The sequence below is a fragment of the Bos taurus genome, chromosome 10 (assembly GCF_002263795.3).
Source record: "Bos taurus isolate L1 Dominette 01449 registration number 42190680 breed Hereford chromosome 10, ARS-UCD2.0, whole genome shotgun sequence".
Classification (NCBI taxonomy): domain Eukaryota; kingdom Metazoa; phylum Chordata; class Mammalia; order Artiodactyla; family Bovidae; genus Bos; species Bos taurus.
In genome coordinates, this window is record NC_037337.1 from 67,424,819 (window position 1) to 67,568,997 (window position 144,179).

The window sequence follows — 144,179 nt, forward strand, 5'->3', positions numbered from 1 at the left end:
TCATGGAAGCCTCCCTGAACTTTTAAGAGGAAAGGATTGTTATTCTCATTTTAGAGAGAAAGAAGCTGGTTTTTGTTCTGACATTTGTCAGGTGAGTACCAGAAGCCCCAACCAGACCAAACCATCATTCTAGCCACCATGAAAAAGTAGAGGATCAAGTTAGCAACTTCTCTTCTCTGACTTCAGTTGTCTCTGTAAGACCGAGGATTGACAACCATGAGTCTAGATGCTCACCTTGACTTTCACACTTTGATTCACACACCATTTGTCTACTACCTGCTGCCTTGCCCCAAGATTTCAGCAAACCAAATTCCAGTGGAAGGCACACTCATTTCCCTATCATCAATGACAGTCAGCACTTGTGTCAATAGTGATCTAATGGCAGGTCTCCTTGCCCACCTCCCCTTCTGCAACTGCCCTGCTCTGATGTGGCCAAAAGAGAGTAAGTTGCATTGGCGTCCCCATACCTGCCCCTGATACATGGACCCAGGTACTCTGTAAAAGGGCAGTTCAGAATGTTGACATCTGTGTGGAGACAATGAATAACTAATAATTTTTGCAAGTAAAGTGCTTTCAATTATTTGTTTTCATCAAAAATGAAAGGAGGGTCAGTTAATATATCACTTAATTTGTGATAGCTCATAATGTGATTTTTCATATATAACTTGGAGGCGAAGTAAGTAATCTAGTGTTCTTAAAACAACTCTTGCTATTCCCCCTCCTCAGTGTTTATATCTATAAAGATAAAAATTGGAATGGAATGGATTCTGAATCTTGTCTCATTTAGCAATAAATAATATTCATTCATGCCTACATGAACTATGAGAAGGTGGGGGACCAATTCTGTTATTAAGAAATAGATTTCCAAAAAATTATACTATTAACACTTAGCACATTTTGTATTTTGTTGTGATACATTACTTCTTGGAGAGATAACTCAATCCAGAATAACTTGAAAAATATTTGGAGGCTTATGGTCATAGGAAATGTTTTGTTAATTTAAATTTATACTCCAATTCTTTCTGTACAGAGGCTTGGCAAGGGCAAACAACAAGAGACTTTCAAATATGAATGCTGAATAAAGTTCAGTAGAGGGAAGAGAAATGGAAATACAAGTTTAAGGAAAAGATGAAGAAAAGGAAGAACTTATTCAATATTTGTATTACTGAATGGTGGTACTTTAGTGTATATACTCCATTAATTACTCTCAGAATGCTGCTGTGGTTCTATTTTAAAGTCCGTGTTTAAAATACACTGCAAATATATCCTTTACAACTATCTATGCTTATAAAACTTTTAGTAATCAATCTAACAATGTGTGTGTGAGGCAGGGAAAACGTGAGTCAGTTCAATCATTCAGTCGTGTCCAACTCTTTGCAACTCCATGGACTGTGGCACACCAGGCTTCCCTGTCCTTCACCATCTCCGGGAGCTTGCTCAAACTCATGTCCATCAAGTTGGTGATGCCATCCAACCATCTCATCCTCTGTCGTCCCCTTCTCCTACTGCCTTCAGTCTTTCCCAGCATCAGGGTCTTTTCCAAGGAGTCAGTTCTTCTCATCAGGTGGCCAAAGTATTGGAGTTTTAGCTTCAGAATCAATCCTTCCAATGAATATTCAGGACTGATTTCCTTTAGGACTGACAGGTTTGATCTCCTTGGAGTCCAAAGGGCTCTCAAGAGTCTTCTCCAACACCACAGTTCAAAAGCATCAATTCTTCGGTGCTCGGCTTTCTTTATAGTTCAACTCTTACATCCTTACATGACTACTGGAAAAACCATAGCTTTGACTTTACAGAGCTTTGTTGGCAATGTCTCTGCTTCTGAATATGCTGTCTAGGTTGGTTGTTTAACTTTTCTTCCAAGGGAGCAAGCGTCTTTTAATTTCATGGCTGCAGTCACCATCTGCAGTGATTTTGGAGTCCAAGAAAATGAAGTCTGTCACAGTTTCCATTGTTTCCCCATCTATTTGCTATGAAGTGATGGGACAGGATGCCATGATCTTCATTTTTTGAATGTTGAGTTTTAAGCGAGCTTTTTCCCGCTCTTCTTTCACTTTCATCAAGAGGCTTTTTAGTTCCTCTTCACTTTTTGCCTTAAGGGTGGTGTCATCTGCATATCTGAGGTTATTGATATTTCTCCCGGCAATCTTGATTCCAGCTTGTGCTTCATCTAGCCCAGCATTTCTCATGATGTACTCTGGATATAAGTTAAATAATCAGGATGACAATACATAGCCTTGACGTACTCCTTTCCCAATTTGGAACCAACCTGTTGTTCCATGTCCGGTTCTAACTGTTGCTTCTTGACCTGCATACAGATTTCTCAAGAGGAAGGTCAGGTGGTCTGGTATTCCCATCTCTTTAAGAATTTGCCACAGTCTGTTGTGATCCACATAGTCAAACTCTTCAGCGTAGACAATAAAGCAGAAGTAGATGTTTTTCTGGAACTCTTGCATTTTTGACGATGCAAAAGAAAAGGTAAAATGGTAGAAGTTTCCAAGGGAAAAGGAAAAACAATGACCCAAGGCAAAAGGCAGAGGGACAGACAGATTTCTAAAATGCTTGTGCAGGTACTGGGGCAAAAATGTTTGGTAATAACCTCTGTAGAATTTGGAAGCTTAAGTGGCAGAATATAACCTCCCCTCCCCTCAACCTGTGCTGGGCAGTAGCCACTAACCAATGTGCTTCTAGAGCACCTGAAATATGGCTAGTCTGAAAAACCATATTTAGAAACAAATGCTATTAAGTACAAAATACACACTGGGTTTCAAATTTTAGTATTAAAAAGGTAAACTATGTCATCAATAATTTATTTTATTTTCTTACTTTCTGGCCAAGCCACATGTGAGATCCTAGTTCCCCAACCAGGGATTGAACCTGTGCCCCCTACGATGGAAGCAAGAATTCTTAACCACTGGACCACAGCAAAGTCCCTCATCAATCATTTTTATATTGATTACATGTTGAAATGATCATATATTGGGTTGAATAAAATATATTATTAAAACTAACGGCACCTGTTTCTTTTTTAATGTGGCTACTAGAAAAATTTAAATTATATAGGGAGCTTGAATCTGTGGCTCATGTGATATTTCTATTGAACAGCTCTGTGCCAAGAAAAATGTTTTCCATGCCTCAGGCATCCCCAGAGCCCTGCAAGATTTTTGCAATATCTGCTCCTTCTGGTGGCATTATTATTATGCACTTAATATTAACTCACATTTTTACTTAAAGTTATGTCTAAAGGAAGATACATATCATGGGGCTAATATAATAGCTCAAATTGTTAATAAACATTAAGTTAAATATATAACCCTTAAATGGAGAAGGCAATGGCACCCCACTCCAGTACTCTTGCCTGGAAAATCCCATGGACGGAGGAGGCTGGTGGGCTGCAGTCCATGGGATCGCTAAGAGTCGGACCCGACTGAGTGACTTCACTTTCACTTTTCACTTTCATGCCTTGGAGAAGGAAGTGACAACCCACTCTGTTGTTCTTGCCTGGAGAATCCCAGGGACCGGGGAGCCTGGTGGGCTGCCGTCTATGGGGTCGCACAGAGTTGGACACGACTAAAGCGACTTAGCAGCAGCAGCAGCATAACCCTTAAAATACAAAATGTCTGTGTCTCAGTGCACCTCTGAAATCAAGTGATGCGGTAGTAACGGACCCAACTGCATTGGAAAACTGTGCTTGGACTGGGTAAGAGGAGTTTGGGGAGGGATTTCTCTGGATGGTAGGCGCATCCTCAACAGTGCTATTTCCAGCCACCTAAAGTCTGGCCACCAAGAGCTGCAGTCCTGGAGGGAGCAGAGTCGGGTTACCATTCCCACAGGTGGAGGAGGCGTGAAGCGGCCTCCCTAAGGGCGATCCAGACAGCTTTGATAACAAGCATCTCAGTGGCAATCAGGTGGCCTGAGTAACAAAGACCTAGTTCTATTTTCCCCATCCCCTCTAACACCAACCCCCAACTCTCTATTCTAGTGGGGTCCTTCAAGAGAAGAGGGCCCACCTTGACAAGTAGGAGTTGAAGTCAGATTAAATTTGATTTAGAAAACAATATGCTTTCTGCCTTCAGTATTGTGAAGGAAAATTCAAATCCCTTACACACTTCTGCAACAGGGGTACTGTTTTCCTTATATGTAGATGAAACTCAGATGGCCTAAGGGACCTCCAAGGTCATACAGCTAGCAAGTGGCACCTAGCTGACTTCAACTTTGGAAGCTGGGCGATTCCCATCTGCTCCCATTTTGCAATGGTCATCAAGGACACAAGAGAGATGTGATCCTACCCTCTACACACATGAATTCTAATTGGGACCCAAAATATTTTCCCTTCATATTATCAGGAAAACATCAGGAAAAAACCTTCACTGGCAAACATACATCCAATTCAATTTCCATAAGCAAAATTTAAAGCTATGTTCAACATTCTTTTGGGTCCACGAAGTAGTTTATTGATGTTTATTTTGATATTTTCCTCTGACCACAAAGAAATAATCATTTGGCAGGTATGGTAAAAATAGTCCAGGATGAAGTCTGACAGACCTGGATTCCAAATCTGAATTCTACCCTTTCCTGTGTGACCTCGGGGACATAATCTTTCTGGGCTGCAATCTCCACATTTGCAAAAAGGGGAAAGTCATTTTGAGAATTAGAAATAATGTATGCAAAGGACCTTGCAAAAGTACCCTAAGTAATCATCACTATTAATATGGTAATTATGGTAAATAATCATTCCTTACTCCTCTTTGTCCTCAAAATCTTCCATCAGCTTTAACACAAGATAAGATCAAACGTTTTATCTTTCTAAGGGAAAAAAAGAGCCTAAATGGTGTTTGTGTGCCTGCACCTGTCTATTAACTCACTTAGTGTCACCATTTCCTGGGAATCAATATGATTATTTGCCCCTGGACATAGTTTCCCAGCAACACATATTTTGAACCAATTCAGGTGAATTTCCTCTGTCATTATGGTCACCTGGCTCTTGCATCAAGTGGCTTCTTGAAACCTTCTATAAATATCAGAATTATGTTGGCTAGAGGGAAATGAGCAAAGGTTATGTTTATACACCATCTTTCTCTTGAGATTTTACACTGAGCAAAGAGCCATCACCTGAGGCCACTACAGTCTTTGAAAGCAGTTGGATGGGTATTTTTGTGCCCAGCAAACAGAGCAGAAGAGATTTATTCCTAGGGTTTTCTGACCAGAAGGAAAGGAGTAATCCTTCAGTGAATCTTCAACAATTATTGTTGAGGATCAGGAGTGACCCCCAAAATAATCTGATTTTCCTGTACAAGGTCTACCCTGACATTTTCTCTCTTTTTCCACTGGGAGCAGACTGGCAAGTACATTTAAAGCAAAACAAAAGTCAAGTTATTGCTAAACCATTTGGCAAACAGTATATGAAGTTTCCATGTTTTAAGTGTAAATATTATTCACTTTAAATTTCCTTTATCTTTCCAAGTCTGATTAAAAAAAAATTATGTTGCTTGAATCTCTCTGCAGGAAAGACATTTACTTTGATATTCACTAAGTATATTTTTGTGATTGCTCAGCAAACATATTTTTAATAATGATGTATAGGTTTTTTATTTGAAAAATAATGACAATTATTTTTGATAGGATTAAAATATTCCCTAATCTCACTACAATGTTATCAATTTGCTATATTTCTTTTTAATAGTTTTCCTTTGTACAAATGGTTGTTTTATTTTACACTGTTATATTCCATTGGCAACCTGCTTTTTTCTTTTGCATGTTACAACATTTTCATAGCTATTTTAAAAAACTGGCTTACTACCCAGTTAATTTGATAAAATCTCCTCTTTCTCCTACTTTGTCACTGACTATCACTCATGGACAATCATTTAAAAATAACCTTTGGAATTTAGAAAGATGGTAATGATAACCCTGTATGTGAGACAGTACAAGAGACACAGATGTAGAACAGTCTTTTGGACTCTGTGGGAGAGGGCGAGGCTGGGATGATTTGGGAGAATGGCATTGAAACATGTATAATATCATATGTGAAAGGAATCGCTAGTCTAGGCTCGATGCATGATCCAGGATGCTTAGGTCTGGTGCACTGGGATGACCCAGAGGGATGGGATGGGGAGGGAGGTGGAAGGGGGGTTCAGGATGGGGAACATGTGTACACCTGTGGCAGATTCATGTTGATGTATGGCAAAACCAATACAATATTGTAAAGTGATTAGCCTCCGATTAAAATAAATTTATATTAAGACAGAAACAAAAACCCAAAAAACAAACAAAAAATAAAAATAACCTTTGCCAGGGTCTTCAATGTGTACCATGTATAGATAAGTAAATTGCTATTTGCTAGTAAAGTAGTTTTTCTTTTTTGTTGTTGTTGTTTTTGTTTGTTTGTTTAATTTTATTTTATTTTTAAACTTTACAATATTGCATTGGTTTTGCCAAACATCGAAATGAATCCGCCACAGGTATACACGTGTTCCCCATCCTGAACTCCCCTCCCTCCTCCCTCCCCATACCATCCCTCTGGGTCGTCCCAGTGCACCAGCCCCAAGCATCCAGCATCGTGCATCGAACCTGGACTGGCGACTTGTTTCATACATGATATTGTACATGTTTCAATGCCATTCTCCCAAATCTTCCCACCCTCTCCCTCTCCCACAGAGTCCATAAGACTTCTATACATCAGTGTCTCTTTTGCTGTCTCATATACAGGGTTATTGTTACCATCTTTCTAAATTCCATATATATGTGTTAGTATACTGTATTGGTGTTTTTCTTTCTGGCTTACTTCACTCTGTATAATAGGCTCCAGTTTCATCCATCTCATTAGAACTGATTCAAATGTATTCTTTTTAATGGCTGAGTAATACTCCGTTGTGTATATGTACCACAGCTTTCTTGTCCATTCATCTGCTGATGGACATCTAGGTTGCTTCCATGTCCTGGCTATTATGAACAGTGCTGTGATGAACACTGGGGTACACGTGTCTCTTTCCCTTCTGGTTTCCTCAGTGTGTATGCCTAGCAGTGGGATTGCTGGATCATAACCAGTTCTATTTCCAGTTTTTTAAGGAATCTCCACACTGTTCTCCATAGTGGCTGTACTAGTTTGCATTCCCACCAACAGTGTAAGAGGGTTCCCTTTTCTCCACACCCTCTCCAGCATTTATTGCTTGTAGACTTTTGGATCGCAGCCATTCTGACTGGCGTGAAATGGTACCTCATAGTGGTTTTGATTTGCATTTCTCTGATAATGGGTGATGTTGAGCATCTTTTCATGTGTTTGTTAGCCATCTGTATGTCTTCTTTGGAGAAATGTCTATTTAGTTCTTTGGCCCATTTTTTGATTGGGTCACTTATTCTTCTGGAATTGAGCTGTAGGAGTTGCTTGTATATTTTTGAGATTAGTTGTTTGTTAGTTGCTTCATTTGCTATTATTTTCTCCCATTCTGAAGGCTGCCTTTTCACCTTGCTAATAGTTTGCTTTGATGTGCAGAAGCTTTTAAGTTTAGTTAGGTCCCATTTGTTAATTTTGCTTTTATTTCCAATATTCTGGGAGGTGGGTCATAGAGGATCTTGCTGTGATGTATGTCGGAGAGTGTTTTGCCTATGTTCTCCTCTAGGAGTTTTATAGTTTCTGGTCTTACGTTTAGATCTTTAGTCCATTTTGAGTTTATTTTTGTGTATGGTGTTAGAAAGTGCTCTAGTTTCATTCTTTTACAAGTGGTTGACCAGTTTTCCCAGCACCACTTGTTAAAGAGATTGTCTTTAATCCATTGTATATTCTTGCCTCCTTTGTCAAATATAAGGTGTCCATATGTGCGTGGATTTATCTCCGGGCTTTCTATTTTCTTATTCTGTACTTATACATAAAAATCTAAAGTATTCCATTAGATGTTATGGAAAAATATGAACGAACTTTTTAGTCAACCCAATACAAGCAATGTGATCTTGTGTAAATTATTTAACTTCTAAACTTAGCCTCTTTGTCCATAAAATGGGGATCATAAGAGGAGCCAGTTCAAGAAGCTATGAGATCAGGGCTCTCATATGCTAAGCAATCAATAAATGCTGTTGATAAAAATATACTTTAAACAAGATTCATTTCCAGTCAAAATAAATGGAAAAGGAGCAGCTGGACTTCTACTAACAGAGGTCAAACTAGGTTATGATCTTGCCCAGTGTGTAGGGGGCAGCTGAAGAAATGTAAGTAGTACAATCAATGGATAATGTTATCTCCTGATCCAGCAGTGTTGAACTGGCAGCTCTGTCTCCAGTAGAGTTACAGACCACAGCGCAGCATCACCGCAGGTCCCTACTTGGTCAGCTGGTGCCTCCAGATAAGCCTACCAGCCCTGCTCCTCTCAGCTGCCAAGCAAATCTTGAAGCTCCACCAGACAACTCAGGATGCTTTCCTGCAAAGTGCGGAACCTGTTGTTTTACTTTAGCCTTCAACTGTCTGGATGTTATTCCAAACACAATTTTGTAATTTGGAACCCACATTTGGAATTTCCTGTAAGCTATTCTTCAAAGATTCTGAAATGCCTTGTACGAGAAAGAGGAAGAAAAACTACCTGATTTTCAGTGTTTCTTAAAACATTTAAATATCATTTTAGATTTAAAGAAAATTCAAAAAATAGCATAAAATTTCCCATGTGCCTTCTGCAAGATCCCCTAATTGCAAACATTTTACCATGCTTGCTCCTTCTTTCTCTCTTAGCTTTGAGTCACTCAATGCTATGTGTGAGTTCAACATGTTGTCTTTACAGCCACTTCTTCATGTGAACTGAGATGTTCTCTGTGATATTTGTCCTATAATTTAATACTCCGTGTATGTTTTCAAAATATCTCTCTATAATAGAGAGAGACATTTATATAATTACTCAAGGTGATACACATGTATAGTTCAAAAACCAAATAGAAAAGATGACCTTATGATGTGGAAAGCCACAGGTCCGCCCTCAGCTCTGCTTGTCAGAGGCAATATTTTTTAAGCAATCCTTTTTGCTTTGGGTTTTTTCCAAACTTACACATCTCAAAACAATATACTTCTACTGCTATTCCTTCTAATCAATTTGGACATTTAGTTTTAACTTTGTACCACAAAAGAAAAGAATTTAACTCATTTACTCCTTCTTTCTCTTAGTAATACTATTCTTAATTCTTATACTAGTCATCTCTGTATCTTCAGTCAACATACTTAAGTCTCAGCTTTGGCTCCAGCCACCAAAGAATGCCAGCTGCCCCCAGCTTGGTAAGCAGAGGATATCAAGCAAACTAATTCCTTACCCTCTTCCTTTCACCTAAAAGCTTTACCTTTACTTTTACATTGCTGATTTCCAACATTTTCATTCTGTTCTAGAAGCATCATTCCAACGTCCGTAATTTGTCTATGAGTTCATCTTACAAGGTGGAAAACTGACAAGAATTTATGTTTCCATGATGAGGTGACCAGGAAGCACGCTCAAGAGTCTTTCTCCACAAGGCCAGACCATGACCACCTGTCTCTCAGTGGAGAAGATTCCCATGTCAAAACAAGGGGGATTCCACCTTTTACCTCCACCAAATCCCTGAATTGTATCTTTGTGATTTCCCAACTCCCGGCTGCTACCTGATCAGTCATTGTCCTGGCATCTGTGTTTCGTCTGTGGCTTACTCTTTCCTTCTCAGTCTCTGAGAACATGTAGGAACACTATCCCCTACCCTCCCACTCCCCTCAACCCATTCACCCCTACCCCCAGTACCAGAACTCACTGCTTTGGTTTGCCCTAGGAAATCTGCTCACTTTCCTTAGAACAACCTTCCAATTTAATTACTTGCCAAGGATGAAACAAATTCAGATTTCGCACAAATTCTAGATTTCTGTCTTCTATTGAAAAGTATAAGATTGGGTAACTCTGGGCTTGAACTCTGCAGCCATGGACTAGGGTGTCACCATACTAGCTTTCTTCCCTTTACCTGTCTGAACCCAGTGGTAATGGCTTTTCAATACATACTTATACTTGGTCTCCTTGGCTCCAGCCCCACATCTCACTCCTGCCCCAATCCAAAATCTCGCTCAGCTTCCCCAGGGCAGACTGTGCCTCTTCTGGGCTATGTAGCCCCTCCTTCTATCTTCTCCCCTGTTATCTACTCAACAGGTGGTCCACAGACCAGAACAGCCTCATTGACATCACCTACGAGTTTTTCAGAGACACAAAATCTCTTACCCCACCCTAGATCTGAGCCCTAATCTGCAGTTGAATGAGAGCTCCTATAGTGTGCCAATGAGGAAAAGAGCAGGCCTGGATTATAGTTTCCCTGCCTTGTTCATTGGGTGGCCTTCTCTTTTTCCTGTCTTCCTAAATGTACTGAATCCTCTCATGCACGGATGTCCCTCATTCCTTTCACTTCATCCTCAATTTTGTGGATCTGTTTATTTTTTATTTTCACTTCTTTTCTATTATTCAATGTGATCTCTAGAGGCAAAGGAAAAAAATTGGGTGGTCAGTAATTCAGCAAGCGATTTGACAGTTTTCAGACACAGGTCTTAAAACACTGGAGTATTAGAAAATGTTGCCATGCCCTCCTTTTGTTTTGTTTGCTTGGTTGTGTTTTACAGCTGTTCTCTCTGTAAGTACACACATGTGAGAGGGGATGATGGATGGTTATGGCCTTGATGGGGCAGCTCCTTACATGGGAGTCTCCTGATGCTCTTTGGTTGCATAACTGAGCAAGGGATTGTTTGCCTGCAGTGCCGAAAACCAAACAGATAGCAGGTGTTTGCAACAGGTAAGGGTTCATTGCAGGGCGCCAAACAAGTGAGTGGAGAGAAGCCTCATATCCACTGTCACTTGGTCTTTGGATTAGGGGGTGGTTTAATGGAAGAACAAAGAAACTGGGGCTAAGTGTCATCTTGTGATATTTCTCTCTTTTCATGTTTTTAAAAAATTGAAGTATAGTGAACTTACAATGTTGTGTCAGTTCAAGTGTACAGCAAAGTGATTCAGTTATACATATATATTATTTTTCAGATTCTTTTCCATTGTCGGTTACTACAAGTTAGTGATTATAGTTTCCTGTGCTATATAGTAGGTCCCGTTGTTTATTCATTTTATATACAGTAATGTGTATATGTTAATCCTAAACTCCCAGTGTATCCATCACCCTTCCATCCCCTTCAGTAACCAAAGGTTATTGTTTTATGTCTGCGAGTCTATATTTGTTTTGTAAATAAGTTCATTTGTATCATTTTTTAGGACTCCACATATAAATGATATCATACAATATTTGTCTTTCTCGTGATATTTCTTAATCATAGTTTTGAGGGTCAGGATGCCTACAGTTTTGAGTCTCCAGTCTGGTGGTCCGTGACTGGGTTGGCGGGGGTGGTTCTGCTAGCTCATCCTGCCCTAGAGAAAATCTGAGTCTGTATGTCAGTGATAAGTTGACAATAGCCATTTTAGCATATTAACAATGTTATCAACAGCAGCAATTTTAGTCCCTTGAATCTGGTTTGACTATAAACTTCAGTCAGCATGGGATTGAGGTCAGAGGGGATAAGACAGGGAATAAAGTTTAGGATAGAGAGGTTAACCATAAACTCCTCAGAGGAATTCGGTTTTAGGGGGACTTGGTTTCAGTTGAGAGGATTTCCCTGGTGGCTCAGATGGTAAAGCATCTGTCTACAATGTGGGAGACCCGGGTTTGATCCCTGGGTCGGGAAGATCCCCTGGAGAAGGAAATGGCAATCCACTCCAGTACTATTGCCTGGAAAATCCCATGGACAGAGGAGCCTGGTAGGCTATAGTCCATGGGGTCGCAAAGAGTTGGACATGTTTCAGTTGATGACTTTACACCTGAGAAACTCAGAGACATTGCTGCCTGTAAGACACACCCATCTTCCAGGCAGACTTACCACCCCATTCTGCCAGAAAATACCAGCATTAAAAAAGCAAATTGAAAATTACAATAAAGACAAAGAGAATGGAACAGCTTAACAGAGTTGTGTAAAGCCATGTTTCTTTGTTGTTCTGAGAGTATTTTTAATTTTAGCATCACGACTGCTACTATACATTTGTCCCAGCCAGTCATCCAAGTACTTGTGGAAATTAACTGCAATGTTATGAATGTTTCACAGATGGATGAACCAAAACTGATGAGAAAACAAACTGGTTCTGATCTTTTCACCATTTGGAGAATCTGAGTTTTATCTGACTGAAATAAATGTTTTCAATGAGAAACTGCATCATGTAGGATTTCTTTTCCTGCCAGAAATGGAATGCCCAACTAAAAGTGGCCTGAACCAGTGGCTCTCAAAATGGCTGCATGTTAGAATCACCTAGGAAAACTGACTCCTACCTGGTGAAATCCAATTTCATTGGTCTGGGGTATGACTTGGGCATTGAGAGGACTCATTCTCAAATGCAGCCAAGGATGAGAGCCACCTGCTTAAACAATGCAGATGCTTACTGTTTCACTTAACCAGAATCCTGGAGATGACATTGTAGGGATGGCTCAGGGACTCTGTAATGTCATCAAGGACTCAGGCTCTTCCTGACTCTCTCGTTAGTCATGCTCAGCATGTTGTTAATGTCTGCCCTCCCAGACACAGATGGCTGCTGTCGCTCTGAGCATAAAGTGTTCAAACACAGCAGGGAAAGTGAAGCTAAAACCAACTCCTCCTCTTTGTCAGTGAGGAAGACTTTCTAAGAAGCTTGCCTACCTCCACCCCAGGAGATTTCTCCTTATTTCATTGGCTAAAACACAGCCACCCAAAGACCAACTGCTGGCAAAAAAGAATGGCTTACATCCATTGTTGCTGTTGCAAAGTGAAATGAGGGTTCCATTAAACTAAGTAAAAAGAGGGGAAGGCTTTTCGGTGGGCAACCAACAGTGTTCTATCCTTGTAACCTCATTATCCAAAGCGAGTTAGCAATAGCTCATCATTAACCCATGGAATAACCTCAGGCTCTGCTGGACCTGAAACTAGTTTTTAAATTGTCTTTTGGGGCAGTTCTAAGTTTCTATATGGAGTACTATTTTATAACTTTTTCCTTCTTAGAGGTCTTCCCCCAAAATGAAGGGAATATAGAATTTTTAAAAATAAAATTTATTACCATATGGGCCACTGACACTTTGATAAATCTAAGACACATTATGGGATTTTACTGATTTTATTTTTCTTACTTCATGTTTTGCCACTTCATCATTTAGGGAACTCTTATCATACACCTTATCCTAGCTATATTTTAAAAAGAATTAAGTTATACAAAAAATGGAAAATGATGAAATCCCCTAAAAGATGATGCACTGTCTTTAAAAAATATATTATCCTGCAGTTTTCCTATCATAGTGCCCAAAGTACTGCTTTCATTTTCAAGAAGGAATAAAATAAGACTTGAAGGGACTATCTTTATGGTTTGCTTCAAGATTTCATACAACAAGTTGAGAATTCAGAATTTTTCATTTTCCATTCATAGTGGCAAATAAAAGGAAATTGATAGAGGAAGATGTTTCCAAGTTACTAGATGAATCAGAAGATAAATGGAAAGAGGCAGGTAGCAGCACTCTTAGACTCTGTTAATGATGGCAAAATTGGTCAGGTTATGAGCTTTCAGAGGAATATATTGTAGATGAATCTTCTCAAAACTCAATAATCGATAAATGACCTACATATTCTTAAGGACACAAAAGAAATGTGGTATTTTCATCCAGTTAGTCATTTGACAGGAAAAATGTCACTATGCAATATTTTGTGACAAGAACTTGGACCATCTTGTTTTGCCAAAATGATGTATGATGATACTCTTTAATATTTTTTATTGTTTGTGTGTCAATGTTTGAGTTGAGGTTTACTATGTTAAAATTCTTGTGAACACTTCAAATAAAGTTTTTTTTCTTATTACCACTTTATTCTGAAAATTAATCATAAAGTGAAAGTGAAGTCGCTCAGTCGTGTCCGACTCTTTGTGACCCAGTGGACTGTAGCCTACCAGGCTCCTCCGTCCATGGGATTCTCCAGGCAAGTATACTGGAATGGGTTGCCATTTCCTTCTCCAAATTAATCATAAAATGACTTCAAAATGCTAATGAGCACTTTTCTTGGTATACTGATAACTATACAAATAAACTAGAGAAGGAAATGGCAACCCACTCCAGTACTCTTGCCTGGAAAATCCCATGGACGGAGGAGCCTGGTAGGCACAGTTCATGGGGTTGCGAAGAGTTGGACATGACTGAGAGACTTCACTTTCACTTTTTACTCTCATGCATTGGAGAAGGAAATGGCAATCCACTTCAGTATTCTTGCCTGGAGAATCCCAGGGATGGGGGAGCCTGGTGGGCTGCTGTCTATGGGGTCGCACAGGGTCGGACACAACTGAAGTGACTTAGCAGCAGCAGCAGCATACAAATAAACATTCAGGTTTCTCAGTTGTGAGCTCAGAATCCTTTATTAGTGTTGACAAGAAAAACATATTGATTATCTTGTTTAGGAGAGACACTGTGCCAGGCTTTGACAATACACAAAACCCATGTCTGCTCTTAAAGAGCTTATATCCCTGTTGGGGGTCAGGGATACGAATTCTCTTCCATTAGGTAGAGATGCCTCATTAAAGTTTTTCATTTCTAGTTGTAGAAATTAAATATTCCCCAGATATCCCCCAGATATTCCTCAGATATCCCCCCTCTCAGTATTACTATCTTACAAAGTGATATTAATAGAATATCAAAACCAAGAAATTGACACTGAAATAATCTATAACACTTATTCAGATTTCACCAGCACAGACTTATTTGTGTGTGTGTGTGTGTGTGTACCTCTATGCAATCTTATCACAAGTAAATCCTGTGAAACCACCACCGTCATCAAGATACTTAATTGTACCATCACCTTAAGACTTGCTCTTGTCACTCCTACATAGCCACATCCCCCTCTCCCCATCTTTAACCCTGGCAACTACTAATACATTTTCTGTCTCTGTATTATTTCATGAATGTTGTATAAATGGAATCATGCAGTGGAATGACATCAAAATATCCTTTTGAGATTGGCTTTCTTTCAGTCAGCTCAAGTTTCTTGAAGTTAATCCTAATTGTTGCTTGTATCAGTAATTTGTTCCTTTTTATTACAGGGTAGTATGCCATGCATGGTATGAAAGTACTAGAGATTATTTAGTCATTGAGGGACATGTGGGTAGTTGCCAGTTTGGTGCTATTTAAAATAAAGCTGCTATGACAGTCATGTACAAGTTATTTCCTATGTGAAAATAAGTCAATTTCTCTGGGATAAGTGCTTAAAAGGGCAATTTGGGTCATGTAGGTAAGTTCTTTTTAGTTTTGAAAGGAACTATCAAACTATTTTCTCAAATGGGTGTGCAATTTTCCATTCCCTCTAGCAATACGAGTGACCCCAGTTTCTCTGCATCCTTACTTGCATTTAGTGTTGTCATTTCACTTTGCTGTTCTGATAGGTCTGCAGTGAAATCTCACTATAGTTTCAATTTGTATTTCTCTAATAGCTAATACTCTTGAACATCCTTTCATGTATTTACCTTCTGTATATCCTCTTAAGAAAAACGTTTCTTAGGAAAATGTATGTTTGTGTCTTCTGTTCATTTCTAATTGGATTACATTTGTCTTTAATGCTGAGTTTGCGAGTTCTTTACATATTCTAGATATGCCAAGCTACTATTTTTAATCAGCTGCTATAACATTTGAGGGTGAAATGATGTCATGAAGAGTCTCTATCTCATTGAACCACATTAATACTCTTCCCTCTTTAGAAAAACCAACTATATCAATTCCAAACCATCTGTCTTCAGAGAGGAACAACACTCTGTGGAAGGCAGGTTCCAACTTTCATTGAATACTTTATTTGCCATTAATCTGCTCTACAGCATTCTTTAAGAATTAGAGCGCTACTCTTCATCCTTCTTTCTCTAGGGTTTCTGTTATCAGGGCCACAAAAGCATCTGAGATAATGATTACCTGAAAACATCTGTTTGTTTTTAATTTTTTTGCCACTTGTCTGTTTTCACTAGAGAAGCAAAAGGGTTTTCCCCTGCTCGTTTGTTTCTCTGCTTCCCCACAACTTTAGCTCTCCCTTGCTATGGCCACAGCACGTGCTTTTACATACCCATGAAGCTTGGTTCCTCAGATTAACTGATTCTGCCTTGGTGTCCACATTCCAAATTTCAGGAAGAGAGATGGGATCACTGAGGTCAGTTGTGCACTTCTGGTGTGGTGTGGCCTGGAGAAGTGATAGCAAGTGATAAGTGGCTATCCTTCTGGCGATGTGGCCAGTGAGGTTCTCTGAGGAGGTCTGAGCAGAAAATCACTGTAATTTCTATTACAAGGACCACAGGGAACAGAATCACAGAGGTTAAATGGTTCCCAGAGTCACATAGCTTCAGTGGTAGAGGCAATATATAAATCCTAAGCCTACCAAGTTCCAAAAATTATACGGTATCGACTATGCCAATCACCCCACCAACATGGTTTCTTCCCTTGAAAACCTGGGTTTCTTGGCGAGATCAACAAGTATCTCTACAATACAATTACAATACATATACAATCTGACAGAAAAATATACCTGGAGAAAACCGAAGAGAGAGTTCTAGTAAATGAAATACAGTTTACAATTAAAAGAATAATAGCATTCTCCTCTTTTTAAAAAGTTTGGCATTAGTTTAAATTTATGCTTATATTATTACCCTCATTATAAGAATACATTAGTAGTGTGTTTACAAGCCCTTGAGTGAAACAGTTCAGTAACATAAAAAGTTAATTCCAGAAAGTGTCAGAAAAAAACCAGAATGGCACAAACACCTTTAAACAAGATACATGATTTTTTTTAATATATATTTTTAATTAATTAATTTATTTATTTATTTTACTTTACAATATTGTATTGGTTTTGCCATACATCAAAATGCATCTGCTACAGGTATACACGTGGTCCCCATCATGAACCCCCCTCCCACTGCTGCTGCTGCTGCTGCTTCTAAGTCGTGTCCGACTCTGTGCGACCCCATAGACAGCAGCCCACCAGGCTCCCCTGTCCCTGGGATTCTCCAGGCAAGAACACTGGAGTGGGTTGCCATTTCCTTCTCCATTGCGTGAAAGTGAAAAGTGAAAGTGAAGTCGCTCAGTCGAGTCAGACTCGTAGTGACCCCATGGACTGCAGCCCACCAGGCTCCTCCGTCCAGGGGATTTTCTAGGCAAGAGTACTGGAGTGGGGTGCCAGTGCCTTCTCCACCCCCTTCCCACCTCCCTCCCCATACCATCCCTCTGGGTCATCCCAGTGCACCAGCCCCAAGCTTCCTGTATCCTGTATCGAACCTGGACTGGCAATTCGTTTCTTATATGATATTATGGAGAAGGCAATGGCACCCCACTCCAGTACTCTTGCTTGGAAAATCCCATGGACGGAGGAGCCTGTTAGGCTGCAGTCCATGGGGTCGATAAGAGTTGGACACGACTGAGCGACTTCATTTTCACTTTTCACTTTCATGCATTGGAGAAGGAAATGGAAGCCCACTCCAGTGTTCTTGCCTGGAGAATCCCAGGGACGGGGGAGCCTGGTGGGCTGCCGTCTATGGGGTCGCACAGAGTCGGACACGACTGAAGTGACTTAGCATAGCATAGCATATGATATTATAGATACATGATTTTATGCAAGACACTTTAATTTTGTCCTTTAATCAACATTAACTGACTTTCTAATGCTAGACCAATGTTATATTCTTGCAATCAAGTCAATGGGATAACTAAATAGTATCTTTATAAACACAAAGTTGGATCTGGCCAACTAAAATTTTTACTTAGAATTTTTCTTCTATGCTCATGAATGAGATTTGTTTACAATTTTCCTTTTTAAAACTAATCTTGTCAGCTTTTGATATCAAGGTTAATGACAGCTGCTGTATCAATAATATATGGTTGTAACTTTTACTTGACTATAATAGTGCTTGACTCTTAACCCAGCTGGGTGCTTTCTTTCAGAGAAGTATTTAAAATATAGACTAACTTTTTAAACTGGCTACAGGCTATTTAGATTTTCTATTTCTTTGAGTCAGTTTTTTTTTTTCTTCCAGTTTTATTGAGATATAACTGATGAACAGTACTGTGTAAATTTAAGGTGTAAAACATAATGATTTGACTCACATACAGCATGGAGTAATTATCACAATAATTTCAGTGAATATCTTATATAGTTCAGTAATCTTATATAAGTTCAGTGATCATCTTATATAGATACAAAATAAAATTAATTAAAAATTTTTCTTGTGAGGAGAACTCAGGATTTACTGTCTTAACTTTCCTACATCACATGCAATAGTGTTAATTATATCATGTTGTGCACTGTTGTTGTTCAGTCACCAAGTCATGTCTGACACTTAGATACATCCCTAGTACTTATCCTAGGGCTGGAAATTTGTATTAATACCTTTTGACTATCTTCATCCAATTCCCCTCCCCTCTACCCCTGCCTCTGGAAACCACAAATCTGATCTCTTTTTCTGTAAGTTTGTTTTGAAGTACAACTGACTTGTAATACTGTTAGCTCCTGTTAACACAATGTACTGATTTGATATTTCTATAAATTTCCAAATGATCACATCTAGTTACAATCTGTCACCAAAGATGTTACATAGTTATTGACTTTATTCACGCTGAACATTTCATACCCATGACTCATTTATTTTGCAATTGAAAGTTTGCAACTTGATTCAATTTTTTAAATAACAACTTTGCAGACATAATTCACATATGTTAAATTTATGCCTAAGTATTTTGGGCAATGGCAACCCGCTCCAGCACTCTTGCCTGGAAAATCCCATGGACGGAGGAGCCTGGTAGGCTGCAGTCCATGGGGTCGCTCAGAGTCGGACACGACTGAGTGACTTCACTTTCACTTTTCACTTTCATGCATTGGAGAAGGAAATGATAACCCACTCCAGTGTTCTTGCCTGGAGAATCCCAGGGACGGGGGAGCCTGGTGGGCTGCAGTCCATGGGGTCACTCAGAGTCGGACATGACTGAGCGACTTCACTTTCACTTTTCACTTTCATGCATTGGAGAAGGAAATGATAACCCACTCCAGTGTTCTTGCCTGGAGAATCCCAGGGATGGGGGAGCCTGGTGGGCTCCATCTATGGGGTCGCACAGAGTCGGACAGGACTGAAGTGACTTAGCACCAGCAGCAGAATTTTGGTCTTTTTTATAGAAACTTGTTCATCAGAATTTTCTACTTTATAGTCATAAAGCTATTTAAAAAGTCTTGAATTAGTATTCAACCAGAGAAACAGAACCAGTAGGAGACATATATTGAAATTTATTGCAAGAATTGATTTAGATGATTGTGAAGGCTGGAAGGCAGGACTAAAACCCTAAACCATAGGGTAGACCTTAAGGAAAAGCAGCCTGAAAAACTCAGGCATGAGCGGAAGCTGCTTTCTACAGGTGTGGTTTCTTCTCCCTCAGGGAAGCCTCAGTTCTGCTCTTACGACCTTTCAACTTATTGAATCAGACCCACACAGACTATCTAGGATAATCTATTAGAGTCAACTGGTCATGAACTTTAAAACACTCTATAAATATAAATACCTTCATAGCAACATATAGGTTAGTATTTGATTAAATAACAATGGTACCCTAGTCAGTTGACACATAAAACGGACCATCTTAAGCCTCTTATTTTTACTTATTTTTGGCTGTGATGGGTCTTCTTTGCCTTGCGTGGGTTTTCTCTAGCTGCGCGAGCAGGGGCTACTTTTCGTTGTGCATGGGCTTTCCATTGCAGTGGCCTCTCATGTGAAGCACAGCCTCTAGGAGCGAGTGCTTCAGTAACTGCAGAATGCAGGCTCAGTAGTTGTGGCTCTCAGGCTCCAGAGCATGGGCTCAGTGGCCTATGGGCTTAGTTGCTCTGCAGCTGGCCTGTGGAATCTTCCCCAGCCCAGGGATTGAACCGGTGTCCCCTGCATTGGCAGGTGGATTCTTTTTTTTTTAATTTTAATTGGAGGCTAATTACTTTACAATATTGTAGTGGTTTCTGCCATACATTGACATGAATCAGCCATGGGTGTACATGTGTTCCCCATCCTAAACCCACTTCCCACCTCCCTCCACATCCCGTCCTTCAGGGTCATCCCAGTGCACCAGCCCTGAGCACCCTGTCTCATGCATTGAACCTAGACTGGCGATCTGTTTCACATATGATAATATACATGTTTCAATGCCATTTTCTCAAATCATCCCCCCTTCGCCTTCTCCCAGAGTCCAAAAGACTGTTCTATACATCTGTGTCTCTTCTGCTGTCTCACATATAGGGTCATCATTACCATCTTTCTAAATTCCATATATATGCGTTAATGTACTGTATTGGTGTTTTTACTTCTGACTTACTTTACTCTGTATAATAGGCTCCAATTTCATCCACCTCATTAGAACTGATTCAAATGCATTCTTTTTAATGGCTGAGTAATATTCCATTGTGTTTATGTAGCACAGCTTTCTTATCCATTCATCTGCCAATGGATATGTAGGTCGCGTCTGTGTCCTGGCTCTTGTAAACAGTGCTGCAATGAACATTAGGGTACATGTGTCTCTTTCAATTCTGGTTTCTGTGTATGCCCAGGAGTGGGATGGCTGGATCATATGGCAGTTCTATTTCCAGTTTTTTAAGGAATCTCCACACTGTTCTCCATAGTGGCTGTACTAGTTTGCATTCCCACCAACAGTGTAGGAGGGCTCCCTTTTCTCCACACCCTCTCCAGCATTTATTGTTTGTAGACTTTTTGATAGCAGCTATTCTGACTGGCGTGAGATGGTACTTCATTGTGGTTTTGATTTGCATTTCTCTGATAACAAGTGATGTTGAGCATCTTTTCATGTGTTTGTTAGCCATCTGTATGTCTTCTTTGGAGAAATGTCTGTTTAGTTCTTTGGCTCATTTTTTCATTGGGTCGTTTATTTTTCTGGAATTGAGCTGCAGGAGCTGCTTGTATATTTTTGAGGTTAATTCTTTGTCAGTTGCTTCGTTTGCTATTATTTTCTCCCATTCTGAAGGCTGTCTTTACACCTTGCTTATAGTTTCCTTCGCTGTGCAAAAGCTTTTCAGTTTAATTAGGTCCCATTTGTTTATTTTTGCTTTTATTTCCATTACTCTAGGAGGTGGGTCATAGAGGATCCTGCTGTGATTTATGTCAGAGTGTTTTGCCAATGTTTTCCTCTAGGAGTTTTATAGTTTCTGGTCTTACGTTTAGATCTTTAATCCATTTTGAGTTTATTTTTGTGTATGGTGTCAGAAAGTGTTTTAGTTTCGTTCTTTTACAAGTGGTTGACTGGTTTTCCCAGCACTACTTGTTAAAAGAGATTGTCTTTTCTCCATTGTGTATTCTTGCCTCCTTTGTCAAAGATAAGGTGTCCATAGGTGTGTGGATTTATCTTTGGGCTTTCTATTTTGTTCCACTGATCTATATTTCTGTCTTTGTGCCAGTCCCATACTGTCTTGATGACTGTAGCTTTGTAGTAGAGTCTGTAGTCAGGCAGGTTGATTCCTCCAGTTCCATTCTTCTTTCTCAAGATTGCTTTGGCTATTCAAGGTTTTTGTATTTCCATACAAATTGTGAAATTATTTGTTCTAGTTCTGTGAAAAATACCGTTAGTAGCTTGATAGGGATTGCATTGAATCTATAGCTTGCTTTGGGTAGTATACTCATTTTCACTATATTGATTCTTCCAATCCATGAACATGGTATATTTCTCCATCTATTTGTGTCACCTTTGATTTCTTTCATCAGTGTTTTATGGTTTTCTATATATAGGTCTTTTGTTTCTTTCGGTAGATTTATTCCTAAGTATTTTATTCTTTTCATTGCAATGGTGAATGGAATTGTTTACTTAATTTCTGTTTTCTCATTGTTAGTGTATAGGAATACAAGGGATTTCTGTGTGTTAATTTTATATCCTGGCAGGTGGATTCTTAATCCACTGCACTACCAGGTAAGTCCCAAAGTCCCTTCTTAATTTAAAAAAAAAATCTGTAGATTTTGTTGTTAATAATTTCCTTTTCACTTCTAATATTACTTATTTATGCTTTTCTCTTTGTATAATGATTTATCTCATCTGATTTTTTTCTAATGTATCAGTCTTTCAAAGAACCAACTTTTGGCTTTTTGACTCCAGTATGTTTACCTTCCACTCCACCAGTTTTTGCTCTTTATGACACAGTTCCTGAGTAGGTAGAAACTGGTTTTAATTACAGGAATACTACCAGCAAAAGGCTGCACTTTAAACTATAGGCTTGGGCTGTTGTATTTTTCCTTTAACCCTCTGTCGAGTGTGAATTTGGACTGCACACCTATGTGAAAACAATAAAAAAAGAATATATATACAGAAAAAAAACCTAATGACATACACATTTACCAGTGGTCACCTGTGGGTATTAGGATTGGGAGTGATGTTCTTCCTCATTCTTTATTAGTATGTAATACTAATAACTAAAGTATGTACTACTAATAACTAAATACAATGCAATACTTTTGACTGATCCTAGATCTGAGGGGGAAAAGCCTAATGGGCACTTTGGGTGAAATTTTAGTATGAAATGCATGTTAGGCAATAATATTCTTCTGTTAAATTTCTGTTATAATAATGATATTGTGGTTATGTAGAAGAATGTCTTTATTGGATATATATTGAAGTACCAAGGGGTGAAGTGTCATGTTGCATATTTCAAATGGTTCAGGAAAACCCTGTTTTACAAAGCGTTTATGGCAAAATGTCAACAATCAGTCAATCTAGATAAAGGGTATATGTATGTTTGCTGTACTCTTTGAAATTTTCTGTAGGTTTAAAAAATTTAAAAATAAACACCTGGGGGAAAATTACATACTTCCATTATAAAATAGCTGGAAAATCAAAAGAGCCCCTAAGACAACCAGTCACTGAATAAGACACTTTCTACATAGATGGGTCTCATCCTTTTGTCTAAAGGGATCTGCTCCATGGTAGGGAGTAGGCAGAGTGGCTTACCTCAGGCTGCTGCATTTAGAGTGGTTGTAGATTACCACTGTCCCCACAGTTGGTAGGCATAACCCAGTACTCACTCACTTGCTCTCTGGGATAATTAGATGACTTTTTGAATATAAAGTTATTAAATAAGCTCTTTGAGAAGCTTTTTCTACTGAAGAATGAAACTGAGCATAAGACCACTTTCTACAGAACATAAGCTCAAAATAGGCAACAGTACTGGTATCATGATGATGGCTAATATATTTATTTCCATTTGTATTTTCTTACCATTAAGTTCCAATTCTCTGAAAAGATTTTTTCCTTTAAAGTTTAATATTATTTAGAAATGAGATAGGGATGATATTTCTTCATTTTTGAGTTCTGATTTTTAAGTTCAGTTCAGTTCAGTCTCTCAGTCATGTCTGACTCTTTGCGACCCCATGGACTGCAGTACTCCAGGCTTCCCTGTCTATTACCAACTCCCGGAGAGTACTCAAACTCATGTCCATGGAGTCAGTGATGCCATCCAGCCATCTCATCCTCTGTCGTCCCCTTCTCCTCCTGCCTTCAATCTTTCCCAACATCAAGGTCTTTTCCAATGAGTCAGTTCTTCACATCAGGTGGCCAAAGTACTGGAGCTTCAGCTTCAGCATCAGTCCTTCCAATGAATATTCAGGATTTTTAAGTTAAACCAGGTCAATACAAAAACTCTCCTTCAACCAAACAAATGTAGACCAACCTTTTACAGGGACTTCCCTGGCTGTCCAGTGGTTAAGTCTCAACACTTTCACTGAAGGGGGCACAGGTTTAAACCCTGGATGGGGAACTAAGATCCTGCATGCCATGAGGCATCACTCAAAAAAACAATGATAAAAGAAAAAAATTTTTTGCAAATTCTTGGTATCATCAGGTTCCTATGGATTTGAAATATAAAACTCAAGGATTTGAAATATAACACTCAAGTGTATAATATCCTTAAGTATTATATATTATACACTGTGATAAAAAGCAAGTTGGAGAAGTAAAAACAAAATACCTATCTATAAGCATGCTTTCCAAAGTAATATAAAAAATTTTTACTTAAGGATCTTGAAACCAACATTAATTCATAATTAATTCAGAATCAAACTTAAAGACAAAGCAAGATTTAACTAGCCAACAACATAGTAACAATAGCTGATAAGTATCTAAAACACTACAATGTGCCAGGTAAGTGCTTTTACCTCATTTAATTCTCTTAACAACCTTTAAATTACATATTATTAATATATCCATTTTACAGGTGAATGGACAAAGGCTATGACTTGCCCAAGGTTTTTTAGCTGGTAGGTATTACAGTGAGCCTTTGAACTCAGGTAGTCTGTATGGCTTTGAAATCTGTGCTCCTAACCTGTGTTACAATGCCTCTCAATACCAGCTCCTACATAAAAAATCAGAAATGCTGTCTTCCAATCTTGAGACAAGAAATATCCTTTGGCCACTACACATCTAAAATTTCAACATATTTTGTCCCTTCCAACCTAAAACTACCCTCAATTTTGAATCACTTGATTTTATTACTATCTTCCTACCCCAGAGTACCCCTGTACTGTCCCTCATAAAGTGGCTCACTTGTATTAAGCTCTGCTTAGAATACTAACCAAAAAAATGTATGAACTACTTAATTAAATCTTGTTTGTTCAAAACAAAAGAGGAGTTAAACACTTTCTCAGTCTTCAATTACTCTCTTATCAAGGCTTCAAAGATTTGCTCAATAAAGTACTGCTGACGCTGATAACCAGAGTAGTTTACCAGGAGCATATGCTGAGCTTCAATATTATCAAAATAGTATCTTCAATACCTTTGTGTGTTTAATGTGTAACAGGATGAGGGTGAAGGGGCTTGTGTAATTCAATGAAGCTATGAGCCACGCTGTACAGGGCTACCCAAGATGGACAGGTCACAGTGAAAAGTTCTGACAAAACATGGTCCACTGGAGGAGGAAATGGCAACCTACTCCAGTATTCTTGCCACAAGAACCTCATGGACAGTATGAAAAGGCAAAAAGATGTGACACCAGAAGATAAGCTCCCCAGGTTAGAAGGTGTCCAAAGAAGCTGAAGTTGACCAGTTGTATGAAAACCTACAAGACCTTCTAGAACTAACACCAAAAATATATGTCCTTTTCATCATAGGGGAGAGGAATGCAGAAGTAGGAAATCAAGAGATACCCGGAGTAACATGCAAGTTTGGCCTTGGAATACAAAATGAAGCACAGCAAAGGCTAACAGAGTTTTGTCAAGAGAACACGCTGGTCATAGTAAACACTCTTTTCCAACAACCCAAGAGACGACTCTACACAGATATCACTAGATGGTCAATACTGAAATTAGGTGGCTCAGATGGTAAAGAATCTGTTTGCAATGTGGGAGACCTGGGCTAATTCCCTGGGTCGGCAAGATCCCCTAGAGAAGGAAATGGCAACTCACTCCGGCCTGGAGAATTCCATGGACAGAGAAGCTTGGTGGGCTATACAGTCCATGGGGTCGCAAAAAGTCAGACATGACTGAGCGACCAACACTTTCACTTTCTTTCATATTCTGTGCAGCCAAAGATGGAGAAGCTCTACACAGTCAGCAACAACAAGACCTGGAGCTGACTATGGCTCAGATCCTGAGTGCCTCACTGCAAAATTCAGGCTCAAATTAAAGAAAATAGGGAAACCCATTAGGCTATTCAGGTATGACCTAAATCAAATCTGTTATGATTTATACAGTGGAGGTGATGAACAGATTCAAGGGATTCGATTTGGTAAACAGAGTGCCTGAAGTACTATGGATGGAGGTTTGTAACACTGTTACAAATGAGCTTCCCTAGTGGCTCAGACAGTAAAGTGTGTGCCTACAATGCGGGAGACCAAGGTTCAACCCTTGGGTGGGGAAGATCTCCTGGAGAAGGAAATGGCAACCCACTCCAATATTCTTGCCTGGAAAATCCCATGGATGGAGGAACCTGGTAGGCTACAGTCCATGGCGTTGCAGAGTCGGACATGACTTAGTGACTGAACAACAACAGAAACAAGATGGGGGTAGTGAAAATTATGGTAATAAACATAAAATATATTTTCTAGAAACACTTCCATTTCATGGAAATACAATGTGAAGACCATATTAAGCTAAACATGAAAATGTAAGTTTTATTAAAAAAAAAAACAAAACAGGCAATACAAACAGATAAAAGTAATATATGAAGAAATTTCCAAAACAAAGGTCTCATCTACAAAATTATTTACATGTTTAGGGCCCATATGAAAAAAAATATGGTCCCCTGGGTCCAGTATAGACATAAGAGCAGTCTATAGTAACACACTTTGGAAGAGGACTTTTGTAGTACTTCCCAATATGTGATATTTACCAAACAAGGAACACTCTAGAAGGGGCTTCAACGCTCAGAGGTTTTAAGACCTTGGCTTTGATGATTTTGAAGGTAAGAAACAAAATCAATCCAGCTTGCAATGGGACATGACAGTGGCCTCCAGTCAGTGGCCATGGTCATGCTTCTGAATGGCCCTCCATTTGGGGGCAGAGCAGTCTGCAGAGACGATAGTTTTTACAGATGCCCCGCTACCTGCACCAACATAATTACTGGATTATCTTATAAAGACAAACAGCAATCTTTAAACTCTTTCAAAAATACTTAAAGAGCTTCCTACAGATTTTTTTAAAGGTCTAGATTCACCAAAGATCCATTACTTTCCTAAGTTCTAAATTTACCTCCTTACTCTATTCCTGCTTAAAAGCAAAAGCTGACAGTTTCTGATTCGTAGAAAGATCTAAAGGTTTTTGCTTTTTAGGTAAATTCAAATTCTTCATTTTTTCTTCCTGGTTTTCAGTTTCCTGACTTTCATCGACCACACGTTTTCGCTTCTTTTCTTCAGCTCCATCACTTGCAGTTCCTCCTTTGGCCCTGGCAGCCCATGCCTTTGTAAAAATATTCGAAGAGAAAAGATTACATTTTACAGGAAACATTATGCAGTAAAGCAGCATAATTAGCACTTGAATTGCGAAGCTAATCATTAAGGGTTCTCATTTTTTTGAAAAATAAATTGCTTATTATTTAATTGCAGGGCACATTAAAAAATTTACATTCTAACTATAGTATTTCAATCTAAACTCTGCTTGTATTTAACCATATTTACCATTAACCATTATAACTACAGGTACTGTTTAAAAAAGAAACCTTTTATTTTGAGATTAGTAGAGATTCAGTTGTATTAGAGATTCCATGCAGTTGTAGGAAATAATACAGAAAGCCCCTGTGTCCCCTTTACTCCCCTGTTTCCCTCGACGGTTGCATCTTGCAAAACTATACCGTACTATTACAGCTAGGATATTGACATCGATAAAACCCTCTTTTTATTCCAACTCATTTGTGTGTGTGTGTGTGTGTGTGTAATTCTACCATAGGCTGTGTATTTACCACCACATTCAGGATATAGAACAGTTCCACAAGCACAAGTATCCCTCATGCTGCCCTGCTCTATTCCTCTCCCAGGCTCCATCCCCTGGCAATCAGTACTCTGATCTTCACCCCCATCACTTTGTCATATCACAAATATTACATATGGTATATGTTCTTTTGGGATTGGTTTCTATTCAGTAAGCGAGAACCTAACAGGGTTCACTCACTCCATTTATTTCTTAAACCTCTTTTAATCTCTAACAGTTCCTCCTCCTCCTACTTTATTTTCCTTCCCAGTCATTATTGTTGAAAAGGGTACATGTGACCTGTAGAATTTTTCACGTTAACAGACTGGATTAAGGTTTACACTAAAAATGATGATTACATTTTAAGTATTCAAAAACATGACCACAAGTTTTGCCATGTCTCTTCCTCTTTTCCTGCATAAGCTGACAGTTTCAGCTTATGGTCTTATTCATTCAGATGCCATTTTATTTAATACTTTAGAATTTTTATCCTTTTATAAATGCTCACAAAAAACGAGACACACAAAGATGCTAATGAGATTCTAAAGAAGGTTAGAGGTGGTTAGACTAGTTTCTAGTTTCCTCATTTTGCAATACCTTTATTTTGTAAAACCAGTTTATCAAGGTAAGTATCTATGTCACAAGGTACCCATTGCTGTACCCTTGTCATCCCTGGGGAAGGTAAGTCTGAGATTTGATACAACATACACATTCCTTCCCCTTGTAAAAGAAAGCTGCTCCTAGCCTTTTTCTACATGGCAGAGAATGACCTAAGAAGCAACAGGTACAAGTCACCTGTCCTAATTTCCACATGAAAGGCTAGAACAGAACACCGATTGTTTCCTCACAAAGCAGACTTCTTATTTAGTATTCAATGTGGAAGTAAATAGTATTTTAAGAAATTCTGCTTACAAGGGCTCTAAAGCAGTTGTCCAAAAATGTGAATTAATTCCAGTTGTACTTACTAATTTTATTTGATTCTGACTTAAAAGCAATGTACTTTTTCTTGGGCTATTCCCCTAACTTACAATATGCAGAAACTTATACAGATGTAGGTAGTATATCTGCCAAAAAATTAACCACCAACACTAAATAATTATTATATAGATCTAGATGTCAAATGGAGAAGGCGATGGCACCCCACTCCAGTACTCTTGCCTGGAAAATCCCATGGATGGAGGAGCCTGGTGGGCTGTAGTCCATGGGGTCGCTAAGAGTCGGACACGACTGAGCGACTTCACTTTGACTTTTCACTTTCATGCATTGGAGAAGGAAATGGCAACCCACTCCAGTGTTCTTGCCTGGACAATCCCAGGGACGGGGGAGCCTGGTGGGCTGCCGTCTATGGGGTCACACAGAGTCGGACACGACTGAAGTGACTTAGCAGCAGCAGCAGATGTCAAAACTGACATTTCGTTTGTTGCATCTCCTCTCCACCAAGAGTTTGAGTGTATTCAGTTTTAAAACACAGAAAAAAAGCATTTTCTATAAGAATTTTTAAAAGCCAGGAATTCACTAAAGTCTCAATCTCAGTACAATTATTCTTACCTTCCTTTCTTCAGATGACAGTACTTTAAATCGAACCATTCCTTCTTTTATTATGTCTGCTTCATCTGAAAAGTCAGGATTGTCAGACAAAATATTACTTCTGTTTTCTTCCAGCCACATCTGGAACCCGGTCTTAGGCCTAAAATAGCAATTATGCAAAAAAAGTTTTATACTTAAGATAGTTCTGGAGTGCTTTATGATTTTTCAGGTTAGTAATTAACCATTAGTCTTTGCATACCTATATATAATGTAAGACAGACACAATTAATTACACTTGTTAATATTCATAATTACATATTACTTAAAACTGCCTAGAGACTGCAGGAATAATGAGTTGAAAGAAATTCTTTGTAAGATCAATTCAAAGGGATTATTCACATTTATATTTTCCAAGCACATTTATATTTTCCAAGCACTCTTTAATGAATATTGACAGGCTCAAGGTCTCCAATCTTCCTTAGCCCCTCTAGTCCAATAAAACCCTTCCATGAATTCTTGGTAGCCTTTCTCCATTCCCTAAACCAGCTATCTGAAATCTTCATGATTTCTCTCAAGCTCCTTTCTCCTGCTAGCACAGCTGACCTGGGAGCCTAGGTCAGTTCTTCTACCATTATGTAAAGCATGGACACAGCATACACGTCAATGTTACTAGATTTCAGTTCTGACACAAACTGTTTTTTAGGTCACACTTGAAGATTTAACACAAATATTTTAACATTTACTGATCACTTTTCTTCTGTATAGGTTGTTGAAAGTATAAAAAATTTAATCTTCTTAAATAAAAATTTCACTGTTTAATAGCTAAATTAAATTCAGGACAAAAAAAAAAAAAACTACAGCTACCCTGTCAAATTAAATTGGTTAACACGAGATGTGAGAGTTGGACTATAAAGAAAGCTGAGCACAGAAGAATTGATGCTTTTGAACTGTGGTGTTGGAGAAGACTCTTGAGAGTCCCTTGGACTGCAAGGAGATCCAACCAGTCAATCTTAAAGGAAATCAGCCCTGAATATTCATTGGAAGGACTGATGCTGAAGCTGAAGCTCCAAGGCTTTGGCCACCTGATGCGAAGAACTGACTCATTTGAAAAGACCCTGATGCTGAGAAAGATTGAAGGCAAGAGAAGGGGACGACAGAGGAGGAGATGGTTGATGGCATCACCGACTCAACGGACATGAGTTTGAGTAAACTCTGGGAGTTGGCGATGGAGAGGGAGGCCTGGCGTGCTGCAGTCCATGGGGTTGCAAAGAGTTGGACATGACTGAGCAATTGAACATGAGATACAGTTACATGAAATTCATAAACTCAGAAATGAAATGGTGAGACTTTTCTGGTGGTCCAGTGGTTAAGAATCCTCCTATCAATACAGGGGATTCAGATTCAGTCCTTGCTCAGGGAAGATTCCACATGCTGCCAGACAACTGCAACTACTGAGCCCACCCACACACTGCAACCGCTAAAGCCCACACGCTCTAGAGCCCACTGCAACAAGAGAAGCCATTGCAATGAGAAGCCTGTGCACCACAACAAAGACCCAATGCAACCAAAAATAAATAAATTTTAAAAACTGAAATAGTGACTTTTTCAGTATAGCTGACGTATTTCAAATAAATCTAGCATACAAGAGATCAATAAATTTGGTAACATAATGAGTTGGTGGACAAACAGGGACTCTCGTATTGCTGGGGGTGTATAAAATGATACAAACATCCATGCAGAGCAATTTTGCACTATCTTTCAAAATTGTAAGTGTACATTAGCTTGAACCATACAGGAATCCACCTTACAGCGGCTGCTGCTGCTGCTGCTAAGTTGCTTCAGTTGTGTCTGACTCTGTGCAACTCCATAGAAGGCAGCCCACCAGGCTCTTCCGTCCCTGGGATTCTCCAGGCAAGAGTACTGGAGTGGGTTACCATTTCCTTCTCCAATGTATGAAAATGAAAAGTGAAAGTGAAGTCGCTCAGTCGTGCCTGACTCTTAGCGACCCCATGGACTGCAGCCTACCAGGCTCCACGTCCATGGGATTTTCCAGGCAAGAGTACTGGAGTGGGGTGCCATTGCCTTCTCCGATCTTACAGCTATATGTATATAATATTCATATAAAGTTATTAATTGTACTACTATTTGTACCAGCAAAAAACCAGCAATGACTTTCTGTCCACTTTCAGAGAACTAAATAAATTATGGTACAGCCATTCAATGAATGTAAAAAGATTAAAGAAACTCTTCATGTAGTAATAAGGAATGATCTGCAAAACCTGCTCTTAAGTGAAAAAAATAAGGCACAGAACAATGTACATACTATCATTTTTGTAAACTAAAAAAAATGCATAGAATAATTCTAGAAGGCTATAGAAGAAATTTGTGCAGTGAGTATTTGTGCACAGGGAACTGAGTGGATAGGAAAAAGATTTACTCTTCACCACACATCTTTTTGTATCTTTTGACTGTGTTTCTCCCATATAACTATATTATTTAAAAACAAAAAATGAACTAATTAAAAAATATAGTATCCCAGTAAAATGTGTCCATTATTTAAAACACAGATAGTTTATCAAAGCATACTTTAATAAGTAATGTAAATAGATACTAATCAATATTTGTGGCTTCCCTAAAATTACATGATTTCAGAATGCCCACTACCTGTGCCAATGTATTATTTATATTAATGAATAACAGGGCCACATAATTTTGTATGGCTACTTCTATGTGCCTTTTATTGGAATATTGCATCTTGAGAATACTAAATTTTTCTATGTACTGACCTTTGGTTTTCAGTGTTTTGAGGACACACAGCTGGGGTTTCAGATGATGAATTTTTAGGATTTTCTTCTTTTACTTCCTCAGTCCTGTCAGCTTGGGAAGTTCTTTTCTGGAAAAAGGATGCTGCAGATGCCTGTGAAAAAAAACATGTGAATACTGCAACAAAATCTAGCATGACTCTGTATGTTACGAGCAAATTTGGAAAAATGTGGAAAAATATCTATTATTATTTAGAATTCTTACACTAACATGTAAGTCCTAAGGTTTTCTGTTGAAAGTAAATATTTATACACATGCATACAAAACTTCCAAAAAACTATACCTCAAATTAGTTTACCTATTTTACTGATGACAAATCTGGGATAAAATTATCAAAACCAGGAGAAAATCTGGGAGGAAAACTCAGAATACAGAACAGGAAAGATTAGGGCCAGCTACTAAGCTAGCTGTCATTAAACAGGGACAGGCATCAGAACTGTCTAGGAAATGAAAAAAATATAGACACATGCCTGAGTCCCTGGCCTGGGTCTATACATTAATAGTAATACAATCATGGAAGGGACATCTCACCACATTGTCACAGTTACTGGGTAATCCCATCACACTTGAGGGGAGGGGCTGCACAAGGTCATGAGGACCAGGAGGCAGGAATGACTGGGGCTCTCTGAGTCTCTTCTAAACAAATGCTAATACATATCTCTTTCAAAAATCACTGGCTTGGTTTAATTGGGAGCATTTTTAATACTTTCTTAAATATCTGGCAGCTGTATAATATGATTTAAAGTATTAATATTTTAAAAAAGTGATTTCAAAGCAAAATTAGAATTGAGAACCACTGATCTCACTACACTATCAGTTATGAACAACCAGAGCCTCCTGTCTCATACCTGAAAAAGTGAACAAAACTAAAGTAAGACAAAGAGACCACGAGCTGTTTACTGTAGATGAAGGCAGCTGAAATCATACCTGCTTAGGTTTTGGCTTTGGAATCAAGGGCTTTATAACTGGAGACTTTTCATTATCTGTAGCTCGATTAAGTGCAGTAGATTTCTTAGATGATTTGTTCATAGTGTCTAAAATATTAGTTGAACGTCCTGAACTCACTGAAATGGCTGGCTCTTTGGAATTGCCCGATACCTAAAGAGCAAACTAGTATTAGCATTTCATAAAGCTTAAAGAAGGAAAAAAACCCAAGAGATTTGTTTTTCCTTTAAATTTCTATTAGGTTTATATTGTAGTCTAACCTTTAGAACTGAATACATTTGGTATAATCCAGACTGATGCACATATTCCCAAATACCACATCCCCAAGAAAAATAGGGAGTACCTTTCAAAACTGTAGGTTCTTAGAAGATAAGTAGAAAATAAAATTCTCGGTCCAAGTATGAACTAGTGCTGCTTTCATTTTTATTTTAAAATATTTACTTACTTAAATATTTTAAAATTTAATCTGCTGCAGTCTTTAATGCCTCTAAGTCTGGGGAGGGTCATCTGGTAGTTTGGAAATCTCTCTCTGTATGGAAATGTATTTAAGTAATAGAAAACATCACTGGAAAGAGTTTACCTTGAAGGGGTTTATTCGTCCTTGGCTGCTAGAGGTAACTGCACCTTTCATAAGAAAGAAACCCTCACTTAATAGTCGTAAAACTGAGAAGACTTTTGACTTCTACAATAATGATGAATATTTTAATCTGTATTATATGAAAATACTGTACTTTGCAACTTTAAAACTATTAATAACTATATGTGACCTCTGTCCTACTGTTAAGACGAAATAAAAGCTATTAGATGATGAGAGCTATTCCAAGTTGCCACTATGCAATATATTTACACAAATACAGTATGTAGAGATCTACTCTTTTCTCACATTACCAAGGAAGAATGGTGCCTTATTTTAGCTAATTGTTAATTCCTCTACAAGTGCTCTAGATTCCACCCCTGCTTTTCAAGAAACTGCTTTTCAAGAAATTCCCATTCCTGCTTTTCAAGAAACTGAATTAATGGCTACATGCATCATCTTTGACTTTTCCTTCTTCATTGGCTTCTTAAGTTTCCTAACTTAAAGAAACAAATAGAAAACACATTCTCTGCCACACACAACCCTCACCCCTCATATAATTCTGTCTCACATCCCCTAAGCAGTCAAATTTCTCAAGAGCTGTCTACACAGCTATTCCCATTCCCTCACTATTCATATGCTCCTCCAACCAAAACATGGCTTCCAGCCCTACCATCCTGCAGGATCTATTCTTTCTAAGAACTCAATAAACTCTATGTAGCCCAAACTGGTGGACCTTTTCCAGCCAACACCTTATTTGACCTCTCAACAACATTCCACACAGCCAAGGGTTCCTTTCTTTTTGAGAGTATCTCCCCACTGACTTCTGAGATAATGCATTCCCTGGCTTACCTCCTTCCTCTCTGTTCTCATTTTCTTTTGATGGTTCCTCCTCCTCTTCCTCTACCTGATGTATAAATGTTGGGGATTCCCTAAGCCTAAGCTCATTTTCTCCTCACTTTGATCCTCCCCAGTGCTCACTTACACATACCTGTGGTTTAAACTGTTATACTCACATCAACAATCTTAACTTCTATATCTGCATCCCAGAGATACTACTTTCCCGAGCTCTTGACCCGAACAGCCCATAGTAATTTCATCATCCTCCTATCTAAAGATACATTTCCCTACTCCTGACTCAGTAAATGGCACCATCACTCACTCAAGTACTCAAGCCAGAAACTGACAGCCATTCTCCACACCCTGAACTTCCATACCCTCTACATTACTTTCAGAAATGTCTCTTCAATTCCTCCCTTTCTTCAACAATTACCACCACCCCAGTCTAGGTCACTATCAATCTCACTTGGGACTACATCAGTAGCCTCCTTATACACAACCCTCCTCTGCACAGTGTGCCATATATGCTCCTGATTAAAACCTGCAACAGCCTCCCGGCAACCCCAAAATAAAGGTCAAAGTCCTTACCATGGCCTACATGGATCTGCATGGTTTGGTTCCTGTTCACCGCTCCAAAACCATCCAGCACCGATTTCTCTTTGCTCTCTGTCCTCTGTGAACCACTCTTCAAAGTTCATACATGCTGTCCCTTAAGCCCACATGATTCTCTTCTGCTCCCATCTACCTTTGCCTGGCTGCCTCATTCCTCCTTGAGATCTCCGCTTTAAACATTCCACGAGGCGCTCCTTGGGGTCCCAACTATTCCCCCCCCCACTGACTAGATTACAGTCATCTGTTATATGCTCTTTTAATAATCTGTACACATGTAGAAGTATATTTTCAAAATCAGAATAATGTATGTATATACTTTTAAAAGCCAACTGGTATAAGGTTTATGCAGGGATCAATTATGCACATCCACTTCACTTCTGTATCTTCCCTCTAGTCAAATACCTGACACACAATAGGCATTTAGTAAGTATCTGTTAAATAAACACAGTTTCACTAACACTTCTGATTGAAAATAACAACTACAACAAAATAGGCCCTGAAGAGTAAGGGGTATTTGAGTAGATGTAGCACTTTAAGGATTACTTCAAAATTTCCTTCATATTTACAAAATCAAAAATGTCTTACCTGACTTAAGAGCTGGCATATCAGAGGAATCTGCACTTTTGAAAAATGGGTTCTGTCCTATAGAATAATTAAAACAATACAGTGTAAATGGGAATATAAAGGAATCTTCTGTAATCAACAGTCAGACAAAAAGACACCTTGAAAATGTATGGGTATTCAATTTCCCTCAGCCAAGTAAAATGAAGGAAGTCACACAAATGACACTTCTCATCTTTAAACTGCCTTTAAAATGTATTTTACCATGTTTGTGTATTTCTGTATTTTCTTCTGTATTATCAGCTTCTCCATTATCCTCCGTATCTTCTTCAACTTGATTTCTGAGCCTTGGCTGACTCCACTCTGTAGAAGTATTACTATAACTAAAAAAGAGTAATATTATTCAATAAAGAGCAATGAAAAGACCAGGTCAATATTGCAGGATAGTAAAACTCAAACAACTTGAGTATTTCTTACCCAACATTCAACTTTTTCCTGAAATCTTCTTCTTCCTCTTCCTCAGCTTGGGTGGCTGCCAATTCTGCTGCCTTCTCTACAGCCAGTTCACCAAGTCTTTGGGCCAGTATTAATCTCCGAGAACGAGAAGCATACTTAATGGCTAAATTCACAGCATTTTGAGTCATTAGACCAGCAAGTTCCACACAACGAAATTCCCGCTCCAGTTTACAGGAAAGCTAAAGGAAAAAAGGATGGGAGGGGATAAATTATGTTATGTAAAACTTTTTGAAAAATAAAAGAAAGATACTCCTGGTAGAACAAACAGTTTTCTTGAGACTGTATCTCTGATTTTAAGATGTACATTTTTACACATTTTAATATCTCTTGAAGTTGAAAGCATCTTACAATTGATGGTGAGTCAGTTTAATTGGCAGCATTTTTTCGTAAGTGACTTTTACACTCAATAATGAAATATGACATAACATTTCAAATTATAAATTGCAAGAAGAGTAAGGGATTTATTTAAAATTAAAAAATGGTTTCCCACCCATTCCACCACCTGCAGTCACCAAACAGGGTAGCAAATTGAAAGAAAGAATAGATTGTAAATGATTTGTTTGTTATTACTTTGTCCAGAAGTGGCACACAAAAGCTACCAAGTGAATTTGGGTGGGCAAGTAGATTTACCCATTAGTTTTCTAAGTATGATTGTCCATGATCTCTAACTACTAGAAACAGTTATACAATTTCTAAATTAGCAAGCAACCTCCTTTTTCTTGCTATATTTTTTATACTTGCAATATAAAATGAAGAATACTCATTTATCATCTCTCACAGAACATGGACTTTCTTCTGGTATGAATTTTAACAACTCAAAGTAAGGCAACTGAAGTATTTACAACATGAGGAAAATGAGTACTTTGAAGACAACTAAAAGTCTCACAACTCATGGAAGTATTATCTTGTTACTTAACATGTCAAATCTGATTCATCAGCAGACTCTTTAGATATTTACTTGCACATCCTTCTCAAGTTTTCCAGAATCACTTATCTATAAATAGTACCTCTCAGTCTGGATGGTACGCTGCCTCAGGAGGCATTTGGAAATGAAAGTAGTATAGTTTCCTAGTAACTAGGTGGAACTATGGGCATTTGCCAGGGGACAGGAATACTAAAGAACTAACAGAGTGCTATGACCACCCTGCTGAGGAACACTGTACTCCAGGGTAAAAGCTCCTCTAGGACTAAAGCATGAATAACTCAAACAGGTTTCCTTACCTGTGTTGTAGGAAATAAAAAGGTTACTAGTTCATGTTGGTATACAAATGGGACTTTGTAAATGGAACAAAACTTTCTCTACAGTAAACTAATTAAATTTCTTTAATACTAAACTCAAGGCAGTGTTACATTGAGGTGACATGGTGAATACCACCACCTTTTGGAGACTGAAGTTACAATCAGTTCTATGGACTTAGATATCACTTTTCCCTCAGAACTCTTTTTCTCAACCTTAAAATGAAACGAAAAGTCTGGGCCATTTACTCTCTGAGGAAATACTGAGGTCTACTGTGTATTAGACACTGTCAGTGCCTGGTAAATGGCAGAGAACGAGACATGGTCATGGCCCTCAAGGGGTTTATAGTCTAGTACAAGAAGAGCAGAGAAAAAATTACATTATATTCCTCCTCATAAACCAACCTACAACGAGAATACAAACTTAAGAACTTTATCTTTCAAAAAGTTCTTTTATCTTTAAAGATAAATGTACTTAAATATCCAGGGTATCAAACCTGGTCACTGGCTACAAACTTTTACTACACACAGCTGCCTAAGAGGATAACAAAAGACAGGCTTTCTAAAAGCCTGATCAAAATTCTTAAGACTGCTCATTCAGCCTTGGAGATCTAAAAGTCTACACTCAAACTTTATCCATTGCATATGATAAGAGCAGGAGCTGGAGCCACTTCTCAAACTTTATGAACAAGCATCCAAATTACCTACAGGGCCTGTTACAGTACAGACCAGTGGGCAAAAATAAAAACGGAGTCAGCACCAAAACAGTTCATTTCTTCCTGTGTTCTGAGGTAGTATCTTTAATATTTTAACTGCAACATCAACTGGGAAACTGGTATTTTTAAGGGAGAAAAATACCAATACCACCAGATACAGCTTAAGAATTGTAGGTTGTGAAAACTGCTAATTCATATACCATTAACATATTCAACCTAGAGAAAACATTTTCCCCACTGTATTTATTTTACTCACCGCAAGCATTTTCAGTAAAAGTTCCTGTTGTTCTTTTGTTGCTTGATTTTTAGTGCTCTCTTCATATTCATAACCATTTTTTGCTAAATAATCAAGGTGGTTGTGAAATATAACTGAACGCCAATACTGTTCCTGCAAAAGTGGAACAACTGCTTAGGGTCAACTATCAGCTGACTATCAGGCAAGAGTTAAATATTTATCATATGACAGCAGTTTCTGAATAAAATATTTTCTGAAACATTCCTTTCTACAGCTTACTTTGCAATTCAAATTGTAATGTAATACTATGGTTTGACTTTATCTTCTGTACTTGAAAACAGGGGATGGAATACAGTGACTCTTGAACAATGTAGCAGGCAGAAGCACCTACCCTCTGTGTAATTGAAAATCTCCAAGTAATTTATAGTCAGCCCTCCTTATATGCTGTTGCTCCATAATCAGAGGTTCAGTATCCTCAGATTCAACCAACCTTGGATCATGTAGTACTGTAGTATTTACTATTGAAAAAACCCATGTACAAATGGACCCCCACAGTTCAAGCCCATGTTCTTCAAGGGTCAACTGCAGAGCATTTTAAAGATTCTTAGTTATCATGGTTAATGCTCAGAGAACTTGTTAAACTAGATTTGTAAAAGCTGATTTGTTTCTTGTTTAGAATTACCAGTTCCAAGATATCAATGACTCAGGGCTAGAACTAAAATTAGGCAAGCCTGGTGCCTAGGGTACAAAATTCAAGGAGGCACATCCTCTTAACAACTTGTCCAAGCCTGACAGTGAGTGCCTTACCTAGTGAGGCCCTAATGGTCATACCCATTTATCTCTTAGACACAGTCCCTGGAAGCAGAGATGGCAACCGGGTACCCTGAGGTTCACAAGACCTCCTCCCTCCCAGCTGCTGCTATTATTTAATTATAAAGTAAGGAATACAGAACAAAAGTCATCAGAATAATTTTAAATGCCTGTATTATAGGCAGGTATCATCAAACTGAGTGTCAAGATAAGATTTGTGCATACCTCCATCTGTCCTTTCTCTGTGGCAGTCTGACAGTAAGGAAGCTTAAAGGACAAAACAGCTACAGCAGGGCGTGGAAGGGTGGGAGGAAATCGAGAACCTTTGCAAGGAATACACCTGTCAGAAAAGAAAGAGTCTCACCATAAAAACTTTTTAAAAATATCATAAAAACTGCTACATTATAAATTTTCCAAAAGTCCGTTAACTTGGAATAACATTATTCCAAATTTCCCTTTTAAAAAAGTACTTTAGGGGACTTCACTGGAAAAGACCCTGATGCTGGTAAAGACTGAAGGGAGAAGGAGAAGGGGACAACAGGATGAAATGGTTGGATGGCATCACTGACTCAATGGATATGAGTTTGAGCAAGCTCCAGAAGATGGTGAAAGACAGGAAAGGCTGACATGCTGCAGTCCATGGGTTGCAAAGAGTTGGACACAACTGAGTGACTGAACAACTGGCGGTCCAGTGGCTAAGACTCTGTGCTCCCAATGCATGGATTCAATCCCTGGTCAGGGAATTAGACCCCACATGCTGCCACTAATCCTGCATAATGCAAAGAAGTCTGAAGATCATATGTGCCACAATTAAGAGCTGACACCACGAAATAAATATATAAATATTATAATAAACAAACAAAAAACTACTTCAGGCCTGATTAACTAAAAAAACTATCCCTCTACATATTTCAATTACTACAAAAATCCCTCCCTACATCAGCTTTACTAAATGAACAATCACTAAGTGAAATCAGCTCCTTTCAGATTTTTCCTTAGCAAAATGTCCACTTTCAAAATATAGAAATTGTGGCATAAATACTTGTCACAGGATCCATATTAGAAAACAGATTACCCTTAAGATAAAAAGGTGATAAAGCATATTCACTTTCATTCCTCAGTTTGGAAATACTTGGTAACTATTGGTAGAAAGTGTCATATAAGAGAAAAAGATGATGAAATGTCCAATACAGGTTAAGTGTTTATTATTAGATATTAGTGACAGTGAAGCAGAAGATGCACTATCATTGTAAAAAGGTTATAATGTATATCTATCTGCTCTGCTATGCCTTGTGTTAATAGTTCAGTTGGCAAGGACTTTTCTGACAAGATATGTAAGGCACTTATACATGCCCATCAGGATGAGTACTTATGTAATTTATAATTAAAAAATATTCATTCATCATAGTGCTTTATATACGTAGAATACTCTTTTAATGTATGTACTCCCAATTCTTAGCTCCCCGACCTAAGGTTGAACCTGTGCTCCCTGCACTGGGAGCTCCGAGTCTTAACCACTGACCACCAGGGAAGTCCCTTAATTTCTATTTTGTTCAATAAGCTCTAAGTCAAGCAATTGGTTGAAAACTTCATAGTGAATATAAAGAAATTCTTAATTTAGTGACTAGGGAAAACAAATAAATTAACTAAGTTGACAGGATAGGCACAATACAAAGAATTTCAAAGTACTTTTAAAAAGAGTCAACTGAGCATTTTCTAATAGCCCACCTCAGCTGCTGGGGATTTTCATGGATACCAACCACCCAGTAGTGATCAGATTTTCCTTTACAGTGTTCTCTTGTGTTACATACAGGAGTCCATGTATGACCAAGTCCTCTGTTAAGCATTCGAACAATGCCTTCTGAATCCACATAACATGGGGTACCTATATACCAACAGAAAAACAAATCACCTGGAATCATAGCTATGTATTTGTTAAATAAATCTTTTTTTCAAAAATACACACCGATCACTTAACCTTCAATTCAAAATGAAAACAAACACCCCCTCCAAAAAAACCAAAAGGGCAAATAATCCAAGATTATTTCCCATAACATTTCATTAACCACAGAGTAAGACTTAACTGAACAAAAAGGAAAAAAAAATCTGCAAGTGATATGACTTAAAGAGGGGGAAAAAAAAAAACCCTGATGAATTCAGTGAAAACTATGCCACCTGCTGGAATACAGCAGTTTTTAAAAAAGCCAATTTCAGGAAAGAAGTTAAAACTTGAATCTGATGATTCCTTAGTCGAGAGAGACTTGGAAATATGAGTAGAACCTGATGCAAGGTGATGATATAGAGAAATGTGTCTTTAGTATTCTTCTTCCCCCTCTCTCCTGGTCTCGTCACTGTTCTATTCCCAACAGTTCCCCACTGCTCTCTTCCTAAACTTACCTAGGGAACAAGTAAGCATCCCTGTTTCCCCACCTACTCTGACCCCATTTCAGGAAATGCACGGTACATTTCCCAATTATCCTTTTTTTTATCTGAGACTTCACATCCCTCTTACTAGCAGTTTCCTCAGGGTCTAGATCTGATAGGTAATTGGAAGAAAAAACCAAACCAATAAAAATGGAAGTTATTAATGGTCACATTACTACAGCATAAGTGACTAATATCTCAATAGAAAACACATTCAGAAATGGTTGGATTTTTAAAAACAAACTGGAGTTTCCAATGATGAATCCCCAAGAATAGAAATATTTAAGCCAGAAGACAGGGTTGACAGGTGCCTTAAAATAAGGCACTCCTTAGTGTCCTTCAAACGTCTGTCATAACCCACTACTGGGTCTGCAACAGGACACTGTTCAGTAGAAATATGTGAGCCACAAATATAATTTGTAATTTCTTAGTGCCACATGAGAAAAGGGGGAAAAATGTGAAGGCAATTTTAATAATATTTTTATTCAATCTAATATCCAATACTATCATTTTATCATGTAATCAACGTAAAAGAATTACTGAAATTTTTTACATCCTTTTTTCCATACTAAGCCTTCCAAATTTGCAAAGTATTTTATAGTTATAGCACACCTCAACTCAGATTAGCCACTTTTCAAGTGCTCAGCAGCCACATTTGGCTGGTGGTTACTGTAGTGAACAATGCAGCAATAGAAAATTCCTGATTTCCACGTAGACTCTGCTAGAAAAGCCAAAATTTGAACAGGTACTTGTATCTCCTCTTTACTAGCTAATAAACTTTCAGAAAAATTTATTTCCCTCTTAGTAAGTTTTCTAATCAGAAGAAGACATCTTGTACATAAAACAGCAGCTACCTTGCCTGGAAACCCTAGTTTTCAGTTCTGTTAACATATTAAAATAAAGTACTTTAAACATAAAATACAGACAAATTATCTTTAAACAAATTAATTAGGAATAAAATAATGAACAACAATTTTCTTCTTGAAAAATATCTTTAATATAAATAAATTTATCTTGCCTTCAGCTGAAAATCCAACCCATACAAGATAGGATTTCCTTGTAAGAGGAAGAGGATCACCATGCAAAATTTGTTTTTTCTTTTTCCCTAGCTCTAGCAGTTGAACTCCAAGGCATTGATCCCCATCAAATCCTGTACCTAGTGAGAAAATGTAAATATAAGTCAGGTATCAATGGTTAATTATAGTTAAAATAATTAATCTATTTTCTGTGAATTTAGTTTATTTTGTGATAAATTCCTAGATTAATTAGCAGTACTTTTTATAGATAATCTTTTTATCTGAGGCAGCAATAAGGCATTAGAACAGTATGTTACATAAATGAGAACTTTACATAAAGTGGTAATGTATGTAGTAATTCTCAAGAATTGAGATTTATAAGTGGTAATTCTCAAGAATATAACTGTAAATACTCAAAAAGTATTTACAGAGAGCTTTCTTTGTACCAAGTACTGAGGCTACAATGTAAATAAGACAAAGTCAGTGTTCTCATGAAATTCATATTCAGGTAGGAGAGGAAAAACCAATTTAAAAAAGAAAGAAAATACTAAGTGTCATCATTGAGGATTAAAATACTAATGTGACACAGAGGGTCAGACTGAGTGGCTACTTTAGACTGGACAAAGGTGGCCCTTGGAAAAAGTGAAATTTAAACTGAGATACGATTTGCAAGTTGGAGCTGGCCATCCAAATGGTAAGAGGAGGAGCACTATAGTAGATAGGGGACAGTTAATGAAAAGGGCCCAATGGAACAAACATGGTGATTTTGAAGAACACAAAGAAGTCAGTAGGGCCAGAATCACTGACAAGAGAAAACATAGTAAGAGATGAGGCTGAAGAGGCAGGCAAAGGTCAGTTCATGTAGGACTTGGCCACCCGTGACAAATTTGAGTTTTATTCTAAAGCAACAGAAAATCATTAGAGGAATCTGTGCAGAAGAGGGAAGTGACTGGATTTATGTTTTTAAAAAATTAACAGTAAGAACTGAAGATGAAAAGCTAGTCAGAGGTTACTGTAACACCTAAGAGACGATGTCTCATTTGGACTGAGGTTTTAGTGGAGGTGTGGAACGTGTTGTGTGTACTGACATGATATGACTTTGCTGACAGAAGTGATGCTAGGGGTGTGAGGGAAGAGACGAATCAAAGATAACTCTTACATTTCTGCCTTGAATACTGGGCAGTACGCCATTTATCAAGATCAAAAAACGAAGGAGCAAGTTCGGAGGGGAAAAAAAGCCCAGAGGCTTTACTGTGACCAAGTTAAGTTTGAGGTGTGTCAAAACTCTACACAGAGATTTCAAGTTGACAACTGGATATGTAAGTCTGCAGATATAAGAAGGGAGTAGGGTTGATGATACTAACTTACGGTCATGAACACAGAGATGTACTAAAGCCATGGGTCTTAATGAAATAACCCAGGGTAGTTTCTCAAACTGTATTTTTTTACTTGTGAGTCATAAAATTAATCCAGATCAGTAACCTATTAAGACCAGTCTTAGCACAATGATGGGTACTAAAGACAGAACATGAAGAATACAAAAGAATATAAAATACTAGAAAAAAATCTACCTCTGTGATAAACAATGACAAGCTGTTCTCCATGTCCAGCCATTGATACAATAGGCCCAGGGAGACTGAAGACCTCTTTTTGAACACCTCCAATGGTAAACAAGCGAAGAAGCAAGGAGCTAGTGGCAGCAGCAGCCCATCCCTGACCAAGACATATGGCTTCAATATCTTCATTCGGAGGCATGTCTACTATCCACTCTTTGCTTGAATCCCAAGAACTAAGGTGCAGGCAGTGAAGCTTGCTAAAAATTAAAACAAGACAAAAACAATCAAACTTTCACATCTGATATTTTTATATATATATATATAAAAAGCATGATACTCAAAATCAAGTAACAAAGTCAAATAGTTTATTTTTCTATTATAACAAATAGAATAAAATCAAACAGTTTATTTTTGATAAACAATAACAAAATCAAAGTTTATTTTTCTATTATACACAAATAACGGCATCTTTATATGCTGTATAATATACACAAAAAACGACCGTTTATAAACAAAACAGCTTTAAGAAAGTAATTATGAAATATCCTTAAAATGTACTATGTTAAAACTATTAACAGTCATGTTATTAAAGAAGATTCAAAGATACAGGAAAATGTTCACAACATGTTAAATGGAAAAAAACCCAGGATAAAATCAGCAGAACATGATCCAAGGTTACACACACATATAAACATCATGACTATATTTTTAAAAAGAAAGGAAGCATCAAAATGATCAGCAAGAGTGCTCTCATTGCTGAGGACCAAAAACAAAACCTTTAATATGGGAGAATAAAGAGAAAAAATATTAAATATTATTGCACCAGGGAGATTACCAACCACTGCTAACAATTTGATTTGTGCTTCCAGTCTTTTTACTTTTACGTCTATATATACATGTAAGTTGTTATGAAACGTAAGCTTCAGAATGTAGATGTCATAGTATTTAGAATCAGAGGCAATACTGATTTCCTGAATAGTAATTTTAAATTCAAATTTAAAATAAAGGGGGATGGGAATTATTCCCTGGCAGTCCAGTGGTTAGGACCCCTTGCTTTCACTGCCAAGGGTGTGGGTTCAATCCCAGATCGAGGAACTAAGATGCCACAAGCCACGTGGGCACAGCCAAAAAAAATTAACCTAAGTAAATAAGGAAAAGACAAAATACCATATGATATCACTTATATGTGGAATCTAAAATATGACAGAAATGAGGTGAGGGGTCAGTCACTCAGTCCTGTCCGACTCTGTGACTCCATGGATTGTAGCCCAACAGGCTCCTCTGCCCATGGAATTCTCCAGAATACTGGAGTGGGAAGCCCCGACAAAAATGAACATATCTACAAAACAGAAACAGACTCACAGACATAGAGAGCAGACTTGTGGTTGCCAAGTGGGGAAGGGGGAAAGGATTGGAAGTTCAGAATTAGCAGATGCAAACTAATGTATATATAGGATGGGTAAACAAGTTCCTAGTGTATAGCAGAGGGAACTATATTCAATATCCAGTGATAAACTATAATGGAAAAGAATATATATATACAACTGAATCACTGCTATACAGCAGAAATTAATGCAGCACTGTAATCAACTATACTTCAATAAAAAATTAAGAACAAAATAAAAGGATAATATTGTCTAAGACTGTGAAATAATGTATCTAGGAAAACAAAAAGAACAATCGTCAATCAGGAAATCGTAACAATCCTAACAATCTGAAATCAAAATTGCACATGGAGCCAAGGGGGAAGGAAGAACTGCAGGGGGAGCAGTGGGGGAGGATTGCGAGTCTAAGGTTAGCAGATGCAAACTAGTACATATATAGGACTGAATGAACAATGAGGCCCAAATGAATAGCATACAGAACTCCATTCAATATTCTATGATAAACCATGATGGGGAAGAACATAAAAAAGAATGCATATATAACTGAATCACTTTGCTATATAGCAGAAACTAACATAATATTGTAAAACAACTGTATTTCAATTAAAAAAACCTGCACATGGAAATAGATGTTCTAATAATGTAAGATATTCTGAGTTAGACACTGAGTCAACAGTGATTTATTTTAGTAAACTGATTTAATTCAAAAATCAAGTACTGAGTTGATTTTACATTGTGTAAATTAGGAAACCAATTAAAATATTAAAATGACCCAATCTGGTATTTCTCAGGCTTTAATGCATACTCTTCCACCTGAGGATCTTGTTAAAATGCAGATTCTGACTCAGAAGGTATGGAGTTGGGTCTGTGATTCTGTGTTTTCAACATGCTCCCAGGTGACCATGCCCGTAGTTTGTGGACCATACATTGAGCAGCAAGGAGCTAAAGTATCAGTCAGAAGGATTTTAATTTCAAATAACCTGGGAGTTAGTAAAATCTAGGATCAAATGTATAATAAGCACCATGATCAGCTGAAAAAATCAACAGGAGAGGGCAAGCTGGCTGAAATAACAAAGCTGAATAAAATGCTTTCTTCTTTTAAAAAAATACAGATTCTGCATCCATCGCTTTTCCATAATTTTCTTGTCTCCATATCTACCTACTTACCCTACCTACCTACTAACATACCTAAGAAGTCTGAAGTATATTAAGTCAAAAAGTCAAAATGACAAATAGTACTTAAAAAATTTTTCAATGTGTTCCCTCCTCCCTTTTTTAAAAGAGAAGTCGCAGATCTAATCTACGGTGACAAAACCCAGATCAGCAGTTGTTCAAGGCTGGAATTAGACTAACTGTTAATTGTTAAGAGTAATTATATTTGAGAGAAGACTTCTTCAGGCAATTTTCATTTTCTAAAAATTCTGTACTACTTAAACTCGCTTGTTTACAATATGTGTATTATTATGAAAGAAGGGGACAATCAGGCAAAATCAGACATACGTTCTGAGGTATTATAGGTGTATTGTATTTGTACTAAACGTTTCTTCCTGAAATTCCATACTACAAAAGATGTATAATTTTGTTTTTTGTCTTACAACTTTATGTACTAAATTTCAAAGTTCAACAGTAATGAAGTTCTCCTAAATATCTTGAATTTACCTTGCTAGTTCATCAGTGCTTTCACATGCCAACAAAACAGCTTCATGGGAAAGATCTGCTACTGTGTAATTAAAAGTGTTTAATAAGTGTGTTGCATGGTGTATAGAAGTATCATGGAATTCCACATCTATGGCATTGTCTTGCTCATCATTATAGCAGCGAATAATTCCAATAGAGTTCCACACCTACAAACATGTTAAGGTTAAATACAAGTGAGAAAGATTAAAGTTCTTAGAATCAGCAGGCTAAAATACTACAAATTAACAAATAATGTAGTCTGTATAAGGGATTAAGTTATGGAAGCAACCACTTTCAGGTAACAGTAGATACTTGAGCATCAGAGCAACAATTACTAATTATTCTTTTCCTCATGAAAAGGTACATACATACTTATTTATTAGCAAATGTGGTATTTTACTTAATATTTTTAAAGTATATTACTTTCATAAAAAATATTTTACAATTGGCCTTTGAACAGTTGAACCATTAAATTCCTCAAAAGAAACGTTTCGAAAGTTTATTTACAAATATGGATATAAATGACTGCATACTTTTTTGGCCCAAGCAACTGGTTTATAGTCATGGCATAAATATATATATTATAAGGCAGCATAAATTGATACCATTTGAAAACCTGTATTCCACTCATGTACACTACTGGCTCCCTCTAAGCCCTAGTGTTTCCTTTATTCTACCACAAATATAACTACTAAATAAAGTACCTGACAATATTAGAAAAATTAAGATCTACCACCTGATGATGACTACTGATGAGACAATAAAAAGTTTTTCTTTTTAAATAAAACATCACCTTTAATATTTATCTATAAATTTATGCCAGGACCATACCATTCAAAAAGGACAACTGTTCAAGTCCTCAGTGGAAAAACTGAAGCAGTCAACAAATAAACACATTAAACTTTTTTAGCTCTTAAAGTTAAGACAAAAAGTTAATGTAGTTGTTTATCTATAAATATATATTAAACGCCTACTGTGCCATACCTTGTTCTAAGTGCTATCAATAAACAGAAAAATCTCTACACTTGTGGAGCAAAAATTCCAGTAGCATGGGTAAAAGGGGCAGACAACTTTTTAATAGTACTTATCACCTTCTGATACTATATTATACTTCCCAAAAAACGCCTTCTAACTAGTCTTTTAGAATCCGTACAATCTTCTATATAAAACTAACATGAGAAAAAAAAGTTGGAAGCATAGTCAAGAGAAACTGCAAGATATACAGTCACATTTACTTATGTTCATTATATGTCATTTTGTGAAGCAGAATTTTATTTAACCCAATTTTCAAAAATTAGGTTGAAATAAGATTAAAACTGTTAGTTAACCATAAAATAAATCAACCACAAAACTATAAGCAACCAAAGTGCTCCAGGTTAATGAAGGTTTTTAAAAAATATTTTTTACCAAACAAAATTAACTATAATAAGATCAAATGTTAAAGTGAGATAAAACTACTTTAAAGTTACATGTAGACCCGTGGCTTACCATGAATCTGTGAGTGAGATGCAAGGGTGTAGAACCTGACTGGAATGGCTTTTGCCGGGGAGTTGGCATAGGACCATCATAAAATGGCCTCTGGGATGTTACAACTGGTAGATTGTGAATGCTGCCTCCCTGATCATCTTCCTCTTCTTTGAAAAGACTAGAACCAATTTTTAGCATTGTAACATCTAGAAAACAAAGAATTATAATTAGAGAATCATAAATACCAGCTATCTTGGAAAAGTATTATGAAACCTACTAACCATGTCCAATCATATTTAATAATACTAACATGCTATTTGCCTCTTTCACTGTGTTAGTGTCTGTGGTAATAGTTCAAACGTCAGAGGGTTAAACTGTTGGTACCTTAGCATGAAGTAAGTCAGTGGCACCAATCTGTATTAGCAGTCAATGTATTGTTAACCAACTGTAGTAAAAATAGTAATTTTATTAAATTTTGAGTTTTGCATAGACTTTTAAAAAATGTTCTCTGTGTTAAAATGGGAAATGTGTATACAGAATTGGGATGACTGTCTCAAAAAAAAAGCATTTGTTGAGCTGTAAGCTGAACTAATTTTTCATGTAACAGCATTTTTACCTAAAAGAATGCCAGATAAACTACAGTTATACAAACTTAGGAATGTGGTAAACGTCTTCTTAAAAATGAAGTGGTCATTTAAGAAAAATAACTGACAGAATTTGTGGTTAATGATAAAATTTGAGCTTTCAAGTGAAAATCAGAATAATGAAAAACCTGTATCTGCCACCATGAACTTGACCGCTCTGTAATATTTAAAAACTTCTGATGAGATTGGTGATGATACTAACAAATATTCTAGATAACGTGCCAGTATCAAGAAGGTCTGCAAAGCTCAATAAACCAGCATTTTCCAAATTACCAATGCATCTGTGACAGAATCAAACACAGTAAAAGATCCATTCAAAGCTCAAGTTAGACCAATGGATTTTAACACAGTAAGAGAGTTGGAAAGTTCACCAGCAAATTTTCAGATTCCGCATTGCAAGAAATCTTTAAGAAACTATCATTTGCTGCGTTTTGGTAAAGCATCAAAGAGGAATATCTGTAGTTATTTCAACAGACTATTAAAAATACTTCTCCCTTTTCAAATAATATATTGTGTGAGGCTAAATTTTCTTCACATACTTCAAACAAAACTAATGTATGGCAGTAGACTGAGTCTTGAGGCATGTGAGGGAATTCAGCTAGCTGTCTTCCACGCTAAGATTTGCAAAAGGGTAAAGTAACACCACTTTTCTAACTATTTTATTTTCATAAAAAGTATTATGTTTACATATAATGAGTTTGTTGTTAAAGTGAATATTTTAAAAATTTCTCAGTAAACAACAATAAACATAACTCGGCAAACAATTTTCTTTGGGATCCTCAAAAAGTTTAAGAATGTAATGAGTTCCTGAGACCAAACATCTGAGGAGTGCTATACTATAAATCCTACATGCTTTAAATGTAGCACAATTTACCATGAACATTGGCATTTTATTTGGTAATGTTCAAATGTGTTAATTTTAGCATGTAAGTTGTAATAATCATTTATTTAAAGGCTCTTAATTATAATCTCAATATCTTAAACAGATACCAAACTATTCAGGTCACCTATTTCTTGAGTTAGCTTGGTAGTTTGTGCCTGTCAAAGAATTTGTCCATTTCCGGCTTCCCTGGTGGCTCAGTGGTAAAGACTTTGCTTGCCGAGGCAGGAGAAACAGGTTCAATCCCTGATCTGGCAAGATCCCATATGCTGCCGGGCAACTAAGCCTATGCACCACAACCATTGAGCCTGAGCTCTAGAGCCCAGGAACTGCAGCTACTGAGCCCACATGCCTCAACTACTGAAACCTGCATGCCCTAGAGCCCATGCTCCACAACAAGAGAAGCCACTACGAGGAGAAGCCCCACCACAACTAAAGAAAAGCCCTCTCAGCAACAAAGACTCAGCATACACAAAAACAGGCAAATAATAAAAAAAGAACCTGTCCATTTCATCTAAGATGTTGAATTTATAAGCACAAAGTTGTTCATAATGTTCAGTTATTAAACATTTGTTAATAGCAGTGCTATCTTAGAGAAATATAATGTGAGTTATAAATGTAATTTAAGATTTTCTAACAGCCATATTTTAAATAGTAAAAGACACAGGTGTAATTAATTTTAATAACATACTGTATTTAAAATATAATTTCAACAGGTACTCAATGTAAAAAATGGCCAGATATTTTACATTCTCTTTTTTGTACTGTCTTCAAAATCTTGTCACATTTAATAATCACAACACATCTCAATATGAACTAGCCACATTTTCAGTGCTCAGTAGCCACAAGGGGCTAGTGGCCATCATATTGGATAGTGAAGGTCTATGGGATACACAATGATGATACACCTTCACTACTTACATCAATCATTTGCGTCTTTATTTCTTGATCACTCAGGATAGAGATGTATCAGTTTTATTGACCTTTTCAAAGAATTAGCTTTTGGTTTAATGCTAGCACAGTAATGCCCAAAATCCTTCAAGCTAGGCTTGAATAGTACATGAACTGAGAACTTGCAGATGTACAAACTGGATTTGGAAAAGTCAGAGGAACCAGAGATCAAATTGCCAACATCTGCTGGATCATACAAAAAGCAAGAGAATTCCAAAAAATCTACTTCTGCTTCATTGAGTATGCTAAACCCTTTGACTCTGCGGATCACAACTAACTACGGAAAATTCTTAAGAGATGGGAGTACCAGACCACCTTAACTCTCTCCTGAGAAACCTATATGTGGGTCAAGAAGCAACAGTTAGAACCAGACACGAACAATGGACTGGTTCCAAATTGGGAAAGGAGTATGTCGAGGCTGTATTTTGTTACTCTGCTTATTTATGTACATCATGCAAAACGCTGGACTGGAAGAAGCACAAGCTGGAATCAAGATGGCTGGGAGAAATAGCAGTAACATCAGATATACAGATGATACCACCCTTAAGGCAGCAAGTGAAGTGGAACTAAAGAGCCTCCTGAGGAGAATGAAAAAACTGGCTTAAATCTCAACATTCAAAAAACTTAGATCATGGCATCTGGTTCCATCACTTCATGGCTACTAGAAGGGCAAAAAGTGGAGTAACAGTGATAGATTTTATTTTCTTGGGCCCCAAAATCACCATGGACAGTGACTACAGCCACAAAATGAAAAGAGGCTCGCTTCTTGGAAGAAAAGCTATGACCAACCTAGACAGCATATTAAAAAGCAGAGACATTACTTTGCTGACAAAGGTGTGTATAGTCAAAGCTATGGTTTTTCCAGTAGTCACATACAGATGTGTGAGTTGGACCATAAAGAAAGCTGAGTGTCGAAGAATTGATGCTTTCAAATTTTTGGTGCTGGAGAAGACTCATGACAGTCCCTTGGATAGCAAGGAAATCAAACCAGATAATCCTAAAGGAAGTCAACACTGAATATTTATTGGAAGGACTATTGCTGAAGCTGAAGCTCTAAATACCTTGACCACCTGATGTGAACAGCCAACTCACTGGAAAAGATGATGATGCTGGGAAAGATGGAGGGCAGGAGGAGAAGAGGGCGACAGAGGATGAGATGGTTGGATGGCATCATCGACTCAATGGACATGAATTTGAGCAAACTCCAGGAGATAGTGAAGGACAAGGAAGCCTGGCATGCTGCAGTCCATGAGGTCACAAAGAGTTGGGCACAACATAGTGGTTGAACAACAACAAATACCTTTTGGTCATCAATTTCATTGATTTCTACTCTTCAAAAAAAAATTTAACAGCTTTATTGAGATATAACTGACATGCCATATAATTGACCCATTTAAAGTGTACAATTTCATGGTTTTTGGTATATTCATAGAAATGTGCAACCACCAGCACAATTTTAAAGCATTTTCCTCACCTCAAAATGAAACCCTGTACCTCTTAGCTATGACTCTACTTTTCTATTCATCCTTATGCAACCACTAATTTACTTTGTCTCCACAGATTTCTCTGTTCTGAACATTGTACATGAATGGAATGATGTAATTTATAGCTTTGTGACTGGCTTCTTTCACTTAGTATAATGTTTTCAAGGTTTATCTATGTTGTAGCCTGTTCTTTATTATTTCCTTCCTTCTGCCTGCTTGGGATTTAATTTCCTCTTTTTCTAGATTGCTAAAGCAGAAGCTTTAGATCATTGTTTTTTTTAGGATGAAATGTTTTTCAACATATGTATTTAATAGCATGGCAACACTTTACCAACTCAATCATCAGTTCAGTTCAGTTGCTCAGTCATATCCAACTCTTTGTGACCCCATGTACTGCAGCACACCAGGCCCCCTCCCTGTCCATCACCAACTCCTGCAATTTATTCAAATTCATGTCCATTGAGTCGGCGATGCCATCCAACCATCTCATCCTCTGTCGTCCCCTTCTCCTGCCTTCAATCTTTTCCAGCATCAGGGTCTTTTCAAATGAGTCAGTTCTTCGCATCAGGTGGCTGAAGTATTGGAGCTTCAGCTTCAGCATCAGTCCTTCCAATGAATATTCAGGACTAATTTCCTTTAGGATGGACTGGTTGGATCTCCCTCCAGTCTAAGGGACTCTCAAGAGTCTTCTTGAACACCACAGTTCAAAAGCATCAATTCTTCGGCACTCAGCTTTCTTTATAGTCCAACTCTCACATCCATACATGACCACTGGAAAAACCACAGCTTTGACTAGACAGACCTTTGTCAGCAAAGTAATGTCTCTGCTTTTTAATATGCTGTGTAGGTTGGTCACAGCTTTTCTTCCAAGGAGCAAGCGTCTTTTAATTTCATGGCTGCAGTCACCATCTGCAGTGATTTTGGAACCCCCCGAAAAAAAGTCTCTCATTGTTTCCATTGTTTCCCCATCTATTTGCCATGAAGTGATGGGACTAGATGCCATGATCTTAGTTTTCTGAATGTTGAGTTTTAAGCAAGCTTTTTCCCTCTCCTCTTTCACTTTCATCAAGAGGCTCTTTAGTTCTTCTTTGCTTTCTGCCATAAGAGTGGTGTCATCTGCATATCTGAGGTTATTGGTATTTCTCATGGCAATCTTGATTCGTTTGTGCTTCATCCAGTCCAGCATTTCTCATGATGCACTCTGCATATAAATTAAATAAACAGGGTGACAATATACAGCCTTTGATGTACTCCTTACTTACCAGCTCAATACTGACTATGAATAATAGTTTTAATAAAAAATGGAAAATATTGATCAACAGGATGGATTATCACATTCACAAAGTCAACTCATACCAACTGAGTTTTCATCATCTTCGAGGATGTGACTTCGCTGTCTAGGACGACCTGAAGCCAGCATAAGGTCATCATCATCTTCCTCATCATTTACAATCCCCTTTGAAAAAGAGTGAGTTTTGACTGCACTGTCATTTAGACAGTCACCGACATTACTTGTATCATCTCCATCAAAAAGATCATTATAATCCTTTTCTACTCTGCTAGACACCTTGAACAAATTAATACAAATAAGAAAGTATTAGTGAACTATTTAGATAAACACAATTACTCAAAAGGCAACCTTTTAACATATACCTATAAACTCTGAGTAAGCAAATGCCGTGGTAAAAATAATTGACAAATATATTTATTAGGACTGCTATTTACATTATGAAAGACCTAGTCCTTACTTTAAATGCCTTATAGTCTATAGATAAGGTGGCAGTATAAGACAGACACATAAAGAATACATGTGTATATCCAAATATAAAGCAAGATTTTATTCCTCACAATCATTATCCAGAAAAGAAGTCACCTATGAGTCCTTGCAAAGTCTGTCACTATAAGATATTCTCTCTTTATTTTCTTTTTGAACAAGATACTGCCTAGGTAAGATGTTTAAATGATCTCAGTTAAAGCTTGTTCTAGGGATATTTTTGGAAATTTTTTGATGCTTACAGAAGTAAGAACCAACAGAAAAACAAAAGTGGCAATTAAATTCAACATTAATCATTGATTCCTAGGAATATGAATATATTGCAAGTACTGAATGTCACTGTAAAAAATTTTTGAAATCACTTTAAAAAGTGAGCAGTAAGCAGTTATGCTGTAAAGATCACAGTTATTAATACAGAATGAATAAAAACCATACAATGTTAAGTCAAAGGAAAAACTTATAGTTTGGAATAAAAGTCTAGTAAGAACACCATTAATGGATTTAAAAGGGACTGTATCACAAATCTGTTAGGTGGAAATGCATATAAATGTGTTCTAGAAAGTTGATGTTTAAAAAATGAGAGAACAGGAAAAATATTTCTGAGTTCATATGACTGAATAATTAAATAACTAAATGCTAAAAGAAGATATTTAACTATTTTATCCATAGTCCTAAATGTTTACATACTCAAGTTGGTAATAAATTTGCTTTTAGCTTTGTTATCAAAAATGAGGATTTTAATCTTTTCCTTGTGGAGAGGGCCACTCAGTGCTAGAGGTGTTGTAACAGAAATATGTGCTGTGAGGAACAAAAGCAAAAAGGAGAGAGAAGGCAAGTCTAAATAGAAGAGCTAAGGTTTTATAAGAGGTGACAAACTAAATTTTTTTTTAATTCTTTAAAATTTTATTGAAGAACAGTTGATTTACAGTGTTAATTTCAGCTGATTCAGTTATACATATGTGTATTCTTTTTCATATTCTTTTCCATTATGGTTTATCATAGGTTGCCTGTGCTACACAATAGGACCTTGTTGAACTAAAAATTATTTCTCAATTTACTTTTTGCTTTTATCAATGTTATACATACATATAGTCAGTGTTACAGGTTTAATATAAAAAAGATGATGAGTTTGTTCACTATCTTGATTATAGTTATGGTTTCAAAATTTACCTAATTATACATTTCAAGTATGTGCAGTTTACTTTGTATCAACTGTACTTCAATAAAGCTATTCAGGAAAAAATAAGCTACAAGGATATGCTGTACAGCACGAAACATAGCCAGTATTTTATAATAACTATAAATGGAGTACATCATTTAAAAATTGGGAATCATTATGTTATATACCTGTAACTTACATAATACTGTATGTGAACCATACATCAGAAAATAAAATTCTTCTCTCTGTTTCGGTCTTTTTCCCTACAGAGATTCCCCCAAAGATCTTCCAATCTCCTGCTTGAAAAGTGTAAGACTGGCTGACAATGCTCTGGGAGCCAAGTATGAAAAGTGAGCTGGAAATTTGAATGTTCAAGTATATACACTTTCATGTATTCTTTTTCAGAACAGTTTTTCCCCTTCACCCAACACCACTCAGTGGTACCCAGTGTAACCTTACTTGGAGAACGAGTCTCCAGCTTTTTGCCAGAATGTACACTGGTTGAAGGAAGACAATTACCCAGCTGTGCTCACTGCTGCTGAGACTGGAGGGATCTATTTGCTTACTAAATGAACCCTCCTGTTTTCAGCTCCACTTTTACGTACCTCAGTTCAGTCGCTCAGTCGTGTCCGACTCTTTGCGACCCCATGAATCGCAGCACGCCAGGCCTCCCTGTCCATCACCAACTCCCGGAGTTCACTGAGACTCACGTCCATTGAGTCAGTGATGCCATCCAGCCATCTCATCCTCTGTCGTCCCCTTCTCCTCCTGCCCCCAATCCCTCCCAGCATCAGAGTCTTTTCCAATGAGTCAACTCTTTGCATGAGGTGGCCAAAGTACTGGAGTTTCAGCTTTAGCATCATTCCTTCTAAAGAAATCCCAGGGCTGATCTCCTTCAGAATGGACTGGATGGATCTCCTTGCAGTCCAAGGGACTCTCAAGAGTCTTCTCCAACACCACAGTTCAAAAGCATCAATTCTTTGGCGCTCAGCCTTCTTCACAGTCCAACTCTCACATCCATATATGACCATAGGGAAAACCATAGCCTTGACTAGACGGACCTTTCTTGGCAAAGTAATGTCTCTGCTTTTCAATATGCTATCTAGTTTGGTCATAACTTTCCTTCCAAGGAGTAAGCGTCCTTTAATTTCATGGCTGCAGTCACCATCTGCAGTGATTTTGGAGCCCAGAATAATAAAGTCTGACACTGTTTCCACTGTTTCCCCATCTATTTCCCATGAAGTGATGGGACTGGATGCCATGATCTTCGTTTTCTGAATGTTGAGCTTTAAGCCAACTTTTTCATTCTCCACTTTCACTTTCATCAAGAGGCTTTTTAGTTCCTCTTCACTTTCTGCCATAAGGGTGGTGTCATCTGCATATCTAAGGTTATTGATATTTCTCCCGGCAATCTTGATTCCAGCTTGTGTTTCTTCCAGTCCAGCGTTTCTCATGATGTATTCTGCATCGAAGTTAAATAAGCAGGGTGACAATATACAGCCTTGACGTACTTCTTTTCCTATTTGGAACCAGTCTGTTGTTCCATGTCCAGTTCTAACTGTTGCTTCCTGACCTGCATACAGATTTCTCAAGAGGCAGATCTGGTGGTCTGGTATTCCCATCTCTTTCAGAATTTTCCACAGTTTATTGTGATCCACACAGTCAAAGGCTTTGGTATCAATAAAGCAGCAATAGGTGCTTTTCTGGAACTCTCTTGCTTTTTCCATGATCCAGCAGATGTTAGCAATTTGATCTCTGGTTCCTCTGCCTTTTCTAAAACCAGCTTGAACATCAGAAGTTCACGGTTCACATAATGCATAAGCCTGGCTTGGAGAATTTTGAGTATTACTTTACTAGCATGTGAGATGAGTGCAATGAGTGTGGTAGTTTGAGCATTCTTTGGCATTGCCTTTCTTTGGGATTGGAATGAAAACTAACCTTTTCCAGTCCTGTGACCACTGCTGAGTTTTCCAAATGTGCTGGCATATTGAGCGCAGCACTTTCACAGCATCATCTTTCAGGATTTGAAAGAGCTCCACTGGAATTCCATCACCTCCACTAGCTTTGTTCGTAGTGATGCTTTGTAAGGTCCACTTGACTTCACATTCCAGGATGTCTGGCTCTAGGTCAGTGATCACACCATAGTGATTATCTGGGTCATGAAGATCTTTTTTGTACAGTTCTTCTGTGTATTCTTGCCACCTCTTCTTAATATCTTCTGCTTCTGTTAGGTCCATACCATTTCTGTCCTTAATCGAGCCCATCTTTGCATGAAATGTTCCCTTGGTATCTCTAATTGTCTTGAGGAGGTCTCTCGTCTTTCCCATTCTGTTGTTTTCCTCTATTTCTTTGCATTGATCGCTGAGGAAGGCTTTCTTATCTCTTCTTGTTATTCTTTGGAACTCTGCATTCAAATGCTTATATCTTTCCTTTGCTCCTTTGCTTTTCGCTTCTCTTCTTTTCACAGCTCTTTGTAAGGCCTCCCCAGACAGCCATTTTGCTTTTTTGCATTTCTTTCCCACGGGGATGGTCTTGATCCCTGTCTCCTGTACAATGTCAGGAACCTCATTCCATAGTTCATCAGGTACTCTATCTATCAGATCTAGGCCCTTAAATCTATTTCTCACTTCCACTGTATAATCATAAGGGATTTGATTTAGGTCATACCTGTATGGTCTAGTGGTTTTCCCTACTTTCTTCAATTTTAGTCTGAATTTGGCAATAAGGAGTTCATGATTTGAGCCACAGTCAGCTCCTGGTCTTATTTTTGCTGACTGTACCTAGGGCTACCAAATTCTGAATTTTGGGGACTAAGCCAAGCAAACTAAATGGCACCTCAGCTGACCCCCATTGCAGCAGTCTTAGGACTCAGCTTTTTGAGAAGTTCAATCTAGTTTCTAATTGTCCTATTTTTCAACTTCCAGATTTTTTACTTTTTAACTATCATCATTTCAACTATCTTCTTTATGAGATCATGCACTTAAAAAAATTGTTGGGATTTCCCTGGTGGTCCATCGGTTAAGAATTGGACTGGGTTTGATTGGGTTCAATTGGGTTAGGTTGGGTTTCACTGCGGATTGGGTTCAATTCCTGTTCTGGGAAAATCCCACATGCCATGGGGCAACTAGGCCAGAAATCCGTAACTACTGAGCCTGTGCATCTAGAGCCTGTGCTCCGCAGCAGAAGCCACCACAACGAGAAGTCTATGTACCACAGCTGGAGAGTAGCCCCCACTCGCTGCAACTAGAGAAAGCACAAATGACCCAGCATAGCCCAAAATAAATAAATAAACATAAAAAAATAAAATTCAGTAGTTTTAGTGGGGCTTTCAGGTATCAGGTATTTGAGCATACATAAAACAAGCTCTGAGATAACTCTAATTCAGGACAGAAAAACTTTAGGTTAAACTAAATTACAGCTATTAACTCTAATTTTCATCTATAAAACATTTAACTAAAAATTCCTAGAACACAAGAATACTAAAGCAGTATTTCACAAAGGCATTTCTTGGAGAGCCATGGAATATTAATGGACATTATATGGAGGGGAAAAAAGTTCCTTAGGAAAATGTGTTTGTGAAACATGAGGATAAAACAAGTTTAAACAGTTCTGTGATAGAGCATTACTGAACATCTAAAAACATAAATTATAATTTTCAAAGAAAGTAACCTGGTTTGCAGTGTTTCCCAAACTCATACGACCACAGAAAGACTGAAGAAACTGTTCGACCCTATTACTTATTACCTTACGGTTTGACATCTTCCCACTGGGGTCACAAACATTCTCCAGGAGTCCCAGATTTCCTTCTGCATCAGTATAAGCTATTTGACCACAAGTAGGATGCCATGACAGGCCACAAATTGCATAACCTTTCTCATGTTTCACCCTAAAAATTAAAATGTAAGCTCTTAAAACCTTGTCAAGAAAATTATAAGCTATCAAAAAATAAAAAATAAAAAAAATAAAATAAAATTATAAGCTATCCATTTCTGTAGATAAATTTTATTTAGCAAAGTTTTGATAAACGTATCTATTAGTGTGCATTTTAACAATCTAATAAACACAAATTTGAAATGTTTAATAATAAAACAAAAATCTAATAGAAATAAGCAAAAAAGAGACAAAAGATTTACTGAATCATACCTTTCAATGCAATTTTTGGTTTCCACATTCCAAATTATAATTAAACCATTAATACTCCCTGCAGCTAAATACTGTCCACAAGGAGACCAGGTTACTATATTCAGTGTCTAGTAAAGAAAAACAATAATAAATAACTATTTTATATAATTTGAAACAAAAAAACTCATTTTATTACCATATTCAAAATTTTATAATCCTTATTATATCCAATTTTTATTTAAATCTGATACACAAATGGCAAGACAAAGTTTACTTATTTTTTAATGTTCTTTTCCAGTAATATTTAACAAAGGAATAGCGGCTACTAGTTTGTTTATCATCAGAAAATTACACTAGCACACTTTTAAAAATAGAGTCTAAGAAATGCTTTTATCCTGGAAAGAGAACACAAGTTATCCTCTTAGCAGTCATCAAGATGAAGAACTAGGAAGTGAAGTGAGTCACAGAAGCATAATTGCTGACCTACTGGGCCTCTGTTTCCTAAATGCAAAATGGGTAGAATGAGAGAAAAGGGGGTGAGAGAGAGACACACACACAGACCAACAACCTTTCCTGTTCTAAAATTCCAGGGTCTAATAAACAAGTCTCAGTGAAGTTCACTTAACAATAAATGCTTACTACTAATAATGTGAGAGTTACCTATTCTAATACTATGCTAGGCATTTGACTTCTTACAAATTAAAAGATTTTCTTATCAAGTTTCACAAAGGAGAATGGTCAAATAGGACCTAACAAAGACTTATCTACTGTCCAATTATTGGCTAAATGTAGAAAGGCTGAGGGGCGGAAGATGGAGTTCTTCTCCATGTCCAACAATATTTAACTGTAATTGTATTAAAGCAAAGTATGCAGTAAATATTCCCGTTAGCCTCTTGAAAGTTATCACTTACAAAACCTACCTGAGAGATGACATCATCTGAAAGATCAAACTGGTTACTCCAAGTTTCTCTTTTATATAGCTTAACAGATTTTTCCACAGGAACTGCCAGTAACTATTAGGAAAGATAAATGATTTAAATAAAAGTTAGGTTTAAAGAGGAAAAAAAGCAGAAAATTCATCCAAATAAGAGCAAAGCTATATTTTAATTGGCAAATAACCAAACTCAGAAGGTTACTTAAAATCCTAATGAGCAAAGAATGGGTGATGATCACTCAACTGCTGGTACTGAAACACAAAGCACTTACAATACTCGTATTTTTAATACCATTTCTTAAGGTATATAAGCACTTTGGATCTAGAACTTCATCCTGGACTTTCCTGGTGGTCCAGTGGTTGAGACGCTGTGCTCCCACCGCAGGGGCTCAAGTTTAACCCTTGGTCCTAGTTTCACAGGCCACAATGTGTGGCCAAACAAACAAAAAAATTTTTTTTAATTCATCTCATTTGCTGGAAGGAAAGAAAAGAGCCACAATACTTTGTGTATCTTAGAAAAAGGAAACTTATCTTCCTACGTATTCTTCCAAAGAAATAGATTAGTAGAAAATGACATATTCTTTTCACACTTACCAAAAAAAGTATTGTTTTTAAAATTTTGTTGTTTCATAAGCAAAGAAAAATACATACCAGATTTTTCAACTATCACTTTAATGCTGAATGTACTCATCAAAGTTTACATGACACTAAAGGGTATACATTGAAAAGTAAGTCTCTCTAATCCCTAAATCCTATTTCTACTTCCCAAAAGCAAAGAACTTAAGCACAGTCTATACAAGAATGCACTATGTACATATATGCAAATAGAAACAATAAACAGCATTCTATCTACTATCTGTATCTACAGCTCTATAGCCTGATGTTTTTAGTATTTCTAAAGATTGATTATTCCCTGTGAAGACACAGATATACCTCATTCTAACAGTTGCAGCGTATCCCACTCCCAGGAATAAACACCACAATTTGACTAGTTCTCTATTAAAGAACATTTAGGATGTTTACAATCTTTTGCTACTACAAATAATGATAAGACATTTTTGCCGTACATGATACATAGTGCATATGTGCAAATGTATCTATAGAATATATCCTAGAACTAGTTCTATTGGTCATGCATTCCAATAAAAACTGCCATATACTCTTCCACACAGTTTATATCAACCTTTTGAAGTTTGAGAATCAGACAAATGAAAAACAGATGATCAATTTGTATTTCTTTCAGTATGAAAGCAAGTGTTAGTTGCTCAATCCTGTCCAAGTCTTTGCAACCCCATGGACTGTAGCCCACCAGGCTCCTCTGTCTTGAGAATTTTCTAGGCAAGAATTGGAGTGGGTCGCCATTCCCTTCTCCAGGAGACCTTCTAACCCAGGGATCAAACCTAGGTCTCCTGCGTTGCAGACACATTCTTTACCATCTGACCTACTAGGGAAGTCCTTAGTATGAAAGGCTGCATGTGTATTTTCATATGTAAAAGCCATTTGTGTATCTTTTTCTATACACTGTCTGCTAATGTCCTTGTTCATCTTTTTATTGGGATCTTACTGATTTATAAGAACTCTTTGACTATCAAAGAAATGAATTCTATCATATTATTTCAAGCTCTCAGTTTACATTTGTCCTTTGCCACTGAAATATTTTTTTTTATATTACCAAACTTATAAATTTTTTCTCAAAATTTTCACATACACAGATAATTTGAAAAATACAGCAAATATTTATATAATGAGATTCACCATGTGATAGGAAGGCCTCAAGATGGTTCTCAGTAATTCTCACCTCCTGATATTTATGCCTTTTGCCAGTACCTTTATTAAATCTCCTTTTCTTCACCTTTACAATATACTAACTTCCCACATATGCTTGATCTACCTCTCTGTTTAATAGATATCTACTCATAAGTAAGCAGCAAACTTTTGATTTCCATAGCACATTATATATTTGATTTAACTAGATTTCACCACTTTTCTTTTTCAAAACTTTTAGTTTTCCATATGGCTTTAGAATAAGTTCTTTGGTCCCCCTAAACATCTTACTGATATTTTATATTGAATGTTTTCAAGACTATAAATAACTTAAGTAATAACTGATATGCTGCTGCTGCTAAGTCACTTCAGTCGTGTCCGACTCTGTGCGACTCCATAGACGGCAGCCCACCAGGCTCCCCTGTCCCTGGGATTCTCCAGGCAAGAACACTGGAGTGGGTTGCCATTCCCTTCTCCAATGCATGAAAGTGAAAAGTGAAAGTGAAGTCACTCAGTCGTGTCCAACTCTTAGCGACCCCATGGACTGCAGTCTACCAGGCTCCTCCGTCCATGGGATTTTCCAGGCAAGAGTACTGGAGTGGGGTGCCATTGCCTTCTCCGAATAACTGATATAATAATATCAAAAATTCATTTCAAATAATGGGATATATTTTTTAATGTACTTTTCTAAATATTTTCATTTGCAACAACATGGATAAACCTGGAGGTATTATGCTTAGTGAAATAAGTCAGAGAAAGGCAAATACTGTATGTTATTACTTACATCTGGAATTTAAAAAATAAAATAAGTAAATAAAATGAATAAATAAAACAGAAACAGACTCACAGATAAATAGAACAAATTAGTGGTTACCACTGAGAAGAGAGGCGAAGTGCAAAAGAGGGGCTAGAGATTGAGAAGTACAAACTATATTGTATAAAATAAATAAGCTAAAAGGATATATTGCACAGGGGATGCGGCCAATATTTTATGTAACTTTAAATGGAATACAATCTACAAAAATTCTGAATCACTATTGTACATCTGATACTAACATAACATTGTAAATCACCTATTCCTCAATAAATAAGTAACTTAGAAAAAACAATGGGATAAATTTTTTTCTAAAGTTTTCTTTTACTCTTCTGGGTAGCATGTTTCTCTTTATTTGGCTTTTACACATTTTTTGGAGTTTACTCCAAGTTATTTTATCTTTTCCCACCATATTTTCTAAATGGCTGCTGTTTGTATACAGGACTGTTACTGGTTTCATAATTTTGCTTCCAACTACCTGACTGAATTTTCATATCTGTAATATTTTTCCCTCAGTTGATTTTCTTGAGATACAAGCATTTTCTTGTATACATTCTCCTTCTCTTCTTTCAAATGTCTCATATCCTTCCATTGTCTAACTGTATCAGCAAGTATCCCCAAAATGTTAAACACTAGTAGTAAAAGTTGACATAACAAGACTGTTTACATAGTTTCATTTAGAAAAATAAAGGGAAAAAAAATAGAAAAAAAGACAAAAGTTGAAATGTTTCTTAAAACTTTTTAATAATGATTAATTGGCTTTTAGCTCTAAAATTTATAGAATAAATGAAATAGTTACAATTAAAAAAACTATTCTTACACTCAAAGACAACAAGGACCAAAACATATAAATAAAACAAAGGTTGAAAAATAAGAGTCACTCACCTTCCCACTTTTTGGCTGCCAAGCAAGTCTGCAGATTGATTTTGCATTTACCACATCATTGCATTTTTGTAGCAATGGCCAACTAATAGGACATGTCTGATTAAAAAAAAAAAAACAGGAAAATCTAAGTCTTCTGACTGAAAAATAATCATTTTAAATAAATAAAAATGCAAAATAAAATGCAAAATAAAAATTTGTTTCCCTTTATGAAAACTCTCCCCAAAAGATAAGCAGCACCAAATACATTTAATAAGTGGTTTCTTCAAACTGATATATCACTCAGAAAAAAGCAACTTAATTCACTTTAACCTAATTATAATACAGTATTCGATTTACCTAAGTTCCTTTAAGTTTTTCAGAATTACAAAGTGCACGAGTCTTAAATAATTAACTCAATAAGAGTATTTCCTATGTAGAAGAAGCAAACAATATACTCACTGAATAAACACAAACAAAAACCCCCAGTACATTAAAATCTTAAAGTAATTATGAAAAGAAACTTGAGAGATCTACTGTAAAATGTCAAGCTGTCAAAATCAATTCTTTTAAATAGTTCAAACATGAGGGAAGGGACTGTGGCTATGAGCTGAAATGTATCTGTAGGGGATGTTTTTCTCATCAGCCACATCATCCCCACAAATGCCAAGCCTCCTCTGATTGCCTCAGGAAGAATTAATTGTTCCTTCTGCCGATCCAGAAAGCACTTTCTTCATACCTCTTTTAAAACTACTATCAGGCTGGGTTAGAATAAATTGTGTGATTCTCCAAATCAAGTGTGGCCCATGTCTTATTTTTGAATCCCCAACATCTAGGGACCAAAATATGGTAATTAGTTTGTAAATATATAATGATCAAATTTCCCTTACTGACTTACCAAACCTAAAAATGAAATATAAATCTATAATTTCCTTTGTGATTGGGTACAAAATCAATTAGTCTTCAACATATTTATTTTTGAATAGATTACTGTGGAATTCAATCACAAAACCAGTATTTTATGCTACTGAAGAGAAATGAACTATGAAGGAAAAGAATTACTAATTTGGCCCAATAATACATTATGTAACACCCAATATATGAACAAATAGGCAAACAGTTTTAAATTCAAATTGATGAGTTTACCTGATCTGAAATTTGCCACACTTTGACAGATCCATCACAACTAGATGATGCCTGCAGGAATAAAACAATAGATTTCTCTATAGTTAGAGCCATAATACTATATGGAAACTGGTTCAAACAGGCTTATATCAATTGCATGAAATTTTATGCTAATTTTCTTACAGCTTTAAACATATTCACCAAAAAATGCAAAAAGAGGAGAAAAAATGATTACCAGAAAGATGTCCTTAGGGTCAAAGGAAAGACTTAAAACAGGGGCATCATGTCCTCGAAATGTTTTCTGTTGGCTGCAATCCATCACATCCACAATTTTGACTAGAAAGTCACTAAGAACAAAAAGAGTAATGTATATCAATAAATATCAATGCAAAAGGCTCTCAAAAGCTATGACCCAAATATTTCAAAAAACACAAGAGTAAATGCCATCATTTCTTTGTAGCAACATGTGAAATCTGGCATGCATATCTAATAACTTATCTTTTAGTTTTGCTCTATGCTGCTGCTGCTGCTAAGTTGCTTCAGTCGTGTCCGACTCTGTGCGACCCCATAGACGGCAGCCCACCAGGCTCTCCCGTCCCTGGAATTCTCCAGGCAAGAACACTGGAGTGGGTTGCCATTTCCTTCTCCAGTGCATGAAAGTGAAGTCGCTCAGTCGTGTCCGACTCTTCGAGACCCCATGGACTGCAGCCTATCAGGCTCCTCCGTCCACGGGATTTTCCAGGCAAGAGTACTGGAGTGGGTTGCCACTGCCTTCTCCTTCTGCTCTATAAAGATGCTATAAAACATAACTCAAGGTTTCCTATATGTTAAATACAAATACTTTTAGGAAGTGGCTTCCTTAGTTAAATCTTAAGCTTCTATTATTTGCTAATCTAATTACGGTAATAATCACTTTTAAAGGCACTATGCCAGCACTGCTCTCCTGGTCCAGTGGTTAAGAATCTGCCTTGCAATGCAAAGGACACTGGTCTGACCCCTGGTCTGGAAAGATCTCAAATGCTGTGCAGCAATTAAGCCCTCGAGCCACAACTACCCACACCGAACTACTAAAGCCCACTCGCCCTAGAGCCCACGCTCTGCAACAAAAGAAGCCGCCACGATGAGAAGTACACACATCCCAACAAACAGCCGCCCCTGCTTGCCACAACCAGAGAAAGCCGATGTTCTGCCACAAAGACCCATGATAGCCAAAAAATTAAGTAAATCTTTAAAAAAAAAAAAAAAGGCACTAGGCCTTTTACTCCAACTCAGCAATTCACCAATTACACTTTCTTCCTATGACAAATAAGCATCAAGAGAAACAAAAATCCTAACTGTACAGTGTAGGTTCTACCTAAAATAATTTTTTAAATTTTGTATCAAACTATCATCTTTCCTCAGTCTTTTCCAATATTTACTTAGTAGGCTGTCAACAAAGCAATATACCTCAATTCACAAAGAAGCACAAGTTTATCAAAAACCTTTACCAGAAAAAAAGACTAAAATATAATAATTAAGTAACAACAACAAAGAAGGACCAGAGTCCTGAAAATGTTACCCTGAGTCCAATGAATGAGGCCATTTTGTTCTAGTATTATTTCATTTTCTGATACCAAAGAGCCTTACCTAGATCCAGCAGCAATTTTTGTACCATCCCCATTAAAGACCACATGGTTTGCATTTGTGGTGAAGCGAGTCAATATTCCATCCGGAACTCCTTCAGGAAATGTGTGCACTTGAATAGTATTGTTAGATACTGCAGTGACCAATTTTCCATTCTAAAAGAAAAATAAAAGAAACACTGGTAAAAATGAATTAATTGGGAGTCCCTCGGTAGTTAAATATCCTGTAAAAAACAACAACAACAACAAAAAATTTACAAATGTAATCCATGTTAAGAGAAAAATAGTCACTCAATGTACAACTTTTCTGAAATAGCTATTGGCGAGAAAAACTTATTTGCTGTCTTTAGAAAATTTAATTCCCCCATCATCAGCCCAACTTTTAGCCTCCGATTTTTCTTGTACTTCTGCCAAGAAAAATAAATAGTGTTTCATGGATTCCCAAATGTCACAAAAAAAGAGACTCTGAAAGAAAACATAGCCAGTCTCAATGAGGGAACAGCACAATGGACACACTATCAGTGCTGCCCTGCTTCCGGAAAACAAACATCAGATGTCTTTTTGGAATAGGGTGAAGTCTAAATGCAGAATTCACTGCTCCCTTTTTTTTAAGCACGCCACGTAGCAGGCAGGATCTTAGTTCCCTAACCAGGCATTGAACCCAGATCCCCTGTAATGGAAGTGTAGTGTTTATTTAGTATTATAAAAACACCTGTATACATAGAAAATTTTAGGATCTGAATATGATCAGCTGACACTGTTGTTCTGCAGAGCTTTTAGCTAAGAATCATAAAAGGTTAAGGATCTGCCCTACCACCTTAATTTTTATTACTTATCCAGGAAGAATTAAGTCCTGATGGGCGACACATAGTCTACCAACCCCACACACAATTTAAAATATCATATGGTCAATTTTTTAATTTATATTAAATAATAACTGCCAAAAGACTCAAGTTTGTTAATGAACTTACTTTATCCTACAGCAATAGGTCTTAGCCATATTTGCATACTTAGGACCTCTCAGCTTATCTGCAGCCTCTGCTCCCATTCTAATGGGAAAAGAACCTGGTAATACAATGGCAAGTTACCATACAGCAGTATTTGGGGAGATGTATCCCTCTGTTCAAACAACAGTACAGCCAATTCAAATTTGAACTGTGATAAACACCTCTGAGTTCGATTACTGGAACACTGGTGAAAAATACTGTTTATGCCTGTTTGCAACTACTGTATATAATTAAAAACCCACAATAAACTAAACTGATAATGTTGAAGATAAGCTAACAATAATTTAAATGGGAAAACAAGAGAATTAACAAAAAACTATAACCAACTCAACACAACACTGATGGTGCAAAGTGTTCTTTGGCCAAACTGTTAAAACACCAACTATTTATTTATGTGCATGGGCAGGAATTCTGCAACCTGGCTATTCTTTACTTTGCAGACAGATTTCTTTGTAGAATACTAAGCATCCTCAGTTATCTCCAGTAAAGAATCTTGGTAGTTCTTTAACACAACTTTAACTAGCCCTCTATTCATGTGAAAATGTTAAAATACATAACTACACTAACTCCCTTGCAAGGCCGGAATAAAGGCCTTGCTTTGAAGTCATTTTCAAACAAATCTATTAGGAAATCAACTCACTACCAGTATATAATGTCAACTAGTAAAAATGAAAGAAAAAAAAGAAACCATTCAAAGGATCAGAGCTGTGTTCTGGATCAGGTCAAGACTATTCTTTTTCTTGGTACACAGGGAGGAAGGAACCCCAGTAAAGGATGACTTGGGCCCATTGTGTTCCTTACTAGCCATCTGACCTTCCTCTGAGCTTTGATTTTCCCAGAGAAAAAAAGGACACTGTAAAATGTAAAAAAGACACTGTAAAAAAAAAAAATACTAAGCAATTACTAACAATAGTTAACTACTCACAGATACATTGATATATCCCACTTTTACTATTTTGAGGGTGGTACTCTTTTTCTGCTTTGTTCTCAATTAAAGCACCTAATTATATTTTCCTTATAACCAATTATGCTTTAAATGAAATACATTGCAAAACTGTCAACTTTGCATGGCTATTTGGAAACATCTTTTCATTGAAGTATTGGGTTACCAAAAAGTTCATTCAGGCTTTTATTTACGTTATTGAGACAGCTAAAGCTTAGGCGGGTTTATAGGGAGTCCAAGGACCCTCAAGGAGGAGGAGAAGACCAACATTCTATACATTCTTTTGCCTTAAAGCATCTAGTCACATAGACTCCACAAACAATACATCTTGCTCATGTGTATGTTTTTTTCTTCTTTTTTTAACTCCATGTTAATGATTATAATGGTAACCACATATCTTGTCTGAGAACCTGTTTTTCCCTCAAGACTTACACAGTGAAAATATATCTAGCCCAAGGACATGTTGTAGGAATACATCCCCCCTAGCTAATCCTGTGCTGGTGTTATCTCAAGAGTATGTTATGGGGGGAAAAAGGTCCAATAGAGCTTTTACAACCTTGAAAAAGTTTTTTGATTTATTCTTGGTGACTAATTAAAAGTATGTAACGCTCTGCTCAAACTGATGACAAGGGTATTTTCTCTACCTCCTTCTGATGTCTACGTCAGAAACTCTCTCTGCTCCTTTTCAATAAACTCTCTTTGCCACAAGCCTTGAGTGATTTCTGTTATTTCCATGAGGAATTCCTCTCCCCACAAGAGCCATGAGCTAGGTAGAACATGGCCTGCACTCTGTGGCTTCACCACATCAGGACTGATTTTGTCTCATTATGGAAAACCAGAATGAACTCTGAGGCCAACCCTACACGGCCAACCCTATACTATAAATTCCATTCCTAAAGCCAAACATTTTAGCACTTAACATGGGACGTCTAGTGGGCCGAATGATGTTGATGCTCAGTCCCTAAGCTCTGTCTGACTCTTTGCGACCCCATGGATTGCAGCACACCAGGCTTCTCTGTCCTCCACTATCTCCCAGAGTTTGCACTGCTCAAATTCATGTCCACCAACTTCGTGAGGCTATCTAACCATCTCATCCTCTGCCATCCCCCTCTCCTTTTGCTGTCAATCTTGCCCAGCATCAGGGTCTTTTCCAATGAGTCCACTCTTTGCATCAGGTGGCCAAAGTATAGGAGTTTTAGCTTCAGCATCGGTTCTTCCATTCACTATTCAGGATTGATTTCCTTTAGGATTGACTGATTTGATCTCTTTATAGTCCAAGGGACCCTCAAGTCTTCTGCAGATCATAATTTTAAAGCATCAGTTCTTCAGTGTTCAGTCTTCTTTATGGTCCAACTCTCACATTAGTACATGGCTATTGGAAAAATCATAGCTTTGACTCTATGGACCTTTGATTATATGCCTGTTTTTGAATATGCTCTTTAGGTTTATCATAGTTTTCCTTCCACAAGCAAAAGCATCTTTTAATTTCATGGCTGCAGTCACCATTGCAGTGATTTTGGAGCCCAAGAAAAGAAAATTTGTCACTGCTTCCACTTTTTCCACTTCCATTTGTCATGAAGTGATGGGACCAGATGCCACGATCTTAAGTTTCTTTAGTGTTGAGTTTGAAGCCCGTTTTTTCAATCTCCTCTATCACACTCATCAAGAGCTCTTTAGTTTCTTTTCACTTTCTGCCATTAAAGTTGTATGATCTGCATCCTGCTTATCTGAGGCTGTTGATATTTCTTCCGGCAATCTTGATTCCAGCTTGGGATTCATCCAACCCAGCATTTCGCATGATATACTCTTCATGGAAGTTTAAGCAGGGTGACGATATATAGCCTTGTACTCCTTTCCTAATTTCGAACCAGTTGTTCCATGTCTGGCTCTAACTGTTGCTTCTTGACTTGCATACAAGTTTCTGAGTAGACAGGTAAGGTGGTCTGGTATTCCCAACTCTTTAGGAATTTTCCAGATTGCTGTTATCCACACAGTCAAAGTCATTAGTGTAGTCAATGAAGCAGAAGTAGATGCCTTTCTGAACTCCCTTGTTTTCTCCATGATCCAACAAGTGTTGGCAATTTGATCTCTGGCTCCTCTGCCTCTTCAAAACCCAGTTTATACACATCTGGAAGTTCTCGGTTCATATACTGTCAAAGCCTAGCTTGAAGGATTTTGGGCATAACCTTGCTATGATTTAGCTCATATTTAATGTACAACAGTCATTTATATTTTTCTCCTGGGAAGATATTTTCTATCCTATATGACTACTTAAAAAAGAATATGTAAATAAGACCATCTCATCTACCTTAATGAGTCTAGGTTTGAAAAATATATGAATTCTATAGAAAGATTCTTTTTTCTATCCAAATACAATACACTTAACTCAAAATTCATTAAAAATAAAAACTCAGATACTTAGTTTGCAAAGTCCTTCTGAAAACATAGCTCCATTCTCCAAGGAACCTATATCTCATTCCCATATTTACTTTAAATAAAACATTAGAAATACGAAATAAGTCTGTATCTTGAAGTTAATGAAACAGTCCTTTTTTCCAGTACAATTTCTCAAGTTAGTGAGCTAAAATTTTGAAAATATATTGTTAATTTTCAAAGGAAAACAGGAACATTTAAAACTCTAAAGATAAGGTATAATTTCTTGCTTATATTTTAACTGGCTCACTGTCACTATCCATTAATCACCTTTTATAAACCACTCAGATTTTACCTGTAAAAATGTTAGGCAAATTATGGCATTATTACACATTTTAAAATATTATTTCATAAGAGAAATAAAAAATGTATCTGCATTCAGAACTTCTATAAAAATATTTTTCATCCAAACATCACATGGCAGTGTCATTTCATATCAATTGCTGTAATTGTTTTTAATACCTTTAAAGCACATGAATATGCTTTTTCTCCAACATTAATGGACTTAGGGTCATCATCATCCAAATCTTCCCAAATCCTCACATCACCATCACTTCCACAAGTTACAATACAGCTGTGAAGGAAACACACTCATTAAAAAGTCACCCAGTTTTAGGTTTATTAATTTTTTTGGAATGTTACTTTATCTCTTTTTTAATTAAATCAAAGTAACAGCCAATGTTTCCTTATTTTATATACATTAACCTCGATAACAAGGACGGTTAACTTCTCATTCTATAAAATAAATGTAAGTTTATGTTCTCTACAGTTTATCCTTGGCATAAAATTATTTAGATATCTGCAATAATGTAAGAAAAGTGAAACATGTAATCTCTGTAACAACAGGGACAGGGACCAGGTCTACTTTGCTTACCATTGTGCCTACAGCACAAAGCAGTCTATGACAGAAGCTTTGATAAATGTTGAATGAATAAATGGATGAATGCAAAAGCTCAATTATCCAAAGCTGATTATTCAAGTGGCTATCTGTCATCTCTCAAATCTTATTTTCTGAGTGCTGTTATTCATTTGTTATGTCCTCTCTAGACACAACAGTAAATAAAATACAAAAATAAAATGGTAAATGGCAAAGAGTAGTCATATAAAAAACTATGGATGGAGGCTTCCCTGGTGGCTCAGTGGTAAAGAAGCCACCTACCAATGCAGGAGACACAGGTTTGATCCCTGATCTAGGAGGAACCCACATGCAGCAGAGCAACTAAGCCCATGCACTACAACTACTGAGCCTGTGCTCCAGAGCCCAGGAGTGCCACTCTACTGAGTTCATACTGAGCATACTGAAGCCCATGCTCCTCAACAAGAGGGCTCCACAATGAGAAGCCTGTGCACCACAACTAGAGTAGCTCCTACTTGTAACAACCGGAGAAAAGCCCACACAGCAATGAAGACCCAGCACAGCCAAAAATAAAAACAAAACTATGGATGTTCAGAAGAAAAAAATTAATTTCCACTTGGAAAGTCAGAAGGGTTCATAAGAAAAGGACAGGTAGGACTGGATATGCTGAGATTGGTAAAAAGGACAGTTTCAAACAGACAATACTACATTAATCAAAATAAGAAATTAGTAAAGCACAGGGGAGTTTACATGGAGCAGGCATGCCAGGAAACTGAGGGGGAAAAAAGCAGATTGACTTTAACACCAGAGTAAGGAGTCTGGATTTGGTTCTATAAGAAATAAATAAGAGGACTATAAGTCCCAGTTTGCCCTGGACATTCTTGATTTATGCACCCAGCTGATTTGGCGTTTATCCTATTTTTTTGCTTTAAAATATATTAGTATTAGTTGCATTAAAATATGTCCTAATTTTTCACTTTAAAACACATTAGTACTAGTTGTATCAAAATTGGTGAATTTGACAGACTTCTTTTCCCTTTCAGTTTCTGCCATGATCTTGTTTGTGGTGTAACAAGTGCCGTGAACAGAGTTCTCACCTCAACATTTAGGTAAATCTGCAAGACAACCACTGATAATCCATCTCTCCCTCTCCAACCCTTTCTTGATATAACATAACACCTCTTTTCAAAGACAACAGGTGTTAACTGATAAAAAAATTTTTAATGTTTTGTCACCAACTTTTTTACAAAAAAATTGTCTTGAAAGTTTTTGAATAGTAGTATGTTACAGATCTATTAAAAAGAACAATTTGCCAATCACTAATTAATTAAAAAAAACTGTACTTTATTTTGAAACCCTTCTTCCCATTCTCAAAGGTGTCCTAGGTTAGATGATAAATGAAGAAATCCACAATAAGTTTTTAAGCAAAGGACTAATTCTATCACACCTTTATCCTCTCTCCCACAGCAATGCTCTTTCCCTAATCTAACCACCCCTTCCTAACCCTTCCAGTGGGCCTCATGAGAGTCATGGTCAGGCACCAGCAAAATCAGCTTTTTTCTGAACATTCCTCTGAGAACACTGCTTCCTCTTCAGCCCTCTTAAGTGGTGGCTGACTTCTTTTCTATATCCATCCCTCTGGGACCCCACGTTATTACCCCGTCCATTCTATCGCCACACCCTACTCTTAGGGAAAAAAAAAAGCCTGAAACTGTCATCAGACCAGCTACAAATTCTTCAAGAGAAATCCCTTGTTCCCTAACGATTTTTAGCAGAAGGCTCCTTATTATTCTCTAACACTATTCCTACTGCAATTCTGTATTTTCAATATCCATGTAGATGAAACCTCCTGATACTTGATCTTGTCCTCTATCCCATGTCAGACTCAAATTTTGTCTTTATCAACACTGCAATTGGTTCATAATCTGTTTCAAGCATCTTAATCACTTATTGTTTCACCTTATACCCTTAATATCCTAACTCCAACAATTTTTAAATTCTATCACAAGTCTATCTACAACCTAATGAAAGTACCTTTCCACTGTTTCTCATTCCTTCAAATTCTCACATACCTCCTAATCTAGTTCAGATTCACATTGTCACTAAAATGAATTCTTTGTGTTACACTCAAATAAATCCTTTGGCTTTCACTTTGTCTACCCAAAAAAAACCCCAACCCTGGTTAAACATCCAACTCACTGCCTATTAATAAATTTGCACTTACAGAACTAAATAGAACTGAAGGAAACACAGAACTAGATTATTTCATCCCAATCTAAATTCGTAACTATTAATTTGAATTAGGCCTTTAGTGCTGCCCTGTAATCCAATTACATTTCCCTAGTTCATTCAACTTACCTTCTCTACTAACCATCTATCTCATATCTACTCCTCTTTCTTCAAACCTCTACCTCCTATCCATTCTCAACTAATGACTTTCCTATTTCACTCAGAAAACAGAAACAGTCTACAGAAATTATCCACATGTTCTCCACATTCATTCTAGGTGCTCCTTTCCTCTATTTATAAAACTGACCGTGCTCCTATCTCTGGCCAATCCCTACTGCTTTTTACTCTACCATAGTGCCTCTCTTCCACTCAAAGACCATAGCCAGTCTCCTTCTTTTTATTCTAATATTGGCTTAACCCTCTTTTGGGTCCTCTCCACTGAAACATATGCTGTAATCTTTCTCACCTTAAAAGATCACCTTTCCTGACTTCACATTCCTATTCCACTACTCTTATTCTTTAAGTATCATCCTCATAAACTCCAATCCTTTTCTATTCTCCTAAATCATTGTAACAAAGCTTTTATTCTTACCACTCCATTAAAAAACAAAACAAATGAAAATACTCTCAAATTGACCCACCAGCAGAATTTGCCATAGTGTATTTCCTCCTCCTTAAAATATTTATTTGGCTTACTGATACCATTCTTGTCTCTTGATTTTCTACTTTTCTTGCAATCCCTTCTTATCTCTTTGGCTACACCTCCTTCTCCTTCTTCCTATCCTAATATTCTGGAGTGCCCAGGGCTTAGACCTACAATCTCTTAAAAAAAAATACATTCACTCCCTCCCTAGATGATTCCATCCAAGTTCACAGCATTAAATATCATTTACATATTGTCAACTCCCACATTGAGATTTCCAGCCGGGACCTCCATCCTTTACTTTTTCTAATTCATATTCAGTACTCCCATTTCATTTATGATTTCTAATTTCTCTTTTTTTGGTTGTTGTTCTTTCTCAAACCTTTATCAAATGTAGTATTTGTATACCTATATATATATGTAGTATGTATAATATATATATTAGAAAACTTATGAATTTTTGTCTAAAAATTTATGACATTTTGATTCCACTTGTTTGACTAAGTATGTATAGAATGCTAGATTTCTAATTTATATTCACTCAAAACTTTGATATAGTTCCATTTACTCTAGCATCTAGTATTAGTGGAAAAAGTCTATAAAGCTTATTATCTCAGTGATTTAAAAAAAAATTCTGAATGAGGCTTGAAACTTCTAATCCAATTCTGAGAATATAAAGACATACTATGTTGTAAAAAAAATAAATAAATAACATGTGACATAGTATTATAAAGCACAAATTTTGTTCAAATTTCACAAAATTTTATGCTAGTGTCCATTATTTGTTTTCATGCCTTATTCAAGATTCTACATTGTATTTAGTTGCGTTGAACAGCTTCAGCTACGTGCAACAAATTCTGATAAATTCTCTTTTCATTTGTACTATTATAAATATTTTCTAATTTTCCTTATTATGGCCTCTTAGATACACCCATCATTTAAAAGTGGACAATTTCCAAATACACGGGGTTTTTTAAGTATTTTTGATATTAACTTCTCATTTAAATGCTTTCTTCTCTGTAATCACCCTCTTGTGTTTTTTTCAGTCTTTTAACTTTATTGAGGCTTTCAATGGCTTAAGTCAAAGGTCTTTCTTGGTAAATGCCACATTGCACTCGAAAATATGCGGGTTATTTTCAAATATCTTTTGATATGACTTCTAACATAATCCCACAGTGATGAGAACAGACTCCATACGATTTGAAAACTTCAGACCATGTAATTTTTGTACCTTGTTTTATGTCCCTGGATATGTTCCTGTGTCTCCAGTTTACAGTCTATGTGAATTTGAATAGAATTTGTATCCTGCTGTTGTGTGAAAATAGTATAAATCTTAACTTATGTTGAATTGGTTCAAAGTGCTTTTCAGGTCTACTATATACTTCTACTTTTCTGTCTATTCATCCTATTATTTTTTGAGAGTTTGATATTGAAAATCCAACTAAAATCTTAATTTATCTACTTAAAAAAATAACTAATACATAGAGGAACTATGTTATTTTGTTCTGTATTTTCCAAGTCTGCTGTAAATGTATTATCATAGTCTCATAATTAAAAAAAAAACCGACTCCTTTCCAAGGTGATCTCATCCAAGTTTATAGCGTTAAATATCATTTACGTATTGACAATCCCCACACTGAGATTTCCAGTCAGGACCACAATTCTGAATTCCAAGAGCTATCACCTAAAGATGCAGATTTCTATCTCAACCTCAGGTTTCTTCTCAGAGCTTTAGACCCATTTATCTAACTGCCAGGTGGCAATGGGGTTAAGGATCCACCTGTCAATGCAGGAGATGCAGAAGACACAGACTTGATCCCTGGGTCGGGAAGATCCCCTGAAAAATGAAACTGCAACCCACTCCAGTATTCTTGCCTGGAAAAATTCCAGGATAGAGAAGCCTGGCAGGTTACAGTCCATGGGGTCGCAAAGAGTTGGACACAACTGAGGGAAGTACTAAATCTCCAGCTGGATTTCTCAAAGAAATCTTACACTAATTAGGTTCAAATGCAAACTCACACTCTCCACTTCACAACCTCCGTTTCAAATATGTTTTGCGTTATTTCTGAATAGCCAATTACTTCCCCAAACATCCAGAAACGCAGTTTATCCCAAACACTTCCCTCTCCTTCATCCTTAGTATTTGATCCAGTCTGATGATTTTACCTTTTAAATATCTCCTGAATGCATTCTCTTTTCTCTATACCCATGTCTACTCTAGTCCAAGCTTCCATCACACTCAATGGAACTAATACAGATATCTCCTAACAGTCTCTCTGTATCCACTTCTGCTCCTTTTCCATTTCATCCTGTATGTATCTTTTCAAAAATGAGACAGATCACATTTCTTTGCTTCAAATATTTAATACCTTCCTACTGCTTTTAGGATAAAAATTAGATTCCTTAATAAAAAGCCCAGAAGGCCTTGAACCGGATGCCTACTCAATACCCTCACAAATTCAACTCTCATCAATCTCTGCAACACTTTAGCATGGCTAGCTTTCTTTCACTCCTTTAAGAAAAACGTAGTGGGCTTCCCCGATAGCTCAGTTGAATCCGCCTGCAATGCAGGAGACCAGGTTCAATTCCTAGGTGGGAAGATCTGCTGGAGAAGGGAAAGGCTACCCACTCTAGCATTCTTGGGCTTCCCTTGTGGCTCAGCTGATAAAGAATTTGCCTGCAATGCGGGAGACCTGGGTTCGATCCCTGGGTTAGGAAGATGCCCTGGAGAAGGGAAAGGCTACCCACTCCAGTATTCTGGCCTGGAGAATTCCATGGACTGTATAGTCCATGGGGTCACAAAGAGTCAGATGCGACTGAGCAACTTTCACTTTGACTTTCAAAAACGCTGTGGAATTAACCCCACTGGAACTTTTCAGTGTTCCCTCTCCCTGGAATGCCAATATCACCACCCCACTGCCACCATCATCCATCTCTTTATCCTTCTTAATGCCTACTCAGTCTTCAGATCTCATCTCAAGAAGTACTTCCTCAGAGATCCCTCCCTTCTGAAACTAGGCCAACTTTCCCCTCCTATATGCTTATTACTGCACATATCACTTAATAACTCTAACTGTAATTCTAAATGTATTTTTTGCAATTAATTTGTATTCTGTTTCTGTCAATCTACAAAGACTTTAAGGTCAATGAGGGAAAAGACTGTGCTTTGTTTGCACTATTTTATCTCTAGCACCCAGTGGAGTAGACATGCAATATTTTCTCAGTGAATCAACCAATACAGGAATGACAGCAGAAGCCACACAACTGGACAGTGCTGCATAGGAATTCAGAAAGCTAAAAGGGAAGATGTGAGAGATATTCACACAGTGAGATATGGGGAAAACACTGTGGCTTATACATGATTTAACTTAAACTCCATACTACTTATATCAACCTGCCTTGCTGCTAAGTCACTTCAGTCATGTCCGACTCTGTGTGACCCCATAGACGGCAGCCCACCAGGCTCCCCCGTCCCTGGGATTCTCCAGGCAAGAACACTGGAGTGGGTTGCCATTTCCTTCTCCAATGCATGAAAGTGAAAAGTGAAAGTGAAGTCGCTCAGTGTCCGACTCTTAGTGACCCCATGGACTGCCGCCTACCAGGCTCCTCCGTCCACGGGATTTTCCAGGCAAGAGTACTGGAGTGGGGTGCCACTGCCAACCTGCCTTATGGCCTGTCAAATATACACTGTACACCTGCTTTAACCGACTAAAAAAAGAATATGTTGAAAAATTAAAATGGACTAATTGTAACTCAGGCATTCAAATTAGAGCTGGGTGGCCATTGTGGATATGGTTTCAAATACATTCCTGAATTGCTGAGAATTTGAATTTTCTGAACTGTATCAGATTCAAGGATATCACCAGCTGTTCTCAAAACAGTATCTGCTAGCAGCTGCCAACTGCAACCTTATAACTATACAATCATACTGGACTCCAACTAATCCTTACTTAACAAGCACCCTTACTTCTTGCCCACACCAATCATAATTCTGACAAACTACTCATGCAATTTTGCAATTTGTGCTGTTATAAGTCTCCTTCATTTTGTAGTTCAACAGAACACAATTCAAGTGCTTCTTTAATCTGCGTCTCCTGGGCTATAGTCTTTAGTTTGGCTCAAGTAAAACTCTTTCCTATTCCGAGTGTAGACTGTTAATTAGGATTATACCCCTCCAAGGGACTAGAATAATCCTGACAAAATATCACAAATTAGGAATCAAGCAGAGGAAATACGTTGGGGCGGGGGAAGCCTATCAAAAAGTTTCAAACAGTTTTAAAAAGCAAAGAGTATCACAAAAGGCCCTCCAAAAAGTTTGAATTAAACACTAAATTTGACAATCAGGCAGCTAGCATTCTGGCAAAATAACTAATAATGTGAGATGCATAAAGGGGAATGTGGGGGAAAGCTCGTATCTTTCCAATTCCTCTGGAAGTAAGATTTCACACTCCTTAGCTTTCTTGATATACTAAAACCATGCTGGGCTGAATGAAACAGTAAATCTATGGACGACACATGTGCCATTTTGCATTTCAACCTTATTTCTATGTGGATGAGCCATTTTACGCAGCACTAGTTACATGACAAAGAATAATAACGAATATTCACACCTGAAACCTCGTTTTTGGTTCTCAAAGTACCTTACCTCCCAGAATCATCAAAACAGACATCTGTGTGTCCCTCTGTGTGTCCGTATCTCATGGGCTTCTGTGTGGCAGGCATTTTTTCCTTTACTTATCTGAAAATGTTTTATAAAAGTTAGTATTATTTTAAAGGACAAGAAAGCCGGGGGCTGATCGTAAAGAAGGGAGGTCAGTCTTCTGCGGGACACGCCCTCGGCAGCCCCTTACCCCCACCCGAGGGGCGCAAATAGGATATAGCGAAGGGTCCGTCCGACATAGGCAGGAAGAGAACACGCTTGTCTTCGATGGGCCGCACGGACGAGGCCAGCGAGGGGAGACTCACCTAGAGGACCGAACCTCCACAGCCGAGGAAAGGGACGGGGGAGTGAGCGCCGGCGCCGGCGCTTCCCGCGCTCGGCGTGGTCCCACACTGCGCCTGCGCTGGCCCGCCCACTCCCAGCGCGGTCCAGACCCGGGACGCCGGGCGGTGGCGTCAGCGGCGCGCACGCCGCTCGGGAAAAAGCCGGTTGCTGGGGGAGTGAGGAAGAAAGGGAGGGAGCCGAACACGGAAGTGGTGGCAGTGCCGGCGGAGCAGGTGGAGGCGGTGAGTGCGATGTCTGCGATGAGAACCCGGCACCTCAGGATGGGGGCTTGCAGACCGACAATCGCCTCGTAGGACTTACATGAGGTGCCAGAGTGGCTGGGCCTCCCTTCTCCACCTCAGCGAATACCCAGAGTGATGGCGGTGGTGATGGCGGCAGTTACAAGGATAGCCCCTGTTAAACTGCGTTCCGAGAGGTGAGTGGGGGAAGGGTGGTTTCTGCTTGGCCTTGCCCTCTCGGGGTCTGCTTCTACTTTGCTGGCGCTCCTCACTGGCAGCCATATCCGGGTCCCTGAACGGGTCCAGCCCCTCCTTGGGACCGGGCTAGAGAATGAAATGTCTGGGCTTGTTCTTTAAAGAAAAGGAAGACGAGACCCTTTTCAAGCCTTTAATCTTGGCATCCTCGACGCCTTCATCTTGTCATTTCTATAGCGGTGAAGGAGAGAAGACTTAATCTCAGTTCACGATTCCTGGAGGTGCGGCTGGTACATTAATGCTCGTTCTATAGGACATTGTACATGTGTCCCTTGAAGTAATTCGTGTTTCCCTATTCAGACTCCACCTAAAGTTCAATGAAGTGCATATCTTCTTTTATATCTATAAAAGAAGAGCTAAAGTGTATTGTTGAATACTTCATTGGATCCTTGCAGTCTTTGCTAAGGTCTTGGCCATTAAATTTATGCTTTGGTTGGATCTTCACGATCTCCATGTTGGGAGACCGATCTCTCATGAAAACCTTCACAACTGATATTTTTTTGTGGTACCCACCTTCTAATCTCAGTCGGATTTTGATTATGACATAAGTGAAACGTTTTTCCTTTGTAGAGTTTTCCCCATTGTTTTTCAGTCTAGTTTCATTGGGGAAAGTTGCAAACACATTTAGACAAACCGTGGTATTGTTCTTACCGCGTTGGCATTGTGTAAGGTGTTGCTTTAAGTACTAAGGCTCCAAATGAAGAGTGATTGGCTGAAAAGAACTTGGGATTTGTGGGGAAATAACCAACCTATTGTTTTTACACAAGAGCAAAAGATTCCTGAGATGATTCTTTCCGAGTGACTTAATTTTTGTCCGGAGATGTTTCATTGTTTAGATAGAACGATTTCTAGTTTGTGGTGTTTTTTTTTTTTTTTTTTAATCCAAGTAAATATCATTGCATTGACTATGGGGTTCGAGACGAAGTCCGATAATATATTTCAGTGTAGTACTTTTCAGAGCTCAGCATAAGAAGAATCTGCAAATTTGGAACAAGCTTTGTAGGTATCAAATGCTCTAACTATAAAATCTGTAACACCATGTGACTTTAAAACTATGAATGGTGTTCGCGCTTCTCTCCTTTAACTCTGCCTTAGCAATCAAGCCATTTGATTCATAGGTTAAAGAAAAATGTGTATATGTATATGTTTTGCTTTGTTTTTTTACAGATTTAACATGTATGGAATAAGCTTGGGCCTTAAAGCTGAACAAACCTAGATTTTAATTTTGACTCTCACAGTTACTCGTTGTGTGACCTTGAATATGCTTCTTTACTTTTTCTGAACGTCAGATTCCTCATCTCTAAAATGAAGATGACATCTATTTCCATAGAATTGTTATAGTAGATAGAAGATACTCATGAATGTATAAAAGTAAATTGTCTTGTGTTATTAATGGGGTACTTTGGGTGGGCATTTAATGGTTCATTCAAAATGGAGTTGTTTGAATCACTATTCAGTAAATTTTTTTGAACATTAAAAGGTGTATTCTTGCTTTTGCCAATGTGTTTTCACATTTCCATTTTTCAGTCAAATTTTAAAAAGAATTTTAACGTCTTCAATTAATTCATGATGTTGTTGAGGGAAACAAACATTCAGCTAATACATACAAGACAATGGTGTGGTGATGAAATGTGTATAACTTGAATCTTAGTAAACATTGCCTGGTGATTTAAGATAATGTAGATTTTAAAAAAGAAACCAGTGCTGTTGTCTGCCACTGATGTGGCTGTCAGAGTTTTCCAAATGAATTTATCATAGCAGTGCATGTCTCATAGGAGTGAATAGCTAAATGAACTCACTGTAAATGATGCCAAGGTCGCAGCTTCAGCTGCAGTGAAGGTTAGTTAGCTTTGCTCTGTGGTGACCATTGATACTACCCTTAGGTTCACAAATATTGTTGTTCTCAAGGACAATAGGCTAAGAAAACATGAGTATATTACCATTCTACTGTGGCAGTATTACCTATATAAATAATAATATCACATAATCTTAGTTTATCCAGGAGGCTTATCAATATTGCCTTATGGGAGGAATGTTTAAAATTCCTTTTTTAATAAAATATGTATTAGATATAAAAATTATTAATCTTATGAAAGATAAGGTTAGAAGAAGAGAGTAATAACAAAACTGAGAACAGAGTAAAAAAAATATTAAGACAGTTTAGAAATCTGAAGATTTTTGTATCTCTGAAAGTGTCAAACTTACCAGCCTATTTAATTTATTTTGGGGGTAAATAATACTTGCATATGTATAAACTTTTAAGGTATTAAAGTGAATACAGTGAAAGACCTTCTCTCAACCTACCCAATTCCACTGGCTAAGGACAGCTAGTATTTGACTCCTGTGTTGTTACAATGACAGTGGATCCTTACCACCGCAAAATAGATATAATCATTGTTTTATCAATAAAAAAATATCAAGGCTCAGTAAGGTGATGAGTTGTCAGAAGTCACACACCTAACCATGTGTCAGAACTAGAAATAGATCTTTTACTTCTGATCCAAGTAGTCTGCCAGACTGGCTCTCCAAGTCATAACTGTTGCCATAAAACTTAGAATTTAGTTTTATCAGAATATGAAGGCAATTTTAAGTCTAGAATAACATTATACTAGTTTGTATGTAAAACTTGTTACCTAGGCTTAAATGTAAGCATATATAATTATCATAAAGCCATGAAAAGAAGAATCTATGATCAGTTAAAAGAAAAAAACTTTGCCTACTATTTCTGTTGAAATTGATTTATTAAGCTTGTAAGAAACTACAGATTTTTTATAATTAAGTTTCATTATTTACACCCATAATATTTTTCAAGAACTTGAAACTTTAAAACTTTTTTAAAAAGAGCATGTTTAATATCAGGAGTAATAGAAAGAGCTTTATGATATTTCAGAAATGATGAAGCATCCTCAGCCTCAGATTTTTGAGATATGTTTTTGTGTGGATTTTCTAGCCTTTTATGTAGCCTGTGTTTCCTTTCATTCTTTTTCCTTATTGCCACTTTCCTAGCTCTTATTTTTTGAAATTAGCTCATTCTACATGGAAGGTTCTGAGAAAACATAACATATTGCAGAATGTAATACATATTCTCATTAAGCTCAATGTATGCTATTTTCATACATTTTAACCCTGGCAGTAAAAACATGAGGCAGCTGGCATTATCCAGATTTAATAATGTGAACACTGAAGCTGAATGAGATTTTAAAACTCAGGAGAGACAGCTAGTAAGTGACAGAGTCTGAATTTTAGATCATGTTTAATGATTTAGCAAGTCATGCTATTTCATCTGCACCATGCTTCATTTTTAAATATGATATAGTCAAAAACTAGATTGTTAATTTTTTAGGGACCTTTAAAACTTAAAAACTTTCTCTTAGACCAAATTACACTCATAGGAAGAAAGACTGCAAGGAAATTGGCCAAAATGTCTAAATTGATTGCTTCTAGGTAATTGAATTACAGTCTTTTCCCCTCCTTTTTGAACTTTCCTGAATGTTTCCTATATTTTAAAATATGCATATATTATTTTTATAATTAAAGAATTATAAATTGAAAGGAAAAAAATATATCTGTACAATCCAATTTATTCTCTGAGAGTCACAATCAAGTATCTTAAGCATTCTGATTTCTAAAATTCTGTTAAGGTTCTTGTGCTTTTAGAAGTTTGTAGTGCCAGCCTTTAGTTTCCTGTTCCCTCTTCACCCTAAATTAACCCTCTTCAGTGACAGGTCCTAGACATTTCTCTTTAGCTTGCATACCATAATGTACCTTCATTTTAATCTTAGCCCAAGTTAATGTTTCTTCCACAGTTTGTTCCACAAAAAGGGTTTACTTTGAGTTAAGTATAGGAAACTGTGGCCTAATCAGGTTTCTTAACCAAAGGACCTCTTGGAACCTTTTGCTATCTTTCAGTGGGGAAGTGATTTCCAAACTAGTTTGATAATGAAACTTCCAATTCTATAGAACACGTATTAATACCTTTTAGCACTAGTGTACACAGAAGTTCAGATTGGGGAACACTGGTATAAGCAAAATGTAGGAAATTAAGTGAAGAATGTTTGGAGAAGGGAAGAAAGGGTATAGTGGTGCCAATCAGTGTGTGTTTATTTGTGTTTTGTTTTCTCTTTTTCCAAATCAGTTAAGTCCCCTGAGCCATGGCTTGTTAGCATTGAAAAAGAGGTACTTTAAAATATTTACTGGAAAATGAACCTATATTGCTTTGGTAATGAGGAAAAAACACTTATAGTTCAGATGTTTCTCTCTTAAACATTTGAAAAAAACATTTTTCATGTTTTTTGATTAACATTCTGAGGAATTTATCTGTCGTATACTATCCAGTATATTCCATTTGTGGACTCTTAAGTGTTTCCTTAGAATCCAACACAAATATTAGCCTATGATCAAATATCAAGGACTCTGACCCACAGAATCCAATTTAAATATCATGGACTATGATCAGAATGCATTCAAGGAGTTTTGGGACACATAATAGCAGGTAAACTTTGGAATAATAGATTTAATAAGGAAATTACTACCAGAATAATAATTTATCTGGGAATTCTTTATATAGTATAGTAAATTATTCTTTATAAGGTCAAATTTAATACTTACATGAATTCTGGTCTTAAATAGACATCAGCATTGTGGACATAGTAGTTCAATGACTAATTAATATATACAATAATCCTCTGTTATCTAACATCATAGAGAATACAAATGAAGTTTCTAGATAAATGAGGTTTAACCCTTTATTTACTAACTTTTACAACAGTTTTCAATGGAAATTTGAATTAAAATCATCTTTCCAGCCTTATTCAAGAGAACTAACTAAATGTCATTTAAATCTGTTGTTAGTCTAGGATGGTCACTTTGGGTATTCAATCTTTTATCGCTATCTGTGCAGTTGATTGTAGAACCTGGGATCAAATGGCTAGTGAATCTGGGAACTTGATTTCTTGAAAAAGGCTTTTATATAAACTTACTTTAGACACTTGCCACTTCCTCATTAAGAAGAAATAATTTTAAAAATGTCACTGTGTAGTCCCCAAGGTATTGTAACTTAGATGCCTTCATAAAAAATTATTGAATCAAGAGTCAAAGCAACCTTCTCCCAAGTAATTCTTTGACTCTCTTAAAAAAAGAAAAGTTTCTTCGCAGTTACTAAGAAAGACTGTTGATTTGTCAACATTTTTCAAGATATCATCTTTGATTTCTATACTACATAAAAATGGTTGTAAAGCCACTTCTTTTTTTCACTTTGTATCTCATCTTCTACTTCATTTTTACAAAGTTTATGTAAAACTCCAACTATTAATGATAGGGTTGAGGGGACTCATTAAGATTCAGAACCTTACACTGTTTTTTAACACTCAGACTTTATGTGTATAGACAAACGTTTGGCAAGACACCAGAACGTTTTTTTAAAACTCATTTTTACTCTTTAAAAATAAATTTTTTTCACTAAAAATTAATGTTATTTTTATTGAGAGAAATGTAATTGAATTTTTTAATATTGTGCATTTTGGTTTAATGCAACTTTCAGAAGAGATTAGATCTTCTGCCATGTGTTTTAAGTGTAAAGATGCAAGAGTTTATATACATTTTTATCTCATTGTAACAAAATCATGTAATAGTGAAGGGAATTCTGAATATCTTCTTTTTCTAAAAAGCTTTCTCCATAGCCTTTTTTTTTAAAGCAGTTACTTTCTCAGTAGTAATTCTGATGTTACCTAAACCATAAATAGCCAGTTAAATATTTTGTCTTGCCTTTTTTCTTAATGTATCTGTTAAGTAACTTCTCAGAGCTGCTTATTATCCCAATAAAGGTCATCAAACTAAGAACACTTGTCATTTTGAAAAAGAAAAATATATAACTTGTCTTATAATATTAGCAACTAAACTGTGGGAAATTCTTAAAGAGATGGTAATATCAGACCACTTTACCTGCCTCCTGAGAAATCTGTTTGCAGGTCAAGAAGCAAGTTAGAACTGGACATGGAACAGACTGATTCAAAATTGGGAAAGGAGTATGTCAAGGCTATGTGTTGTCACCCTGCTTATTTAACTTATATGCAGAGTACATCATGCAAAATGCCGAGCTGGATGAAGCACAAGCCAGAATCAAGACTGCTGGGAGAAATAGCAACAACCTCAGATACGCAGATGATACCACTCTTGTGGCAGAAAGCAAAGAACTAAAGAGCTTCTTAATGAAGGTGAAAGAGGAGAGTGAAAAAGCTGGCTTAAAACTCAATATTCAAAAAAATAAGATCATGGCATCCAGTCTCATCACTTCATGGCAAATAGATGGGGAAAGAGCACAGACAGAGACACACTTTATTTTCTTGGGCTCCAAAATCACCGCAGATGGTGACTGCAGCCATGGAACTCAAAGATGCTTGCTCCTTGGAAGAAAAGCTATGACAAACCTAGATAGAGTATTAAAAAGAAGAGCCATCACTCTGCCAACAAAGGTGCATCTATTCAAAGCTATGGTTTTTCCAGTAGTCATGTATGGATGTTAGAGCTGAACCACAAAAAGGCTGAACGCCGATGAATTGATGCTTTTGAACTGTGGCGTTGGAGAAGACTCTTGAGAGTCTCTTGTACTGCAAGGAGATCAAACCAGTCATTCCTAAAGGAAATAAGTCCTGAATATTCATTGGAAGAACTGATGCTGAAGCTGAAGTTCCACTACTTGGCCACCTGATGAAAAAAAAAGCCAACTCATTAGAAAAGACCCTGATGCTGGGAAAGATTGAAGGCAGGAGGAAAAGGGGATGACAGAGGACAAGATGGTTGGATGGTATCACTGACTTAGTGGACATGAGTTTGAGCAAGCTCTGGGAGATGGTGAAGGACAGGGAAGCCTGGCATGCTGCTGTCCATGGGGTCACAAAGAGTTGGAAACAACTGAGTGATAGAACTCTGCCCTGAGATAACTAGCAAACTTTGTGTTAATAGAATTTCCATGGTCATGTCTATTCACAAATATTGTAAAGATTCTCTTATGTAAGATAATATAATCCACAAAGGTATTCCAACAACATGGAAGCAGTTGTGATCCACTAAAAGTGCACAAAGAAATGGAGAGGGTTGCCATCAAGTACTTAGCTTTTTGGAGCTCCCACTCCTCCCCCCAGAAAGCACCTCATCAGACAAGTACCCATCTCACAATGAGTAATGGGAACATTGCCAATCATATATTCAATATTAATAGAGTTTTCTAATTTTTAGACAAGTATAAATACAAGTTAAATTTTCTTCCTACTTTGAAGACTACAACATTAAGTGGCATTCTGGCCAATATATCAATATGGTAAGTAAGTAAGTTTTAGTCACTCAGCCGTGCCCAACTCTTTGCGACCCTATGGACTGCAGCCCACCAGGCTCCTGTGTCCGTGAGATTTTCTAGGCAAGGATACTGGAGTGGGTTGCCATTTCCTTCTGCAGGGGATCTTCCCGACCCAAGAACCAAACCCAGGTCTCCTGCACTACAGGCCAGATTCTTTACCCACTGAGCTACAAGGGAAACCCATTGATATGGTATATTTTACCAAATATATTTTTTTCCATAAGTTTATAAAAAGTGGAACTTCTGAAGCATGAACTGAGTCATCTGTCAAAAGAATAGCTATGTAAAATTTATATAAGGCTATAGTGCTTAGATACCAAAAGATAACCAGTCAGAAGATTTTCTGTGCATTAACTCTTTAAGTGCAGGTATGGAAAATTCATCTAGGACAATGGTATTTTTCACTTTATTTTTTGGATACCTGTAGCAATAGTATATGTAAGAACAGTTAACCTAAAATCCAGAGATACTTAATTGATTACTCCTATTATGTACAGGTTGGTAAGCCTTGCCAAAATAAATCTGTTTTGTTAGCATTTAAACTTGTTTTGAGTGAGGCTGGAAGTCAGTTCTCTGGTGGAAAACGTCAAATTGTTCTTAGCTTCATAGTCTGTTGAGTTTTAGCAATGTCTAGCTTATTAATCCTTTTTTATTTTGAAAGGTTAGCTATCATCCTGAAAGTTATATGTGCTCATAAACTATAGTTAGCACTGGGCTAGAGACAGAGGTATTTCAGTGATTTCTTTACTTATGAACTATTTCTATAAAACTGTCTTGGGTGCTATAATAAAACAACATATGTAATATCTGTTTCTTTTTTAAAAAAGAAATGTTAACCTTTATTGTATACTTGCTCCATTTAGAATCTGAGCTACATATGTATTTTACATACCTTATTTCTTTTAATTCCTACTAGCCTAATGAAATATATAGCATCAGTGTCTCCATTTTATAGATGAAGAAACTGAGATTTTAAGGTCATATGGCTAGTACAAAATCTATTTTATTTCTCATTACTTTCATGGTTACTTTTTCCCTCCAAGTTCTTTGTGTTTTAGTAACTTGTTTATTTTAAAGGCTTTCCTCAAAAGTCTAGTAACCTATCATAATCTAGAGTAAATGAAGCACAACAATGCTGTCTGAAAGTACAAGTAAGCAGGCATGGCTTATGGATGGATGAGCCTCACAGAATGCCTGGGTGTCCCTCCAGCTTTTTATTGGAGGATTTCCAGTTACCAGAATCTATAGATCTTTTCTCTTTGGTTATTCTGTTTCTCCAGTTTAGTACTGTCCAATCTCTTACTAGGGAGGTGTAAGTTTGACCACTGGAATTCTGGAAGTTGGATGGAAGAATGGAGCAGGGAACTTTCTGATTTTAGTCCCAGGCCTCCCATCTATCCTTACTATGTCTGGTATCCAAAGTCTTGAGCCTTTCTGGTTCAATTTCTCCAAATAATAAAATCCTATCTCCTCTAAGTATGAGAGTAAGAACCAGAGAGATCTAACTGCCCTAACACAAATTTTCAACCTGCTCCCCATTTTTCTGAACTGTTCTCCATACATACTTTCTGTAGAATCTGGTGCCTCTGAGTGTCCTGGACTTTGCCTGCTCTGTTGTCTTCTCATTAACATTGCCTCTGTGCCTGGTGTCACCAACCTCTCCACTGCTGAGTCAGTCATTGCTCCTCTGTTTTCTGTCCTTGTATTTTGTCACTCAGGTTATAGATACATGATAGTTTCATTGAAGATGAGATTTGTGTTTTTATTGCTCATTTTCCCTTGTTTTGGGCTGATTTCTGAGAGAAAAGTGGAGCAAAAAGATTTTCACTTAGCCATTTTTAAACTGCATCATTATTTCTTTTATAATTAGAAAAAAACCAAAGCTATTTTCTTTTTGAGGGGAAATCAGCTATTCATTTAGAAATTTAATATGGATAGCAGTAATTATAACTAAAGAAAGTATTGGAATCACCAAAAGAGTTTGTAGGAGACTTGGTTGTTTTTGAAGAGAGTGATGAAAGCAGACCCTGGTAAAGGTGGGAATGTCATCAAGAGCAGAGGTGTGGAATTAGCTCTGATAACAGGAAGATGAGCATGTTTATATGCAGTGGAGTAAAGTTGACCTTAGAATTAATAATCTGCTCTTTGATATTTTTAAAGTAAATAAAAACACTAGATATTTTAAATTTTACGTAATATACTTTTCACATTATCACATTGAATAAAAAAGTTGAAAGTATGTAATATTAACAAAAAAATATCTGCTTGGGGCGCTTATTTAATTTTTTTAATCTTGAAAAGTATAAGTGTAAGCTCTTAGTAATAAGAGACTTTTCTGATCAATGACTTCATATTCTTCAGCGTACTCTGTAGCTTCTGCCTGTTTATTTTTGTTCAGTGGAATTTAGTCAATGAACAACCAAAGCATACTGTTAAATATAATTTGGTATACTAAGTGATGATGTTTCTTTCAAATTTAGATTTTAAAATATTTTTTCTCTGTGAATTTTAAATGATTATGTACCAGTGAGCTCACTAAATCAAAACAATAAGTATAATCACCTGATGCTATTCTTTGTTTAGTAATCAGGTACTTCATATGACAAGGGCTTCCCTGGTGATTCTGTGGTAAAGAATCTGCCGGCCAACGCAGGAGGTGCAGGTTCAATCCCTGGGTCAGGAAGATCCTCTGACGAAGAAAATGGCAACCCACTCCAGTATTCTTGCCTGGAAAATACCATAGCAGGCTACAGTCCATGGGGTTGCAAAGAGTAAAACACAACTTAGCGATTAAACAACAACAACAACTTTATATGGCAAGCCTTTATCATTAGTTCATACTTTTAAGCACGTCCCAATCATATTTGCCATTGCAGATGCTTATTTCAAACTCTACTGCTATGAAAATGGATTCTGGTAGCTCTCAACATTACTTAACTGTTGGGATGGTTGAGAATATTGAGTACAACCGATTTTCTTAATTATAAAATTCAATATCCATTTATAAAATATTTGAGATTATAAAATCCCTCCCCCCAAACTTGGACTTAAATCTTATTCCATCTAATAATAGCTAAGTAGTTTTTATCTATGACCAATCATCACTATTAATTTTAAAAATTTGTTTACATTATAAATTTTAGGCTATCTACTCAATTTCATAGGAAAGGCATTGCCCTATAGAACTTTGTTTTTTTGAAATTATCAGGAAGAATATATAAGTGTGTGTGTGTGTATGTGTGTGTGTAAAATAACAAATTTTTATCCAATTCCAAATTTTCCACACACCATGTAGACTAATAGTGAAATTGACCAAATATTTAAATGAGTTGACAAAAATTACGTTGGGAATTCTTGCATGACGTTTCTACTGTTCAGTGCTGATTATTTATTTAATAAATTCTTAACAGCTTTTATAACTTAAAATTGTTCATATTTTCAATCAGTAGAAAAGAAAACGAAAGAAAAAAAAAGAAAACGAGAGAGAAGGAAGGTTGTTGTTGTTGTCTAGTCACTAAGTCAGTCATGTCTGACTCTTGTGATTCTGTGGGCTTAGCCTCCCAGCTTCCTCTGTCTGTGGGCTTTCCCAACAAGAATACTGAAGCAGGTTGCCATTTCCTTCTCCAGGGGATCTTCCTGACCCAGGGATTGAACCCGTGTCTCCTACACTGCAGACAGATTCTTTACCACTGAGCCACTGAGGAAGCCTACAAGGAGGGTGAAAGTGAAAGTTGCTTAGTTATGTCTGACTCTTTGCAATCCCATGGACTGTAGAGTCCATGGAATTCTTCAGGTTCCCAACCTAGGGATCGAACCCAGGAGGGTAGTGATAGTTAAATACCAGCTCATAGTTTTCTCATCTCTGACAAAGAATTCCCTGGTCTGCTGTGAAATTAAAAAATAAACCAGAAATTGTTAACATTTCAGACATATATTTTGGCTGACAGGATGCTTAGCTTTTTTGATTCACATTGACAAGTAGCTATGGGAAAGAAACCCAGATTCTTGACTCAATGGCACTATAGAATTATTAGTATATGGTAAAGTAGTTTATTTAAATGAGAACAAAGTATCTTGGAACTGCCTTCCAACATTTCCAGTACTTTTTTGAAAAATATATTAATTATCTATGGCAAAAACCACTACAATATTATAAAGTAATTAGCCTCCAATTAAAATAAATTAATTTTTAAAAAACCAAAAAAAAGTGTATTATCCCTTTTCATCTTGTATATAATTGGGACTTGATATATAAACTATGCAATGTTAATGACAATTAATGATCTTTATTTTTTTTCCTTAGATACATCCAGAAAGTACCCAGAAGAAATATTCTACTGGAAAAATTGAAAAAGCATTATTTATAACACTGGAATTTGTGGACAGTTTGTTAAAATGGCAGAAAATAGTGAAAGTAATAGTAAAAATGTAGATGTAAGGCCCAAAACTAGCCGGAGTCGAAGTGCTGACAGAAAGGATGGTTATGTGTGGAGTGGAAAGAAGTTATCTTGGTCAAAAAAGAGTGAAAGTTGTTCAGATGCTGAAACAGTGAGTGCTATCGAGAAAACTGAAGTTCCTTTAAGGAGCCAAGAAAGGAAGCACAGCTGTTCATCTATCGAGTTGGATTTAGATCATTCCTGTGGGCATAGATTTTTAGGCCGATCTCTTAAACAGAAACTGCAAGATGCTGTGGGGCAGTGTTTTCCAATAAAGAATTGTAGTAGTCGGCATTCTTCAGGGCTTCCATCTAAAAGAAAAATTCATATCAGTGAACTCATGTTAGATAAGTGTCCGTTCCCACCTCGATCAGATTTAGCCTTTAGGTGGCACTTTATTAAACGACACACTGCTCCTATAAGTCCCAAATCAGATGAATGGGTAAGCACAGACTTGTCTCAGAGCGAATTGAGGGATGGTCAGCTAAAACAACGAAGAAACATGGAAGAGGTCAGCTGCTTCTCACATACCAGTGTTCAGCCCTGTGTCATAACCAGTAACAATTCTTCGGGTAGAGGTGGTCCTGGGACTGACTCTATAGTGAACCTGGCTTCAAATAACAGCATAGAAGATAGTGACATGGATTCAGATGATGAAATTATAACACTTTGCACAAGTTCCCGGAAAAGAAACAAACCCAAATGGGAAATTGATGAAGAAATCCTGCAACTGGAAACACCTCCCAAGTACCATACTCAGATTGATTATGTCCACTGTCTTGTACCAGACCTCCTTCAGATCAATAATAATCCATGTTACTGGGGTGTTATGGATAAATATGCAGCTGAAGCTCTACTAGAAGGAAAACCAGAAGGCACCTTTTTACTGCGAGATTCAGCACAGGAAGACTATTTATTCTCTGTTAGTTTTAGACGCTATAGTCGTTCTCTTCACGCTAGAATTGAACAGTGGAATCACAACTTTAGCTTTGATGCACATGATCCTTGTGTCTTCCATTCGCCTGACATTACTGGGCTCCTAGAGCATTACAAGGACCCGAGTGCCTGTATGTTCTTCGAACCACTTTTATCCACTCCTTTAATTCGGACTTTCCCCTTTTCCCTGCAGCATATATGCAGAACAGTTATTTGTAACTGTACAACTTACGATGGCATTGATGCCCTTCCAATTCCTTCTTCCATGAAATTATATCTGAAGGAATATCACTATAAATCAAAAGTTAGAGTACTCAGGATTGATGCACCAGAACAACAATGCTAGAAAAAGGGTAGGAACAAGGGAGTGGTTATATATGTATTTTCATTTAATACTTTATTTTTCTTATTATACCACTTTGAATTTTTCTACAAGGGCAGTTGAAGTCCAAAATAAACTTCTGCCCTAAATTTTACTTGCAGATCAGTTTATTTTTATTAGGATACAGTAATTGTTGAACAATAATAATGGTTACACACTAGGGGTTAATGGATATTTTTGACCAGGTTTGGTTTTTGTTTTTACCATGTAGATTGTATACTTAATTTTTTTCTTTTCTTAATTGTAACTTAAATATGATCCAGGGATATTTGAAGTTTGTAGGCATTGCAAACACATTTAAATAATCTGTATTTCATACTTTTCTTTAAAAATAATTGTTTCTTTTCCTATATATAACATATAAAACGCTTTGTTAACCTATGTCATTGGCATTCCTAACATAAGATATAGTTTCCACATCATCCTTTCATTTGTTTTAAAAGCCTTCGGTAAAGCTGTGTGTGTTGTAATTTACTAATAGGGATGTTAAAAGTTAACAAAATGGCTTCAAATCAAACTTGATGTGTTTTCATTTTAAATATTAATTGTAAAGCTGAATTACTAAATTTGATTAATCAGGTCAGTAAGAATCAAATGAGGACATGATATCTTAGAGGTGAATTTATTCTTCTGTAATGTGGCATGGTCATTTATTATTCCTTGAATAGACCTTTCTCTCAAACTTGGAAGAGTTACCATCTTCAGAACATAAGTATTATTCCCTTCTCACTGGAAGCTTTAAAAATAATGATACTACTATTAGTAACTAGTAATTACTAAATAATAAAGCAACTGGGGTTTTTTCTGTATTGACTTGTGAACTGTTGCTTCTGCTTAGCTCTTTTTTAGAAACTGAGCCTGTTACTTTGGAGAGATGCCACAGTTTATAAACAGCCACAAATTTCCATTGGTAACCAAAGAGACCTAAGTAGTTTTCCATTATTTTGACTTGAGCTTGAATAAGGATTCAAGAAGTAAACATGGAGCTTAGTATTCAGGGAACTTAATACTGGTTTTGATCTTCAGATTTCAGGTAACTATTCCTATTTTCAGAACTAACATATCTTTAGTATGGCTTCAGAAAAAGGAAAACATTTTGAGAGCTATATTGCTTATGCCATACTGAACAATACTGGGCACTGGGTATAATATTTTTAAGTTTAGCATCTCAAGAACAGAGAAGCATTTTTTAGAAAACATTATCCCAATATAATATAAATGAAGTGATAGCCTATTTAACTTTTCTTTTTTAAAGAATCAATAATAAATTTCCTAGACAGTTACTTCTTCTGGTGAGTTGTCTACCCCTTTGTACAAATTAGCATTTTTAATATAGTAAATTGATCTCTTGATGCTAGTTTATCTAGTAGGAAGCTGTTTCTACCTGAATTGAAAGAAATTTGACTCAAATTTCCCAGTTAGATGTTTCTTAAGTATTGCTTTTATGTCGAAGTAGCATTTCCCTTTCCTACAGTTCTGCTGTTAACATAAAGATGGCATTTAAAATTAATTGCTTTAAAATAAGTTTTTAGCAGTTATCACAAAATTGAACAAGAAAATCTCTTACCATTATCTTCTAGCATCTTTTTTTCTCAAGTGATCTCAAGATTGTCTTGGTTCCAGTGAGGGTTAGCTACTAAAATAGCACCTCTCTCAGCAGTGATGAGGCTCAGGATAACAACATCAGTGTCAGGATAAATATCTCTTCTAAAGATGATATTTCCCTTTTACAAAAGTTGGACAGTCTCATACTACCTCATCTTTCTTGTGGCGCTTTTGTAGATCACTGAGAAGCTTATCTTATTTACCAATATAATGCTTCCTAAACATCCATCTTTGGTGAAGAAAATTAACAGTATGGTTAGACTCTACCCATAATTATAGTTTTTTATCAGAATTTGATATTGAGACTTTCTGTTTCTATGAAACAATATTGTTTTAAATATTTTTCTTTTAAAGATAACTTTTTATCAATACAGAAAAACCTAAGGAATGATTAGCTAATGAATATTCTGTTAAAGGTAATTTTATAAAGAAAAAGAAAATATGCTGTCTTTTATAATGGTAAAAATTAGTATTTATATGAAAATCAAGATCTAAGTAGCCTTTCATATATTCAAACTGGTTGCTTGTGATATATTTTCTCTGCTTTCTTATTTTTTCAACTTCAAGGTATTGATAGCTGTTAACATTTTCAAAATACTGCCATTTATATAGCCTTGAAGCAGATGATCTAATAAATGAGAGCAGGAAAGAGACTCATTTACTCTGAAACAGTTTGTATTTTTTCCTTTGGTATTTGCTACAGTGAAAAGAAATCGGGAAAGTAGAAATGTAAGATTTGAGAAGGGAATTGATTACCATGAAGGGAAAAGAAGAGTAAGAATTCTTTAGAGCATGAAGCGATTGGAATTTAGAAAGGTTAAGTCTTTCTCAGTGACTTTTTGAGGACACATTTGAAAGAGCATTCAGCATTCAGAAATTAACTCATTAAAAATATACTTACTGGAATTATGTGTAAGTAAATGAGTATAAATTTTGAGAGGAACAATGTGGGGAGATATATAAATATAAATTTTATAGCTAAGTTGAACACTGAGCATTTGAAAAGTGTAAATTTCAGAGTTGAGAAAGCATTCAGCATGGTGGAAATGTAGTGCTTACTGGTGAGAGCGGATGGGGCTAAAAGAAACGATAAAATATTAAAATTAAGAATTTAGGCATCACCTCAGGGGAAAGCCTTGACAGTGAAAGGGAACTACTTAATCGCTAATAGCTAGTCTGGACCAGACACTTAAATGCGCTTTGGGAATCATCCTGCACTAACCAGGAAACAAACTTGATTTTTCTATTTCTCTCTGAAGCTTTCAAGAGTACCCCCAAGCCCGCCTCCCCTTTTTTTAAGCTACAGCATCTTGATTCATACTGTACTTCCCGAAACATGCTGAATGGATTTTTTTAGGTTACCTGAGCATTTTTGTATGAAGAATTATATCTGATCTTTCTATAACTGTGCCATTCACTTAAATAATTCATGGAATGGTTTAATTTAAAGGAAGACCTAATAGGAAGAAGATTAAAGGAAGCTTTTAGTCAGCCTGTGGCTAGATTTATTGATTTGGTGATCAGACTTGTGTTCTTTCCTGAATTTTAGCTAATGGCAAACTGTGGTCAAAAAATGGCTTTCAGTTAAAGTTTTGACTTCTTATTGTAAATAATATAAAGAATGTCTAAGTAATTAGAAATCCTTTTTAAAAAGTAGAGCAAATGTGGCAAATAGGATTCATTATACAAATTCCATTTCTTTTTATAAAAAACAAACCATTATCATTTATTCATGAGCCAAAGCCATTAAGAAGATAAATCAAGTTATCAGCTTCCTGTCTCTCTGAAATTTGGATCATTTTATAGATCCATGTAATAGAGAGCTTCCTTCCTATGAAACAAAAATCTTGAGACCTAACTCTTAGACTCTTAGTTTTCATTAAAAATCTTTTTTGTCACTTTTAGCTATAATCAGAGTCAAATAGATTATACATTCATTTTGGTAGAGGAAATTTCACAGGAAGTGGACTTAATTATACAACATTCCCTGAGGCAACACAAGGGAAACAATGTTTAAAGTAGATTGTGCTTAGGTAATTTAATGCCCAAATGAATAAAAGATTTTAAGTCAAGCAGATTATTTCTACTTTGGGGAAAAAAAATGTTTACAATCTTCATTTTACATAGACAGTTTTACATTCATTTTTACTTCTGAAGAATGGACAGAAAGCACAAGGGGTTTTTCTCTTTTAATGGTCTAGAAATAAGCAACACTACAAAAGTGTACTATTAACACATGAAGATAGTGGAGACAAAACGGAAGTAACTATGGCTTCTAAATAAAAATGTAGACTAATGGATATAATCCAATGAAAAGGAATTTAAGGCACATGACTCCTATTTCAAATAAAGACAGTCTTTTTTACTTTTTAATTTTGAATACATTACTCAATTCTCTCTTTAATTTCCTAGCACATAAAATATAGATGATAATAGATGTCACTTGACTTCCTGCAGGTTAATTCTTTATGGTCCAAGAGGTGACCCTTGGAGCATACTTGAAAATATTTCTGTATAGCTGTCAAGTACTAACGTGATGACAGGTTTTCAGAGTTTCCCCTTAGAGAACCCTGCAGATTCACATTCATTTCTTTTAGTCTGTAAAGGCCTTCTTGACTTGATTTGACAATAAAGATAATGGTACAATTTGAATTTATGGTTTAGACTCTGCAATTAGATGAACAGTTGCAATTTCCTCCTACTCTTAATAAGGTTTATGTAAAATTGATGTTTGCCTAAGTTATTTTAAAAGTTGATTACATTTGCAGGAAGAAAAGATAATCACTTTTGCCATAGTTATAATCAAATTTAAGCTTTCAGACGAGTATAAAACTCAAGGAGGTTTACTTAAATTATGCTGACTTTGCTAGAATTGGATAAATTCTGTATAAACCAAGTATGAACTAGATATATACTTGAATATACAGAGTTTAAGTAGTAACTTCACAAAGCTGTTAGTACTCATCAATCAGCCTTGTATGATCCACCCCTTACCTAAAAAGTAGAGTGTTTCCCTTTTTATTTCTAATCCTGAAGTTGAATGTTTCTTCTTGGATGTGAGTTCAAATAAATTGATCTGAATACATTTTCATTTCTTATTAAAACCTCATATATAAAATCCAAAGGCTTTGTAGTCTGTTTTCAAAACACTACTGCATATCCTTACCTGACACGTTCAACTTGGAGAAATTTTTAAATCTGTATTACACATTTTCCTTTCAGTTCTTTAGTGTGTCATTTTAGGTCTTCCAGAAACATGTCAAAATGTGATTAAATGTACAAGAGATGTATTGAAGGGCAATGGACACCTTTGAAGAATAAAGGGGAATGGGACTTCACTGGTGGTCCAGTGGTTATAACTCTGCTTACACACACACAAAGAATAAGAAAGAAAGCAGGGAAAGGTGGTGAAGTCTTTGTACCACATTGCAGGTCTGACATCTGTAAAAGAAATTCAAGGAAGCACTGGGTAGGGTGGGCAGTGCAGTTCTGAAAAGGCCAGGCTGTGGATTTAGTTCCCAACAGGTTGCCTGTTGGAGCCAACATGGGACAGGAATGGGCTAATTTGATAATTCCCACTGTGCTCAGTTATTGACTGGAAATATGGGAAAAGCTGAAGGCTGTTGGTCACTCATGATCAGGACACACATGATCAGGACTAGAGTGAGGCACTTAAATGTGGGCATAAATTTTTTTGACCATAAACCCAGTAATGAAAATAACTTTTGGGTGACTTTAAAATTCAGGATTAATGCACAATGACCCCTGCTGCTGCTAAGTCGCTTCAGTCGTGTCCAACTCTGTGCGACCCCAGAGACGGCAGCCCACCAGGCTCCCCTGTCCCTGGGATCCTCCAGGCAATAACACTGGAGTGGGTTGCCATTTCCTTCTCCAGTGCATGAAAGTGAAAGTGAAGTCGCTCAGTGTCCGACTCCTAGTGACCCTATGGACTGCAGCCCACCAGGCTCCTCCACCCATGGGATTTTCCAGGCAAGAGTATTGGAGTGGGGTGCCACCGCCTTCTCCGACAATGACGCCTATGATAAGCAAAACATCAAAAACATATTAGCACTATTTTGCTGACTTACGGTTCCTTCTGAATTCCTATGACTCCGCAGGGCACTGCTGAGTCGCAGCCTTCTATGAGGATAAAGTAGGTCACACTAGTATCCTTTTCCATAGACCACTGCCCCTATCCAAAGATGTGTCTTCCCCAGGCTTCAGTTCAGTTCACTCAGTCATGTCTGACTGCGACCCCATGGACTACAGCACGCCAGGCCTCCCTGCCCATCACCAACTCCCGGAGTTTACCCAAACTCATGTCCATTGAGTTGGTGATAACATCCAACCATCCATCTTCTGTCGTCCCCTTCTCCTCCTGCCCTCAATCTTTCCCAGCATCAGGATCTTTTCAAATGAGTCAGCTCTTTACATCAGGTGGCCAAAGTATTAGCGTTTCAGCTTCAACATCAGTCCTTCCAGTGAACACCCAGGACTGATCTCCTTTAGAATTGACTGGTTTGATCTCCTTGCTCTTGAGTCTCCAAGGGACTCTCAAGAATCTTCTCCAACACCACAGTTCAAAAGCATCAATTCTGCGCTCAGCCTTCTTCACAGTCCAACTCTCACATCCATATATGACTACTGGAAAAACCATAGTCTTGACTAGACAGACCTTTGTTGGCAAAGTAATGTCTCTGCTTTTTAATATGCTGTCTAGGTTGGTCATAACTTTGCTTCCAAGGAGTAAGCATCTTTTAATTTCATGGCTGCAGTCACCATCTACAGTGATTTTGGAGCCAAAAAAAAAGACATCTGCCACTGTTTCCCCATCTATTTGCCATGAAGTGATGGGAACAGATGCCATGATCTTAGTTTTCTGAACGTTGAGCTTTAGGCCAAATTTTTCACTCTCCTCTTTCCCTTTCCCCAGGCTTAGGTATTATTTGAAGATTCTCTATCACTCATTTTTCAGTATGGGAATTACGTGTGCTGTGGAATAAACCCAGAAAAGTCTTCGTTTAAGAAGCTAATAGTAAAACGTCCACCCAGCAATCCACTAACAGCAAGTGAAAATAAAATCTAAGAACACTGCATACGTTTTAATTTTTACACTAAAACATATGTACGTGTTATATATGTATATTTTGCACAACACGTAATTATGACATCTTCATTGTTAGCTAGCACATTACCTGACCGCTGCGGTCATGTGTCAATCACCTTTGAGGTCTGTCACAGAGTAGGTAGGTAAAGGTTCAAAACTGAACTACGGGGAGAAAAAAATATTGATTAGAAAAAACCTGCAAAGATATCCATTCCTTTTGTTAATATCAATTTGTCAAGCCATTTGCAAACGTCTTCACTTTTCTGCACTGTTGCTTTCAGTTCAGTTCAGTCGCTCAGTAGTGTCCGACTCTTTGCGACCACTGTTGCTTTAGCTCTCCACAATTTTGGCTAACGGATCCGTGCCCCGGTTTAGAAGGCATTCACACCTAGCCAGCTTCGAGGCCTAACTCTAAATACCCCAAGTATAGGGAATCCAGAACTTGCTTTCAAGCCTCTCCAGGAGACAATTTCCGCCAGGCTGCCAGAACGCAACCCGCCACTGGCGTTTCCTCTAAACTGCTCAGAACTCCGGGAAACCAGGGAGCTTTCCTTTCCCCCACTGAGAGAAAAACAGCCGAGCAGTCGTGGACGGGCTGGCCGCAGTGCCACCGGGGCCCTGAGGAGGGCGCGCGCGGCCGGGCTCCGCCGACCAGTGGGGAGGCGGAGCCGGGTGGGGGCAGCGCGTTCCGAGCACGGCGCTTCCTGTTCCGGCGCCAGGAGGAGCCGCGCGCTGCTGGTGCTGCTGCCGCCTCCGTCTCCGTCTCCGCTGCCGTCGGTCGGGCTACGCTCGGTTCTTAAGCACCCAGTTCTCTCGGACCCATCGCCGCTTCTAGATCTTGCTGCGAGTTCGGATCTTGCCGGGTGAGGCTGCCTCGGCGCTAGGGGGTCATGGAGGAGAGCGAGGGAGCCCGCCCAAGCGGGACGCGGGGACAGTAACAGAGGTGCCTCAGATGCCTCTTTGGTGGGGCGGGGGCTAAGAGCGTCTCCCCGTGGTTTTCTTCTCGGCTGTGGGCAGTCCGCCCGCTAGCCCCCCAAGGAGAAGGCGTCGGGGGCGGGTGACGTCGTACCGATGGATTTCTCGGCGGGTGACGTCAGGCCTGGCTCGGGGGGCGGGGCGGGGAGCGGGCCTGGCCCCTCCCCCACCCTTTCCCGGGCGGGCGCGACCCGCTCGGAGGCCGGTTCGCTCCGGTTAATCCCGGACTCCTTTTGTTCGCTGAGCTCCGAAGGGCTGCCCGCCTTGCGCCCCTTGGCCCCGACTCCCTCCCCCACTCATTAATTGCTAATGAAAGGGAGAGGAAGGCTGAAAGAGTCTTGTAGGAGTCTTTGGTGCTAGTTTAAGATTATTCGCAATATGAGGTTTTGCTCATCATTTTTTTTTTTTTTGGTCGTCATTTTCTAGAGGAGTTCCTAGCAGATACTTAGATTAATATCCATGACAAACTGAGAAGTGTTGAGTTCTGTAATGCTCCCTTATTTTAGGATTTAGGAGCGCCTGGTGGCTTTGGACCGTTTTCTTCTGAAAATCAAGAGTAGTGCTTCTAATAAATGGGGATTGTAATGTTGAAGCATGGAAGCATACTCATCTGACAGAAGAAGAAAAAAATTTTTATAGGGTTGTTACTGAAGAAATACACGCTCGTACACTTGATGGCTGTGAGTTTGTTTTGAAAAAGAACCCTCCATTAAAGACGAAGGTACCCTTCAGAAATCTTTCAGAAGTTCTTTGTTCGGGAATAGTGTTCTTTGGGCAGGAGAAATAGACATTTTTCTCAATACTGGTGTCTCTGAACTTTCTATTCAAAGCTAGTTTGTTTCAGAAACTTGAGTTGTGTGTACTGGAATGTCCCTTTTCCTCTCTCCACGAGGAACAGAGACCCAGAGACAGCCCCTTAACTGAAATCCTTGGGACCAGTGTGTTTTGGAATTCAGAAATCTTAAAAATTTTATCTTTAGATTTTAGAAAGCCGATAAGGTGCAAAGACGAGAGATCACACCAGCGGAGTCGGGGCAGCGTCCCCAATCCAGCATTAATATTTGTGCAGCGATGAAAAGTCGCTCAGTCGTGTCCGACTCTTTGCGACCCCATGGACTGTAGCCTACCAGGCTCCTCTGTCCAGGATTTTCCAGGCAATAGTACTGGAGTGGGTTGCCATTTCCTTCTCCAGGGGATCTTCCCGACCCAGGGATCGAACCCAGCTCTCCCACTTTGTAAACAGACGCTTTACCGTCTGAGCCACCAGGGAAGTCCACCAAGTAAGTTTTATGTCAAACTTGCGAACACTTTCATTTCTAGAGGTTTCTGAATTGAGAACTGCAGGTAAAAGTTTACGAACCTATCATAGCAATTTGTAAAAGCTGACATCTATTGAGTTTTTGCTACCTGCCAGACAGTGACCAGGAGATTTATTGTGTAAGTCTCACAGCAAATCTGTGAGGTGGCTCCTACTGTCAACTTTCACCTCTGGGGTTTGCACAGCTTGGCTTGTCCAGAGCCCACCAGTGAACTGCAGCATTACCTGGTTTGAAATACTTACAGTGTGCACGCCTTTATTTTTTAATGCTTTTTTAACTGAAGGATAATTGCTTTACAATATTGAGTTGGTTTTTGCCGTACATCAGCCTGTACTAGCCATAGGTATACACATATGTCCCCTCCTTGAACTTCCCTCCGACCCCCCTCCCCAGGCTTGCACTGTTTTAACTATATACAGTATGCCCGTACACCGAGGAAGAGAAGGTGGTATGTTTATTTTCTAGGCACTTGATTTACCAGTCCCATTTAGTTCTGACCTTAAGGGCCCATTATTATAGTTGAAGTAACAGATTGAGGTGTGCTGTCTCTGAGATGGTCAAACTTTGGTCTAGAGACTCTCTGGGTGAGGCTTTCGTATTCCTCCCCTTTCTTCATTGCAGCCAATCTGAACTGCTTATACATCCCCCAGTCTCTTGCCCGCCCCCGCCCCAGCTTTTGCAGAAACTGCTCCTTTCCCTAGGACCTACCCCAGGTCTTTTTGTTCTCCCACACTGCAAAGACAGGACTCCTCAGGATTCCTCCTTTGATACCTTTAGGAGCTCTTCAAGGTGTTCCCATAGTGCCCTGCACTTGCCCCAGGTAGCCTACTGTTTAAATGGTAATTCTCCACCAGACTGTGAACTGCTGTTAAGTGTTTATTCCATGTAAGACTATTCATTTCCCCAAGGCCCAGTGCAGTACCAGGCACTTAGGTTCCAAAAAGTATGAGTGTAGAAAACAGGGCTGACAGGAGCTTGTTGAAAAGTTATTTTTTTTAATTACATATTTTTTTAAGTAATTTAAAATGTTCAAAAACATGCAGATCCCAATTTCTTGAGTTGTCCAAATGTAAAACAGTGTTATCTAATAAATGCCAATACTAGAAACTATCACATAAAAATGTTCATTCAAAATTTATATTTTCGGTACAATGTATTACCAGTATCCTCTCCCCATACTAAACAAGTCAATGCAAAAATCCTGATTTCCGCTTGCTGCTGGTACTGCTGCTAAGTCGCTTCAGTTGTGCCCGACTCTGTGCGACCCCATAGAGGGCAGCCTACCAGGCTCCCCCGTCCCTGGGATTCTCCAGGCAAGAACACTGGAGTGGGGTGCCATTACCTTCTCTGTGATTTCACTTAGTGACTCTTAATAAATATCTTGTTTATAACTGTAGATTTTTAGATATTTTACTTATCTGTGAAGTAGTCAGGAATTGTAACTGTTTTGTTGATGAGAAAAATGGTCTCTGGCTAAACACTGTCTTTGTCAAAAGATTGAGACAAAAAATTTGGTGTCCGGGTTTCCTAACTGTGTAGTCCCATACTGTTTTTGACTCCTACAGTTTGATGGCCCTTTGAAATATTCCTTGTCCAATACCAGTAATTTATGGGGTTCAACTTTTTAAAACTCCCCCATGATTGAATTACTATCTTTATTCTAAAGGCCATAGGTGTTACAGAAATGTTTTATGTTTCTAATGCTAGTTGAAAGAAATTATGTACTCCTCTGTTTTAAAATTGCTCTTCAGAAATACAATGAAAAATTAAAAAAAAAATTTTACACATGATGTGTATTGCCATAAAGAGTTAATGGGAACTTTTGGAAGTGACAGCTTTAGATTTTTCCAAAATGAAAAAGTCTTCCTTGATTATAAACTTTTTTTTTGTAGTTCAAGATCACATTGGACTCATTTTAATTAGCATAATCCATGTGTTTTGGAGGGTTGTTTTTTTTTTTTTCCCCCTCTGGAAAATCTAGGGTTTGGGGGGGTTTCCTGGCAATCCAGTGGTTTGTTGGTTGTTTTTTTTTTTGCAAGTATACTCGATGTCCATTCTATTGGGTTGTATTCTAGATTGGAGTACTGATGTCCAGCTCTATTTTTTTTAACCATTTTATGGTGAAAGTATTCCCCAAATAGTAAATTGGAATGTTTCCAATTAATATGAATACTGTTTGGGCATGGAAAACAAGTTGCTTTACAGTGCAATGCTGTAAAACAGGAAGTGACCTCTATTTCTAATCCCTTTGGTCAAGGCTTTATTATTTCCTCTGTCTTCCAGGATTTGATGTTGAATTTAAACTTTTGAAAGCCAGAGTTAGATTTTAATGTCATGCTATGATTAATTAACCACAGTTTTTCAAAAACTAAGAAGGAAATGAGTAATTGTAAAAACCTGAAATGTAAGACCAGGTGAAATTGAATGGGTTGCTTAATTAGGTTTTTTGCTCCAGAATTAATGTGAACTTTGATACAGAACCACTTTCTGTTTCGAAATGGCTCACCCTGTGTGAAAAGAATGTTAGTCTTAGGTAGGCTTGAAACTTGTGCATTGATAAACTTTTTTTCATGTGTTTGTCCTAAGAATCTACTATTGTGTGATGTTACTTTTTAGTATAAAACCTTAACATGGAAATAAATGGATAAATATATTTGCTATACATTCATGATGTGTTTTTTAATCTTATGAATTTAAGAACAAGGTTATAGCTGCTGTGACTGCAGGCTTCCTGTTCATTTTCTTTATCATTCCGCATAATAACCATACCACACGAACTAAAACTCTGTAAATGGCTCAATATTGTGTATTGGTGGGGCAGAGAGAAAAACTGTGAGATCAAATCATTAGATGCCAAAAAAATCTGAAGAAATTCAGTGGTGTTTTTTTTAAGCTAGCAAAAAAAAAAAGGGACCAAATCTAGCAAAAATAGGCATAAATAGAAGCTTTCCTTACTGTAATTTTTTAAAATCTCAAAACTAAAAATGAGAATCATATTTAAACATTATAAGCATTACCAGGAGAGTTGGGAAGACTACTGTGTTCACACTATCTTATTTAACATTTTATTGTTTAAATTCTAGCTTATGCAAAAGAGAAAAAGGGTATAAACATTGCAAAGAGATGGTAAAATTATTTTTCGCTAATGGCATAATTCTTTATCTGCAGATTCCAGAGAATCAACTGAGAGACTTTCAGAAATAATTCAGTAATGTCACTGCTTACAAAAGTAATTCACTAAAATTTAAAAGGCTTTTCCCGTATATGAACAACCAACCAATTAGAAAACATAATGGAAGACCCAATTTACAACCATGAAAAAAAGTTTACCATTTAGAAATCTAACTCACAAAAAATGTATAGGAGTCTTGATTTTTAAAAACTATTGAGTGATAATAAATGACAGTGATGGGAACCAGGATGATATACCTTGTTTCTCAAATGATAATATTTTTATATTTTAAATATTATCGAATGTCCCCTACATCTGTAAATTTAATTATGTTTTCTCATTGTGCTGTTGGGATTTTTTGTTTGTTTCACAAAGTGACTTAGAAAAAATAAGCATGACAATAGTCAGGAAAACCTGAAAAAATAGTAATAGTAGGTCATAAAATTTGTTTAAAAGTATAAAGCTGCCCTAATAAGATGGAATGTTATACTGTGGATCAGTAGAATAATGTTCACAGGACCTTTGGGAAATGCTGGAGGCTCTGTGGCCTGGTGGTTTTGGAATCAATCTATACCTGGGTTTGAATCTCAGTGTTTGTCACTAGCTCTGTGACTTGAAACAAGTGAACTTGCTAAGCTTCCTTTTCTCAGCTGTAAACTGGGAGTGGTAATAGAATCTGCATCTATTTGTGAGATTATGCACCTGAAGCACTTAGCATGGTAGATAGATTTTTCAGTGTTTGTTATCAATAGCAGCTGTAGAATGTGTTAAAGGTGGCTTGTTGGGTCAGTTAAGAAAAGACAGATTACTCAGTAATTATTGTTTGAAAGAAAAACAGAAGATTTTTAAACAAGTTAAACTATATAAATACTATTAGAAAGCGTAGATGAATTTTTTTGTGTCATCTAATACCCTTAATGTCTTAAAAAGCATTGAAAAAAAAGATGTACTATTAGTAAAATGATCAAATGCAAAAAAAGTACATACTGTAGTATTCTGATTATATGAAATCAAGGAACAAGTGAAAACTAAGAAAGTGATTGCTTTTTTAGGAATTAATTGGGAAATAGCATGAGTAAATTTTATGGAGTAAGGGAAATGTTGTGTATTTTGGATGGTTACAGGGGCAAATACAGCTGTCAGAGCTTGTTGACCTGAGCACTAATCTGGGCATTTCATTGAAAGTTAATTATACTGGAGTTATAAAAATTGAGGAAAGTGGTCCAAGCATATTTACAGAAAAAGAAGTCTAAATGGGGTATTAAATTTAAATAATGCTCTACTTTCCACTTAATTAATAATCAGATGTAAGTTAAAACAAGATGCCAATCTTTAACCTGTCATTGAAAATGACGTATAAAACTGGTTTTGAAATATTCCTTCTTTTTTTGTTTTGTTTTGGTTTTGTTTTTAGGAAAATGTCTGATGAATTTTCGGTAAGTTGATGCATTTATTCTTCATAAGTTTTTCAGCTCTTAGAAAAAAAGACATGGTCCTAACTGTGGGCCCTAAGTCTTCCAATTTAAAAGAAATGCTTTTTGTGATTCTTCATTTTTTTTTTTTTTTAGCATGTGATTTTGATGGATGATTTGTCTTTATTTAGCTATAATATTCGAAAATGCATTCTGTAGTATTTATTTCTTTATGAATCTTTAAGTATAATTTTTTAAAGGCTTCTGTTTTCTTTTAACCTGATAGTGTTAATTATAGCCAACATTTATTGATAATTATATACCAGGCACTGTGTTAAGTGCATGGAGTGAGTTATCTCATTTAGGCCTCAGGTTAACCCTAAACTGTTGTTTTGAAAATGAGGAAACCAAGGCTCAGAGAGGTTATGTCACTCATTTGAGGAAAAGCCAGGATTCAGTTCACACTGTGTTGATCAGTTGTATTTAGAAAACTTGACCTTCTCTGAGGAATTTGCATTGTAAAGCTGATATTCAAGGAAACTCCTAAATTTTGTATTAAATGAGGTGGTTTATAAATGGAACAGCTTGGCTTTTGAAGAATTCCTGACCTTATAGCTTACCATCCTTCATGGGTTGATAATCATGTATGGCATTGCTTGTCCCTGAATACGATCAATAAGACATGCTTGTTTTGTATTCCAGTTGGCAGATGCGCTACCTGAAAACTCCCCTGCCAAAACCTCTGCTGTGAGCAATACAAAACCCGGCCAACCTCCTCAAGGCTGGCCAGGTTCCAACCCCTGGAATAACCCAAGTGCTCCACCTGCTGTGCCATCTGGACTCCCGCCAAGTGCAACACCCTCCCCCGTGCCTTTTGGACCAACGCCAACAGGGATGTACCCCTCCGTGCCTCCCACCGGACCGCCTCCAGGACCCCCGGCTCCCTTTCCTCCTTCTGGACCCTCATGCCCCCCACCTGGGGGTCCTTATCCAGGCCCTGGCCCCACTGGGCCATATCCTACACCAAATATGCCCTTTCCTGAGCTTCCAAGACCATATGGTGCACCCACAGATCCAGCTGCAGCTGGTCCTTTAGGTCCATGGGGATCCATGTCTTCGGGACCCTGGGCACCAGGAATGGGAGGGCAGTATCCCACCCCCAATATGCCATATCCATCTCCAGGGCCATACCCCGCTCCTCCTCCTCCCCAGGCACCAGGGGCGGCCCCACCTGTTCCTTGGGGCACCGTGCCACCAGGAGCCTGGGGACCACCAGCGCCATATCCTGCCCCTGCAGGATCATATCCCACACCAGGACTCTATCCCACTCCCAATAATCCTTTTCAAGTGCCTTCAGGACCTTCTGGTGCTCCACCGATGCCTGGTGGCCCCCATGTGAGTGTTTAATTTGTTATTAACATGCAGTAATAGTCCCATGAGCTGAAAAACTGTCTCCAGTTTTGGATGGACAATTAGAAAGCTATTAAACCTTTTTTTAAGGGGTGTTATATAAAATAAGTCAATTTCAAGCTTCAGACAAATTTAGATAAAGCATTTAAAAGCATGAAAGCATAGGTATTCCTGGCATTAAAAATACAGAAATTCCTCAGATATCCCTCAAATAATTTGTAATGTAATAAGTGGTATCCTCAACAGCATCCTTGAAGTAAACAGAGATGTGTTTCATTGGACTTTTTTTTTTTTTAACTTCTCTCAGTACTGTTTTAATAGCATCAAACCAAAGCACAAAGTTCAATGAAAGTCATCTCTCCCAGTCTGGCTAGATATAGAGGTAGATTTTTAGAGAATCCAGAGCCATGAATGTGTAACGTTGCCCATCTTTCATGCAGCTGTCGTGTTTCTCAGCCAGGGTTATGTTAGATCCTTCACAGTACTGAGCTCAAGGTTATACCACTCTGCTGCATCGCCAGTTATATGTAATGCTGTGTGCTCTGCTGTCAGCCAAGCTGGAGTAGGGTTGACATCTTAGTTGAGGACCCTGTCTTGGGCATATGACCAAGTAGAAAAGCACCTTGTTCCCCTATGAATTGAGCCAAGTCCCATTCTCCATAGGGGAAAACAAAATCTGTTTATTCTTAAAAGGACTAATTAGATCTCCAACCAAATTAATCACAACCGATTAATCTTAATAAAGTGTCCCTGAAACTTTTAATTAGTATAACTTTTTGCCATATATATATATATGGTTTTAAATATTTTAGTAAAGTGTATGCCAGAATAAGTGATGATTTGCTGTTTGGATTTATTAAGCAATAAGTTTAAGTCACAGCAAGGAGTTAATAAACTCCGTTTACAAAATCTAGAAGTTTACTTTTTCTTTTTTCTGTTGCAGTCTTACCATTAAGTTAACAATGGATGAAGAGATGACGCTTTGCTTTTTGAAGTACATAGATATATGCACATGAATGCATATCTAAAAATTGCTGTTTCCCTATTCTTAGAGGGCATTCATGAAAGAACAACTCTTGCACCTCTCAGAAGATGTCTGCCTCTTGTGCTTGGATGTATAGTACATCTGATGGATACAATCAGATAAAAATGGAAATGGAAATCATTCAAATGTGATTTTTATTTGGTTTTTATGGAAAGTTAAAGTAATTACGTATATTGAATAGCTCTTTGCTACAATTTGTTTAAAACAAACTTTTCAATTTGTTTAAATTATGAAACTAAACACTTATATAATCACTTTTTCCCCTAAATAAACACACTTTGAAAACAATCACATTGTCATAATTTAAACAAATGATGCTTCTCAACATCTTGAGCTGTTCTTTCTACAGGATAAATAAACCTGGTCCTTCTGAGGTTATATTTTGGATATACATTTTAAAACTGTTGGTGATTACTGTCAGATGTTGAGTTCATTTTTATCCTTGAGCTTTTAGTAAAAACTTTTCCTTCGTTTTTAGTTCCACTGATATGTTTTATTTTTAGCCAGATGGGTCATACAGCTCTAAAATATGCCCTTTGTGGAAACTTGTTTCTTTTTAATGCAGGCCGACGTGTAAATGTAAATTATATTCTTAGAGAATTGGTGATCTCTTTGTATTGTTTTAGAATAGATTGAACTGTCTATATTGCTTTGGGAAGAGCTCAAGGAGGAAATAATTCTCTCCTTTGTCTGGAACCTCAAATTGGAGGAGACCCTGGGAACTACTTCATAGTAATAAGTAATTTGCATTCCCACAAAACACTCTTCTATGGGGCCCTTCCTGTAGTCCCTTTGCTCCCTGATACTGAAAACTGGCCTACTCTAGGGCTCTATCACAAACACAGAAGTTAGTTTAGAGAACCTCAGTCATACAGACATGACTGCTCTTTGTAGAAGTGTGATCGAAATATGTTAATGTCTTTCAGAGTCTGGTTAAGCTATGTCATTGTGTCTCGCATAGTTTTCCTGGATCTGTTTGTAAAGTGCTTATGGTTAACAGTTCAGTTCTGTATTTGTTGACAGTAAGACTGGTAAATAGGTAGAAGAATGAGTGCCACCCAAAAATTATTCTCTAGCTCTAACACTGAGCATAATCATAAAGTATAGATCTCTACAATTGAGTTTAAAGTAGTGTGACTGTGTTACTTAAAAATAAGTGTTGTTTGTAACCTTCAAAATAGCTTTTTGGCACCTTATCTTTAAATCATATTTTTAGATTTGGGATAGAACTGACCGTGTTACTTGTCAATAACATTTTGAAATTTTGAATGTATCCATTAGGTTACTAAAATGTATTTGTGACTTTCTTGACCAATATATGAGAGATTTATGCAGGAGCTCTTACTTTTGCTTAGAAAGAAAATATTTGGTGGTTTTATCTCTCTCATAGTTAAAATGTCAAGAATGCCAAATGCTGCCAGTTTAATGGTTTGTTAGCTACCTCCTTTTAAGAAAGCAAGATTGTCAACTTTCTAGAGTAACCAACAGTATTTAGGCCTCCCTTAAGTAAATGATAGAGTCAAGCTTTCAGAATTGAAACTAATTTGTTTAGGTATTTTCAGACTGGGGAATGTTCGCTTTTTCATAGTGGCACAGTCTTTTTCTTTCACTTCTTTGCAGGGACAAGTGGCAGCTATCTACAGTACTCTTGAAATCTGTTCTAGCCTTCAATTTGTAAGGCAGTAGCCTTAGAAGGTATCATAGCTTAAATTATCAGTGAATATCATAATATTAGCTAATTTTGGAAGGATGATAGGAAAAGTGAGATGGCAACAAAGATCTCTCTCCTTTTGGTTATTTTCGTTGTCCTACCTTGGGATAAGTTGACAGCTCTGGCTTTAGAGAAAATATTTAACACTAGAGAGGATAATGTTTGACTACAAGAAGAAGAGGTAGCAAGTTTGGGAATCTAATCGTGGAATCTATTATTATGAGAGAAAATCTTATGCTAAAGGATTTGAAGGGCCATGAATACAAGATTTGGAACTACTACCCCTTACATTAACTGCTGCGACCCACACTGCCCAGCATGCTGTAGATGGTACTGCCATTTTAAAACTGGCTTTTCAAGGGTTTTCCAACTGATACTTGGGGAAATTTTTTTAATGAATCAGAATTGAAGGAAATAGAATTTCTCCACTTGGGGGAGGGACATCTCAATTCTTAAGGGTATTCTGGGCCAGCAGGTATTTTTAGGTTCAGGGTGGAGTTAAGAAAAGCAGAAGTTGTTTCAAGGGTGACATGGAAGAAAGCATCTAAGAAGGTTTTTTGTCTTTACTAGGGAACGTTGCTTTTAAAACAAACTATGCTAGGCCAAGATTGGTTTGTGGAACAGGCTGCTTGTTAGAAAGTATGTCTGGCCTTAAGGGAGTATGCAGTAAATATACTGGCATTTGGACTTTCAGAGCAGAAATTTTAAGATAAATTTGATGGAGATAGTTGAGATGTGTTGAGGAATAGTATGTCTGGAGTTAGGATCTTAGGTTTTGAAATTGTTGAGCCTAAAGGTGACAGAAATTCAAAATCAGACCTTGGGTCCTCACTCATACACAGAGTCCTCAAAAATCAAGGCTCCTTAAAGAAGTGCTTACAATGCCTTGGCTTGTCTTACTAGACTCTGCCTAATGCTTTTGAAGATGGCTGTTTACAGCTCTGACTGCATAGCCCTGTTTTCTGTAAAATAATATATTGATTATTCAGGAATAAGTGCATTTTTTAATTACTAAAGGGCCTCCTTCCTTTGTTAGTTTTACTGCTTACTGTTTTCAGTAGAGAATAATAAGGGTGGCTCAGACAGTAATGGACAGATTCGATCCCTGGGTCAGGAAGATCCCCTGGAAAAGGGAATGGCTACCCATTCCATTATTCCTGCCTGGAGAATTCCATGGACAGAGAATAATAAAGGGGCAGAGTAGAAAGGGGGTGGTCTATCACACCGCTACAATGGGATATTGGAATATTTTCTAGGAAACAGGTCGGTTTTGCCCCTGGTATTTTTACCTCACAGTTATTAGTGCTACCTATTGTACTCAGATGTACAGCTTTTGGAACTTCGTGTATATCAACAGAGCTCTACTCAAGTTTCAGTTAAAATCCTGTGCCTAGCTTGCAAATCAATCAGTTGCCTACACTTCTAAGAGATTCGTGCCAGTGTCTTCCTTTCTCACCCTAAATAATCTAGTGCTAGATTTGTAAAATGCCTGGTTTATAAACCTTGGAAATTAAACCTAAGCACAGACCTTCAAGTGTTCAAGTTTTTGAAAAGCATAAGGCTTAATTCAGATGGATCACACTGATCCACTGTACTATGCATAGAAAGTGGTGGGTGGCTTTCAGGGAAGACTATAATTTTATCTTAATAGAGCAATATTTAGTGTTGAGGACAGGCACTGTTCTTTTTAATTTCAGAATTCTGCCAGGTAAAAAATTGCCAATAAAATAATTGGTATTAAAGAAATGGCCATGCAAGCTTCTGGCAATAGAAAGCCTCTGAAGACTGCATTCATTCAGCAGACACTTCAATGTCCATAATCCAGGTGCTTTTGTCAGATGCCAGAGATACGGAGATGAAGAGGATGCCCTCCAGAGGCTAGCCTAGGTAGAGGCAGGCATTACAGGTTCGATGAGTACACCCAGTATTAGCTCCCTGGATAAGCATTTTAGCATTCCTGCTGGTGGAAGTTTTGGACTAGGCTTTGGGCATTTAAAGAACAAAGTATGGAATACCTTTTTTTTTTTTTTTTAAGTAAGAAAATGCTTTTCAAGACTGTAGTGTTTGTTGATGCAACTATTCAAGCACACAAAGTAACGGGATGTTTTGCCTCTTCAGTTTTCCCCTGGATAAAGGCACTTTCACTGCCTGCCACTGATAAGCAGATCCTGATTTGTTGCCATTAAGTAAACTTGACTTCTTATGTGTGCTCTATAAAGGTTTTGTATTTTTTCCTTGATATTGTAATTTTTTTCACTGATTTAATAATGACAAATTTAATGTATGTAATTGTCTATGCATTTTAAGTTAAACTGCCTAAAATGTGATTTGCCACATATACATTTGTTTGTATTATAAACTGTAAGCAATCCGTTGGAGATGTTAGGTTTTATCACCTGCTGCTGTATTTGTAAACAAAGACAAATGTTGCTTTAAGACGTAATTATAATTAGGGATAGTCTATGGATGTGATACTTGATATTTTTTAAGATAAACTTGTTTGCTTTTGTGTATTATACCTGAAAACTTTTTTTTTTAATGTATTTTCATGGTTTCGCAGTTTTTTCACTTATTTTAATCTTTAGGCCCAATTCTGGGCTTCCCAGAAAAAGTCCAGAACCTAATTAACTACAAATTTGTTGTCATAAAGAAAGAAAAATAGCCTGAGGGGACACCTGCCCCCCAACCCCCAATGTGACCTGCATTCACGAAGGCTCCGTGGGAACAATGCCTCCTCCACAAACCCATCTTTCAGCAACGCAGTGTCCCTCATGAGGATCTCCTCTCCTCCCTTTAAAGCTGGCCTATTCTTTGTAACCAGGTTATCTGTGCACATGAAATCAGGGAGCCTTCCCTATCTGCCCCTGCTGCCACACACCCCTCCTTTCCTCTACAAAAGATACTGCTGTGCCTGCAGTAAGGGTCACATTGTTCAACTTGGCATATAGTTGCTGTTCTCTGTCCACAGAGGATTTGCTAGCATTTCTTGAAACCGAGTATGAGTGGGGCTATAAATGAGTGAAATAATTTGTGGTATATTCTATTTTTGAAAAGGATTTCTGCTTTTTGCTTTGGACCAAAAAGAAATTTTTTTTTAAAATTTGCATTTGATGTCTTAACTCATATCTCCTAAAAGGACCCACTTAAAGTGGAGCTGTGAAATAGGTAGTGAAATATAAGACCACTCTGGAGCAGGGCTGGGAGGTTTTCCCATCATGAAATGAAATTCCTTTGGCAAACACGTTCTTGCCTGGATATCTGACACACGCAGTTTCTTTTTTTTAATCACCATGTTAAAAGTTAGCACTAGTCCCTTTGCAACAGATCTCTAAAGTAAAGTAGAATCCTAACTATTAATATAAGCACACTTTAGACAAGGCAGTGCAATAGAATTCTAATACCGGAAGAGAATTTGGTCCTCCTGGAGTTTGTTCCTACAGCATCTGAAGATTATTCTCATGGGGGCAGGTTTTTGTGTTAATTCTCTGGGAGTCCAGGAATGAAGACACAAAGCAGGTTCAGCTTAGTTCCTCTCTGCTTTCCCTAAAGCAGCTCCACAATTCCACTATAGGTCAGTTTGGGCTGCTGTAACAAAGGATCATAGACTGGATGGCTCAAACGAGAAATTCTTAGGGTTCTGGAGATTAGGAAGTCTGTGATCAAGATGCCCGCTAATTCGGTTACTCGATGGGAGCCTCTTCCTGGCTGGCAGCTCCTCACTGTTTTCTCCCACATAGAGAAGAAAGCTCTCAGTTGTCTCTTAAATGGATACTAATCCCACTTTAAGTAAAGGTCCCATCTCTATAAACCATTACATTGCAGCTTATGACTTAAGCATGGATTAGGGGGAATAAGGGGGCACAATTTGGTTCATAACACAGATAAGGTGTTTGAAGGGACAGAAAGTTTGGCTCCTTTTAAATTTTTAAAGCTATTTTAGATGACCACATCTCCTAGTTGAGATTACCTGGGATCAGATTACAGTAGAATCTCCATCTAGATTTCTAAGCTATGCTTAAAGTGTTAGTGTCACACAAGAAAAGCTTTTGCTTTGTAAGACAGATAAAAAGCCTTTTTTAGGAGTAAGAATATCTTTAAAAGAGGTTAAGTAAACCCCAAGGTCTAATTACATGAGAATGGCATCAAGACTTAAGAGTGTCCACTAGATTATACCTTGCTCGTACCCAGTACCAGATACCTTTATATATGCAGTTCCTTGATTATCAGTCTAGACCTCTGCCTTTTTCAGTGGACATCGTGACCTGTTCTTGTCCCCTTAAGACACCACTGAGTACATTCCAAAGCTGTGGGGAGTTAGGAAGACACTCAACTGGTTAACTTTTTAGATAAAGAGGCCAAACTAAGCTTCATGTATTGTCCTACTTATCCAGTTTCATTTCCTGGGAGCTGATAATGATAGCTCTAATGTACATTTTATATACTTTGGACCACTGAATTCTTAACACCTGGAATTTAAAGTTACAACAAACCTAAAGGTCAGTTTTTAGTTTCGATTTTATAGATAATGAAACTACAGCTAAGAGGTAAAGATCGCCTAACCTGGTATGTTATGGAACTGAGTACAATCAGGTGTAACCAATAGCAGTTTTACTGCTCTGCTGCTGCTGCTGCTAAGTCGCTTCAGTCGTGTCCGACTCTGTGCTACCCCAGAGACGGCAGCCCACCAGGCTCACCCGTCCCTGGGATTCTCCAGGCAAGAACACTGGAGTGGGTTGCCATTGCCTTCTCCAATGCGTGAAAGTGAAGTCTCTCAAGTTGTGTCCGACTCCTAGCGACCCCACGGACTGCAGCCTACGAGGCTCCTCCGTCCGTGGGATTTTCCAGGCAAGAGTACTGGAGTGGGGTGCCATTGCCTTCTCCCTACTCTGCTCTGCTTTGCTTCAAAATGCAGCTTTCCTAAGAACAGCTTCTCCATCTTACATGTGTCTGCCATGGTTGGCTTAGTGCTGTAGCACTGCTTCCAAAATTGTATACCTAGGAAGTCAAATCCATATAACATTGAGTGTCACATAGCAAAACTTTCACATAGGCTTCCCTAGCGGCTCAGTTGGTAAAGAATCTGCCTGCAATGCAGGAGACCTGGGTTTGATCCCCAGGTCAAGGAAATGGCAGAAGGAGAAGGAGAACCCTGGAGAAGGAAATGGCAACCCAATCCACTATTCTTGTCTGGAGGATTCCATGGCCAGAGAAGCCAGGAAGGCTATAGTCCATGGGTTGCAAAGAGTCAGACACAACTGTGTGACTAACTTTCACTCTCATACCTTTCACACAGTTTATGTCATTGAATGAGTTTCATCAGATACTTTAAAAAGCTAGTGTTTGAAATGTATATATATCCTTGCAGTTTGGTAAATAAGCACAGTTCTTAAACGGCTAACTTACTGAGTTGTATTTTCATAAACATAATCCTCAGAGGTGTAGCATTTTAAAGTAGGTTAAATACGGATGTGAGAATTGTTAACAAAAGGTTTTGGATGATCGAATCACTAGTGTCAGCCCTACCGATTATTGAAGACACTGGTTATCCAGCTGCCCCCAAGCGGCAAAGGCTTGGACAAGGCTGTCAGAGTGGCTGAGACAAAAGAGGTCTCTGTTAGTAGTAGATGAGCAGCCAAGATGTACAGGAACTGTACAGCGGGTGGGAGAGTCCGAGGGAGGTTCTGCCAAGTATGGCCTGACGGTTCTTTTTTAAACTTGCCAATACAGGACATGCTAAGTTAAAACATCTTAACTGTTGCTTAGTTACTGCAACACAGAAAAATCCCAAGTGCTAAACTTAATGAATACCTGGATCCCTTCTTGAATGCCCAAAGAAATCTTTACAAAAAAAGACCAAACTACAGGACTAACGATCAGGACTGGATCTTGGCCTGTTAATAGAAGGGGAATGAAGACAATTGACCTGAACTAAGAAAAGCCTGTTTACAAACCTCACAAAACTTTTCATCTGAAAGGTGGTAATAAGTCTCCACCTCTGGTGAGTCTGTAATAGAAATCTGATCAAATTCTAGAGTGCAGCTGTTCATGATTCAGTGAGCAGCACAATTGCTGGGGATTCATGCACAGAGCTTTTAGCCTTGAGCTCAGCCTGGCAGTGTGATTTGGTGCAATTGACTAGCCTCCTGTGCTGATTTACCTTATCTGTAAAACAGATGATAATGCTCAAAGTACCCAAAGTACCAAGAGGGAAAAATGGAACATTCTTACCTCTAGCCAAATGATTCTATTTAGTGTATTAACATAACTAAAAGATTACACATCTAATAATATACAGTATCTGTATAAATGCTTTTTTTAAAAAAATCAGATTGTCAGGACTTCTCTGGTGGTTCAATGGCTAAGACCGCTCCCATGCAGGGGGCCTGGGTTCGATCCCTGGTCAGGGAATTAGGTCTCACATGCAACTAAGAAAAAATAAAAGTTGCTCAGTTGTGTCCGACTCTGAGACCCCATGGACTATTGCCTACTAGGTTCCTCCATCCATGGGATTTTTGAGGCAAGAATGTTGGAGTGGGTTGCCATTTCCTTCTTGAGGGGATCTTTCCTACCCAGGGATTGAACCCAGGTCTCCTGCATTGTAGGCAGACACTTTACAGTCTGAGCCACCAGGGAAGTCAGGGAAATTAAAAGACCTTGGTAAAATCAGAATCAGTCACACTTGAAGGAAGGCTAAAATGTACACAGTGTGATGGTATGTTTATTAAACACAAAGGATGCATTATAAGTGGTCATACGTGCCAGTTTGCCTGAGACAACTCTGGTGTATGTTGCCCAGGTGTAATTATTAATAGCACACTCCTTGCATTCTCAAAAGGGTCTGGATTTAAGGATAAATTATTTGGTTATCTTGACTACTGGAATGCAAATGGAGATTTTCCATGTTTGTTTCCTGAGATTAAAAAATCATCCTAAAAAAAACATGTTTCAGCATAGAATTGACCTTTCCTTCACATATATTATCTAGAGTGCCACTTACACTGTATCTTATTAAAGTAAAGAACAATATCTCAATTGCAGCCACAATTGCCTTCAAAAAATTCCCAACAAAAAGAGCACATTCTGATCCTAGACCAGGAAGCTGTGCCTTTTTTAAATAGAGATGCTAGATATTGAGGAGAGATGGGAATAGGCTTCCTACTTTTCTGGGCATCTGTCCAAAGGTTTCTGCCTCATAGCCTCAGATGTCTTTTTTCCCCACCCCGTTCTGGAAGCAATTTCCCTTAAAGCTCCAAGTTCTTTCCTAACTTAATCCTGTCACAAACTGAGTGATGCTGAAAACTATGTCCAATTTCAGGGCTTCTTTAGCTGCTGCATACAAACATCAGCAAACCTCTGGCAGAATTGCATTTCATCTCCAGTCCTGGGCTGATATGAGTGTTTCTAATTCACAATGATAGTGGAGGGGAGGGAACAGTGAAATTATTATCATAGGGTACATTAGTGGCAAGATGATGAAAATGTGTTAAACCACTTCAGAAATGTCTGAAGTAATAGTAACAGTTGGCAGGAGTAATAGTTTTCCATTTTTTGCTATTTGAGGCACACTGACTACCAAAACTGGTGGCTCTCCTGTAAGGATTTAGGGCTTCAGGTGTTACCACACTAGTCTTCATCAAGCTGTTAGTAGAATGTCTGCTGCCACAACCAAGTTCTCAAGTCTTCTCACATGGTTACATGGCAAAGTTCTTGGAGTCGAGGAAACCATTTCTCCTTGGTGGTGGTGTACTGGTACACGAGCGGCTTGAATACTGATCTTCACCACCTGCAGCATCTTCCTAGCTTAGCATTCTGACCGCATTGTCATAAAAGCACATGTCCCCCGCTGTGGCAAAAATAAATTTTTCACATTGACCACAATTTAGTTGACACATCTGTGCTTGGTGCATTATTATGCCGCAGTGGTGGTGAAGTTAGAACTGGAAACAGCTCACGAAAACATCTGATGAAATGTTTGAATAGAAAGTGAAACCTCAAAATACTTCAAGTTTGAATATCCGTTTGCTGCTAGTACCTTTCATCACAAAGTATGTGGGGGTCACATCTGACTTATTGGTTAGAAAATTATTGCTGTCAAGCAACTCATACTCTGTTTAATGAAAAGCATATTAGCGTTTACCAGGGGGAGGGTTGGAAGGAGAGGCAATTGAGATGTGTACATGAAGGACTTGATAGAGTCTGATACTGTTCTATTGATAGGGGTGACGGCTATACATGAGTATTCATTCTATTTTATTTGGCACCAAAGATATGTAATACTCTTTGGGATGTACAATTTATATGCTAAAGCATATGGAGCCTGAGCACGTAATACTGAAAGGAAACCCCAGTTTCACACAGACTCTCTGAGAAAGGTAGAAGGGCCAGAATTCAGATATGTATCAGTAGCATACGGTCATACCTAGTGTCAATGTTTTATTTTTTCCTAATAACAAAATCTCAGTTGCTTTAGGAAACAGATGGTTGTCATTAAGAACACAAAAGCACAGGAATTCCCTGGTGGTCCAGTGGTTAGGTCGCTACTTTTCCACTGCAGAGGGCAGAGGTTTGATCCCTGGTCAAGGAACTAAGATCCTATATGCTGTAGTGTGGCCAAAAAAACCCACAAAAGCATAGAGTGTCCGGTGGTCCACTCAGTCTAGTGAAAGCATAACAGGTACCTAAACCCAGCGTGAGGCAAGTGGAGAAGTGATTGTAAAGCATCCGATTATACAAGGCATTGGGTTAGGTTAGTACAAAGAGAATCCTAAAGACAGTCCCCACACACAGGAGGAGATGATTGGGAGGATATGTTCCATGGTGGTGGTGGGATAAATGGAGAAAAGTGAGGAAAACATACTTAGAGTGAGGATGAGGTGGTATTCGCACTGCGTAAAGAGCACAGGTTCTGGAACCTGACCAGTCATATATACCACTTACTGGTGGCTCAGTGGTAAAGAATTTGCCTGCCAGTGCTGGAGATGCAGGAGATCCAAGTTCAATTCTTGGGTCAGGAAGATCCCCTAAGGAAGGAAATGGCAACCCACTCCAGTATTCTTACCCGGGAAATGCCATGGACAGAGGAGCCTTAGTTTAGTTCAGTTCAGTTGTTCAGTCATGTCTGACTCTTTGCAACTGCCTGGACTGCAGCATGCCAGGCTTGTCCATCACCAACTTCAGAGCTTACTCAAACTCATGTCCATCGAGTTGGTGATGCCATGCAAGCATCTCATCCCCTGTTGTTCCCTTCTCCTCCTGCCTTCAATCTTTCCCAGCATCAGGGTCTTTTCCAAGGAGTCAGTTCTTCGCATCAGATGGCCAAGGTATTGGAGTTTCAGCATCAGAATCAGTCCTTCCAATGAACACCAGGACTGATTTCCTTTAGGATTGACTAGTTTGCTCTCCTTGCAGTCCAAGGGACTCTCTAGAGTCTTCTCCAGCACCACAGTTCAAAAGCATCAATTATTCAGCACTCAAGATTTCTTTATAGCCCAATTCTCATATCCATACATGACTACTGGAAAAACCATAGCTTTGACCAGCCAGACCTTTGTCAGCAAAGTAATGTCTCTCCTTTTTAATACACTGTCTAGAGGAGCCTGGCGGGCTACAGCCCACAGGGTTGCAAAACTGTTGGACACAATTTAGTGACTAGAACAAGATATATCACATTGGATGATAACAATAATTCCTACCTCCACAGGGTTTTAAGAATTAAATGAAGTAATCCAGGTAAAGAACTTACTGCTTGATGTCATAGGCACTCAACAAATATGAACGTATCATGGAACCTGGAAGGCACTTTTTCTACATGTTACAGTCTAGCAGAGGAAAGAGAAAAGTAAACAGGCTGTTTTCATCCAGTGTGATGGTCCAGATGCAGGAGGCGCAGGTGACTCTGAGAAGACCCAGGGAGCACCTAATAGTTAAATAGCTACCATGTTTTGAGCACTACAGTCTCCGAAGGGCTTGAATTGCATTATCCCATTGAGTCCCAGGGTAAAATTCGGCTCTGTGAGTGCCCCTGGCTGCATTCTTTCCCCTCTGTGATGCACGTCTCCATTCAAGGCATCTGGCACTTCAGGAAAAGGCCTGGGACATTCCCTGGTAGTTAAGAATGTGCCTTCCAATGCAGGGGATGCAGGTTCAATCCCTGGTGGGGAATTAGATCCCATGTGCCACGGGGCAATAACCCAGCTCAAGGCAACTGGAGAGGCCGACATCCTGCAACCTGACTGAGCCCATGCTCTACAACAAGAGAAAGCCTACACACCACAGTGAAGATCCAATGCAGAAAAAAGAGAAAGAATACAAGAGGGAGACAGTCCTTACCTCCAGTTCCTTTGCTCCAGCCACAGTTTCCTAATCACACCCATGTAAACGTGGTCGTTGCTCAGTTGTGTCCGACTCTTTGAAATCCCACGAACTGTACCCGCCAGGCTTCTCTGTCCATGGGATTCCCAGGCAAGAATACTGGCGTGAGTTGCTATTTCATTCTCCAGGGGATCTTCCCCACCCAGGGATTGAACCCCAGTCTCCTGCATTGTAGGCAGATTCTTTACCGTCTTTACTCAGTTTCAAAGCAGCTGACTTTGGGGTGGGCTAAGGAGTGTATGAGTGAGTTTCTGGTGGGATGAGAGGCAGGCAAGTACTCTGAGAGGAAGTGACTGAAACAGGTCGAGGGTAGCTATTCTACCACTGAGGAGCCTGTGTTCCCAACATTGCAGAGAACAGCCAGCCCCACCCTGGAACAGCTTTCCCAGCATTACTCCCAGTGACAGCAGCAGCATACCTAGGAACACAACTCACTTCATGGCTGCCCACAGCTACACCATTCCTTCTTGCTGGGCTTTGGGAGTACACAAGACCTATTCATTCCAGAGCCTCGGGCCACTCGGAACTCTGAACACCTCATTTTTAAACAGAGAGCCCTGCTTTTCCAAGGTTCCTTTGCTCCAAATTACATGAGAGATGTTAGCCCATATACAGTGATGCCAGTTACTACTTGGATCAGGGAATAGATAAGAGGGTCATTTTTTGGAATGTGTGTGAGAGGATCTGAGCCTTGGATAAAGGGAATTGAAAAGACGAAGGCAGACAGAACAGCCCTAACTTAAATGAGCAAAAATATATCAGCACCAAGAGTTTTTCATACAACTGTTATTTTTATTAACCACTGACTCTGCCAAATGTTAGTAATTTAATAATGAACTAACTAGTCAGTTTCTGCTCTCACATAGCTCACAAGTTAGTGGAAGAGACAACTACTAAATAATTTAATTACACTTGTGATAGGGGCTTCCCTTGTGGCTCAGCTGGTAAAGAATCCACCTGCAATGTGGGAGACCTGGGTTCTATCCCTGGGTTGGGAATACCCCCTGGAAAAGGGAAAGGCTACCCACCCCACTATTCTGGCCTGGAGAATTCCATGGACTCTTTAGTCCACGGGTTCACAAAGGGTCAGGCACAACTGAGCAACTTTCACTTTCACACTTGTGATAAATGATGGGGAGGAAAGTATCACTTAATATGTAGGAGTCAAGTAAAGCTTGCCAGAGGAAACGACATTTGAACTGCCATCTGAAGGATGAGTAGGACTTTGGCAGGAGACAAATTGGGAGAAGGGTAACAGGAAGACAATATAAGAGGGCCAAGTAGGCAACCCTTGTGTGCAGGAGGGAGGGCCAGCAGTGGGGGTACTTGCCTCCATGTGGATGGTGAAAGTTGCTCAGTCATGTCCAACTCTTTGCAACCCCATGGGCTATAGAGTCCGTGGAATTCTCCAGGCCAGAATACTGGAGTGGGTAGCCTTTCCCTTCTCCAGGGGATCTTCCCAACCCAGGAATTGAAGCAGGGTCTCCTGCATTGCAGGTGGATTCTTTACCAGCTGAGCTATGAGAGAAGCGCCATGTGGTAGAGGATGTGAAACGGAGCACACACACAGTGTGGAAGGCTTGTGATTGGCTCTACTCCCTTCCCCCCGGGTTTGTCTACTAGATTAAGTCAGCCGTGTTCCCACTGACAAATGCAGAGACTCCAATAAACTCAGTTTCAAGTCTTTAGGGTAACCATATCAGGGAGAGCCTTTTCATAGAGGTCTGGGTTTTCTGAGGTCCCATTAAACTAATATTTTCCCAGCCTGGTGTAAGAGGCAGTCTTCTTTTTATAATCTTAATATACTTCAAAGTGCCTGACTTTGCCACACTTGATAAGCCATCTAGTGGAAGAATCATTGTCAGCACTGTGCTGATTGGGGAATGGGCTGTCCATCCCTGGGTTTATTCCAAAGGAGAAATTAGAGAAATCCTTGATTGCATAATTTGGTCAGCTCACTTGGGGGCAACCCCAATTTTCCTATCTTGCCACAGATTTCTTTCTAACCCATTTCTCATATTATGCTTTACATTGACTATTTAATAAACTTTGTAATCCAAACATTTCATTTTGGTGTGTGATCTTTTATATTCCATGAATTCTGGGACAGCTTGTCTAGTAGTGTATTTAGAGGCTGTTATTAGATGAAGATAATTTTCCACATAACAGAGTGACACACACACAGATTTTTTAAAATTAGCTGATCTAATCAATGACATTGATAAACCTAGGCTAGATTGGGGCTTCCTTGGTGACTCAGACAATAAAGAATTTACCTGTGATGCAGAAGACCCAGGTTTGATCCCTGGGTTGGGAAGATCCCCTGGAGATCAGATCAGATCAGATCAGTCGCGCAGTCGTGTCCGACTCTTTGCGACTCCATGTATCGCAGCACGCCAGGACTCCCTGTCCATCACCAACTCCCGGAGTTCACCCAGACTCACGTCCATGGAGTCAGTGATGCCATCCAGCCATCTCATCCTCTGGCGTCCCCTTCTCCTCCTGCCCCCAATCCCTCCCAGCATCAGGGTCTTTTCCAATGAGTCAACTCTTCACATGAGGTGGCCAAAGTACTGGAGTTTCAGCTTTAGCATCATTCCTTCCAAAGAATCCCAGGGCTGATCTCCTTCAGAATGGACTGGTTGGATCTCCTTGCAGTCCAAGGGACTCTCAAGAGTCTTCTCCAACACCACAGTTCAAAAGCATCAATTCTTCGGCGCTCAGCCTTCTTCACAGTCCAACTCTCACATCCATACATGACAACAGGAAAAACCATAGCCTTGACTAGACGGACCTTTGTTGGCAAAGTAATGTCTCTGCTTTTGAATATGCTATCTAGGTTGGTCATAACATTCCTTCCAAGGAGTAAGCATCTTTGAATTTCATGGCTGCAGTCACCATCTGCAGTGATTTTGGAGCCCCCAAAAATAAAGTCTGACACTGTTTCCACTGTTTCCCCATCTATTTCCCATGAAGTGGTGGGACCGGATGCCATGATCTTCGTTTTCTGAATGTTGAGCTTTAAGCCAACTTTTTCACTCTCCACTTTCACTTTCATCAAGAGGCTTTTGAGTTCCTCTTCACTTTCTGCCATAAGGGGGTGTCATCTGCATATCTGAGGTTATTTATATTTCTCCTGGCAATCTTGATTCCAACTTGTGTTTCTCCCAGTCCAGCGTTTCTCATGATGTACTCTGCATATAAGTTAAATAAACAGGGTGACAATATACAGCCTTGATGTACTCCTTTTCCTATTTGGCACCAGTCTGTTGTTCCATGTCCAGTTCTAACTGTTGCTTCCTGACCTGCATACAAATTTCTCAAGAGGCAGATCAGGTGGTCTGGTATTCCCATCTCTTTCAGAATTTTCCACAGTTTATTGTGATCTACACAGTCCCTGGAGAAGGGAATGGCAACCCACTCCAGTATTGTTGCCTAGAGAATCCCGTGGACAGTGGAGCCTGGAGAGCTACAGTCCATGAAATCGCAAAAAGTCAGACATGACTGAGTGACTAACACTTTCAGGCTGATCAGGGGGGAAAAAAGGAAATACAAATTACCAGTATCAAATTACCAGAATAAGGAAAAAAAGGAAATACAAATTATCAGAATGAGAGATGACATTTCCATACATTCTGCAGTTTCTAAAAGAAGAATAAGGAAATATTAACAACTTTATGCCAATAAGGGCTTCCCTCATAGCTCAGTTGGTAAAGAATCTGCCTGCAATGCAGGAGACCCTGGTTCGATTCCGGGGTCGGGAAGATCCACTGGCGAAGGGATGGGCTACGCACTCCAGTGTTCTTGGGCTGCCCTTGTGGCTCAGCTGGTAAAGAATCCACTCACAATGCAGGAGACCTGGGTTCGATCCCGGGGTTGGGAAGATCCCCTGGAGAAGGGAAAGGCTACCCACTCCAGTATTCTAGCCTGGAGAATTCCATGGACTGCAGAGTCTGGGGTCACAAAGAGTCATACACGACTAAGCAATTTTCACTTCCATGTGCCAATAAACTCAACAACTTAGATGAAAGTGACAAATTCCTTGGAAAACATAAACTATCAATCCTCACTCAAGAAGAAATAATAATCTAAATAGTACTATCTTTTAAGGAAATTGAAGTTGTAATGTAAAACCTTCTCATTGTGGGATTTCCCTGGTGGTCCAGTGGTTAAGAATCCACCTGCCAATGCAGGGGACATAGGTTTGATCCCTGGTCTGGGAGGATCCCACATGCCGAGGGGCAACCAGACCCATGGTGTCCCAACTACTGAAGCCCATGCACCTAGAGCCTGTGCTAAACAACAGAGGCTACTGCAATGAGAAGCCTTGCGCACCACAACTGGAGAGTAGCCGCGCCCACACCGCCCACAGCAACTAGAGAAAGCCCGCACACAGCAAAGACCCAGCAACCCAGAAATATAAAAACAACAACAATAAAACCTTTCCATTATGGTACCGCCACTTTGGAAAACAGCCTGGCAATTTCTTCAAAGGTTAAACCGGAGTCACTATATGATCCAGTAATCCTACTCCTTGGGTATATACTCAAGAAAAATGAAAACATGTTAACACAAACACTTGTACACAAATGTTCATAGCCATGATAGCCAAAATGTGGAAACAATCCAGATTCATCAACTGATAAATAGATAAATAAAATATGGTATATGCATACCATAAAATATTCAGACCTAAAAAGGAATGAAATATTGACATATGCTATAACATAGATAAACCTTGAAAACATGCCAAATCAAAGAAGCCAGTCACAAAAGACCATATTGAGTATGATTCCATTTATACGAAATGTCCAGAATTAGCAAAACCATAGAAGTAGATAGGTGATTGCCAGGGCCTGAGGATAGTGGGGAAAATCAGGGTGACTCCTAGTAGGTACAGAGTTTCTCTTTGGGGGAATGAAAATGTTACGGAATTTTGATTGTGGTAATGGATGCACAACTCTAAATACAGTAAAATCCACAGAATTATACCTTCTAAAAGGGTTAACTTTATGCTCTATGAATTATATCTTAGTAAAGCTATTATTTATATATATCAATCTATATAATTCACCATATTAAGGACTATAAAAGAAAAAGTCTAAATTGTATCCATAGATGCAGAAAATCACCTGGCAAAATCCAACATCGATTCTTGGTTAAAAGGGGAAAAAAAAAAAACCTCCTAGTAGACTAGGAATAGAAGGGAACTCCCTCAATCTGTTTTAGGGCATGTACAGATAACATCATACTAAATGATAAGAGACTGAAGGTTTTCCCTCTAAAATCAGGAATAAGGGAAGGATGTCTGCTTTCACCACTTCTATTTAACACTGTTCTAGTTCAAGCCAGTATAATAAGGCAAGAAAAAGAAACAAAACACAATCAGATTGAAAAGGAAGTAGTAAAACTGTCTATTCAGGGGACATGGTTGTCAATGAAGAAAATTCTATGGAGTCTACAAAAAGAGCTTCTAAAGTAATAATTGAGTTAGCATGACTGCTGGATACAAGTTCAATATATAAAAAATCAACTGAATTTCATTATATTAGCAAACAATTGAAAATTGAAATAAAAAACATACCATTTTGGAACTTTTCTGGCAGTCCAGTGCTAGCACCCAGCACCTTCGTTGCCATATGCCTGAATTCAGTCCCTGGTCAGGGAATTAAGATCCTGCTGCTGCGGCTGCTGCTGCTAAGTCGCCTCAGTCGTGTCCGACTCTGTGTGACCGCATAGAGGGCAGCCCACCAGGCTCCCCCGTCCCTGGGATTCTCCAGGCAAGAACACTGGAGCAGGTTGCCATTTCCTTCTTCTGCAGCATGGCAAAAAAAAAAAAAAAAAAAAAAATCATACCATTTACTCTAGTTCCAAAAATGTCAAATATACAGCAATGAAAGTGACAGAAGAAGTCCAAGTCCTGCACACCGAAAACGATCAGTACAAAACAGCTAAGACAAATTAAAGGAGACCTCAACAAACGAGTAGATACTCTATGGTCCAGAAGACAGTATTGTTAAGATGTCAGTTCTTCTTGAATTTACATATAAAGCTATTCTACTCAAAGCCCCAGCAGGGTTTTGTGTAAAAATTGACAAACTTATTCTAAATTTTATTTGAAAATGAAGAAGACCTAGAATAGCTAAATGACTTTGGAAAAGACACAGTAATCAAGACAGTCTAGTGTTGGCATGAAGATAGATCACTGGGGGGGAAACAGAGTGTGGAAATGGACCTCACATACACGGTAAATTGATATTTCAACAAACATGTAAAGTGATTTAGTAGAGAAAGGACTATCCTAACAGTCCTGGAATCCTGGCTACCAGGGAGGATGAAAACTACGCTGATTTATGTCTCGCACCATATACAAAAGTTAGCTTAACATTTGCAGACTTAAACGTAAAACGTAAAACTGTAAAACCTCTAGAAGAAAGTATAGGAGAAAATCTTTGTGACCTTGGATTAGAATACCAAAAGCATGATCCCTAAAATAAAAAAACTAATAAATTGGATTTCTTTAAGAATTTTAAAGTCTCAAAACTCAAAAATAAGAAAACAAAAACCCCAATGAAACAGTGCAAATACCAAGTCTCCTGTACATGTGTTACCGTACTTTCATGATTTAAAAAAGAAAAAAAAAAAGAGAGAATTAAAAAATAAAAAAATTTTTAAATTGAGCAAATAATCTGAACAGATAATTCATCAAAAAGATACATGGATGGCAAAAAAAAAAAAGCATACTTTAAAACACTTGACATCATTAGTCATTAGGGAAATCAAAATTAAAAATCACAAAGAGATACCACTCTTTGTGGTATCTAATCTTGGATATTAGAATATCCAAAATTAAAAAGACTGATCATACCAACTGTTGTCAATGATGTGGATCAACTGGACCTCTCATATGCTACTGAGGAGAACGCAAAATGTACAAACACTTGGAAAATAATTTGGCAGTTTCTTTAAAAAAATTAATCTTTACCTACCTTATGATCTATCCATTCTACTCCCAGGAGAAATTTAAGTATGTGCCCATACAAAGACTTATAAACAAATGTTCACAGAAGCTTTATTTCTAATATTTTAAAACCAGAAACAACCCAAATGTCCATCAGGAGGTGAACACATAAACAAATTGTGGTATATCTACTTAGCATTTGATAAATTCAACAGAGGAGAATTACTGAGCAACTGATACACTCAAGAGCCTGGATGAAACTCAAAATGATGCTGAGTGAAAGAACCCAAAAGAATAGTACACACTATATGATTTTAGTTATATACAATTCTAAGGAATGGAATGAAACTAAGCCATGCCCGTGGGGCAACCCAAGATGGGCAGGTCATGGTGGAGAGGTCTGACAGAATGTGGTCCACTGGAGAAGGGAATGGCAAACCACTTCAGTATCTTGCCTTGAGAACCCCATGAACAGTATGAAAAGGCAAAATGATAGGATACTGAAAGAGGAACTCCCCAGGTCAGTAGGTGCCCAATATGCTACTGTAGATCAGGGGAGAAATAACTCCAGAAAGAATGAAGGGATGGAGCCAAAGCAAAAAGAATACCCAGCTGTGGATGTGACTGGTGACAGAAGCAAGGTCCGATGCTGTAAAGAGCAATATTGTAGGAACCTGGAATGTCAGGTCCATGAATCAAGGCAAATTGGAAGTGGTCAAACAAGAGATGGCAAGAGTGAATGTCGACATTCTAGGAATCAGCAAACTGAAATGGACTGGAATGGGTGAATTTAACTCAGATGACCATTATATCTACTACTGCAGGCAGGAATCCCTCAGAAGAAATAGAGTAGCCATCATGGTCAACAAAAGAGTCCAAAATGCAGTACTTGGATGCAATCTCAAAAACAACAGAATGATCTCTGTAAACCATTCAATATCACAGTAATCCAAGTCTATGCCCCAACCAGTAATGCCGAAGAAGCTGAAGCTGAACGGTTCTATGAAGACCTACAAGACCTTTTAGAACTAACACCCAAAAAAGATGTCCTTTTGATTATAGGGGACTGGAATGCAAAAGTAGGAAGTCAAGAAACACCTGGAGTAACAGGCAAATTTGGCCTTGGAGTACAGAATGAAGCAGGGCAAAGGCTAATAGAGTTCTGCCAAGAGAACACACTGGTCATAGCAAACACCTTCTTCCAACAGCACAAGAGAAGACTCTACACATGGACATCACCAGATGGTCAACACCAAAATCAGTTTGATTATATTCTTTGCAGCCAAAGATGGAGAAGCTCTATACAGTCAGCAAAAACAAGACCAGGAGCTGACTGTGGCTCAGACCATGAACTCCTTATTGCCAAATTCAGACTTAAATTGAAGAAAGTAGGGAAAACCACTAGACCATTCAGGTATGACCTAAATCAAATCCCTTATGATTATACAGTGGAAGTGAGAAATAGATTTAAGGGCCTAGATCTGATAGATAGAGTGCCTGATGAACTATGGAATGAGGTTCGTGACATTGTACAGGAGACAGGGATCAAGACCATCCCCATGGAAAAGAAATGCAAAAAAGCAAAATGGCTGTCTGGGGAGGCCTTACAAAAGCTGTTAAAAGAAGAGAAGCAAAAAGCAAAGGAGAAAAGGAAAGATATAAGCATCTGAATGCAGAGTTCCAAAGAATAGCAAGAAGAGATAAGAAAGCCTTCTTCAGCAATCAATGCAAAGAAAGAGAGGAAAACAACAGAATGGGAAAGACTAGAGATCTCTTCAAGAAAATTAGAGATACCAAGGGAACATCTCATGCAAAGATGGGCTCGATAAAGGACAGAAATGGTATGGACCTAACAGAAGCAGAAGATATTAAGAAGAGGTGGCAAGAATACACAGAAGAACTGTACAAAAAAGATCTTCACGACCCAGATAATCATGATGGTGTGATCACTGACCTAGAGCCAGACATCCTGGAATGTGAAGTCCAGTGGGCCTTAGAAAGCATCACTACGAACAAAGCTAGTGGAGGTGATGGAATTCCAGTTGAGCTATTTCAAATCCTGAAAGATGATGCTGTGAAAGTGCTGCACTCAATATGCCAGCAAATCTGGAAAACTCAGCAGTGGCCACAGGACTGGAAAAGGTTAGTTTTCATTCCAATCCCAAAGAAAGGCAGTGCCAAAGAATTCTCAAACTACCGCACAATTGCACTCATCTCACACGCTAGTGAAGTAATGCTCAAAATTCTCCAAGCCAGGCTTCAGCAATACGTGAACTGTGAACTTCCTGATGTTCAAGCTGGTTTTAGAAAAGGCAGAGGAACCAGAGATCAAATTGCCAACATCCGCTGGATCATGGAAAAAGCAAGGGAGTTCCAGAAAAACATCTATTTCTGCTTTATTGACTATGCCAAAGCCTTTGACTGTGTGGATCACAATAAACTGTGGAAAATTTTGAAAGAGAGGGGAATACCAGACCACCTGACCTGCCTCTTGAGAAATCTGTATGCAGGTCAGGAAGCAACAGTTAGAACTGGACATGGAACAACAGACTGGTTCCAAACAGGAAAAGGAGTATGTCAAGGCTGTATATTGTCACCCTGCTTATTTAACTTCTATGCAGAGTACATCATGAGAAACGCTGGACTAGAAGAAGCACAAGCTGGAATCAGGATTGCTGGGAGAAATGTCAATAACCTCAGATATGCAGATGACACCACCCTTATGGCAGAAAGTGAAGAGGAATTCAAAAGCCTCTTGATGAAAGTGAAAGAGGAGAATGAAAAAGTTGGCTTAAAGCTCCACATTCAGAAAACGAAGATCATGGCATCCAGTCCCATCACTTCATGGGAAATAGATGGAGAAACAGTGGAAACAGTGTCAGACTTTATTTTTTTTGGGCTCCAAAATCACTGCAGATGGTGACTGCAGCCATGAAATTAAAAGACGCTTACTCCTTGGAAGAAAAGTTATGACCAACCTAGATAGCATATTCAAAAGCAAAGACATTACTTTGCCAACAAAGGTCTGTCTAGTCAAGGCTATGGTTTTTCCTGTGGTCATGTATGGATGTGAGAGTTGGACTGTGAAGAAGGCTGAGCGCTGAAGAATTGATGCTTTTGAACTGTGGTGTTGGAGAAGACTCTTGACAGTCCCTTGGACTGCAAGGAGATCCAACCAGTCCATTCTGAAGGAGATCAGCCCTGGGATTTCTTTGGAAGGAATGATGCTAAAGCTGAAACTCCAGTACTTTGGCCACCTTATGCGAAGAGTTGACTCATTGGAAAAGACCCTGATGCTGGGAGGGACTGGGGGCAGGAGGAGAAGGGGACGACAGAGGATGAGATGGCTGGATGGTATCACTGACTCCATGGATGTGAGTCTGGGTGAACTCCGGGAGTTGGTGATGGACAGGGAGGCCTGGCGTGCTGTGATTCATGGGGTCGCAAAGAGTTGGACATGACTGAGCGACTGAACTGAACTGAAGGAATGGAAGCTAATCCACAGAGAAAGAGAGTAGTGATTGCCTGAGGACAAATAAATGGATTACAAAAAGATATAAGGAAAGACCTTCCACCAGCAAGATGACAATTTGTTGAAGGCTCAGATGAACGTTAGCATTTTTTAGCAATAAAGTATTTTAAATTGAAAAAAGATATAAGGAAACTCTGGGAGATTATGGATGTATTATTCATTAACTTGATTATGGTTTCATAGATGTGTACATGTTAAAACTTATAACATTATATACTTTAAATATATACAGTGTATGTTACCTCTTAATTACTTCAATAAAACTGTTTAAAAAGATCAGAGAATAGAGTGAGCCAAAATAAATGTAATACCTATTAAAAAAATAATAGCCAACATTGATTGAACATTTTGGACTTCCCTGGTGGCTCAGACGGTAAAGCATCTGCCTGCAATGTGGGAGACCCAGGTTCAATCCTAAGTTGGGAAGATCTCCTGGAGAAGGAAAGGGCAACCCACTCCAGTATTCTTGCCTGAAAAATCCCATGGACGGACGAACCTGGTGGGCTATAGTCCATGGGGTCACAAAGAGTCGGACATGACTGAGCGATTTCACTTTCACTTTTCATTGAACATTTTAGAATGGTAAACATTATGCTAATTAAGTTACTAGTTCCCAGTAACTTTATAAGGGAGGCAGTATTATTTCCATTAAGTAACTCACTCAGATTACATAAACCAGGAGATGCTAAGTCAGAACTCAAACCCTTGACTTCACTGCTGCTGCTGCTAAGTCGCTTCAGTCGTGTCCGACTCTGTGCGACCCCATAGACTGCAGCTCACCAGGCTCCCCCGTCCATGGGATTTTCCAGGCAAGAGTACTGGAGTGGGGTGCCATTGCCTTCTCTACTTGACTTCACTACCTACAATCATACCCTCTGGATACCATGATTCCAAGAGGCCTTCAAGGAATTTGCAGCCCAGTGGTGAGGCAGATGGGCTTCCCAGGTGGCTCAGTGGTAAAGAATCCACCTGCCAATGCAGGAGACGCAGGTTCAATCCCTGGGTTGGAAAGATTCCCCTGAAGGAGGAAATGGCAACCCACTCCAGTATTCCTACCTGGAGTATTCCATGGATAGAGGAGCCTGGCAGGCTATAGTCCATGAGGTCAGAGTTGGACATGACTGAGTGACTAAGCACGCACTCACGGAGAGACAGATGCCACCACAGATACCATCTCCCAACTACAGCAGAGTCACTGACGGGGAAAAAAAGAGAAATTTTAGGAAAGCTGAAACTAAGCTCTTCCAAGGTTCCAAGCCAGACCACCGGCCCAATAACATGGGCAAGGCTCTAGATACAGAGTCCTGGTGCTTCTGTAGGGCCACTGGAGAAGGGAGGGGCTGGTGGGAAAGGATGGGAAGCCTCTATGTAGACCAAAGGAGACTGGACCATACACAATTAGTTCAGGCAGGGCTCCTTCAGTTCTGCCCAAGTTAATTGGAAGCAACTGATCAAACATGGCCTTTTCCCATTTCAGGAATATGAAGATAGGTTTTTAATTGAAAGACCTAAGATTAGAACCTTGGGCGAATCCTTTCATTGCTTAGTATTCCCACTGCCTCATCTCTAAGGTGGGGAAGTTGAACTAGGTATTGCTGTGGTTCCCTCTAGGTCTCCTGTGCTCTGTCCCAGCCTGTTATTATGGTTTACCCAGAGTATGAAGGCTTTGCTGGCCATCCAGGAAGTGTCTAGTAGGGTAACTTTACTTCTCTCAGCAGCTCTGCTGACTACAGGGAAAGGTACTGAGATCTCAAAGCAGCATCATTAAATGACTAAAAAGGAAAATCATTAACTATGGATGCCTTTATATTAATAGTTACTTTTCTGATTAAATAATAGAGGTTAATCATAGACATTTAAGGAAATACAGACTGTGAGGAAAGAGTTAACTCAGCAGGTCTGGTTGCCTACTCACTACCTGTATTCAAGGGACCCGTGATTAACCCTTACCCAACCACTGGGAATGTGGCCTTAGAGTGTTCTTTCTGTTAGTGATTGATGGGTGTGTTATATACACCTGGAGCAATGGACCATATCATTACCTGCTTGTCAGGTTGCTTTGCACAAACATAAAAATCGACAGTCTGCACCTGGTTTCATTGTTAGGGTCCTGAGTTTGCCTTGTCATGGTTGGTTGCATAACAGGATATACCTATGTGACCAGCTCCCATAAAAACTTTGGACTCTGAGATTCATAAGGCTTCTAGTGGCAAAGACAGTTCACAGATGAGTCCATAGTCAACAGTGAGAGAAAGAGTACTCCTGTGTGACCTCAGACAAGGACATTGGAAGCCTGGGTTGACTCTCTCTGGATCCCATTAATACATATCTTCCTCCTGATGCTTTTGCTCTGAACCTTTGCTATCATAAATCTCAGTGAGTATAACCTGCTACTAGGTCTCATGGGTCCTTCTGATGAATCACTGAAGGAAGCACAATATATATACATATATATATACATATATGTATATGTATATTGTATATAAATATATATACAATATATATACATATATATATTATATATATAAATCAAAATCCCTCCACCTAAATATAACCATTGGGCTAACTTTAAAAACAGGTCTTACCAGTCAGAATGGCCATCATCAAAAAATCTACAAATTCTGGAGAGGGTGTGGAGAAAAGGGAATCCTCTTGCACTGTTGAGGGAATGTACACTGACACAGCCACTATGGAGAACAGTATGGGCATTCCTTAAAAACTAGAATTAAGACTACCATATGACTCAGCAATCCCACTAACTGGGCATAAACCCTGAGAAAACCATAATTGGAAAAGACACTTGTACCTCAGTGTTCATGGCAGCACTGTTTACAATAGCTAGGACATGGAGGCAACCTAGATGTCCATCGACAGATGAATGGATAAAGAGGCTGTGTACATATATACAATGGAACATTACTCAGCCATAAAAAGGAACACATTTGAGTCAGTTTCAATGAGGTGGATGAACTACAGACTGTTATACAGAGTGAAGTAAATCAGAAAGAGAAAAACAAATATACATTAAGAATATATATGGAATCTATAAAAATGGTACTGATGAACCTCTTTGCAGGGCAGCAAGAGAAATGCTGCAGATGGTGGCTGCAGCCATGAAATTAAAAGACGCTTGCTCCTTGGAAGAAAAGCTATGACCAACTTAGATAGCATATTAAAAAGCAGAGACGTGACTTTGCCAACAAAGGTCCGTCTAGTCAAAGCTATGGTTTCTCCAGTAGTTGTGTATGGATGTGAGAGTTGGACTATAAAGAAAGCTGAGCACAGGAGAATTGGATGCTTTTGAACTGTGGTATTGGTGAAGACTCTTGAGAGTCTTGTACTGCAAGGAGATCAAACCAGTCAATCCTACAGGAAATCAGTCCTGTATATTCATTGAAAGGACTGATGCTGAAGCTGAAACTCCAATACTTTGGCCACTGGATGTGCAGAACTGACCCACTGGAAAAGACCTTGATGCTGGAAAAGGTTGAAGGCAGGAGGAGAAGGGGACAACAGAGGATGAGATGGTTGGATGGCATCACCAACTCGGACGGACATGAGTTTGAGCAAGCTCTGGGAGTTGGTGATGGACAGGGAAGCCTGGCATGCTGCAGTCCCTGGGGTTGCAAAGAGTCAGACATGACTGAGTGACTGAACTGAACTGAATAGAGATGCAGACATAGAGAACAGACTTGTGGAGACAGTGGGTGAAGTAGAGGGTGGGATGAGTTGAGAGAGTAGCTGGTGGGAATTTGCTATATGATGCAGTGAGCTCAAACTCAGGGCTCTGTGACAACTGAGAGGGGTGGGAGGTGGGAGAGAGGTTCAAAATGTAAGGGACATATGTACACCTATGGCTGATTCATGTTGATGTATGTCAGAAATCAACACAACATTGTAAAGCAATTATCCTCCAATTAAAAAAAAAACAAACAAATAAACAGATCTTGACTGCTCGAAGATGGCGCTGAGGGCAAGGAAGCAAGCCCTGCTGCTCCAAAGCCGAAGCCAAAGCAAAGGCTTCGAAGGCTAAGAAAGCAGTGTTGAAAGGTGCCCACAGCCACACAAAAAAAAGATCTGGACATAACTCACCTTCCTAAGGCCCAAAACACTGCAGCTCAGGAGACAGCCCAAATATCCTTGGAAGAGCGCCCCTAGGAGAAACAAGCTTGACCACTATGTCATCAAGTTCCCCCTCACCACCAAATCAGCTGTGAAGGAAACAGAAGACAGCAGCTCACTGGTGTTCACTTGTGGATGTCAAGGCCAACAGGCACCACATGAAACAGGATGTGAAGAAGCTCTACGACACTGACATCGGTGTCAACACCAAGGTCAACACCTTGGTCAGGCCTAATGGGGAGGAGAAGGCATGCGTTTGACTGGCTCCTGTGGTGCTTTGGATGTTGCCTGCAAAATTGGGATCATCTAAGCTGAGTCCAGCTGGCTAATTCCAAGTATAAAAGTTTCACTATTAAGAAAAAAATAACAGATTTTGACCAATTAAATAATCTTGTGAAAGTTTTTCTAAATTGTCAGAAGGCAAACAACTGTTGATTGATGATAAGTTGTATGATGAAGATTAAATTTTATGGAAGCCTCATATTAAGGACTTTAAAGAATAATTTTGCTGTTTCAAATACTTATCAAGATTTATTGAACTTACTTTAGTGACATAATAATGGTTTAATCTTCCCTGGTGGCTCAGACAGTAAACAATCTGACTGCAGTGTAGGAGACCTGGGTTCGATCCCTTGGAGAAGAAAACGGCAATCCACTCCAGTACTTTTGCTTGGAGAATTCCATGGATGGAGGAGTCTGGAGGGTACAGGCATGAGGTTGCAAAGAATCAGACACGACTGAGCCACTAACACTTTTACTTTTCAAACTCCACATTATTCAAGGGTCAACTGTGCACACACACACACACATAGTTTTATTTTAAGGATTTGGCTCACATCACTGTGGGCTCTGACAAGTCTGGAATTTGTAGGGCAGGCTGAAAATTCAGGGAAAAGTTTTAATGTTGTAGTATTGAATTTAAAATCTTTAGACTAGAAACACAGAGTTTCTTTGTTGTGGCCATGAAGCAGAATTTCTTTGGGAAACCTCAGTATTTGCTCGTAAGGATAAAGGCCCACTCACACTATAAGAGTAGAAAAGTACCGATTTAAATGTTAACCACACATAAAATTAACTATCATAGTTGTGATCTTTCCTTTTTGAAGAGGAAAGGGAGGGTGGATTCCCAAATGTGATCCACTATCACAAGACTAACCCTGAGATGTGCCTGCTCCCAAGTGGACGACCAGCCCCCGCACCCCAGTCACAAGCGTCTCCCCTTAGCCACAGCCATGCAAGTCTGGCTTTGGCCAGAAGAGGGCACTGCCACCTACTTGTGTGACTATCTGCTTGGGAACCAATAGGATGGAAGAGGTTTTGACATGACTTCCAATTAATTATTATTTTTTACAGCCCCTGAGTTAGCATAGCACCACCTTGATAGAATAAATGCCTGTAAACTTTTAGTTTCACTGTGAGACCAAAGCACCTCCCTGTCATCACTCAAACTTGAGGTTCAATAATGCAAGAGGACATAGAATGCACATGTCCTTTCGCTTCCCTGGTGCAGTTAGGCAGAACCACACTAAACGAAAATCCAGGCTGATGTAGAGAAAAGGAGGAAGTTGAGGCGTTTGGGGACCGAGAGGAAGAAATGGGAAGACCCCATGACTTAGTTGGTAAAGAATCCACCTGTACTGCAGGGGACCCAGATTCGATTCGATCCCTTGGTGGAGAAGACCCCCTGGAGAAGGAAATGGCAACCCATCCAGTATTCTTGCCTGGAGAATTCAATGAACAGAGGAGCCTGGTGGGCTACAGTCCATGGCGTTGCAAAGAGTTGGACACGACTTAGCGACTAAATCACTGGGCCTCCAAGCAGGTAAGGAATCTTCTGGTAAGATACAGAGGAGGCAGGCTTGGGAGGTTACTCTCTGTGTCTGGGTTTGAGAGAATAATACTACAGGCCCCTCTGGCAAAACCACTCAGCCTAGCAGAGCAGTTAATCTAATCTCTGGATTTTTAATTGGAAATGGAAATTCACATAAGTATAGTTGTTCTTTAGTTCTCATTAATAATTAAAAGCCTCCTTCCCCTGCTTCCATGTTAATGACAGCTTCCATTCATGCAACTTGAGAGTTTGCAGAGAGGGCTTTCCCACCCACAGCAAGGAACAGAGCAGGTACTGATTATTTCCACTTTACAGCTGAGGAAACACAGAGGGTGAATGATTTGCTCTGGCTCCATATAATTTAAGCCTGGGAGGGGACTAGATGCCTGGGGCCTGATCTTAGCCCTGTGCTCTGTCCCCTATCAAAACTACATTCCTAACCCTCAGCACTGCTGTTTCCAAGGTCTATTAAAAGCTGAATGTATGCAAACCCCATGACCCAGCAATTCCACTTGTAGGAATGTATACAGCAGAAACGCATGCACACAGGCACCGAAAGTACATGCAATACTGTTCAGAGCAGAATAACGTGAACTGGCCCCAAAGGGAAACCAACCCCAACTCCAACCAACACAGAATGGATAAGTAGACTGCGGTATATTTCTATCATGAATTCCATGTGGTAATGAGAATAAATGAACACGATTTATGCAAAATGTAAAAAATTTCACAAATTATATAAAGTTCAAAACAGCAAAATTAATATAAAATAGTGAAAGGTTTGGGCTTCCCTGTTAGCTCAGATGGTAAAGAATCTTCCTGCAATGCAGGAGACCCGGGTTTGATTCCATGGACAGAGGAGCCTGGCGGGCTACAGTCCATGGGATTGCAAAGAGTCGGACACATTAGTGGTTAAACCACTACTAGTAACTGGGACGGGGACACGGGTCCACTGGAGTGCCGATAATGTTCTACTTCTGGGCCTAGGTAGTAGTTATCTGAGTGGGACAGATGTGTCAATTTGCACAAATTCACCAAGCTGTATATAAAAAGTTAAATAACTTTTCCATGAGCAACTTTACTAGTGCTCAAATGTGGCTCATCCCTGATTAAAGCAGACTTGTTTGTTGCTCTACTCCAACAGTGACCACATCACCATTCCCCAGAGAGTTCTCGAAGGGTTGAGAGAGCAGGTCAACATCTGCCTTTGGGTTTGTGCATGCAAAAATACATTTCAGGAGGGCTGCCACACAGGAAGTTCATCCCCAGCCTCCACTACTACAAACATATGTTCATTCTGGGTGTCCAGAAAGTGAAAAAAGGAGACATGCAACCAGGGTAAGTCAAACACAGCAAACATCTCCAAATGGCAAAGCTTCCCTGCCTGTCTCACTTTTAACACTAGCACTACCTTGCAGGGAAAACAAAACAAGAAATCTAACCCCTGCATCCCAAAGATGCAGACGGCACCTCTAGACAAGAGAGTCTCAAAACACAAAACACAGGGCAGAAAACTGAAGCTGTTCAAAATTCCACGGCAGGGCCTGATGAACTCATAAATGGAACCAGATTTCCTGTTTCCCAGAGTACAGCCTGCTTCTCATCAGCCCTTATTGCTTCTAACAGGATGAGGAGGCTTGAAAATCTTAAAGGACAAAAGTACAACAACATGTTAGATCAAGGATTGGCTATCTTCATCCATGGGCCGAGGACATTTGGTCAAGGGCCACACACACACACACACACACACACACACACACAGGCACACACAGGCACACACCCTGGCTCCCTCTGCTGCTTTGGAGAGTTTCTCACACCACTTCAGCTGCTTCTGTCTCCTATGTCGATGATTACTGCTGTTTCGGACTCTCACTCCATCTCAGGAGGTAAGAGTGGAAATCTTAAAAACCACTTTGATACCTCCTCCAGCTTGATTGCATTTGGAGAAGCAGGCCTTCTTTTTCCCTCCCAATAGTCAGAGGGACACTAGCTGTACTTTTTGCACCTTTCCATGATGTGGTGGGCTTCCCTGGTGGCTCAGATGGTAAAGAATCCACCTGCAATGCGGCAGAGCCAGGTTCAATCCCCGGGTTGGGAAGATCTCCTGGAGAAGGGAATGGCAACCCACTCCAGTATTCTTATCTGGCGACTTCCATGAACAGAGGAGCCTGGTGGGCTAAAGTTCATGGGGTTGCAAAGAGTTGGACAAAACTGAATGACCAACACTTTCACTTTGATGTGGTGGGGTTGTCAGGACTCTGGAAGTTGGGCCATAAGGTGTACTGCGACTACAGCAGCAAAACAACAGGGCGAGAGCAGAGGTCAGGACTGAGCCTGGTGGTGCTCCTCCAGGGTCTAAATGAGTCCCGGAGGAGCAGAGATACCCTGGGGTATGAACAGTTGGAGCCAGGAGTTTTCTGGCAGTGGCAACACTCAAAGTCAGTAGATGGCACAGCAACATGGACCCAAAGGAATTCACTGCAGCATTGTCATCACAGAGAAAAATGAGAAGCAGGCAAAGCATCCAATGGCACAATGTGTTAAATGATGCTATCGTTACACACAATGGGTTATCATGCAGCCGTGAAAAAGAACAAGGCAGGTCTACGTTAACTAACACAGAAAACGGTCTACACTTTAATGTTAAATGATAAAGGCAAGCTGGAGACAACTACATAAAGCATGATTCCATGTATATATTTTAAAAATCCTGTATGCTCACCCCCATAGTCTCCCATATGCCAGTATTGGTAAATGATCTAGAAGAATGCACATTCACCAGGTTACATCTAGGAAAGGGAATTGAAGTAGATGAGGGGGAGCGTTCCAAATTTGGCATTTCTGTTTTTATTATTTATGCTGTACCAGTAGCTCTTTCGGAGAAGGCAATGGCACCCCACTCCAGTACTCTTGCCTGGAAAATCCCATGGACGGAGGAGCCTGGTAGGCTGCAGTAGTCCATGGGGTCACTAAGAGTCGGACACGACTGAGCGACTTCACTTTCACTTTTCACTTTCATGCATTGGAGAAGGAAATGGCAACCCACTCCAGTGTTCTTGCCTGGAGAATCCCAGGTGCTGGGGTCCAGCCCCAGCTGATCCAGGGTATTCGAAGCGGGGACGGCGTCAGCGACCTATTTATTTAAATATTTTATCAAAGATATAAAGAGTAATAGAATGAGGATAGCTCAGTAGGAAAATTCAGTGGAGAAAAGACGCTGAGTAGCTTGGTTTATGCGGGAGACCAATAAAACTTCAAGACAAGGAGTTTGCACCACTTATGTAGGCCGCAGGCGTCCTTCCATTCTCCTGAAGGAGAGGAGACACTGAGGCCTCCCCGGTCGGATCTTAGAAGCCCAGGCATAATTAGTAAGCATGGCGGGTTCCGCGCTCCAGATGGAGACTCAGCTCAAGTGAGAGAGAGAGCGACATGGGGAGACCAGTATTTCGAGAAACTGATCCCAATTCTTTATTTTCCGTGGTCTACTTTTATACACTGAGATGTTATGCAAAAGTCACGCGGGGTCAGCAGTCCTGACTTTTATCAAAGTCAGGTGCTTCATACAAATGTATACAGAGGTCTTAGGGGTGTTACATCATCTTCTGGCCAGGGGGCCTACTGACAATTTATGACCCTCTCCTTGTGACAGCAGTCAGTCAACCAGGACACTTATTTCTCCAGGGGTGATTATTCTTAAAACAGACACCACCCAAATAAAGTTACATTCCTATAGGGTGAGGGTATAGTGGGTTTTAGTTAAGGAAAGAATTTACTTAGCCTAAGGTCTAATGTGATTAATATCAAAGGTTAAAACTTATTTCTTCTATATATTCATTAATGTGTGTAAGGGCAGGGGATGTGGAGTCTCAGCAACAAACATTGGCTCAACAAATGAAAAACCCTTCACCAATACAATTTCTAGCCAGCCCATTATATTTATACTAATAGTTTTCTAACTTTTCTAAGGAACCTGTTTTTAGAAGGTTTAAAGCATCTCATGCCTCTCACGGTTGGGAGGCTGTGAGCAATCACATGTGGCCAGACAAGCCTGTCAGGCAGGCCAGAGAACCTTCAGAGGAGTTTGTAGGTTAAAACACTCTTGTCACGCCCAGAAGTTTTTATTAACTGGAGCTCTAAGTTAACTCCTTCTCCGAAAGAGGTGGTGGGGGACAGCCCCCCGTAAAGTCAGAGATGTAGGTGAGAGCACAAAGTAGTAAAGTAGGCAGGCTCTGGTTATGGGGGTAGATGCTCGAGGATTTCCAGGGGGACTCCTGAGGCTCGATCCCACCTTTGCATATGTCGAGCCTCCTTCCTCATGACCTTTGTCACGGGCGGAGTACCTCACTCCAGCCCCCAACACCCAGGGACGGGGGAGCCTGGTGGGCTGCTGTCTATGGGGTGGCACAGAGTCGGACACGACTGAAGCAACTTAGCAGCAGCAGCAGCAGTAGCTCTTTAGCGATTAAAAAAAAAATAATCTAGAAAGCCAGGGCGGGGACTTCCATGGTAGTCCAGTGGTGAAGAATCTGCCTTGTAATACAGGGCACATGGGTTCGATCCCTGGTCAGAAAACTAAGATCCTACATGCCACAGAGCAACTAAGCCTGTGTGCCACATCTAGAGAGTCTGTGCCCCAAACAGAAGGATCCTGCATGACAACGAAGATTCTGCATGTTGCAACTAAGATCTCATGCAGCCAAATAAAAAACAAATACATAGCATCAATTTAAAAAAAATAATAAAAAAGCCAAGGCTACAGGGGTGGGGTATGAAGGAGGCAGATCTGCTGGGAGTGGTCAGCACAGCCAGAGGCTTCTATGAGTCAGAATCAAGGACTGGGGAGTAGATTCACCCAGAATTTTGGCAGAGACTCCCAGCTCCTGGATATGCATAACGGATTTTTCTCCTGTTTTTTCTCTTTGGAGTCATGTGCTTTTGGTTCTCTTTGGGTCACTTCCAACCCAAGGCAGGCGGAGGAGAAGGGCCCCTCCCTAGGAGGTGCCCATTTGGCCTGGGGCCTTAGCAGAGAGGCCTCTTTTCTTTAGTGCATATTTCCTTGGGGTTCTTTTCCTGGGCCTTTGCCATCAGAGCACAAGCTCTCCAGGGGCCAAAGAAAATGGACTCAGCGCTTGGCCAACTTTTAGTCAAGACTACTGCTGTTCTCTTGGGGAGGTTTTCTTAAAATATAAGCCTCAAATATAGACACACACATTGAAATAAAGAATAAATGCTTTGTTACATTAGCAAGTGGCCCATGCTGGGTAAAATGGAAATTTTCATCCATTCTGGAATGAGTGCAAATTGGTTAAGAGCCTTTCAAAGAGCAATTGGGCAATATCAAGAGTCTAAAATATTTTCATACTATTTTATCCAGTAATAAAACTTCTGGGAATTTCTTCTAATGAAATACAAAATGCCTCAAATAGGAAAATGCATAGGAAGATTGCTTTCATTATGTTTCCTTTTGATAATAGTTAAAACTTGAAAACAAACTAAATGGTCAACAGTGGCAGGTGATTGGTAAAACACATGTGCTCCATGGAACACTGCACAACAATCAAAATTTATAACAAAAATTTGTAATAATAAATTCAAATGTACTAGTGATGGCCTTTTTTTTGTTACAATAGCACTTATATAAAAGCTCATCATAAGAAAGAATAAACATGTTCAGGCCTTTGAGTGAGTGAGTGAAAGTCACTCAGTCATGTCAGACTCTTTGTGACCCCATGGACTATACAGTCCATGGAATTCCCTAGGCCAGAATACTGGAGTGGGTAGCCTTTCCCTTTTCCAGGGGATCTTCCCAACCCAGGGATCAAACCCAGGTCTCCCACATTGCAAGCGGATTCTTTACCAGCTGAGCCACAAGGGCAGCCCAAGAATATTGGAGTGGGTAGCCAATCCCTTCTCCAGAGGATCTTCCTAACCCAGGAATCGAAACAGGGTCTCCAGCATTGCAGGGGGATTCTTTACCAACTGAGCTATATCCCAATCTAACTAAATCAGAAGCTCAGGAGATGGGGCCTGGACATGAGAATTTTTTTAAGTTTTCCCAGATGACTCTACTTGAAGCCAAGGCTGACAGAGAACCATTGACTGGATCAAAATGAAACTGCCCGCTTCAGTTGTGGCCCAGTCCAGCTCATCTGGTTAGAGTTCTACATGGGGTTCTGAATGGCCTGTTTCCCTGGCCTTGTCCTGCATATAATGACTAGAGGGTTGCGTAGTGGACCCAGTAGGAGGCTAACCATAAATTTGAGATGAGGGCCAAATCACTTTCCATCTTATCAGAACCAGCTGCAGGTAGACTCATTAGGAAGCAGAGAATTAAGATCATCTCAGTAAGACACATGAGCTTGAATGAGGTCAGATCAGCACTGGTAGGCATGGCAGA

At 38.5% G+C, this 144,179-nt stretch overlaps 3 protein-coding genes across 6 annotated transcripts; 2 read left to right on the plus strand and 1 right to left on the minus strand.

The window, feature by feature from the left end:
* Window positions 1–26,144: 26,144 nt before the first annotated feature.
* WDHD1 (WD repeat and HMG-box DNA binding protein 1) lies at window positions 26,145–79,682 on the minus strand. Of its 2 annotated transcripts, none has more exons than XM_005211844.5 (26): window positions 79,592–79,682; window positions 79,272–79,364; window positions 71,361–71,472; window positions 66,520–66,671; window positions 65,129–65,240; window positions 64,915–64,965; window positions 63,793–63,888; window positions 60,316–60,408; window positions 59,417–59,523; window positions 59,018–59,159; window positions 53,697–53,796; window positions 48,403–48,587; window positions 46,897–47,081; window positions 43,868–44,109; window positions 42,299–42,436; window positions 40,585–40,741; window positions 39,082–39,196; window positions 38,068–38,199; window positions 35,821–36,038; window positions 35,608–35,726; window positions 35,368–35,424; window positions 33,337–33,380; window positions 32,739–32,909; window positions 31,775–31,905; window positions 29,010–29,148; window positions 26,145–26,954 (listed from the first exon to the last, which is right to left on the minus strand). In XM_005211844.5, exons 2-26 carry the CDS (start codon window positions 79,346–79,348, stop codon window positions 26,757–26,759), a joined length of 3,273 nt encoding a protein of 1,090 aa, XP_005211901.1. In that variant the 5' UTR covers window positions 79,349–79,364; window positions 79,592–79,682; the 3' UTR covers window positions 26,145–26,756. The 2 variants fall into 2 exon arrangements, with proteins under 2 accessions (XP_005211901.1, NP_001179695.1); NM_001192766.1 differs by having other exon boundaries at window positions 26,148–26,954; window positions 53,697–53,907; window positions 79,592–79,675.
* Window positions 79,683–79,793: 111 nt separating this feature from the next.
* Window positions 79,794–93,721, plus strand: SOCS4 (suppressor of cytokine signaling 4). Its single transcript, NM_001076218.2, has 2 exons — window positions 79,794–80,046; window positions 91,759–93,721. The coding sequence occupies exon 2, from the start codon at window positions 91,851–91,853 to the stop codon at window positions 93,171–93,173; it is 1,323 nt and encodes a 440-aa protein (NP_001069686.1). The 5' UTR covers window positions 79,794–80,046; window positions 91,759–91,850; the 3' UTR covers window positions 93,174–93,721.
* Window positions 93,722–100,609: 6,888 nt separating this feature from the next.
* Window positions 100,610–113,507, plus strand: MAPK1IP1L (mitogen-activated protein kinase 1 interacting protein 1 like). Of its 3 annotated transcripts, XM_059890584.1 has the most exons (5): window positions 100,628–100,784; window positions 105,384–105,444; window positions 106,802–106,823; window positions 107,502–108,194; window positions 109,153–113,483. In XM_059890584.1, the coding sequence occupies exons 3-5, from the start codon at window positions 106,806–106,808 to the stop codon at window positions 109,162–109,164; spliced, it is 723 nt and encodes a 240-aa protein (XP_059746567.1). In that variant the 5' UTR covers window positions 100,628–100,784; window positions 105,384–105,444; window positions 106,802–106,805; the 3' UTR covers window positions 109,165–113,483. The 3 variants fall into 3 exon arrangements, with proteins under 3 accessions (NP_001014963.1, XP_059746567.1, XP_059746568.1); NM_001014963.2 differs by lacking the exon at window positions 105,384–105,444 and having other exon boundaries at window positions 100,610–100,784; window positions 109,153–113,507; XM_059890585.1 differs by lacking the exons at window positions 100,628–100,784; window positions 105,384–105,444 and adding an exon at window positions 100,928–102,176.
* Window positions 113,508–144,179: the final 30,672 nt, after the last annotated feature.

Bases quoted from the DNA above. Each gene is read 5' to 3' on its own strand.
- SOCS4 (NM_001076218.2), top strand. From the start codon at position 91,851: ATGGCAGAAAATAGTGAAAGTAATAGTAAAAATGTAGATGTAAGGCCC.
- WDHD1 (NM_001192766.1), bottom strand. From the start codon at position 79,348: ATGCCTGCCACACAGAAGCCCATGAGATACGGACACACAGAGGGACAC. The intron at 47,082-48,402 runs GTAAGCCACGGG...ACATGTTTGTAG, and splicing joins ATCTCACTCACAGATTCATG to GTGTGGAACTCTATTGGAAT. The intron at 38,200-39,081 runs GTATGCACAAAT...CCACTTTTGCAG, and splicing joins CAGAGAAAGGACAGATGGAG to GAACAGTATTGGCGTTCAGT.